This window comes from Mus caroli, unplaced genomic scaffold, assembly GCF_978045245.1.
Source record: "Mus caroli unplaced genomic scaffold, Mus_caroli_1 scaffold_9, whole genome shotgun sequence".
In the NCBI taxonomy this organism is placed as follows: Eukaryota; Metazoa; Chordata; class Mammalia; order Rodentia; family Muridae; genus Mus; species Mus caroli.
Genome location: NW_028227264.1, coordinates 7,140,732 through 7,284,910, shown reverse-complemented (window position 1 = coordinate 7,284,910; position 144,179 = coordinate 7,140,732). Strand labels below are relative to the sequence as shown.

At 39.7% G+C, this 144,179-nt stretch overlaps 1 long non-coding RNA gene and 1 other non-coding gene across 2 annotated transcripts; both read right to left on the bottom strand.

The window, feature by feature from the left end:
* Positions 1–36,808: 36,808 nt before the first annotated feature.
* On the bottom strand, positions 36,809–59,380 carry LOC115032123 (uncharacterized). The gene is made up of 3 exons (XR_003837756.1): positions 59,043–59,380; positions 47,060–47,186; positions 36,809–36,895 (listed from the first exon to the last, which is right to left on the bottom strand). It is a non-coding gene; the product is annotated as an uncharacterized LOC115032123 (long non-coding RNA).
* A 41,148-nt stretch (positions 59,381–100,528) lies between these two features.
* On the bottom strand, positions 100,529–100,693 carry LOC115032222 (U1 spliceosomal RNA). The gene has a single exon (XR_003837877.1). It is a non-coding gene; the product is annotated as a U1 spliceosomal RNA (small nuclear RNA).
* Between the last annotated feature and the right edge of the window lie 43,486 nt (positions 100,694–144,179).

The window sequence follows — 144,179 nt, the reverse complement described above, 5'->3', positions numbered from 1 at the left end:
AGGGACTTTATGTGAGGGCTAGGAAACTTTCCAAGAAGTTCAAAGAAGAAAATACAAAATTTCTATTGAAACATAGTTTTTTTCTGGGCAAATTCCATGTCAGCCATGATGTAAGGGCTATTGTTTTGCTCATAAAATTTCATTACTACTGTAACTCTTCATGACTGTCCTGTATAAAACATGTGTGTTGTAGCATGTATACTCCTGGGATAAATTTTAGTGACAGAGGGAATACTTCACTCTAAATTATTTACTTAGCATAATACTGACGGCATATACCAGGTCATTCAGCTGCTTTTAAACATTCTCAGACACGTGAGCTTGCACCTATAACATGAGCTCATAATTATCATAAATAACAATATTCTCCATGGCTGCCAATTATTTCTGAATAATTGGTCTTCATTAGCATTCTTTCAGGCTATGATATCTACAAATCAATGAAGATGAAAAGTCATTGCAGCACTCAGTGTAATGGCACAAGACTTCCACAGATGCAATCCCCAAGAGTAAGAACTGATTCCTTATTCCTCTCCATCCCTGCATCTTCAAAGAATAGGGGCAAGACCAGAATACATTTTTTAAAAGTCACATGTTTAAAAAGTGAGTAAATGAGAAAAGCACCAGGGTAGCTAGGGCGCAGGGTCGGCTGACACTCGCCACACAGCTTCTGCTCCAATCCAATTGCGCGTGGCACCTGAGACTGCATTAGTTAGGGAAGCAGAAACCGGCCTGAGTAGGGCCACAGGCCTCATCCGGCCGGACCAGCACCGGGGTAGCTAGAGCACAGGGTCGGCTGACACCCGCCAGCTACCCAGGACCCCCGCCACAGGATTTTGAGACTGCTGGTGAGTGGAACACAGCTTCTGCTCCAATCTTTAAACAGTGACAACGACAACAACTAACCCCAGAGATTACCAGATGGCGAAAGGTAAACGTAATAATCATACTAACAGAAACCAAGACCACTCACCATCATCAGAACCCAGCACTCCCACTTCACCCAGTCCAGGGCACCCCAACACACCGGAAAAGCTAGACACAGATCTAAAAGCATATCTCCTGATGATGGTAGAGGACTTCAAGAAGGACTTTAATAACACACTTAAAGAAATACAAAGGAACACTGGTAAACAGGTAGAAGACAGTAAAGAGGAAGCACAAAAATCCCTTAAAGAATTGCAGGAGAACACTGCTAAAGAGTTACAAATCCTTAAAGAAAAACAGGATAACATAATCAAACAGGTAGAAGTCCTTAATGAAAAACAGGAAAACACATCCAAAGAGATGATGGAAATGAACAAAACCATACTAGACCTAAAAAGGGAAGTAGACACAATAAAGAAAACCCAAAATGAGGCAACACTGGAGATAGAAACCCTAGGAAAGAAATCTGGAACCATAGATACCAGCATCAGCAACAGAATACAACAGATGGAAGAGAGAATCTCAGGTGCAGAAGATTCCATAGAGAACATCAACACAACAATCAAGGAAAATGGACAAGGCAAAAAGATCCTAACTCAAAACATCCAGGAAATACAGGACACAATGAGAAGACCAAACCTACGGATAATAGGAGTGGATGAGAATGAAGATTTTCAACTCAAAGGACCAGCAAACATCTTCAACAAAATTATAGAAGAAAACTTCCCAAATCTAAAGAAAGAGATGCCCATGAACATACAAGAAGCCTACAGAACTCCAAATAGACTTGACCAGAAAAGAAATACCTCCTGTACTGGCTATTTTTGTGTCAACTTGACACAGCTGGAGTTATCACAGAGAAAGGAGCTTCAGTTGAGGAAATGCCTCCATGAGATCCAACTGTAAGGCATTTTCTCAATTAGTGATCAAGGGGGAAAGGCCCCTTGTGGGTGGGACCACCCCTGGGCTGGTAGTCTTGGGTTCTATAAGAGAGTAGGCTGAGCAAGCCAGGGGAGGCAAGCCAGTAAAGAACATCCCTCCATTGCCTCTGCATCAGCTCCTGCTTTCTGACCTGCTTGAGTTCCATTCCTGACTTCCTTTGGTGATGAACAGCAGTATGGAAGGGTAAGCCGAATAAACCCTTTCTTCCCCAACTTGCTTCTTGGTCATGATGTTTGTACAGGAATAGAAACCCTGACTAAGACACCTCCCGACACATAATAATCAGAACAAAAAATGCTCTAAATAAAGATAGAATACTAAAAGCAGTAAGAGAAAAAGGCCAAGTAACAAATAAAGGCAAGCCTATCAGAATTACACCAGATTTTTCACCAGACTATGAAAGCCAGAAGATCCTGGACGGATGTTATACAGACACGAAAAGAACACAAATTCCAGCCCAAGCTACTATACCCAGCCAAACTCTCAATTAACATAGATGGAGAAACCAAAGTATTCCACGACAAAACCAAATTCACACATTATCTCTCCACGAATCCAGCCCTTCAAAGGATAATAACAGAAAAAAACCAATACAAGGACAGGAACCACGCCCTAGAAACAACAAGAAGGTAATCCCTCAACAAACCTAAAAGAAGACAGCCACAAGAACAGAATGCCAACTTTAACAACAAAAATAACAGGAAACAACAATTACTTTTCCTTAATATCTCTTAATATCAATGGACTCAACTCCCCAATAAAAAGACATAGACTAACAAACTGGCTACACAAAGAAGACCCAACATTTTGCTGCTTACAGGAAACTCATCTCAGAGAAAAAGATAGACACTACCTCAGAATGAAAGGCTGGAAAACAATTTTCCAAGCAAATGGTATGAAGAAACAAGCTGGAGTAGCCATTCTAATATCTGATAAGATTGACTTCCAACCCAAAGTCATTAAAAAAGACAGGGAGGGACACTTCATACTCATCAAAGGTAAAATCCTCCAAGAGGAACTATCAATCCTGAATATCTATGCTCCAAATACAAAGGCAGCCACATTCATTAAAGAAACTTTAGTAAATCTCAAAGCACACATTGCACCTCATACAATAATAGTGGGAGACTTCAACATACCACTTTCACCAATGGACAGATCATGGAAAGAGAAAATAAACAGGGACACAGAGAAAGTAAGAGAAATTATGAATCAAATGGATCTGGCAGATATCTACAGAACATTCTATCCTAAAACAAAAGGATATACCTTCTTCTCAGCACCTCATGGTACCTTCTCCAAAATTGACCACATAATTGGTCACAAAACAGGCCTCAACAGACACAAAAATATTGAAATTGTCCCATGCTTCCTATCAGATCACCATGGACTAAGGCTGATCTTCAATAACAAAATAAATAATAGAAAGCCAACCTTCACATGGAAACTGAACAACACTCTTCTCAATGATACCTTGGTCAAGGAAGGAATAAAGAAGGAAGTTAAGGACTTTTTAGAGTTCAATGAAAATGAAGCCACAACATACCCAAACTTATGGGACGCAATGAAAGCATTTCTAAGAGGAAAACTCATAGCTCTGAGTGCCTCCAAAAGGAAACTAGAGAGAGCACACATTAGCAGCTTGACAACATACCTAAAAGCACTAGAACAAAAGGAAGCAAATTCACCCAAGAGGAGTAGAGGGCAGGAAATAATCAAACTCAGGGGCGAAATCAACCAAGTGGAAACAAGAAGAACTATTCAAAGAATCAACCAATCAAGGAGCTGGTTCTTTGAGAAAATCAACAAGATAGATAAACCCTTAGCCAGACTCACTAGAGGGCACAGGGAAAGCATCCTAATTAACAAAATCAGAAATGAAAAAGGAGACATAACAACAGATCCTGAAGACATCCAAAACACCATCAGATCCTTCTACCAAAGGCTATACTCAACAAAACTGGAGAACCTGGATGAAATGGAGAAGTTCCTAGACAGATACCAGGTACCAAAGTTGAATCAAGATCAGGTTAATGATCTAAACAGCCCTATATCCCCCAAAGAAATAGAAGCAGTCATTAATAGTCTCCCAACTAAAAAAAGCCCAGGACCAGATGGGTTTAGTGCAGAGTTCTATCAGACCTTCAAAGAAGATCTAATCCCAGTTCTTCACAAACTATTCCACAAAATAGAAACAGAAGGTACTCTACCCAACTCATTCTATGAAGCCACAATTACTCTGATACCTAAACCACAAAAAGACCCAACAAAGATAGAAAACTTCAGACCAATATCCCTTATGAATATTGATGCAAAAATCTTCAATAAAGTTCTTGCTAACCGAATCCAAGAACACATCAAAACAATCATCCATCCTGACCAAGTAGGTTTCATCCCAGGGATGCAGGGATGGTTCAATATACGGAAATCCATCAACGTAATCCAGTATATAAACAAACTCAAAGACAAAAACCACATGGTCATCTCGTTAGATGCGGAAAAAGCATTTGACAAGATCCAACACCCATTCATGATAAAAGTCTTGGAAAGATCAGGAATTCAAGGCCCATACCTAAACATGATAAAAGCAATCTACAGCAAACCAGTAGCCAACATCAAAGTAAATGGTGAGAAGCTTGAAGCAATCCCTCTAAAATCAGGGACTAGACAAGGCTGTCCACTTTCTCCATACCTATTCAACATAGTACTTGAAGTCCTAGCCAGAGCAATTCGACAACAAAAGGAGATCAAAGGGATACAAATTGGAAAAGATGAAGTCAAAATATCACTTTTTGCAGATGATATGATAGTATATATAAGTGACCCTAAAAATTCCTCCAGAGATCTCCTAAGCCTGATAAACAGCTTCGGTGAAGTAGCTGGATATAAAATTAACTCAAACAAATCAATGGCTTTTCTCTACACAAAGAATAAACAGGCTGAGAAAGAAATTAGGGAAACAACACCCTTCTCAATAGTCACAAATAATATAAAATATCTTGGCGTGACTCTAACTAAGGAAGTGAAAGATCTGTATAATAAAAACTTCAAGTCTCTGAAGAAAGAAATTCTAGAAGATCTCAGAAGATGGAAAGATCTCCCATGCTCATGGATTGGCAGGATCAACATTGTAAAAATGGCTATCTTGCCAATAGCAATCTACAGATTCAATGCAATCCCCATCAACATTCCAAATCAATTCTTCAACGAATTAGAAATTGCAATCTGCAAATTCATCTGGAATAACAAAAAACCCAGGATAGCAAAAACTCTTCTCAAGGATAAAAGAACCTCTGGTGGAATCACCATGCCAGACCTAAAGCTCTACTACAGAGCAATTGTGATAAAAACTGCATGGTACTGGTATAGTGACAGACAAATAGACCAATGGAATAGAATTGAAGACCCAGAAATGAACCCACACACTTACGGTCACTTGATCTTCGACAAGGGAGCTAAAAACATCCAGTGGAAGAAAGACAGCATTTTCAACAAATGGTGCTGGCACAACTGGTTGTTAACATGTAGAAGAATGCGAATCGATCCATTCCTATCTCCTTGTACTAAGGTCAAGTCTAAGTGGATCAAGGAACTTCACATAAAACCAGAGACACTGAAACTTATAGAGGAGAAAGTGGGGAAAAGCCTTGAAGATATGGGCACAGGGGAAAAATTCCTGAATAGAACAGTAATGGCTTGTGCTGTAAGATCGAGAATTGACAAGTGGGACCTCATGAAACTGCAAAGCTTCTGCAAGGCTAAAGACACCATCAATAAGACAAAAAAACCACCAACAGATTGGGAAAGGATCTTCACCTATCCTAAATCAGATAAGGGACTAATATCCAATATATATAAGGAACTCAAGAAGGTGGACTCCAGAAAGTCAAATAACCCCATTAAAAAATGGGGCTCAGAACTGAACAAAGAATTCTCACCTGAGGAATACCGAATGGCAGAGAAGCACCTGAAAAAATGTTCAACATCCTTAATCATCAGGGAAATGCAAATCAAAACAACCCTGAGATTCCACCTCACACCAGTCAGAATGGCTAAGATCAAAAATTCATGTGACAGCAGATGCTGGCGAGGATGTGGAGAAAGAGGAACACTCCTCCATTGTTGGTGGGATTGCAAGCTTGTACAACCACTCTGGAAATCAGTCTGGCAGTTCCTCAGAAAATTGGACATAGTACTACCGGAGGATCCAGCAATACCTCTCCTGGGCATATATCCAGAAGGTGTCCCAACCGGTAAAAAGGACACATGCTCCACTATGTTCATAGCAGCCCTATTTATAATAGCCAGAAGCTGGAAAGAACCCAGATGTCCCTCAACAGAGGAATGGATACAGAAATTATGGTACATTTACACAATGGAGTACTACTCAGCTATTAAAAAGAATGAATTTATGAAATTCCTAGCCAAATGGATGGACCTGGAGGGCATCATCTTGAGTGAAGTAACACAATCACAAAAGAACTCACACAATATGTATTCACTGATAAGTGGATATTAGCCCAAAACTTAGGACACCCAAGATATAAGATACAATTTGCTAAACGCATGAAACTCAAGAAGAATGAAGACCAAAGTGTGGACACTGTGCCCCTTCTTAGAATTGGGAACAAAACACCCAGGGAAGGAGTTACAGAGACAAAGTTCGTAGCTGTGATGAAAGGATGGACCATTTAGAGACTGCCGTATCCAGGGATCCATCCCATAAGCAGCTTCTAAACGCTGACACCATTGCACACACTAGCAAGATTTTGCTGAAAGGACCCAAATATAGCTGTCTCTTGTGAGACGATGCCGGGGCCTAGCAAACACAGGAGTGGATGCTCACAGTCAGCTATTGGATGTATCACAGGACTCCCAATGGAGAAGCTAGAGAAAGTACCCAAGGAGCTAAAGGGATCTGCAACCCTATTGTTGGAACAACATGATGTACTAACCAGAACCCCGGAGCTCTTGTCTCTAGCTGCATATGTATCGAAAGATGGCCTAGTCGGCCATCACTGGAAAGAGAGGCCCATTGGACTTGCAAACTTTATATGCCCCAATATAGGGGAATGCCAGGGCCAAAAGAATGGGAATGGGTGGGTAGGGAAGTGGGGGGCGCTATGGGAGAATTTTGGGATAGCATTGGAAATGTAACTGAGGAAAATATGTAATAAAAATATTAAAAAAAAAGTGAGTAAATAATTTAGAGAAATTTTATGGCAAATTACTCTCTTCCTTTTAAATAATTTTGTGGTAGAGCAATACAGAGAAGACTCTAGTTTGGAGTAAAAGAAAACACCTATTTGGCCTCCATAGTAACTATATAGTTAACTGATGTTTCCACATTATAGAACAATCATAGTAACCTATACATTGAGTAAAACCACAGTGGTCTACAGTTCTTGGCAACTCATACATGGGAAAAGTTGCAGTAATTAAGGCTCTCACTGTCTGTGAGCTGATGCCAAAGTTGGAAATAATTCTGGCTTAGTACACTGAATTCACATTACCTGGGAACATAAGTTTGAGGACAATGGATTCACCTGCTGGATCCATTATAGACATCTTTCTTCTTGGAGATAGTTGGTGGACCACATCTACCTTGTGAAGGAAAGCATATGTATGCCTGCTCCATGGGGAACTCCAGACATCTATAAAGAGCCAGCACTTTACTAGCCATGCAGATGCTCCATTTTTATGGTGATGCATCCATTTCTCTGTGATGCTGAGGTCTACAGCCTTCCTCCAAAGGTAGACATGATAATTGAGACATAGTGTAGGTTCTAACAAGGAACCTTCCTGTTCAACTAGTGTGTGTGTGTGTATGTGAGAGAGAGAGAGAGAGAGAGAGAGAGAGAGAGAGAGAGAGAGAGAGAGAGAGAGAGAGAGCATGTCCATGTACATGCATGATCTGCAGACATAGGGAGCTGGTGTCTCCACCCATGTGTGTATGCAAAGGCCAGAGAAAGATGTTTTGTGTCTTTTTCTGTTGCTCTCCACCTTACTCCTAGACAAAGGCCTACTACTGAGCCTTGGGCTAGGATTGTTTTCAAGCAAGGTCCAACTATCTGGTTGTTCAGACAACTGTGCCTATGTACAAGTGCATGTAGGAATAGATGAGACTTTTTACATGGATGCTAGAGATTTAAACCTAGGTCCTCATGCTTTTACAGTGAGTGCTCTCATAAAATAAGAGGCTGTTTGTGTATTTAAACAATTACAGAATGTCACTGATAAGAAAGGTCATTGCATCTTGGAAAATAAAAAAGAAGTGGAAGAGATGGGGGATGAAATCAATACCATGCAAAACTAAATGGAACGGGGGAGGTCAGAGCTTTCACACCGTCGGGGTGTTTCCATATCCTTAGCTATTTTTACTTGCTATCTCTGCCACCTCTTCTGTGATGGGAGCTGCTTTCTGCCTCGGTGATTTAACACATTGACCTCAGCATCACCTTTCAGTTGAGGTACAGCTGAAGGTGTCAGTGGAAGAGGTGGATTACTGTACACAAAAGACGCAAAGGAAAGGAAGAACAATAGGAAAGGGGCTTTTCTTGCCTGGAGAAGGTGCTCCAAGGACAGATCTGATGCTGGGTTCAGAAATCTGCCAGCACCTCTGACCTTTAAATTCTGTCAACACTGAGCTAAACTTGAAGTCAATGATGGAAAGGGCTTTAGATATAAATCAGCCCCAGTGTTCTCAGTCTATAGCTAAGGCACTTACACTTGAGATAGAACCTTGAAAACTTATAAAGCTGATTCGGAAAACCCACAGCTGCTGTTCAAAGGAGAAAAACAAAAAGCAAACAAACAAAAACAAAGGATAAGGGAAAACCTGCTTTCTAGATCCATTTTCTAATAGGAAAGATGATTTTGGTGTTATGAATGTAAAAGAATTTTTTAAAGACTTTATTTTATAGCATAGTAGAATACTACTTAAAACTTATCTTAATGTTTTTTGGGAAATTTTGTATTTTTTCTTTTTTTCTCTTTTATTCTTCTCATACATTATATCCTGACTGCAGTTTTTACTCCTTGCACTCCTCCCAGTTGGCCCCACAAACGCCTCCCTTCTCCCCAGATCCACTCTGCCTCCATCTCCCTTCAACAATAATAAGAACAGCAACACAATCAACAAAAAGAGCAGTATTCCCAGGGATATCCATCAAACATGGTCTAACAAGATACACTAAACTGGGCCTAAATCCTCATATCAAGGCTGGACGAAGCAACCCAATAGGTGGAAAAGGGTTCCAAGCACACACAGACAAATGAGTTAGCAACGCCTCCACTCCCATTGTTGGAAGTCCCACAGAAACACCAAGCCACACAAACCTAAGGTATATGCACAGTTCCTAGATCAGATCCATACAAGCTCCATGCTTGTCACTTCAGTCTCTGAGCCTGTATGAGTCCTGTTTGGTTGGTTCTATTGGCCATTTCTTATGATGTCCTAGACCCCTCTGGCTCCTACAATCCTTCCTCCCCTAATATCCTAATATCCATGTACAACTTTCTATTTGGGACAGTTATGCGCTATTTGGGTAAGATAATCTGCTCATACTGTAGCCTAGATGGGCCTGGAACTCATGCTATAGCCCAGGCTGGATTTGAACTCATGCATCTGCCTCTACTTTAATAGGAGTGAAATTGTGGATATGACTCACAATGCTCAATTCATTTACAGAAATAGATTCACACATCAATTTAGGAATATGGAATTTCCCATAAGTGAAGATAAGTGTGTCCAAAATATGTCCTCCAGAATCTTGTGTCAAAAATATGAGCCATCTCCATGACCTCTCACAGTGTAGATTAGGGTTGTCTGGGTGCAACTGAAGCTTCAAAACGTATCTGGAACATAATTTTTTAAAGCATGTATTAGCTACTTTTTTCCCCTGTGGCAAAATAACACAACCAAAATCAATTTAATGAAGAAAGAATTTCTATCAGCTTATGGTTCTGAGGGATAGCAGTCCATGATGGTGAAGAGACATGTCAACAAGTAGCAGGTATGGAACCAGAAGCAGGAAGCAGTGAAATCACATCTTTAACAACAAGCACAAAGCAGAAAAAGAGTTGGAAGTGGGCAACTCTCAAACGCTGTCCACAGTGATGTACTTCTCCAGCAAGACTGAACTACCTACACTATCTAACCTTACCCCAAAACACCTGGGGGCCCAGTGTTCAAATGTCTGAGTCTAAGAGGGACAATTCTTATTTAAAGTAACACAAACCACATTAATTGTCCCCAAACAAGTCCAAGGGTCTGTTGTCTTTAAGGAATGGTACTTACAGGGGCTTTCTGAACTTTCTTTTAAACATCTCCAGAAATTGACTCAAAGGATGTTCTCAATAATGCTGAAGAACATCATTTGTATGAATACCTAGTCCTATATATGATGCGAAGTAATGTAGATTCTGACTGGAAACTCTTCCTGAGTTACTTTCAATGTCACTCTAAGAAACATGTCTAATAGGACCCCCAACCTAGTCATCTTTGAAATAATAGTCATTATAATGGAGATGGAACACTGATGTAAAATAATGTAAACCTATCCTTCTCTTCTAAACATTTTTTTAAAAATAAATTTGGAGCCTAGTAATGACTGAAGGGACAGTGGCCAATGAGAATCCTGCAGTTCCTAAACTCTCTCAAAGCTGCTGTGCTTCCACGTAAGGTGCAACCTATGTATCAAGATGTTTGTGATGTCACATATATTTACATTCTAAAGGCTAGCGGAACATGGTCTGTTTTTCTTACTTTATATTTCACTTGCTTTTGCTTTAATTTATGCCAGGCAAAATAAAATGAAGGCCAGGAAGCAAAAGGATTCTCCTTGAGCTTTTCAATAAGCCTCCAAACCACCCATTTTCATCCCAGCATTCCCCTGTAGCATTTTTTTTTGTATTATCCTCATTGATGCTGATCCTTTTCTACCTAGTCTAGAGAATAACTACTTATTCCATAAGAATTTGTTTAGGTGTCAATCACTCTCCTCTAGGCTGAAAGGTTGTCCTTCTACGATCCCCATGCTGGAAGATTAGGACCCCAAGTGACAAGACTCCCAGTTGGTAAGCCTTTAAAGAGGTAGAGTCCAGAGGAGATGGTTTGACAATGACCACCATCGTGAGGGGAGTAATATTAGACGTGCCAAGTGGGTTATGTCTTGCAGGAACAGCTCAGGAATTGCAATAAATTGGTAAGAAAGTGCCTAGCTTCTCCTCAGACTCTCCTTTCTGATCTTGATATGTTACCTCCTGCTCACATGTAACTTCCCCCATGTGATGCTATCTTCTAAGGGCTCAATGTCATATCTTCATAGGAACTCAATGTCAATGCCATGTTCTTGGTTTCTAGACCTGTAAGCTAAATACGTAACTTTTCATTGTAATGTTCTCAGCCTTAGGAATTTTTTTTCTAACATAACACAATAGAGTAAGACATTTTGCTGTCACATTTGAAAAATTCCCCCATGCTCAGTCTTTAGAGCCTTCACTAGAGTCATGTTCCTTTTCTCGATGACCTTACAGAATTGCCCATTTTAATGTGGCAACATCTTTTTTTCTACTTGGCTGCAACTCTTTGTCTTAACTACCTCCAAATTTCCAAGGAAAGGCAAAACAACTATGTTTGGGTTTGAAGGTTTGAAAATACCTAGCACTGGACTTTCTTTTATTTTGGTTGGATATTTTCTTTATTTACATTTCAAGTGTTATTCCCTTTCCTGGTTTCCCCTCTACAAACCCCCTATCCTGCCTCCCTCCTGCTGCTTCTATGAGGGTGCTCACCCACCCACCCATCCACTCCCAGCTCACCACCCTGGCATTCCCCTACACTGGGTCATTGAGCCTTCACAGGACCAAGCGCTTCTCCTCCCATTGATGCCAGATAGGGCCATCATCTGCCACATATGCAGTTGGAGTCATGGCTCCCTCCATGTGTATTCTTTGGTTGGTAGTTTAGTTCCTGGGAGCTCTAGGGGGTCTGGTTGGTTAGTTGTTCTTCCTATGGGGTTACAAACACCTTCAGCTCCTTTAGTCCTTTTTCTAACACCTCCAACGGGGTCCCTGTTCTTAGTCCAACAATTGGCTGCAAGCATCCTCATCTGTACTTGTCAGGCTCTGGCAGGAATCTCTTTAGATCAGATACTCAGGTTAAATATCCCTTCTGTTTACAGAAACTGAATTCTATGTGCAACCATTTCACTGAGCTGAGAAGCATGTCGTGGTCGCTGCACATTGTTACCTGGCCTGACCAACTGACTAGGGTTCTCTAAGGGTGGGGTGATCAGAGAACACGACTTATCAACATTAGCAGGAAATTACCTTTCCTAAAAGCAGAGTGTAACTTCTATACTACATGTTCATAGCCCAGCTTACTGCAGCAGAATCCTATCTGCCCTGAAATACATTGAATGGACAACAGAGGAATCAGAAGAAGCATTCTTTCCACTCACTCTCTTAAACTCTGGAGCCAACAGCCTTCAAATCCCTGACATTCTAGAGGTCCAGAGACCAAGCAAGCCTTTGGCTGGGCTCCATACTCCCAGAGCCTGGCAGCTTTAAGGCAGTGATTCTTAACCTTCCCAATATTGCTACCCTTTAATATAGTTCCTTGTGTTGTGGTGACCCCAACCATAAAATTATTTTAGTTGCAACTTCTTATGTGTAATTTTGCTGCTGTTATGAATCATAATGTAAATGTATGATGGGCAGGATATGTGGTGAAAGGATCATTTGACCCTCCCACAGGTTGAGAACTACTGCTCTAGATGAGGGTTTCCTCTTATAAGTACTGACCATAGGGGTAGGGGGTGATCTACTTATAAAGAGTAATACAGGCTTATAAAAGTCAGTGAGTGTAACAAGTCAAAATAACGAATCTCACTAGTTTCTAAAGCATCACACATCACAGTGTGTTTTCCTTACTTGTATTTGTAGTGGCTAGAGCGGCCACACACACACATACTGGCAGGATTTAGTGCCTTGAGAGTTAGAACTATTAAAGAAGACAGGTAAGCATGCAGCATGGAGGCCACCACTCGTCAGGCTCCAAAGTACAGGTTGATTTTGTCAATGTGGGTGTGGTTTGATGCTATAATTATCGGAGTACAGAGGAGAGGGGAATGATGCATTTCGGGGTGTGCACCCAGGCTAACATCCATGCACCACTGATACGTGAACATTTTAACACACTGGAAATTAAGTCTGTGTCTCAAATCTTCTACACTGTGGTACAAAGCGTTCCCAGCTCATTCTATTTTTGCCCCTGGACTGTTTCAGTTTGAAGACACATTAGGGGAAGATGACAGCATTAATTTAACAAACAATATTCATTTTGTTTTCATTAGTTGGTTTCATAGTTTCCTAATTCGATGCTTGATCTGATAAATGCATGGCACCCAGAGGGTGCTTCTGTTTGTATTAATAACATTTCATTCACACCTTGGCCATGCTGGGCCAACTCAGCTTTCCTATAAAAGGAATATGACTCAGAAATGTTCATGAGAGGAGGAATCCTTGGAATGCAGAAGGAAACTACAAAGGGCAGGGATAGGGAGGCCATGTACAGGTAAAGTCAAGCCTTGTAGATGATCAGCACACATGGGCTTTCGAAAATGTGTGCTGACAAGCTAGCTATGGAAGCCACATTAACATTGTGTGCCTTTACCTGTTAAGTGGCCAGGGTCAGTTTCACCATTATAGCATCCTATAACTGCAGAAGAGAGCATGTGAGACTTATACTTCACATACATTACATAGGCACTGAGGACCCTTGGGTTTCTCAGCAAGAAAACATAGAAGGATAGGTTATATACCGAGGGAATTGTAACCACTAGTCTGTTACACAGGCATGGTTGTCTCTACATTCATGCCACGTAGTCAACCAACTGCAGATCAAAAATATTTTTAAAGTGCACCTGCAGTGTTCAAAATTCATGACTTATCATCTCATAAACAATAAAGTGACTGCCAAATTCACAACATCTCCATTCTATTCAGTGTTATAAGTAACTTAGAGAGCATTCGGAGCATATGGGAGGGTATGAGTAGGTTGAATGGCAGTGTCACTTTCTATGAAGAGCTTGAGCATCCACATGAGTTTCAGTATCGCAAAGGGGTCCTAGAGCTTTTTTCCCCCAAACTTTGAGAAACCACTGTACTCACTCTGAATTTAAAAATTAGAAATTTATAACTACGGTGAGACTTTTAATACTTGCTACATACAAGAACTTGAGATCAACTCTGCCACTCCCTCCCCAGATGTCTTATCCTTAAAAGGGTTTCATGTGACTGGCCAAAAGTTTCTTAGCTAGTTAGTAAATGGCAGAAGCAAAATTTGAGCTTACTTCCCTCAGTGTACCAAGCCTGAGAACATAACATACCAAGCCTGAGAACTACATTAGCTCTAAATTAAACCCCCAAAGAGGCTTCTTCATTGTAATCTTAGATCTATCACTATGACTCAGGAAAGACACATTTTTTTCTGTAAAAATAAAAAAAAGATTTATTTGTTTGTTTGTTTGTTTGTTTAATGTGAGTACACTGTAGCTGTCTTCAGATACCAGAAGAGGGCATCAGATCTCATTGCAGATGGTTGTGAGCCACCATGTGTTTGCTGGGAATTGAACTCGGGACCTCTGGAAGAGCAGTCAGTGCCCTTAACCACTGAGCCATCTCTCCAGCCCCACATTATTTTCTTATAGAGTCACTCCACTTTACCATGTTACACAGTTGATATAGAAGAAACAAAGATACGTCTTTGAAATGAAGACTTTGGAAAATGGTTCTTGAAAACACAAAATTTTCAAATTTATTTCATCAATTTGTAGGTCTTGCTTCAGAATGCTTGCATTCAGAAAAAATTATCATTTATGTTTCTATTATTTAGGACATTAGACTGAGTCATTGCCGTGGGTTTGCTTTTATTATTAAATTTGACTTTTCTACAAATAAAGGAGTTAAGGTTACTTATCATTAAACTCTTAGTATAAAATATGCTATATACTGAATAAACAAGAACAAATTTTAGTAACATATAACATCAATGTTTCCCTAAGCTTAAATACCCCAGAAATTATTTCTCAGCAGTATTTGTATCTATTAGAGGAAATAAAGGGATAAAAGCGCATGCTTAATTTTGTTCAATTGGGGAAGAATGTTAAGACAGAAAACAATTTAGTAATAAAATATAGGAGCTAAAATGTGTCAGTGGATAATACACTTGCCTCAAGAGTATGAAGATCTGAATGTAAATTTCTAGAATCCCTGTAAAAAGCTGACCATGGTAGAACCTAACTGAAAACTCCATGTTCCCATGGCTGTGAGAGAGAGGACAGAGACAAAGAATCCCCTGTAGCTCGTGGATCAGCTAGCCTGGCCTATGACATGACAAAACAACAAAGAGATGCTGTGTAAAACAAAGTAGAAGAGAGGGGCTGACACCTCACATTGTACTCTGACCTCTCCATGTGTGTTGTGGCATTCATTCGTGGATTCATGCACACAAACAAGCAAACATGTTTTAGTCTCTCTCCCCGTGGCTGTGTGAAAATACCCTGACAAAAGCAACGTAAAGGAGAAAGGTTCATTTTGGCTCACAGTCCAAGATGCTCTTTATCATCACGGGGAAGGTAAGGCAGGAGGAGCTGGTTACAAGGTACCCACTGCCAAGCATGGTCCTACTCATAATTAAGCTGTCTTCCACTTCAGTTAACACAATCAAGATGAGCTTTCCCTGTAGAAGTTTGTTCTGGTTCTTCTTGCTATCCCCATGCTCCCAGAAATAAGACTCAGATTCAAATTATACTTAGAAATACATTGGCCATATAGTATAGCTAGGCTCTGCTGTGACTATATCATATCTTAGATAACCAAATTATTTTAACCTACATTCTGCCATCTGTTTACCTGTGCTTAGGTACCATATGTCCATCTTGTCACACCTTACCCTGGAGAATTTCCTGTCTGGCTCTCTACCAGCATTCTCTCTCTTCCAGGATGTCCCATCTCCTATTTTTTGCCTAAGCCAATAGGCCATCAGATTTATTATTGACAAGTGCCACATCCACACAGAATATCCAGACATAAGATATTCTTTCTACAATTCCCAGAGTGCCATATCTCATGTGGTTGTTGATTCTTGTGTGTGTGTGTGTGTGTGTGTGTGTGTGTGTGTGTGTGTGTGTATAAAGTAGTCTTTATTTGATATCATACATAAACCACAGTAAATGCCTTTCAGTGGTAAAAAGCAGCATACTTGATGTAGGGAATTCTAATTGAAACTGCCTTATCAAGAAGAGACAGTTGCCTCCTGGTGTTTAGCCATTGCTAAAGAAGCTAGTGAACACAAACTGAAACACAGGTGAGTCTTCTTGTTTCTGAGACAGTGGTAGAATTTTCCCAGTATTTAAACATATTCATATGCCCAGTTATATAAATCTAAGTATAAAACCAATTAATACCAGTCTTCCACCCATACAGACCATGGAGATTTGATCCAATCTTACTCTTGCCTCCACAGTACCTTTTCCACAGTGTGGCACTGGGCAGACTTCGGAACAACAATCTTCTTCCCTTTTTCAACATCACCCATTTTGAATTTGCTCCAGGCTGGTCAACACCATGAATGTTTGGACTCAACGACAAATGTCCTGCTCTCTGTGGTTGTTGATTCTTTCAAGTTGACAATGAATATTAACCATCATGTGTATCATATACATACAGAAAGATTTTAAAAACACACACACACACACCAACTAAGCATCCACACAAAAAAGAAAGAGATGCTATAAATATCAATCTAAATTCTGCAAAATATAAGTAACTCAAAACGTATTCAAGATGCATACATTCCTTATGTGACCTGATGCTCAAGAGAAAGAACTTAATATTGTTTTCTAAATTATGATTTATACTGAATTCCATTAATTAACTATATCACAAGGGAATTAGAGAGTTACTGTTCTAGGCTCTGTAAGACCTTGATGACCCACAGGGCATGGAGCTGAGAACAGCAGAGGGAATATGGTATTTGGTATTAGAGGACAACATCCAGACAATCTAATCTTAAATTATGGCACAAAAACTTTCAGATGTTGTGATTTGAATGTGGAAATTTCCCTGGTAGACTTCTGTGTTTGAATACTTGTTCCCCAGAGGGTAGTGCCTTTTAGAAGGTTGTAGAGCCTTTAGCAGGTGGAGGCTTACTTGTCAGGGGAGGAGGCTGGGCTTTTAACTTTTATAGCTTGGTCCTTCTCTCTGACCACACTCTGATTCCTTACTGCAGGTCCAATGTGATTACATTACCTTACACTCCCGTTGCCATGGTTCCTGTATTATGATGAAAGGTGTCCCTTTGGACTGTAAGACTAATCCCTTACTTCTTTAATATACCCCTTGTCAGGTATATTGTCATAGCAATGAAAAAAGTAAATTAAAATGTATAGCTGTGTGCTAAAGAAGGCCTAAAAGGCTGTAAACAGAGATCAATGGGCCATTTTCATGGGAGAGTGGAAAACAAGAATGCTAAGAGAAATGCAGACCATGGTATCAGAGGGGAATACAGACTCTAGTGGGAACTGAGCCGGCGATGTTTCAGGCTGCATTCTGCCAATGAGTCTGGATACATTATGCTCATGTCCCGAGTACTTTAGTGAGGATGAACTTATTAATAATGGACTAATGTGTTTGGTGCCAACAATTTTGAAACAGGTTACTCTTCAGTTTAAGGCATGGTTACTACTCACTATTATTTTCTATATCTACATATTTTAACAGAAACAACAGGTGAGGCCAAATGGTATGAAAAACATGCAGTTCGTTAAGGGAAAGGACTCATAAAAGTTGAAGAGGAACCTCTTGCTTTGCACTGGGGCAATGAATAATCTGTTCTGAGGGCAAGATGCACCCACCAAAAGCTCAGTTGCATAAATAAAAAACTTATCTGAAAGGAGAAAGCTTAAACTCAGAATGACAAGGATTTTCTTACCTATGGAAAACAACTTGCTAGGAAAGTATTTCCCCAGGGTCTACACACAAAAACTGCTGTAACTGAGGTTCAAGGGGAGGAAACTCCATTTCAAGGATCAGCAGAACCTGGTAACACTGCTCAAAAATTATTGGCTATCAGAGCATAAAAAATACAACATTAAAGTGGTTATGACATCTTCCCTCATGGTTTCATAGAGATAGACAAGACAAGTTATTATAGGGAGAATAAAGTCCTCATAAGGAGGCCCCAAGAGACCTTTACATGGAAAGTTGAAGGTGAATGTTAAGTGATGATGGAGACCCTGGGATATTAGAGACGCCAGAATCATGAAGCATCTTCTGAAGGAAGATGTCACTAAAGAGAATCAGGCTAAAAAGCTGTGTGTGCAGCAGGCAGTGAGTAGGAGATGAACTGATCATGATCATAAATGCCAGGCATGGTACTGTAAGATTATGTTTTCCCTGCATGGTTTTAGTCTTGTTTTGGTCTAATCTATTCTTGCTATGCCCCATTTGTCTCTTTAGGAATGAGCATGTTTATACAATATTTTATTGTGGAACTCTATAGTTTGTTTTCAATGTATAAAGGCTCATAGTTAAAAAAAAAAGTTGTCTTGAGTTTCAGGAGATGTGTTGAACTTTCAACAGTTTTGGGAATGTTAAGCACCATGTAGACTTGGAGAGTTGAGATGGATGAATGCATTGCATCACATGACAGCCCCAGAGCTATGGGAAACATGGGCAGACTACTGTGGTTTGAATGTTGAATATTTCCCAATACACTCACGTGTCTCAGCACGCTAGTGATGGCTCTGTTTTGGAAAGCTGTGGAATTTTAGAAGGTAGCAAGTCATTAGAGTTGGGCTTTCAGACTGCAAAGCCCAGCTCTACTTCCTGTCCACACTTGACTTCCTGGCTATGGGTGCAATGTGAGCAGCTACTGTTCTACTCCTGCCTTCGTGCCTTCTACAACATCATTCTTTCCATCCCACTGAACCGCAAGCCGGAACATAGCTTCCTTCATCAGAATATTCTTTGTTTTTGTTTTGTTTTTGTTTTTTTTTTTTTTTTTTTTGTTTTTTGGTTTTTTTGTTTTTTGTTTTTGTTTTATTTTTGTTTTTTGAGACACGGTTTCTCTGTATAGCCCTGGCTGTCCTGGAACTCACTTTGTAGACCAGGCTAGCCTCGAACTCAAAAATTCACCTGCCTCTGCCTCCCAAGTGCTGGGATTAAAGGTGTGCGCCACCACCACCCGGCTCCATCAGTATATTCTTAATAATCATTTTGCCACAATAACGAGAAAGGTAACTAATATAGCTATGTGAAGTGACTGTGCACTCTGCTGCCTCAGTGGGTTCTCTGTACATGGTCATCTTCAGAGACAGGTTGGTTTCCTCATTCCTAGTCTCCCTGCCCTTCTTATCTACCAGAGTCCCAGAGAAGATAACATCCCAATGATCTGTTCACATGGAAAACAAATATATAGTCTATGATAGATATGTCATCTCTTTAGGGAATGTGTTCACATCAGTGGCCGTGAGTCATACCAATCAGTGACTATCTCCTTAACCAGCTCTTAAAACTATGAGCAAAGGCAGCTTACATAAATGTACACTGCAACTTCCTGTTGTCTTGGATACTGCTTCTGGAGGCTTGTTTAAAATCTTTAGCACTTTCTTTTTCATCATCTTAAAATTTTAGGTGGGAGAATAAAGTTATCAAGAGGAACCACCAGGAAGAGCAGCAATGGCTCTTTCCCAGGCAATCTTAATGTTTTTATTAGAAAAAAGTGAGAATGAGACTCATCTCTCCTGAACATGGTGGAATAATACTCTACTACTGAGTAACCAGCAACAATTCTGGAGACGTGAGAGTGACAACATCAGTGTACAGAACAGCCTGTATTTCCTCTGGTTTTGCTAACCAGCTCCTTCAGCTGTGTCATCAGCTAGAGTACCTTGGTGGGATGTGAGCTACTAAAAATTAAAATAAAATAAAGCAAAAACCCCACTAAATTAATGTGTACCTAGTCTCCAATTTTTCCCTGCCCCATGACCCGTTTTCACCACGTAAGGCTTTTCTGTGTGCCTCATGAAACTCACCTTTTCCTCTTGCACAGTTAGACTGACCCATGAAACTCACCTTTTCCTATTGCAGTTAGACTCGCCCTCACTATTTGTTGTGGATGCTTCCAGTACTAAGGGGAAGTGGATGAAAGGGGGCAGGAGGAATGGGGACATTTTTCCATCTCCATTTGTGTTCTGAGGCGATTTCCACTGTCTACAGCTCCTCCAGGAAATCCCTCTTTGTTGCTCAGGCTCTGTAATTCCAAAATAACTATCCCCCCCCCCATTTTCCTCCTTAATCGTTGTACGGTTGTTTGCATCTATGTGTCTGAATCTTTTATGAATCTATTCACCTTGAAAGTATTCTTCATTAACCTCTTTTCATTGAGGTGGAGTCTGGCTTTTTCAAGTTCCTGACTGATGCAATTAAGAGTTTGAGAGGAACACTCCTCCATTGTTGGTGGGATTGCAAACTTGTACAACCACTCTGGAAATCAGTCTGGCGGTTCCTCAGAAAATTGGACACAGTACTACTGGAGGACTCCGCAGTACCTCTCCTAGGCATAAATCCAGAAGATGTTCCAACCGGTAAGAAGGACACATGCTCCACTATGTTCATAGCAGTCTTATTTACAATAGCCAAAAGCTGGAAAGAACCCAGATGCCCCTCGACAGAGGAATGGATACAGAAAATGTGGTACATTTACACTCTGGAGTACTACTCAGCTATTAAAAAGAATGTATTTATGAAATTCCTAGGCAAATGGATGGACCTCGAGGGCATCATCCTGACTGAGGTAACCCAATCACAAAGGAACTCACACAATATGTACTCACTGATAAGTGGATATTAGCCCAGAAACTTAGAATACCCAAGATATAAGTTACAAATTGCAAAACACATGAAACTCAAGAAGAACGAATACCAAAGTGTGGACACTTTGCCCCTTCTTAGAATTGGGAACAAAACACCCATGGAAGGAGTTACAGAGACAAAGTTTGTAGCTGTGACAAAAGGATGGACCATCTAGAGACTGCCATATCCGGGGATTCATCCCGTAATCAGCTTCCAAACACTGACACCATTGCATACACTAGCAAGTTTTTCCTGAAAGGACCCAGATAGAGCTGTCTCTTGTGAGAAAATGCCAGGGCCTAGCAAACACAGAAGTGGATGCTCACAGTCAGCTATTGGATGGATCACAGGGCCCCCCAATGGAGGAGCTAGAAAAAGTACCCAAGGAGCTAAAGGGATCTGCAACCCTATAGGTGGAACAACAATATGAACTAACCAGTACCCGCCCCCCTACCCCCACCCGGAGCTCATGTCTTTAGCTGCATATGAATCAGAAGATGGCCTAGTCGGCCATCAATGGAAAGAGAGGCCCATTGGTCATGCAAACTTTATATGCCTCAGTACAGGGGAACGCCAGGGTCAAGAAGTGGGAGTGGGTGGGTGGGGGAGTGGGTGGGGGAGCGTGTGGGGAACTTTTGGCATAGCATTGGAAATGTAAATGAAATAAATACCCAATAAAAAAAAGAACAGCAACAAAAAAAGAGTTTGAGAGGAGAGTCTATGGTACTTTTCAGTGTCAATGTCATAGCTCTGTTGAAATGTCCGTGAAAAACAACCTCCATTTTCTTGCTGTATTGATTTTGGAATAAGTCACTTCAATAATAATATCAGGGTAGTGGGCCAGACTGATGCTGAATCTTGGCTATCCCTATGCTCCATGGGTCTGTTCCTAAAGAAGTACCTTCTTAGCCCCATCTCTGCCATCATCCACTCTTCCAAAAAGGAATAGGTTGTAACACTTGTCTCAGAGACCCACTGTGGCCATATTGCATTTGAGACAACACACACACACACAATCAGTCCCACCGTTCTCATGTTGACACAATTTTTTGAGCTTCAATGAAAATGTGCTGAGCTTCAATGAAAATGAGTGTGCACACACATATTCACGTGTGTGCACCTGTATGAGCATGTTTTTGTGCCAGAGGTTGATATGAGAAGTCTGCTTTAGTCACGTTCTCCATATATTTGAAGGAATATGTCTCATTGAACTCAAAGCTTGCGATTTCAGCTAGGTTGACTGGCCAGCAAGCCCCAGGGATTCTCCTGTCTCTGGTTCCTTAGCCCTACTACCGCAGGCCTGACCTGCAGCATGAGTTTTTATGTGGTTGCTGCTAAGAATCAAACCCTGTTCTTCGTGCTTACACTGCAAGTAATCTAGCAGCTGTGTCATATCCTCAGCCTCTTTTTCTTTTTTTCCTATTTTGATATCTATCAGTCTAACTTGTAGCTCAGGCTTGTCTGGAAATTACTACATAACCCAGGTTGACCTCCAATGCAAAAGCTTCTTGCTTTATTTTTGTGAGTGCTGGGATTAACATTACATACCGCCACCCCCTACTGATGGGCATTTTGATGACTGGTGTTTTAGCATGGAAAGTCTACACATTAACTTTGGTAACATACTGAATTTAAATAAAAACCACTGCCGAATAAGGTCCCCATATTGGAAATCTGGAAGCAGAGATTGCTTCTGGGGCATCTAGGCCTTCGTTGTGTTCTCAATAACTGGCAATGAAAGTTTGCAGACCTCAAGCTTAGAGACGAAGGAGGAAATGGAGTGTTACACAAGTTCTTCACCTGTATATTAGAACCCCACGTGTTTAAGGGCAGACATATAGCAAGAATGGTTATTTTGTCTGCGTTATGTGGACAGTGCCTCTGCATCTATGAACATCTGTTCAGTCTGCGGGCAGGAGGGGCAAGAAAGCTACGGCAGAACACCCACATCTGCTCTCTCCTGTGCGGCAACCTCCCCTCTGATTAAGTTTGCATCCATGGAAAATTAAATCAGGAACTTAATGGGACCTTACAGCATGTGTGTTGGGAGTGAATTTCTTCCTGTCAATCTGTAACCCAGCTGAAACACTGCAGTGCGCAATGAACACAGCCTATTAATGTCATTATGATTACTGAACTGGCAACAGGCATTTTTTTTCAGAATCAAAGCTTCTTTAGAAATCAGTTGATTTGCAATATAATCTTTGAGCAACTGCAGATGCAGAGACTAAACCTTTCACTGTAGTTATGAATAAAATCTTGATTGAAGAAAAGAAAAATGTCATTCCAATCTTGGGTAGAAGATGTGTCACATCAGCAGTGTCTGAATGGGGAAGTGACATCTAGACTGGACCATAAGAGACTTGCTTTTCCTAATCACACTTGACTAAGGATCTTAGAAACTTCCAATAAAGAAAATCAGAAACTCATCTCAGGCCATCTTTCTGTGCTTCCGAATTGCTTTTCTTTAAATTATGCTTAAATCAACAAAAGGGACAGTTTAGCATATTGTCTTGTAAACTGTGAGAGGAGCCATTCTTATTTTCTTCAATTGGCTGTGAGCTGTCTTCAGAAATAGATTGAGAAATTATTCTGACTGGGAAGGCTGTCTGTGACTTGAGTCACTCTGGTCCCTGGAGTCATGAAAGCAGGTCAGAGCCTTGCTTCATGGCAGGCCTGTATCTGGGAATCGACCCAGAGATGGTGAATGGGCCGCCTGTACATCCTCAGAATCAATTGATAAGAACACAGAGGCGGAACAGTCCCCTGACTTAGTTCCTTCTTTGCAAAATTAGGAAATCATACTAGAACTTTTCTTTCTGCACAGAGTTTTCTTCATACTATTTTTAAACTACAAAGTTCAAATGCGACCCGTAAAATAAAACAACCTGTTCTAAATAGGAGTTGAGGTATAGAGCCCTCCTCTTTTCCCATATTGTCTGCCTTTGGAGAGTGCTTAAAATTCTAACAGGCTTAGGAAAATCAATACTCAGATGCTTTTCCAAGAATCCTATTGTTCTGTGCTCTCTGTTCCTAAAACTGCATGGGGTTCTAATAGCTGCCATTTCAAAGCATAATGTGTGTACAAGACCTAAAATGAGCATTTTACACTTGTTTAAACTTTAGAAAATCTTTACAACATGGGACTTCTCCCCTGTATAGGTTAAGCAGCTGACATCCAAGAGCTTCAGTAGCTTCCCAAGGGTCACACAGCCAAGAATTGTGGCCTTGGGACTCAGAGTCCAAACAGGAGACCTCACCATCACCAAAGGAATTGAAAGAAAACCTAGCTTGCTAAAATAGTGTAGCCCAACCTTCGAGCTTAGAGAGCCTGAGTTTCATCCTGGTCTATCTATGGCTTTCTCTTTCCTTGCCTTGCCTCCTCTCCCTTCCTGTCCACCTCCTACAAAGAAAAGTCCCAGAGTGAGTCTTTAGGATCAGGCATTCATCTCTCAAGTGGTTCATCATGACCACCTTAAAGAAGGTGGGACCAGGCACAGTGCAGCTGTTGTTACTGAAGCTGCATAGTGGTCCTCAGAGACAGGAAGACAGGAGACACAACTGCCAGGATGAACTAGAAACAAGTCCATTTCACTGAGATATTGTACCAGTTAGACTGCCAAGATGTTGCCCTTTTTCATCTTCTCATTAGATTCTAATTTATTATCTGCTTTGGTCATTCTGTGTGAGTAGGCATGAACCTGTTCTTATTTATGGGTTTCCATTTGAAACATATATATTTCTGGACAAATTATGTCTCTTCTACGTGAGCATGTTTATTGATTTGTATGTGTGTTTTGCTTCATCTTACTATCTTGGTTGTAAGTATGGTTTTTCCAACTGCCTAGGTGCTTCTCTCAAAATACCAATCCAGATTAACACCGAAACAAACTTTGGTGTAAACACTGTGCCCTGGCAGTTACAAACAGAAGACATTAGGCACTCAGATTTTTATGGAGGCGTCCATTGTTTCAAAACAAATCATCCCAAGCAGCGGGAGGAACACAACTCCTTCATACCAGTATCAAGATGATAAAAGGGAAATAAGACCACCTTCCTGCACACGAAGTTCAACAACATCCTGGCAATTGACCTCAGGCTGTGTAGTTATGGGAAATGTTCTATTTCCTTCCTTGAGTCACCTCAGTCGTGATGCTTACTGGGCCACACAAAACACCAACTGCAGCAAGAAAATGTAAAAAAAAAAGACCACAGAGTCTTAATCACATGAGACTTAATCACATATATTTAGGAGGAGAGAAAGAGAGAGAGAGAGAGAGAGAGAGAGAGAGAGAGAGAGAGAGAGAGAGAGATCAGCAGTATATGTTATAAAAGGACCATACCGTTTTCCCCAAATTCCCAGAATAGCTGGGGAAAAATAACAAGTCATTATGCCATTGAACCAGAATTCAGTTAAGCACAGCCTGGTAATCGCTTTAGTGAATAGATCCACCCTCTCCTCTTCTCTGCTCCCTCTGGCTGAATAACTTTAGGTTATTGGTGTTGTCTATGTAAGTCTCAAGAAGAAAATGGTGTGTCGAGATTCCAGCACCTGTATAAACTCAGAGTCCTGGAAAATTAAAGGGACACAGAGCATTGGCTTGAGGAAGGGACATTCAGCATGATCCTGAGGAAGGCTTACTTAGGTCATAATTCTCCATGAACTCACACCACCAGCCTTCAACCCTATCAGTCCTCGTAAGTAAGCCGCACATACCAGACAAGAGCTGTTGGGTACCAGTGTTCACACTCTTTCTCTTATTTAAAGTCCCCACACTTTATTTACTCATCTGAAAAGAGCCTGGGATCGTACTGTATTATAGTTTAAAGCACACGCTCACGCACTACGAGGGGAGCTTAGATGTCAAGATGAGAGAGTGACTGACTGAGTTCCTGTTGTTTCCATGGCTCCAGATCAAGAGCACCAAGGGCAGCTATCTGTGGTAAAGACCCTCATGGGCCTCAGAAACAGGAAGTCCAAAATCTACAGACTGTTTCTGGCAAACACCCTCAGACATTACCCAGAGAAGGGGTTAGGTGATATTCCACAGATGATGTTTGGTTGGTTCCTAGGAAAAGTAGTCTCTAACATTTCACACAGGATCCTGTTCTCCAGATTTATCAAGTTACTGAGCAGTTGCTGACAAGGGTATTCAGTTTTTGTCCTCTCCATTCTCAAGTGACTGAAAACCTGGTATGAAGCATCCAGTGTGAGATAAAGGTAACATTGTCTGCTTACATTGTAAAAGATGAGCCCAGTGACTCTCTTGGAGACAGTGGACCCAAGCATAACAGTGTTGTTTGGATGAGGAGGAGGTCAAATTTACATAAAGCTCTTTGTTTAAATGAATTGGAAAAAAGAAGGTGAAGAGACTGCTTGAAGCTGTTTATAACAGAGAAAGGAAATAGTGCAGGCTATCAAGAGAGCAAGCTTGAGACCAATCCAGATCTGTTTACTGGCCAGAAAAAGCCTTGCCTCAGAGAAAATACATGGGAACAAAGACTTACCAGAGAAATCGGTAAAGGATCTGGTCACAGACTGAGATCAACAGAACTGCAGAAGGAGAGAAAAATGTTTACAAAGAATATGTCAAATGACAAATATCTTGAAAACCCCCAAGCAGGAAAAACAATGTAAAATTCAGAAAATGCCATGTCTAACAAAGCTAGGAAATGGCCACAACTCAGTCAGTGTTCAGCAGAATTAAAAGAGCACACAGAGCGTCTGCTGCATCATCGCGTGTCTGACCCTGACAATGTACTGCAGACCAGAGACAGGAAGGAAGATGTGGTCTGCTGAGCGGAGGAAACCAACCCAAATGTCAGAAGTGATATGTATGCACAGGGCTCCCACTGAGAAGCATCTAGAGCCTCTGAGGGCATGCTTGCTTTCTTAGCAAGTCTGCATGTCAGACGCAACCAAACCTGGACCAATTCAACCTAAAAATGCACATCAGAGCTTTAGACGAAAAGAAAACAAGGGTTTTACTGAGTCCTGGGATAATATAAAATGCTAATATAGGTTGATATCTATTTTACAGCAATGTACAAGACACACACAACAATATATCCTCTGTATTCTACCATGAAATACTGATAGATCACTTATAAAATTCACCATGTTAGCTCTTAAGGAAAACACTAATAGATACCAAAAGGTACAAAGAAAAGGTAACATTAATAATGCTGAAATGAAACTAAAAATCCCATTTAAAAACATAAGATCTTCCACAGAAAATTTGTAATTCAAAGAATTAAATCAAAAGAAACAACAGAATACTTAGAAAGCTTCAATGAAATAAAATGTATAGCTTCATGTATTTACATCATTAAATAGTAATATAGTAGATTAAATAGGTATTCTATTTATGAACCATAGAAACAAGAAAACCACTTGGAAAGGTAAAATTAAAACATAAAGGTAGAATAACAAATTTATAAATGAGGAAATGTAAATTGGAAGGGATTAAATAATATAGAAGTAAATGACCTATGGATGGGTGAAAATTTTGAAAATGTGAGTTTAGCCACAAACTACTACTTAAACACTAAGAGAAAAAAATGAAAAAATACACTTAAAATATGAAAAATAAATATTTAAAAGCAAACTTAAATATGTTGAAGAGTCAACACTCTGAAAATACATTTTGAAATACTGAATTGAGTTTACAGTTTCCTAGGAAAATGTGAATTATTAGAAGACATTTCAGAAAACAGAAAATGTAAACAGATTAAAACCAATAAAAGAAACAAAATTACTACAGAAAAGTATATATTTTGAAAACCTTATACAAAAATCTTTTGTTTCTGTGTGTGTGTGTGTATGCGTGTGTGTGTGTGTGTGTGTGTGTGTGTGTGTGTGTGTATGCATGTGGTGTGTGTGTGTGTGTGTGTTTGTGTGTTTCTCTTTGGAAATAGAGCCTCACACACCCAGGCTACACCTTTGCTATGTAGCAGAGGATGATCCTGTCTTGCTGATCCTCTGTCTACACCTCTTGAATGCTGATTTCAAGCATCTGCCACCACACCTGATTCTCCAAACAATACTGTTATTTACACATTAGGAATTGTGGGCAAAGTGATAAAGTCTTTTATTATTACTTTCAAAGCCAAAATATATATCATATTATGAAATGATGAAGATAACATGAATATATACATTAAAAAATGTATTTTTGTCCCCACTACACAACATAAACATCCCACATGGATTGTAGAATATCACAGTGGTGGAAATGAAGCCTCCCTGTATGACCAGCTGTATGAACCTGTCCATTGCAGTAGAGCATGCTTGGTTCACACAGAGTGACCACTGTGTCTCTCCAGTACAGCAAGAGTCCACTTGGAAAACCTCCCAGGTTAGTGCAAGTGTACTCTGTAAAGATTTCATGACAAAAATAACAAAACAAACAAACAAAAAGCCCAAACCAAAAACAAAACAGAACAAAACAAAAACCTAAAGAAACTTTTTTAACTGATCAAAGATGAACTTTAGGGAAAAGATACATGAACAAGGAAAACACACACACACACACACACACACACACTCACACTCAATGTATAAGGATAAGGAAATAAATAACAACACTCAATGTATAAGGCTAAGGAAATAAATAACACTACATAGTGAGCAAATAAAAAAAAAATTGGGAAAAAAGGATGAACTAGTAGAACAATAGCTAAAGACACAGGAAATCCATAAAAGAATGTAAATAACAAATATATGGAAAGAGTTCCATCTTACTAAAAGCCAGAGAATTATAAATTAAAACAAATGTGAGGTACATGTTTTTCGATTAAGTTTGTGAAGATCTTTTCAAACAAATGGCCAAAGCGTCTATTAGTTACACTAGTTGTTTTTCTGTTTTTGGAAAGAGCATAAATTATAAACTGCAGACCAAAGAGTGGTCTTTCAATTAATTCTTTAGAATTATATTTCATATGAAAATCTGGAAAATGCCTCAATGCTTCAGATAAAAGACTGGTTAAATCAAGGTTTTTAAAAATGTATTTTATTTTATTCTGTTTTATATGCATGAGTATATTTCCTACAAATATGTGTGTATACTGGGTGTGTGCCTGGTACCTTGCAGAGGCCAGAAGAGGGAACTGGATCCTCTGGAGTTGCACTTAGAGACAAGTGTGCTGGGGCACAAACCTTGGTCCTCTGCAAGAGCTTCAAGTGGTCATAACCACTGAGTTCCCTGGCCAGCCCAGTGGTTCAATATGTTTTTAACCAAATCATGTTAGCAGATATGTTTTAAAATGTGCTTTACTTACATTGTATTAGTAAGGCATGTAATCAATATAATATGGTCTGAAATATATTTGACAATATTTCACAGAAATCTTTCTTGAGTAGCCTCATCATGCAAGTAAGACTTATTTCTCTACTACAATAGCAGATTTGTCCCCTCGTGACCGTCAGCACCTGACAGACCGTTGCAAATGCAGAACCTTGAGTCTTGACTTGAAAACTGACAAGGAAGAGTCTAGAACTTTCTCTCTTGGATGCCTGGCTTCGTCGTGAGAACACGCTAATCTGACCATCTAACTCACTCCACAAATACAAGAGACACAAAGAATGGAGTGGTCCTACCTCAGGACATTGTAGTACAGCCAGCCTGCCAGCTGACCACACATTCACGCATGCTCATGAGGAACCCGGCTGGAATGTGCTTGACATGCCCAGATCAGCGGAAGGACTCAGACATTTCCAATAGTTCCTATTTCAGCTGCCATTCTTGGTGTACTGTAGGAATCTGCGGCTGATTAAACCTTAACGTTCAGGATTTTATTCAATGTTAGGCTTAACTGGAAAAGGCTGAGCTAATTAAGTATTTATACCTAAGCATATTGCGTCAAACAGTAAAGGAAAGCATTGGCATTGGGAATCCTGGTCATAATATTGAAAGACAAACCAATCGGGGTTTTGATATCGAAGATAAGCAAGGAAGATCAAGATGTTGCTGCTTCTAACCAATCCGGGAGTGAGTAAGGCTTTTCCTGTAAAGGAGAGATACTAAGAGCATAGGGCCTGCAGGCAGTCCAGTCTCTTGAAATTACTCAAGTCTCCCTAGAACAGATACAGAGTAAATGGAGTGGTGGGGTAAGGTACCAAGAGATTTACAACGGCAGTCTAAGTGTGGCCTTCCGTGAGTAGTTCAAACCTCCCAACGGTGCTTCTGCCTGTGCAATCTCATGTTCAAGCTCTGTTTCTACACAGCTGATCTACATCGTAGGCAGAAGAAAGGCATATAACGTCACTTTAGAAAGTTAATAAAATATATCAACTCTGTGTGTGGAGAGATTTAAAACCTTTTATTTTAAATAATTTAAAAATATAACTGAACATTTCCGTTCAAATACAAGGGAGTAACACAAAGAGATATAAACGCTTAGAAATTAGTAAAAGAGAATAAGTAATGAATTAAAATTTATAAAACCTCAGACTTAGTAAGTAACTACAAGAATTAATCACATGGGAATATTTATCTATTTACATTTATATAATTTTTTTATTGACATAGGTTCTCACTGTGTAGCACTGGCTTTCCTCTAACTTGCTACCTACACCAATCTGATCCACACACCTCTACCACTGTGGTGTTGGGATTAAAAGCATGTGCTACCATTTCCGGCAGAAATAATTTTCATAGTTTGAAATACTACAATGAGACTCTTGTACCAAAGGTACTGCTGAGGGCCAAAGTTATGTTTTTTTTATTTTAATTACTGTGTCCAAAGATCCATGAAACAAAAATGCCTGTAGCAAAGGATCACCTCTGGGTGCAGATGGAAACCAGAAGACCCCTGTCTCAGGCTGCTCCTTGGTTCCTGTTGGAGGAACTTTTAAATTTAATTTTCTTTGACATTTTCATGTAAGAATAATATTTATACCATTCCATTTCTCCCTTCTTCCCTCTACCTTCACTCACATCTTCTTCTACCACCTTTCAAATTTATGGCTTCTTTTAATATATATATATATATATATATATATATATATATATATATCCTACTGAGTCCATATAGTATTGCTCATATATACACATGTTTGGAGCTGAAAACTCAAGATTGGATAATCTATAAGACAGCTTGTCCCTGGAGAAAACTGACATTCTTTCCACCACAATCTCAACAGCCATTGGTTGCCTGTCCCTCTTCATCTAGAAGTGAGACCTTGTGCCATGTTTGTTCCCTGTCCATGTTGGCATGTTGCTTGGCCCAGTTAAGTTATCTCAATGATGCAATAGTAGTACTTTTATCTTGGTATTACCAACAGCTGTCTAATTGGATTTAAGGCTCAAATAATAAGAGAAGATTCGTGTCTGGTACTGTAAACCTAGCCAACTATCCATAGCTGATGAGGTCATAGACCCTAGAGGAGAACTTACTGTTGCCATTTTTCTAAATCAATGTCATGTCTAAACTGCATTTTAAGCCTATCTTCATGCCTGCAGATAAATTTCGCTTTCACCCCTTACTAAATAAGCTTCCTTACAAAAGACTTAAAAACCTTACTAGTTTTACATACAACAGCCTTCAAGTGTAAGGGAAAGAAAAAGGCAAAAAATAAATAAATAAATAAAAAATCCCAGTAAGTTTGATCCTTACATGGTGTAAGATATATTTCTAATTTCTCACTTTTCTCTCAAAAATATAGACATTTAGCCTTCTGATGAATATGATAAAAGAAATTTGACCTTTTATTGGTAGATGCTTATGCAAAGAATATGCTTGAGTCTTATTTAAAAAATGAACGACTGCATACAAATACAGCTTCTGTTAAAATAAATAGGAGTCATTTGACAATTGACTTTTAAAGATAGTTGACTTATATTGATTTATTAATCTATTAGTTTGTGAACTGAAATCACTCCAAACTAAGAACATGTTTAACATACAATTATTTTTGAGTTTTATTACACCAATAAGTATGGATTTGTTTCTATGTTTGAAATGCATAAAGCCTATATCTTACCTTCAAGGTCCTAATACATATTTCTAATGTATGAGGAAATTCTTAGGCATCTTTTGAACAGTCAGACAATACAATTTGCAGAGTCCTATGGACTAGCCCAGAACATAAGATGTGGTGAAAACAAATGCATTCTTGGTTCGACATAATCTGATTCATTTCCTAAAAGCACAGCCTGAAATTTTACTTTTTATTATACTTCATTGCTTTGTTTTCTGTGTATGTGAATATGCATGCATGAACATATACCATGACACATGTGTGGAGATCACAGATAACTTGCAGGACTAGGATTTTCCCTTCTACTAGGTGGGTCTTGGTGTTGAACTCAGGTTGTCAAGCTTAGGAACAGGTGCCCTTAACCAAAGAGCCATCTTGCCAGCCCACAGCCTGATATTTTAAATTTCATACTGTATAACCATTTTGATTCACATTCCTATGAGTATATGAAAATAGGAATTTCCAGGTACAATTAAAAAATAACAGAACTCGGCAGTTAATATTATATAGTCAGGTTTAACTGTGTATATACCCACTTATCAGTCTTTCATTCTTTCCATCCTTAAAGCAGAGTTTTGATGGTAGCCAAATGCCTCAGTGGTGGTCAGTGAAGATGGGCAACATAAGAAAATTTCTGAATTGTTTTCAAATTGCAATGGGAAACCTCTGAAGAGTGTTAAAGATGTAACACAATTCCAATGTTATGCTTTCCTAAGGTTATGATATGACGACAGATTAAGGAGGAAAGAGGAGAAGGAGGCCAGCTGGGAGTGATGACACACAAGCTCTCCTCTCCAGTTCCTCACACTGTTACATGTTATGGCACCTGTGCATCTCACTCAGCTCCCTCCCTATAGGACACTAACATCCTTGATAAATGGAAGTCTGTATCTCATAGCTTAAAAAAAAAAAATCTCTCAAATTGTCTTAGTTAGACCTTTACTGCTGTGAACAGACACCATGACCAATGCAAGTCTTATAAAGACAACATTCACTTGGGGCTGGCTTACAGATTCAGAGGTTCAGTCCATCATTATCAAGGTGGGAGCATGGCACCATCCAGGCAGGCATGGTGCAGGTAGAGCTGAGAATTCTGTATCTTCATCTGAAGGCTACTAGTGGAAGCAAAGCTTACAGGCAGCTAGGATGATGGTCTTATAGCTCACTCCCACAGTGACACAATTACTCCAACACCTTCTAATCATGCCACTCCATAGGCATGTACAAATCATCATACAAATCTTCTAGAATTACCCGTATTTAAAAATCGGTCCTGTAATTTCCATATAGTACAGAGAAGCGAAGAATCCCAATATGTCAGACTACAAGCACAGAAAGAAGTCCTTGATTTTGGCTTGCAATATGGCCATTGCAACCCAGAGTACCAAACTCCGTGCGGAACATGTTGTAAGTTTAAATTACTTTGTAGCTGTGAGAAGAAAAATTACTTTCAGGTAGGTTTTGAGAATGTATGAAGACTGAAAAAGAAAGGACAGAAATCCCTTTGTCATTTCAGGAGCTGTTTTAGAAAGAGGTACATTTGCTTGCCTGTTGTTCATCAGCCAATTTTCAAGGCAATTTGAGCTCACTTTTTGTAAAAGCGTCTTCAAGAAAATATTCTGTGAAGGGCTTTGGGACACAATCAAGATAAATGGCACCCTTACATTCCTCCCATACTAAACACCCCTTTATGAATGCATCCAAAAGAATGTGTCTAGGAGCCACCTGCTCTGTCCCTGTCCTTATGCCTGCGGTTTCCTTCCTCGCCTGTTACTGCTTTATCTTCTGACTTCTTTCCCTGCCAAGCAGACTCTCCCTCCATGATTTGCTTTCTGAGTGACTCAGGTTGAGAGTTTGATCAAGGATTTAGCTTTAGGAAGAAGGAAATCACAGATCTCTCTGACATGTCTCTCACTATTATCTGCAAACTTAAAACAAAACAAAACAAAACAAAACAAAACAAAACAAAACAAAACAAAAAAACACTTCTCCATTTAAAGATCAGATTATTTGTTTCAAAAAAGCACCTGTGACAACATTTTGGTAGATTTGCGATTGTCCCTTAGATTAGTTCCTGTTGCAATTAAAATTCACACTTATAACAGAAAAGAAAAATTAGACATTTATAAAATTTTGGTAAAAAATATCAAAAATTAGTTTGTAAACTTTCATTATACAATCTTGGAATAAGAATAAATTACAAGAAAATGAAGATTTAATTTGCTCAGCATTTCTGGTGTGATAAAAATAACAGCAAGCTCGGAGCCAGAAGCTACAGTCCTCTATGTGTATGAGCTAGAACCTCAGATAGAGGTTTTTGTAAATAGATGGATGAAAATGAGGTGGGTAGGGTTCTTCCTAAACAAACTGCAGGGTCTGGAAGAGATAGGCATGGAATTAGGGAATTGGAGTTCACTTAAAATCTAAAGTTGGTGTTGTTTATCCAGATGCTATCTTATTTAGGTAATCCCTGTGTCCGTTTGGTAATTTGGCTCTCTCTTAGTTCCTCCTACTCGTTATCTCTGCTTTTCTTTAGTCTTAACGTCTTCTGCTTATTTCTTCACCAAGGAGGAGCAGGGCCGGGGGGGAGGGTATAGGGGACTTTGGGGAAATCACTTGAAATGTAAATGAAGAAAATATCTAATTAAAAAAAAAGGACTACCTCACAGCTCACATATGTTCCTAGAAACTACAGACCCATCAGTTATAGCCTCCATGTTCTTTGGTGGGATGCTTATCATTCTGGCTAGGCTAGATCATTGTTAAAATAATGCATTCAAAAAGTTTATCTTTTAGACACGGGACCTTAGATCAGACATAGAGGTGGGCAAGGCATAGATAGTGTTTAGGCACATAAAATGGCCCCAGATGAATGTCACGAGGCTTTGGATCTGCAATATTCCAACCCCTTCTTAGTCACTGAAGTGGAGGACTTAGCATTCTTCTGGGAACTTGTATTCGCAGAGTTTTCTTATGACTGCAGCATTTATACGCTGTGTCCTGTAGCTCAAGTGCCCTTTGGAGGGGCAACTGTCTGCCACTGCTTACCGTTTACCTGTTCTTCCCTGAGTTAGAATGCTTTTAACTGAAAGACTCTGAAGAGAATCTCATATTGACAAGACGATGCTTTGCCGTTTGCTTCACATTTGAACTAGGAAATACTCACTATCTTCCTGTACGCACAGGGAGGGTCATGATCTCAGTCTCCTTTGCTGAACTTCAGGGCCATTTTTAGGAGCATCCTTCATTACACTTTCCTTGTATTATTTGCCTTTAATTCTCCAAAAGAAGAGAGAGAGTTGAATGTGTCTGTTAGGCACCATCATGCCAAAATGTCTCTGGCTGTTCCTAATCAGTGGGTGGATGTACCACCCTTAGGTAAACATTCCATTTGTAAGGTGGCCCAGTGACCTGCTGCTTCTGGGATGGGACCACTTGGTGGTTTTCGATGGTGTGCTCTTCTGAAGAAGCTATTACTATTAGAGATGTGAATGAGGGCCTAGATTTCTTCTCTAGCAATTTCTTCCTACATATCCATTTATACATCCATATGAGAACTACCTTGTGCTCTTCAAGAACTTTTGACCCTTAAGGTATTATAAAAATTTCAAGTAATTAGTGATCAAGGATTCTTGGGCTTGTTTCTGATTTATTTCTAATGTGTAGAGCATTATTCTAGATGTTGGGAAAACAGCTATTGATGCCACAGAACAAATGAGTAACAAAATTCTGGCAGGAATAGAAATTTTGTCCCAGATGGTACAAATAAAATGATTATAATAGTAAAGCCTACTCAGATATGTTGGGAAATGTTTAAGAAATGAAGAACAGAGCTTACATCACCTTACGCCTAGCAATAGGAAGTAGCAACTGCCACATAAAATGTCCAAGGTGCAATTATAGAATCTGATGACCTAGATTGTTTTGTTTGTTCCTGGGATTTTTCTCGTATTTTAATTTTTATATTTTTACTCTTTTCTGCAGCATTCTGAAGGTGTCCATTCTCCTGGTGGGTTTGAGGCTGCCTTTAATATATGGCATTCATGCTGAAGCTTTTCTGACCATGTTGTCTGGTGTTATATATAGCTAGAACAGAAAGAAATGGTGGTTTGGTAGGTCAAAAGTCAAGAAGTCTACGTAGTTTAGTCTGATAGATTTATTGTTTCCCCCTTGTTTTCTGAGTAGTATCACATTATGTGTCTCTTTTCAAAGCTTATACTTAGATGATCCATGCCACTTTACAGTGTTTCTCAGCATATTTGTTTCCCCTTTCCCTTCCTCTTCCCCTTCCCCTCCTCCTCCCCTCCTCCTCCTTCTTTTCCCTTATCTTGTACTTTCTCTTTGTCCCCAAATCCATTCATTTTTAATATTTTAAGTAAACTAAATTTAACAGAGCTTATTAGAACAGGGGCTGATTCAAGGTTCGGGCAACACTCAGAGTGAAGAGAGGTTCAGAGAGATGGATGTACCATGGAAGCATGGGCCTGCATGGATGAACAAAAAAAGATACCAAAAATAATCCAATGATTAGCATGGGAAGCCCCTGCCTGGTTAAAGGTTTGGCGATTGCTGCCTTCAGTTGGCTCAATAGGAACATGAAAACTGACAACACAAGGACCTTTTTGCACATTTCTCCTCACTTCCAGCCAGTGTAATGCTGTTATAATGTTTGGATATTTTTACCTGGTGCTAGCCCACAGATAGGGGTATAAATTCACCACTTTGGAATTCTGATCACATAAACATTGGCCTGTATTGTTCAATTTCCATGTTCATCAGCCTTTCTCCCAATTCAGTTGCTTGTTAACCTATACAACACTTTCATCAAACTTTAAATTCATTAATTACTGTAGTGCATTCTAGAATTTCTAGAAGATAGCACTTTCTCAATAATATGGTTTAAAAACTTATAACCCAAAAACTAAAGTGCCTTTAATAATTTAATGTTAATTTTACCAAATGTCAGTGCCATGCTATGAAGCGCAATAGACTAAATGTGTCTGCTATTTCTATCTCCATTAATCTACTCACCTGCCATAAACTGGGCTGTGATCTTGGAAATAACCCACATTTGTTTGTCTCAAAGCAGTCTTGAATTATAACTCCAAGGAATATCGACATGCTCTGTAAAGGATATAGATACTTAGCCTAACACCTGTTAAGAGTAACCACAAGACTGTGGTATTAAAAATTGTCTGATATTAATTTAAAAAGAAACAAAATGACTTGCATACCATGAGATCTGTGAAATAGCCATATCTCAGAATTTAATTCATAACAAAGATGGTGATACTCATCATCCTGCTTAGCAAAGGATGATAGGAAAGCTGCTCATAAATGGGAAAACCCACACCATTATTACATGCCAAAATGGAATGTAGAAATATTAAAGAAATAAATCAAGAAGACTCATAAAGAGTGAAGATATTATGCCTTAGGGATAGGGAATAACTTTCAAATGATTCTCACAAAACATCAGTTATTAGATTCAGTCCCACCAAAATTAGGAAATATTTTTGAGGGTAAAATTAGCAGAAATATGTCAGAGACATTTCATATGTCTAAAATGACAGGGGAACAATCATCCAGACTGTACACAAAATACACTCTTATGAAATGGAAATCCCAACTTTTAAATATAGAAAAAGATGTTTGGGTCAATTTGCAGCTAAATAAACCCAAAGACTTCACAAAAATATGTAAACAGATGTTTAAACCATTAGTAATCAGAGAAATGTGATTTTGAAACAAAGAAAATGTCATGTTAGACTTACTAGATCCTAGATAGAATGTTCAGTCGAAAAGCTAAGAAACACAATATCACTTAATGTATTACTTAGAGCTTTACAAGAGATTATGGCACTAGGTATATGTTGCAGAATTGGGAAGAGCTAACTAGGGCTTTATAAAGACAAATGGTTAATTGACTGAAAGTGCACCAGAAGGTCAAGAAAACTTTAGCTCATTAACACAGAACAAACCATAACACAGAGACCACAAATAAGATTCCCTAAGTCATGCTGGATTCCCACCTCTCTCACAGGAGTCCCACCTATAGGACATCTGGTGTGGAAGTCTACGATCATCCAAGTCCTGTTTTCCTGTGAGTCCCTAAGGGCCTCAAAATCCTACTGAGCAGTGCTAGTCGGGATTCTCCAGCGCAGTAGGTCCCAACCTTCCTAATGTTGCAACGCTTTAATACAGTTCCTCGTATTGTAGTGATTCCCCAACCATAACATTTTTGTTGCCATCTCAAAACTGTAATTTTGCTGCTGTTATGAATTGTAATGTAAATATCTGATATATAGGATATCTGTGAAAGGGTCACAGGATACCACTGATCTAGAGAAAAAGGAACATTATATATTGCTGATTTCCTAGATTGGCTTATTAACATAGACGACTGGATAACCCCCAAATAGTTGTCTGCTCGCAATAGACAATGTTGCTATACAATGTTTGGTAGCTATACAATCTAAGAAGCCAGAGGGCTCTTAAAGGGGAATTAGGGATGAGGTCCTACTCTGAGGCTGAAGTTCTGGAAACTCCCTGGTCTGGTTCATTTTGTAAGGCTGAAGAAGCTGGAGACTGACATCAGGAGGGACAGAAGCAGCAACAGACAATGACTCTTATGAAGAGTGAAGCCTGCATGAGCTGGCTAGCTTTAAGAAAATTAGCACACAGGCATTAGGTGTACAATGGCATTGTCAAGCAATGTTTCTGGAGGTTCTTCTCTCTCATCTCTCCCATCCCTGCTACTCCTGATGTCTGCTATAACTCCTCGCCTAGTCACTTTTCCTCTTTCCTGGCCTCTGTGTCCTTTGTACATCCTCTCCCCATCCTGTGTTTCCTCATCACTTATTTTTACATTCGCTATCCCCCACTTTATGGTCTGTGATGGTTTGAATGAAAATGCTATGTTTATAGGGAGTGGCACTATTAGGAGGTGTGGCCTTGTTGGAGCAGACATGGTCTTATTGGGAGAAGTATGTCACTGGATGGGGGCTTTGAGGTTTTAGATGCTCAAGTCAGGCCCATTGTCATGTTCTCTTCATGCTGCCTGCTGATGCAGATGTAGAACCCTGAGTACCCTCTTCAGCACCATGTGCATGTATGCTTGCATACCACTACCCTGTAGGCCAGGAAGATAATGGACCAAACCTCTGAAACTTTAAGCCAGCCTCAGTTAAATGCTTTCCTTATTAAAATTTCTATGGTCATGGTGTCTCTTCACAGCAATAGTTTCTACCCGGACTAAGACAGGGTCTCTTCGTATTCATAACCCTCTGCTCAGTCCACCTACTCACATACTCCATATACTAGGAGCCCCAGATGGGGGAGGGGTATATGATCTGTCTCTCTGGTCTTGAGTCACTTCAGAGATACTTTCCAAAGATTTTATATCACTTGGCAGAAGAAAGTGAGACTGTTGCTTAGATTACATTTTAACAGCATAAGCAATATTTAATCCAAAATATGTATTTCTAAAGACATGATTTTGATATAAACTAGAAGACTTAGGATTCTAAAGACTAGGTAGGCTGGATATACAACAGGTTGTTTTTTGTTTTTTTTTAATTTTTTTATTGGTTAATTTGTTAGTTTAAATTTCAAATGTATCCCCTTGCCAGTTTCCCCTCAGAAAAACCCCCATTTCACCACTCCCCCTGCCTCCAGGAGGGTGCTCCCCAACCCACTCACCCACTCCTGTCCCACTGCCCTGGCATTCCCTTATGCTGGGGAATCAAGCCTTCACAGAACCAAGGGCCTCCCCTCCCTTTGGTGTAAAACAAAGCCATCCTTTGCTACATATGTGGCTAGAGCCATGTCCTCCGTGTGTATTCTTTGGTTGGTTGTTTAGTTTCTTGGTGCTCTGGGGGGTCAACAAAGGGGAGAGAGAACCTGTAGAGACCATATCCAGAGGTTAGACATGGCCCCAAGTTGAGGGATGGGGCCACTCACCCTTCTCAAAATTTTAACCCAGAATTGCTCCTGTATAAAGGAATACAGGGACAAAGAGTGGAACAGAAACTGAAGGAAAGGCCATCCAGAGACTTCCCCACCTGGGGATCTTTTGGGAACAAAATATAGGGGCGGGAGCCCTGGGGGTCCTGGGGAAGAACGGAAGGAAAATTATGCCCATGCCCTGCCAGAGTTTCCCTATTCTCTGGTCAGTCAAGCATGGGAGGGCTGCTACCTACCCTATCCCTGGGTGGGCATTTCCTCTATCCCACTCTTCAGGGGTTGGCCAAGGGGCAGCTCTGCCTGGAGAAACCCCCCGGAGCTACTTTGCTAAAGCTACCAGGGTTATGGGAGAGAGGGAATAGGGGAAGGAGTTCCCAACACTGACCAGAGTGCACAGTGGAACTTGAAGGAGCAGAGCAGAGACTCTATGGTTGAAGATCTTTATTATAGAAATGGCAGGGAGAAAGAGAGAAGGTAGGAGAGAGAGAGAGAGAGAGAGAGAGAGAGAGAGAGAAGAAGAAGAAGAAGAAGAAGAAGAAGAAGAAGAAGAAGAAGAAGAAGAAGAAGAAGAAAGAGAGAGACAGAGAGAGAGACAGAGAAAGCGAAAGAGAAAGAGAGAGAGAGAGAGAGAGAGAGAGAGAGAGAGAGAGAGAGGAAGGAAGAGGAAGAGGAAGAGGAAGAGGAAGAGGAAGAGGAAGAGGAAGAGGAAGAGGAAGAGGAAGAGGAAGGGAGGAGGAGAGAGAAGTGAGAGGAGGGAGAGGTAGAGGAACAAAGGAGTAAGAGAGCAAGGTGGGGACTGAGTACCCCTTTTTATGGTCTTCACTGTTGCTAGGTAACTGAGGACAAGTTTAGCCTGAAGGTCAGAAGCTTGGGCCATTGCTTACATGACTACTGACCATGCTTTTCTTGTGGGGGCTGTGGGAGGTGGTACCACAGGCAGAGGCCAGAATTTCAGGAGCATGAGGGAATGCCTACCGTGTCATATAGGTGAATTATGACCATCAGGGTTCAGACCTCAGCTCTACTGGAGACCAGCCTGCAGTTCCCCACAGGTATCCATCCCATATGCAGCCACCAAACCCAGACACTTGCTTAAGCCAAGAAGTGCATGCTGACAGGAAGAATGTCTCCTGAGAAGCACTGCCAGAGCTTAACTGAAACAGGTTGTTTTTTAAAATGAGTTTGTTAAAAAAAAACTTTTCTCTGCTTATAACAATGTGTGTATGTACATATATACATATGTATTTCTTAAATATATATATTATACTTGTGTTTTTATGACATATTACAAATTGACTTATAAGTAGGTAGTCACATTAATTAAATCTTTTAATTTAGCCCAAATTCATTTTAACTTATACTATAATTAAAAATTTAAAGAACTGATCATCCAGTCTTAGTCAAACATTATTTGGTTAATCGCTGCCTCAGCCCTGATTTGACAAGTGTCTAAATATAGTCCTCTTGCTTAGCTTGGTTCTCAAGACACAGAAGCTTGTGTCCCAGGTCACAGTGTCACCCTCATGGACATTGGCCTCACTATTTCTAATACATACATACATATATATATATATATATTTGGAATGGACTTAGCATGTATTTTTTAATAGCAATGTTTTTAGAAATATAGTTAAGTGATCCATGTTTTGTCAAAATATTTTTTTCATAGTGGATATTAAGTGTTTTAGGCTTTTAGTTAAGAAAATGCATCGTAAATCAGTTTTATTTGGGAGATAAATAACACTGAAGAGTTTTCTAAAAGTTATTCTGTTTCCATAAATACTTTCTTATATATAGGCAAATATACAAAATCATACATATTACATATACATATATATATATATATATATATATATATATATATATATGCACATACATAAAAAGACTTGAAATAAAGTTATCCTGTATGAGGACAACATATCCTGAATGAAGCAAGGCAGGGGCTGATGTAAACTCATAGGAGCTATGATAGCATGCATGAGCCCTGTGTGAGCTCAAGACAGAAACCTGTCTCTGTCAAGGTATGCCTTAGTATTTATATAACAGCTGAATTTTAAAACATGATTTTTTTTCTATATTGGTGTAACTGACCTTCTGTGTATTCAGTGGCCATGGTTGGAAGCTGAGATAGGGAGAAAAGAAATTGTATTTTTACTTCTTTCTTCTACCATCAGCCAAGCTCCAGCCATCCCACCCACCTTTCCATGTTCTACAGTTCTGGAGAATCACCTGTCCTTTTGTACAGAAAAGCCATGGAGACCATGTTAGGTGTGATCTAACCAGTGTACGGTTGCCAAGAGGAAGGTCACTGCAGAGTGGAAATGTAAGCTAAGCCATGGGAAACACCTCTGTCTCATTCTCTACAGGTGAAATAGAGGGGGGCGGTGAATTCCAAAATAGAAAGAAGTAATGGGGGCAAAAACACTCATTCCAACCCCAGCTACAATATAAGGATAAGCTCCATTTAGACAGATTGTTTACATCTGTCAGTAATGGAACTCTATGCTCTGGTTTTCTTTTATATATATTTGACACTGTTGGTTCTCAGTGCTCACAAATTCACACCAACTTCCAATTAATTTATTCTACCAATCTTTCACCACATCCTTAAAATATGTACGCATATGTGTATATATGTATATATGTATGTGTGTATATATATGTGTGTGTGTGTGTGTAATATATGTGATATATATATATATATATGTCCTGAAAAATTGTTTTGAGGACCACAGCTCTCGAGAGTTATGACAGAATAGTAGTAACTTTAAAAAGAATGTGTCCAGATAACACGTGGAAGAAGCCAGCTTACCAAGGGAAACTTGAAGCCTTTCCTTATCTGGGCATCACGTAACCAACAAAGCATGTACAAAATAAAGCTGATAGAGGACAAGTTGGGGGCTATAAAAGACCACACACTGCAGCCAGATGTATTGGGGCTGTTTCCTCAACTCACTAGCCTATTCCACACCAGTATTCATCTGGAATAATAAAAAACCTAGGATAGCAAAAACTCTTCTCAAGGATAAAAGAACCTCTGGTGGAATCACCATGCCTGACCTAAAGCTTTACTACAGAGCAATTGTGATAAAAATCTGCACAGTACTGGTATAGAGACAGACAGGTAGCTCAAGGGAATAAAATTGAAGACCCAGAAATGAACCCACACACATAAGGTCACCTGAACTTTGACAAGAGAAATAAAATCATCCAGTGGAAAAAAGACATCATTTTCAACAAATGGTGATGGCACAACTGGCCGTTATCATGTAGAAGAATGTGAATTGATCCATTCCTATCTCCTTCTACTAAGGTCAAATCTAAGTGGATCAAGGAACTCCACATAAAACCAGAGTCAGTGAAACTTATAAACAAGAAAGTGGGAAAAGCCTCAAAGATATGGAAACAGGGGAAAAATTCCTGAATAGAAAGGCAATGATTTGTGCTGTAAGATCGAGAATTGACAAATGGGACTTCATAAAATTGCAAAGCTTCTGTAAGGCAAAAGACACCGTCAATAAGTCAAAAAGGCTACCAACAGATTGGGAAAGGATCTTTACCTATCCTAAATCAGATAGGGGACTGATATCCAATATATATAAAGAACTCAAGAAGGTAGACTCCAGAAAACCAAATAACCCCATTAAAAAATGGGGCACAGGGCTAAACAAAGAATTCTCAACAGAGGAATTCCGAATGGCTGAGAAGCACCTGAAAAAATGTTCAGCATCCTTAATCATCAGGGAAATGCAAATCAAAACAACCCTGAGATTCACCTCACACCAGTCAGAATGGCTAAGATCAAAAATTCAGGTGACAGCAGATTCTGGCGAGGATGTGGAGAAAGAGGAACACTCCTCCATTGTTGGTGGGATTACAAGCTTATACAACCACTCTGGAAATCAATGTGGCGGTTCCTCAGAAAATTGGACATAGTACTACCAGAGGATCCAGCAATACCTCTCCTGGGCATATATCCAGAAGATGTTCCAACTGGTAGAAGGATACATGCTCCACTATGTTCATAGCAGCCTTATTTATAATAGCCAGAAGCTAGAAAGAACCCAGATGCCCCTCCACAGAGGAATGGATACAGAAAATGTGGTACATTTACACAATGGAGTACTACTCAGCTATTAAAAAGAATGTATTTATGAAATTCCTAGGCAAATGGATGGACCTCAAGGGCATCATCCTGAGTGAGGTAACCCAATCAGAAAAGAACTCACATGATATGTACTCACTGATAAGTGGATATTAGCCCAGAAACTTAGAATACCCGAGATACAAGATACAATTCGTAAAACACATGAAACTCAAGAACAAAGACCAAAGTGTGGACACTTTACCCCTTCTTAGAATTGGAAACAAAACACCCATGGAAAGAGTTACAGAGACAAAGTTTGGAGCTGAGACAAAAGGATGGACCATCTAGTGATTGCCATATCCAGGGATCCATCCCATAATCAGCTTCCAAACGCTGACACCATTGCATACACTAGCAAGATTTTGCTGAAAGGACCCAGATATAGCTGTCTCTTGGTAGGCTATGCTGGGGCCTAGCAAACACAGAAGTGGATACTCACAGTCAGCTATTGGATGGATCACAGGGCCCCCAATGGAGGAGCTAGAGAAAGTACCCAAGGAGCTAGAGGGGTCTGCAAACCTATAGGTGGAACAATATGAACTAACCAGTATTCCAGGAGCTCCTGTCTCTAACTGCATATGTATCAGAAGATGGCCTAGTCATCCATCAGTGGAAAGAGGGGCCCATTGGTCTTGCAAACTTTATATGCCTCAGTACAGGGGAACATTAGGGCCAAGAAATGGGAGTGGGTGGGTAGTGCAGTGGGAGGGTATAGGGGACTTTTGGGATAGCATTGGAAATGTAAATGGAGAAAATACCTAATAAATAAAAAGAAAGAAAGAAAGAAAGAAAGAAAGGAAGGAAGGAAGGAAGGAAGGAAGGAAGGAAGGAAAGAAGGAAGAAAGAAAGAAAGAAAGAAAGAAAGAAAGGAAGAAAGAAAGAAAGAAAGAAAGAAAGAAAGAAAGAAAGAAAGAAAGAAAAGAAAGAAAGAAAGAAAGAAAGAGTCTGTCTCCTTGTCTTTGCAATTCATAAAAAAAGGTTGAGACTATGGGAACCAGGAGAACCAGGAGAGTTGTAGGGAAAGCAGGGCTCAGAAGAAAGACAAGCGCCTGAGCTCAGTGTCCTTTAGAAAGGTCTTCCCAGGACAGTCTGGAATCTGAGGCAGAGCTGAGCCCTTGCCAGGGAAAAGCTCAGAACCAGGGAGATCCCAATGGACCTATAGTTCAACAGGGTTTCCAAGGATTGGGATGGACACAAAGCTGAGGCCTCCTCACAGAGCACCTTCCTGCCAAAAATAAGGAGCTGAAGGTTGTACCCGAGAGATGGCAGAGATTACTGATGAAGGTCATGGGTCTGATCACGGTGGATGAACCAGGGCCTAAGTCTCAGTGTTGATGCAGAAGGACTTCAAGTATAGATCATCCCCGTCTTTCCTCTCTGCTGACTGCTCAGAGCCTGAGGAGCTCCCAGAAGACAGAGCACAGTCTGCAAACAGAGGGCATCACAACAGGTCCCCCCTACAGAGGCATTACCTCTCTGTACAGGAGGCATTTAGAGATATCTGAAGACACAATTATTACCCAGGAATAGAAGATTGGGTCTAGTAGACAGAAAGCGAAGATTTGTATAATTCTATAACTGATAATTCTACAATGTAAAGGATAGTTCCCTCCAAATAATTAACCAGACTTAAAAGTCAGCCTAGTTAAGTTTGAGAAACTATGTCCTACACTGAGATAATTTTGGCCTATTGTTAAATCAAGAAATTTGTAAAAGAAATTATGTCTATTTTTTAAAAACCAAAGAAAACCATATCTAGTGGATAGACTGAAATTTATAACTTTCTTATGCTTGGAGTACTTACCTACAGGTTACATCCCACATAACCTAAACTGAAATCAGTATAAAGAAAGCATTGTACTTCATACATGTGGTACCCTGAGGACCACATCTTAGTAACAGGGCACACTCTCAGTTATCAGTCTTTCACCCTTGCGATCTATTGACTGCTTGGGGCTGCAGCCCACTGCTTCAGTACCTCTTCCTAGCAACACAAGGGGAGCAATCGCAGGGATCCTCTGGAACAAAATTGCAATTCAAAACTGGAAATATGATTTCTTCTCAGCGTGTATTACTTACACATTATCCTAAGACACCCTTCAGGGGCTAGAGAGATGTCTAAGTACCTAAGAACACTTCCAGCGGCCCTGAGTTCAATTCCAAACAATGCACAAGGTGGCTCACAAAATCTGATGCCTTCCCTGGTATGTAGGCATATGTTCAGACAGCATTTATTAATAAATCTCAAAGATAAAAATGTCATCCTTCAGAGATAATCAAATGTTATTTGTGTAATGTAAAATAATCACTACTCAGTTATGCACTTATTATAATATTTCCAGAGGGGGAGAGAGAATCATAAGTAGCTTGATAGTATTACAAAGTAGCCAGTATCAAATAGGAAATGGAAAAGAAAACAGGGAAACAGGTAAGAGACACTTAAAATGGTGTCGTAAATAAGGGGAGACAGAAGACAGGAGAAAGACTAACATACACAGCTAAGCCATGTGTGATGACTTTCTAACCTAGGGCAATGGGCCCATGAACAGTTATTTCAGATGAAATGGTCTTTCTTCCACACTCTCCATTTGGACTTTCCTAAGAAAATGGAATGACAAAGCAAGCCACTAACTGACCAGGGAGACTATCATCAAAGAGACAAAATCAAAATGTTTCTAAAAAGAGCAGAAATGAAAGCAAAAAATCAAAGACAAGGAGAATAAAGGAGGGAGGGACTTAGAGGAAAATGAAGAGAAAATGAAAAAGAAGAGCAAAATGATCTGCCAGCAATTGCAATGAATAATAAATCAGCCTTGTTCACGACATGACCGAAGTATTCCATTTTTATGTGAAAGCAAATAACTGTGAAGTATCGGCAACATAAACAATGATTAAAAGAGATGAAATGTCCTGAGATGAAATGTCATAACATTACACACTGTCAGTTTGCAGTGTTCCCAAAATGTTAATGACCTCCCCTTCAGCTGCTGCTATCAGGGGAGAGATCTCAGGGGAAGGAGACCTCAGCTGTAGAGCTCCAGGGATGAACTCAGAGCCTCATCCTGTCTGTCTGTTCCCTCTTAACGGATAAAATACCATTGAAACTGAGTCAGTGACATTTGCCCAGGATTCAGAAGGGACTACTTGTTTCCTTTTTAAATTAAGTTTTATTTTACCTGAAAGTAGTTGAGTTTATCTTCCCATTTCAATAATGTCTCAGACCTGATTCAGTCAGCCTGAAACACTCTTTAGAATAATGGTCCTTTATCTTTCCCAGTGACATTTCTCCAGCAACAGCAACATCTGCAGAAGATTTAGGAAGTGACAGTTCATCATTTCACAGACTAATTCTGGAATAAAAGTGCGAGGCAGGGTGAATGCATAACGACTTTACCACTTGCCAGGCGTTTTAAAGAGTATCTTCCGAGCGGCCGGCCCCCTTCCCTCATTTACTTCAATAAAAATCATTAGTACTTCCGAAAACTACAATTATCTTTGCTTCCAAGCTAAAAAAAGAAAAAGAAAATAGGCCATCACTCTGTGGCCACTTCATTTAACTATAGCACTGGCTCAGTAACACTAAGCTGGTACACATTTCTCAGCAACTGGCAGTACTTTAGTGTGAGTGTTCGCTGATTCGCCCGCGAATGAGGACACCACACACAATAGGGTTCTTCTGCAGTAAGCTTTATGCGTCTTGAGAGGGAGAGCATAAGCTTCACAACCGGAGACCCCAGGCAGTCCGAGCCCCTCCTTTTTATAGGAAATTCTCCCCGCCTCGGACGTGGCAAGCCATGATTGGCTCAACACTGATCACCCCATATGATGTTATCCCTGAGGCGGAGCTGCCCAGGGCGGGGATTTCCAGCGCAGGCGCAGACTAGATGTTTACTAGTTGGTACTGAGGAAATGACTCAGTACCGGAAGATAGCGGCGCCCCACATCTCCCCCTTTTTTGTCTAATAAAACCAACTGGACACCCAGTATGAGAGGACGGGAACATTGGCCGAATCCTCTTACTCAGAGATGTAAGAACTATGTCCGCAAGCAACAACTAGGCTTGAGTGGGACCCGAAGTTGCTCCGACCTGTCCCTCTGCCATTTTTTCGAGGAGGGGAAGACTAGGGCAGGAAACCCCCACTAGACGGCATATTCCCCAGGTGGAACGGGGGGACCACCTGTGCGATGCATTGCTCTACAATCCTCTAGGGCTGCTGAAGCTCACCCGCTAAGGCGCGGGCAGCCAGCGACCAGTGGTGCAAATCAATTTTGTTTAAGCGCCGCCAACCATACCTGTGCAGATTGCCCCTGCTCCAGGGCAGCAAGCGCCTGGGATATCATGATTTTGTCTTTATTATTTTTCTTATATAATTTGCAAATTAACCATAAGCTAAATACCGATCCGAAGCAAAGGAGAATTCCAAACAAACCCACCCCCACCCATTCCTTAAAATAAGAAACAGCAGAAGAAATCCATGACGAAAAGCCTTCGGTCAAGGAGAGGTCAAGTCTGGTGGAATTGATTTGGACGATGGCCAATCTAAGTTTCTGGAGGGTTTGATCAAAATCAGACGTCCAATTATATAGCAGCTGTTGGGACAAACTCTTAGAAAGATTAGCGGCATATGTGAAATTATTATATTGTACTGATGTGATGCATAACCCTGGCATTCTAACTTCACATCCCAACTGCGCGAGTTGCCAGAGGATATCAATTTGTTCTTGAACCAAATCTATACGTTGATTAACCAGTAATAATCCTCCCCGGAGCTGGGTATAGGCAAGATGGCTATCTTCAATTGCTGCAGACACAGCGGCCGACAGTTGATTAATAGTGTCTGCGGTCTGCACAGTCCCTGACAGGGCCAGAGCTGATGCAGTTACTGAGGCGGTTATGCCTACAGTAGCCACAATTCCTACGATCACTGCAGAGACACCAAAATCCCTCTTTTCCCTAAAAAGGGACAGGGAGCTGGGGGCCACCACCGGGACTGGAACAAAGCGGGGCAAACGGACAACCATGGCAAAGGAAAAAGCCTTGGCATCCCAGCATGTAGCATAAAAGCAGGAATAATTTTGACAATAAATGTCAGTCAAATTATTAGGCAAGGTAGAATTACTAACAAGCCAAAGAAAAGGGGGCCAAACACAAACAGGCGTAGGGGGATATTGAAACTGTTGAGGCGATCCCACCCACCACGTGGAGGAGGAATTTAGGCTGAACCGCATGAAACCCCTTTGGGACCAGCCTCCCTCTATTAATGCCAGAGGCTCAATATCGGTGCAGCTCCCATTAATGCCACACAAAAGCCATAAATTGAAGGGATAGCCAATGGCTGAGGGATTATCTTCGCCATTGCGTCTTGCCACATTATATGAACCATTAATCAAGGGTGGGGATAAGGTGAAATAATCATTAACTCGCCCCACTCGACGCGCTTGGCAGCCGGCCCAAGGCGGGGTGGAAGACAGCTCTTCCTTTGCTACACAAAAGGGGGCTAACCTTGGTTGCTGATACTCAGTATGATTAATAATTTTTGTTACCTTGGGCCAATCTCCAGACAAATCAACAAGATCTCCACCATAAAATGTATCATTCATAAGTGCATTGGGAATATGGACAACGTACTGATAGGATAATCCAATGCACTCGGTCAAAGAACTATTGAGGGAGAAACATAAACTCCCCCTCAAATTATGTCTTCTCTGTTCAGTGACCTTTTCGAGCTGGGGATCCCACGGTAAATATGGAAGCCCATGATTTTCATTGGTAGAAAAAAGGCGGGGAAATACCTGAGCATTATACATTACCGGCATGGGGAGTGGGAATGTTGACATTATTCCCCATCGAAGCCCTTTTTCCTGGGATATCACTTGCAGAGGCAGGATGATTCTGCCGTTACATGAAAGCGATTGTGGAATCCTTTTGCAGCTTCCACAGAGGATGACAGGGCTGTGGCTATTAATTTGGTGGCTTTGTCTGCCAAGTCATTACCCAGGGACATGGGGCCAGGTAGGCCTGAATGAGCCCTGATATGAGTGATGAAAACTGGGAATTTTCTTTGAAGCAACACTGATTGTATTTCTTGAAAAATTTGTGCTAAAGTGCTAGAGGGTTTGATTACCCCAGCCACCTCCAGCAAGTTTACTGCATTTACTACATAACTAGAATCTGACACAATATTGAGGGGTTCAGAGAAGGTTTTTAATACCTCCAGAACCACTAGACACTCTATTACTTGAGGTGATGCTTCTTTATATTGTTTGGAACATATTTTGCCATTGACCACAAAGGCCCCTACACCATTCTTGGAGCCATCGGTATACACCATGAGCCCTTCCTTAATTGGGTTTCTTACCGTTACATGCGGGAACACAATTGACTGGCTCTGGGCAAAGTGTAGGATCGGGTGTTTGGGATAGTGATTGTCTATGCTTCCAGGGAAAGTTGTAACTAGTATAGCCCAGTCATTAGATATGGCGGCCAAAGTCTGAACTTGCACAGAGGTATAAGGCACCACCAAGAGGTGGGGGCTACGCCCGAAATGGGTGATGGCTGCTTTATAGCCTCTGAGTGCAAGCTGAGCTATGGCTTCAGGATACCAATGTATTATTTTTGCTGGGGATACATTTGGGTGAACCCATAGCAGGGGCCCATTCTGCCAAAGAACGGCAGTTGGCAAATGGGCAGTTTGTAAGACACACAGACTAAAGGGTTGTGATTCTTCGATACGGAGCAGCTGCGCTTGTGTCAGGGCCATTTCCACCTTTTGTAGGGCCAGATCAGCAGCTGGAGTCAATGTTCGGGGGGACGTGATGTGCGAATCTCCTTCTAAGATATTGAACAAAGATCTTAATTCCGAAGTGGGGATTTTTAAAAAGGGTCTAAGCCAGTTAATGTCCCCCAACAATTTCTGAAAATCATTTAGGGTATGGAGGTGGTCCCTTCTTATCTCTAATTTTTGAGGTATGATGTTATTTGGTGTCACCATGGTACCCAGGAACTGTCCAGTATTTGAAATTTGGACCTTTTCTACAGCTATTTGAAGTCCCCATTGACTCAAAGTTTTAAGTAAAAGGGGGTAGGCCTTTTGAAGCAGGCCAAGGTCCTTGTGGCACAGAAGGATGTCGTCCATATAATGGAGCATGACTAACGAGGGAAATTGATCCCTTACTGGAGAAAGGGCCTCCTGCACATAAAGTTGGCACATAGTAGGGCTGTTGGACATTCCTTGTGGTAGAACCTTCCATTGGTACCTTTTATCGGGTTCCATATGATTAACAGAGGGTATAGTAAAAGCAAATCTGGGCCTATCTATTGGACATAGAGGTATAGAAAAGAAACAGTCTTTAATATCTATTATAATCAAATTCCAACCCCTGGGCAGGGCGGAGAGCACAGGAAGGCCTCTTTGCACAGGGCCGAACAAATGCATTTGTTCATTAATGGCTCTAAGGTCATGGAGCAACCTCCATTTCCCTGATCTTTTCTTAATAACGAATATGGGAGTATTCCAGGGGGAGGTAGAAGGTTCTATATGATCCAATTTTAGTTGTTCATTTACTAATTGTATTGCGGCCTCCATTTTTTCAGAGGATAGGGGCCATTGGGGGACCCACACCGGGTCCTCTGTTTTCCACGGTATAGGCCGAACCGTCCCCATGGCCCCTAGGAAAAACCCAGTCCTTGTCGGGCTATATTTCCTACTGGTGAAATAGGCTCAATTCCTCCTTGCTCTGACCGTCCTAATCCTTTGCCTGTCCTGTAGCCCATCTTTAGCATCATGTTTTTTGCCTTGTTCAAGCCTTCCCCCAACACGATTTTTTCATTGGACAGGGTTAGGCCCAAATGTTGCATAATGTCTCTCCCCCAAAGGTTTACTGGGAGCGGGAGCACATAAGGTTCAAATTTACCCTTTTGTCCTTCAGGAGCCTTCCAAGTCAAACTCATTGAGCTTATGGCAGGGCATGAATGATATCCCAGGCCTTGTAGAGAGTGGGACGATTTTGTAGTGGGCCAAGCTTTTGGCCACCAGTGCGTGGATATAATACTTTTGTCTGCCCCGGTATCAAGAATACCTTCAAACCTTTTTCCATTTACTTCGAGGCAGAGTTTGGGCCTTTCATTCAGGGATACAACAAGGTAGGCTGAATCAGTTCCTGACGACCCCATCGTTTTGGGACTGGGGCCTGGGGAGCCCTCCCAGAGGGTGTCGGGGAGGAGCAGCAATTGAGCTATCCTATCTCCTGCACTGATGGAAAACACGCCCCTGGGGCTGGAACATAAGACCTGTATTTCGGGGGAGTGTAGGTGGTCAACAACCCCAGGATGGACCACTAGGCCCCGTAAGGTGAGTGATCCTCGTCCGAGGATAAGGCCCATGGTCCCAGGGGGCAAAGGTGACATTGGCTCTATAGGTACTGGTTGGATACTCATTTGGGGCATTAGTAGGAGGTCGGAGGCGGCGCGCAGGTCCACCCTTGTGGGTCTTCCTGGGTCGCTTCTTCCGCCATCCCGGAGGTTCTGACAAACCGGTTCCCATATCTTTGAGGGCCCTGGGACCGTGGGCCCAATGACCCGTTTTTTGACACATTGGGAGCAGGAACATTTAATGGAGGCAAAAGCCTTCCCTGTATATCTCGCACTGAGCGACATTGATCTGCTCTGTGGTACCCTTTACCACACCTCGTGCAGAGGGTCAAGACCCCCCCTTTCTTGTCTGGGGCTTTGCAATCTCTTTTGAAATGTCCAGGCTTACCACAATTAAAACAGGTCCGTTCACCGGTCTTCTTTTGTGGAGGATGCTTTTGTGCTAACATGATGGCGGCCGCGAGGCCAGTGTTGCTAAGTGGACCTCCAAGCTCTCTACACACTCTTAGCCATTCTTGCAGCCCTTTTGATTTTCTAGGAGCAATGGCATTCCTGCATTCCTGGGTGGCTTGTTCAAAAATCAGTTGCTCAATAAAGGGTCCTATTCCCTCTGGGTCCCCAAAGATTTTTCCTGCCGCCTCCATCATGCGTGCGACGAAGTCGGCAAAGGGCTCCTGGGGCCCTTGAACAATTTTTGTAAGCTGATTGGTGGTTTCTCCCTTGCGATTAAGTGACTTCCAGGCCCGTATGGCTGTGCTGGAAATCTGGGCGTACGCCCCCCAGTGGTAATTAATTTGATCTGCGGCCCACGGGCCTTGGCCTGTTAAAAGGTCAAATGTCCAATCCCGCTGCTCTTGCGTAAGGGCTATTGCGTTGGCCCTGGCCTGGGACTGGGCTGCCTCATGCCACAAGGCTTTCCATTCTATGTATTGTCCCATAGTAGGCAAGGCGGCCTTAACTACCATTTGCCAATCACTAGGTGTCATGGCAGTTTGTGCCATTCTTTCAAGAATCATAATAGTAAAATTAGCATTGGGACCATATTTTCTTACTGATTCTGCAAGATCTTTTATCTGACTATAGTCTACAGGAGCGTAGATTCTCCCCCCTTCCTGTTCATAAACAGGAAACGCTAAGTGTAGCTTGCGGAGGATCCTTTGGGGAAAAAAGGAAGTTGTGGATGACCGGGCCTCATAAGGTGGGGGAGCGGAGGGAATGGCGGCAGCCAACAATCTCCTATCCTTAGAGGAGACACCGGACGCGGGCTTACTTGACTTAGGTCGTCCGCCTTCATCTGGGTGATACCTTTCTCCTTTATATCTAACTGCTTCTTCTTCTAACTCGCCCTCTTCCTCCGAGGTCAGTTTACTGTCCTCGGTTTCGGAAGAATCCGAGGTATCTCTTAGGTGGAGGGCAGCCAGTTCTCGGGTTGGATATAACCCGGGCCTGCTGCTCCCCTTCTCTCCCTTTCTGTTTCTCCCGGGAGGTCCTTTTTCACTTCCCTTTTTTGCCTTTTTTACGGTTTTTGTGCGCACACCCATCCTCTCACTACGCTCGGATTCTGACATACCTTCCTGCATAGCTTCTAAAACCTTTTGCCCTTTCTTTCGCTCCTCCTCACAGGCCTCATCTTCAAGACAACTCTTAACTAGTTTCCATATGGCCTTAACTCCCAACCTGAGGTCTGAACAGGTTTCTAGATCGTTGCCTAGCTTATTCCATGACGGCAGCGTCAGAGATCCTGACACCGCATACCAGGGAGCTACTCGATCAACTTCCTCGACAAAGCGGCGAAGAACTCTATCCCCAAGCTTCAGGTCCCTTCTTTTGAGAAGTTCTTTTAATGAAGTTTGTACTGATTGAGAAGCCCCCATGATACTCTAAAGGAGACTGCAGTTTATGTCTCCGGGATCGTATAGGCGCGTTCCGCTCTTTGCTCTTTTATTTACGAGAGACTGACACGCGCTAGGGTTGTAAGAACTTCAATTTAACACAACCTTCTATGTTCACAAAGGAAGAGGGCTAGGAACCATACAACCAAGGCCACGAGGACGATAATTAAAGCCTCGGGCAATCCCTCCCACGGCCCGGTTAGTTGAAGGGAGTGCGAAAGGGTCAGGTAAAATTCAGGCATACCTTTCCGAGACGTAGTTCCTGCAGTTCTGGACCCTCCCCGTCACCGAGGGATCTCCGACGGTGCTCGCGATGTTCTTCGTTTTCCCGGGATTTCGGCACCAGATGTGAGTGTTCGCTGATTCGCCCGCGAATGAGGACACCACACACAATAGGGTTCTTCTGCAGTAAGCTTTATGCGTCTTGAGAGGGAGAGCATAAGCTTCACAACCGGAGACCCCAGGCAGTCCGAGCCCCTCCTTTTTATAGGAAATTCTCCCCGCCTCGGACGTGGCAAGCCATGATTGGCTCAACACTGATCACCCCATATGATGTTATCCCTGAGGCGGAGCTGCCCAGGGCGGGGATTTCCAGCGCAGGCGCAGACTAGATGTTTACTAGTTGGTACTGAGGAAATGACTCAGTACCGGAAGATAGCGGCGCCCCACACTTTAGCATATGAACCTTCATGTATGTATGTGTACGTACACACACACACACACACACACACACACATGTCTGAGGCCTAGCTAGTAATGTGTAGATTTGGGTGTGTACAGGCATTTATCATTGATGGAGGACCAAGGATGCTAGGTGAGAGGCTACGGGATCACATGACAAATCTGAATCACCAGACTCCGGCGAGCAGCATCAGGGTGAAGATCTGAGTTTATTGCACATCACAAAAGCTTATACACAGTGTTTGAGCCAACCCTAAGCCTCTAAATCCTCAGCCACTAGTATCCCATCAGACACTGTCACCCTTAACCATGCCCCAATGAAAGCCCTGCCTGACGAGGTTACTCAGGAGGAGCTGGGGGTTCAGGAGCATTGTCACCTGTTAGGACTTTCAGGAATTCAGGGGGTGGGGCAAGCAGTCATTCCCTGGCTTAGGTTCTTTTTTGTGGTCTCACTGGTGTTCAAGGAGCCATCTTAGATCCAATGCCTGTGCGGCAGGTTAGGACTCTTTGAGGAGTCTCAGGAGCCTGTGGTACCTCGCTCTCTATCCCACTTTCTCCTTCACAAGACTGACCTCCACATCCTACACACAAGTCTTCTGAGCAGTTCTTCCTTTTAAGAAGTCTCTGATATCTGGGGTTGTAAAGCAGAAGCAACAGAAACAAAAACAAAATGGGAGCAACAGTAGTAAAAGTCACATGTTCCGTGCAATGCAGATGCACAGGAGTAGTTGCAATAGGAGGTATCAGAGAATTTATCCTGACAGAGGAAGATTATGCTATGAGACCCTTAAGATTTAAGACAAAATGTTGTATTCATCGAAGAAAGCATTCTGTCTGACTTTGACTCCTGCATGTAGCTATTTTAACTTGAACAAAACTGACGTAATAACAAATTCAGTCATACCAGCCATATCCCAAATGCTCAAGGGTCAAGAGAGTATGGTGACCAATGGCTACCATATTAGATGGCACAGAAGAATGTCTCCAGCACTGCAGAATGTTCAGCTCTACAGCTTTAGTCTATGTTGTAGAACCAGGTAACTACATCAACAGATACTTTCCAGATACACAGAGGCCAGTATATGTCCTGTATTGGCTAGAGTCTAAGGTTTGAGTAAAGAAGTAGATGATAAGTGTCTTAGTCAGGGTTTCTATTCTGCACAAACATCATGACCAAGAAGCAAGTTGGGAAGGAAAGGGTTTATTCGGCTTACATTTCCACACTGCTGTTCATCACCAAAGGAAGTCAGGACTGGAACTCAAGCAGGGCAAGGAGCAGGGGCTGATACAAAGGCCGCGGAGGGCTGTTCCTTACTGGCTTGCTTCCCTTGGCTTGCTCAGCCTGCTCTCTTATAGAACCCAAGACTACCAGCCCAGAGATGGTCCCACCCACAAGGGGCCTTTCCTCCTTGATCTCAAACTGAGAAAATGCCTTACAATTGGATCTCATGGAGGCGTTTCCTCAACTGAAGCTCCTTTCTCTGTGATAACTCCAGCTGTGTCAAGTTGACACAAAACTAGTCAGTACAATAAGTCTAAAGAGGTAACATGGAATCAAATTCCAGGGAATCTTGAATGAATGTATTTGGAATCTGGACCTTGTTTAGAGAACAGATAAAAAAGAATTAAGATTTGATAACGTATGAATCAAATTTAGCTGTACCCTATGTTCATGTGTGGGGCAAGATACTCAAAATCAGAGAGATGAGACTCAGAAGTCAGTATTTTGTGTCCATCTAAGGATGATTCCAATGCACAAATATTTTTAGAAAAATATCTTTAACATGCAAAGTGCCCCTCCCTGATTTGAGTTAGTGATAAGCTTCCTTCATCTTTTCTACCTCAGTGAAGTCATCAATAATAATTAGCTGATTCCACTCTCTGGTGACAGAAGACAGCCTTGTAACCAAGACTTGACAAATCCAATTCCGAGTAGTGCCCCAGTCACACAAGGTACAGTTTAGATCATAGAGCAGGTGGAAACTGCACTTAAGGCAGGAGAATTAAGGCCTGCTCTGCCACTTCACATATTTGTTCCTGATCTCACATATACATTGCTGGTTGGGAAAAGTATTTTATCAAGGAGATCAAGGAAGCAAGAGAGAATTAGCCTTGATATCTCTGTGTATGTGTTTCTCTGTGTGTTACATGACCACATCATTCTGTGGGACAGTGAAAAGCCACCCATAACAATTTACAAAATTCAGGGAACCAGCATAGGTGGGTAAGTGTCAATGGAGAGAAAGAAAAAACAGGTGGCATTCCTTGGTGGATTTAGGTTAGAGTCCTGTATGCCATATTCTCCTTTGTATTCACAGTTATATGACCAAGGAAATTACCTCCTCCTCCTTGGCTCCCCCCCCCCCTCCTGTTTCTTCTTGCCTCCATCCTCTTCTTTTATGCTTCCTCTTCCCCCTTATTCTTAAGTTTGTGAAAGATGAGCAGCACTTTTTTTGATGTTTATTATTTATTTATCCATTTCTTTATGTGTTGTTGCCTATAAATGCCCAGTTTAGAAGTAAATGTGGTCCACAGATCGGAACAAAGACCTCTAAAAAGAAGAAATAAAAATGGCTAAGAGATATCTTTTAAGGTGTTCAACATCCTTAGTAATCAGGAAAATACAAAATTTAAACTACTTGGAGATTTCGTCTTTCCCTAGCTAAGATGAAGAAAACAAGTGACAACAAAAACTGGTAAATGTGTGTGGGAAGAAGATGTATTCACTGTTGGTAGTGTTGGGAAAGAGTGCAGCTACCCTGGAAAACAGTATGAAGAATCCTCAATAAGCTCACAATAGATTTACCATTTGTCCCAGTTATACCAAATTTTGGCATATCCCCCAAAGTTTCTATATCATACTACAGGGACCTACTTAGCCATTTCACTGCTGCCTTATTCACAGGAGCCAGGAAATGAAAACAGCTACATTTCCATCAACTGGTAAATGGATAATAAAATTGGGGTACATTTCAGCTATAACAAAAAAATAAAATCTTGAAATTTTCAGGTAACTGGATGGAACTGGAAAATATTATACCGTGTAAAAGTAACTGAAACCCAGGAAGACAGGAGTTACATAATCTCTCATATTTGTGGACCCTAGCTCTGAATTGTTAGGTTTATTTCTATAAACAGAAATATTCACAGAATCCAAAGGCATAATAGTACCAGTGCAGGAGAAGGAGAGAAGGAGTGCCAGAGAGGAGGCTAGCATGATGAAGGTTCACTGAAGAGGGGAAGGGGGGATGTAGGGAGTTTCACTATGTGTGGGGGTGCAAAAGAGAACACCAAAGGTATTTAGAAAAACCAGAAGGAAAAGTATTGTTTTATCTTTCTCTAGAATACAGATTTTTTAAAACACATACCCTTTTTTTGGTTAATATACAAATTAACAACTTTAAACTAATACATCTTTTATCAAACACTTTCTAAAAGGACTGCGAAAACAGGCCGTCTCTGAGTGTCAAGACCATTAAAAGGTTTTCTTGTGAAGGTAGAGTACCATTGACTCAATCTAAGAGAACTAAGAAGCAGAATCACTTATTTCACTGTATTTAAAGGTAAGTACAGTATGAAAAGAGCTCATATATGCATGTAAGTTACATCAGATTTGGCTATTGACATGAACCCAAGGACCTTCTAATTGTTCTATAACTGTCATTGTTCTACATGACAGTTCTCATGGGCTAGCTAGATTATCTTAGCCATTGTATGTGCCAGGCAAGTGGTCTAATAGTCAACTTTGAAAGACCCAGCATAACAAATTTTAATTCTTCTTTTCTGTTCATGTATACTTGAGTCTACTTCACTACCCTTTGTTCAGCTCCCTTGTGGGATGCTTTTAAAGGGTTAATTAGGCTGATAAATCATAGCCAGGTCTTGATCTCTTTCATCTATGAAAGTACATCCAAGAACCTACTCAACTCTTTTGTCCATCCATATGAATTAATCAAGCACCCGTATTCCGTGTTGAGGATTTATGACTAAGGGCCAGAAATGTAAGAAGAAATTAATGCACATTCTTGGATTAATGGAAAACAGGAAGTAGATTAAGCATACTCATAAATGGGAAAGTAAGACTTTTGATCAGGGAAGAAAATGTCTGGTTCCACTGTATTTTCCACACAGCAATTCTGCCACTAAAATACTGTCACTTTTACTTGACAACTCAGGTTTCACAGTATACCACCGCAGGCATTTTGTGTAACTTACCTCAGGTGATTTTCAGATGCCAGTCTCTATAGAGTATACTTGGTGCTTTACAGAGATCTTACACCATGTTTCCATTTATACCATTTTGTCTAATGTAGGACTCTGTGGAATCTCTTCCGTGGTCATAGGTTGCTCAAGATTGCCTTGTGAGGCTTCCTCCAATTCTGGTGGTAAATGACAATATTTAAACATTTAAGAGCTTGCATACTGCATACCATGTAAACACAGAAAAGAAACCTGGAAGGTAAGATATCAAAGCCATGCTGGAGATGAAGAGTATAAAGGATCTTGTTTCATTTACTCTAAAATGAGGAAAAAAGTTCTTTTGTGAATTTGCTTTTGATCTGCTACATAAATATATCTGCAGATTGGAAATTCACTAGAAGAATTCATTTGTTCCAATAGTCACTGGGTAATTAAAAAAATGGCGTTGGCTTCCATTGTATTTTATGACAATCAAACCTCCCTGTGCTCCCTGCAGGCTGTTTGATCTTGAGGATACTGTGCATCTTCCTAAGCCAGGCCAGCTCATTCAAAACCACAGAGATCTGGATACCAAGAGTATCTTCCCATGGAGCCTATGAAGCTACTCTTCATATATAAATATATACTGGTCTGGCAAAGAGATGTGGTTTTCCAACTTTTTTTTTTAAGTAGATAAATATCCAACATGGAAATTGCATAAAAGAGCACAGGGAGGTAGACTTTTTCTTGATAATATCTATCCTTTTTCATAATGTCTATGCCACTTGAGTTATCTCTTTGACCCTCTATAATCTCAAAGTTGTCAATGACAGGATTGGAAATTGCTATACAGACTTCCTTTTTTTATTGTTTGCCAAGTGTTTCACTCCACAGTAGTCTGCTAGATGTCCTGAGCATGCAATTAATTCATTAGCACTTTGGGCTTTTGTGTCTTCTGGAGTCTTCCAGAAAATGCAGCATTCCTGGAAGGAGAAATATTTTAAGCAGCTGGGGAATTACTCTGTCAATTCAATTTGTAATGGGGAAGGTAGGCTTACAGCCAAGCCCTTAGGGATAGGACACAGGTAATGGAGGATAAAGAAAGTGAGATAAATATTATCAAGAAAATACTGCCATACTTCCTAAGGTTTATGAGACCCACCTACACCCGTATCAGTAGTAAAAATAACTTTGAAATGGCTGATATCAGAACACTTCTCAGTAAGAGATATTCTCCCAAGTCTTTATGTCCTGACTTATTTTATATATTTCTTATTTTATTCCTTAATGTATTAATGTTATGTATTCCATATACCATGCTTTCAATTAAAGTAATATTCTGCATAGTCTGGGTAAGGAAGTTAAGGCAAAGAAGAAATAAAGTCGTAGCCCAAAGAGACAGAGCCAAAACTCAAATCTCTGCATTAGAGTTCTGGGGACTGAGATAGTACTACATAATAGTTCATCTTTCTAGAGTGTAGACAGTTGCATCCCTAACACCTTCTTTAAAGTAATCATCTAGAGTTTAATACCATAACAAAGATCCCTTTGAATATGGCAAACATTTCAAACGAAACTTGAGATATTTTCTTTATTTACATTTCAAATAGTATCCCCTTTCCTGGTTTCCCCTCAGGAAACCCCCTATCCCTCACCCCTTCCCGCTGTTCACCAACCCACCCACTCCCACTTCCCTGTCCTGACATTCCCCTCTACTGAGGCATCGAGCATTCATAGACCAAGGGCCTCTCTTCCTATTGATGTCTGACAAGGCCATCGTCTGCTACATATGCTGCTGGAGCCATGGGTTCCTCCTTGTGTACTCTTTAGTTGGTAGTCCTGGGAGCTCTGGGTGTACTGGTTGGTTCATATTGTAGTTCCAAGAAGGAGGCTTTCTTGCAGCTGTGGATCAAAGCTTTGACCATGTGAATAAGGACTCTGCCTGACTGAAGGCTACATTTCCAGGTTTGACATATTCCACAACAAAGCTGTGCTGCAAAGTGCCAGGAAATGAAACACACATGAATTTTAACATGAATATCATTTGTCTATTGTAGTTATTCATGAAAACCTGGTCATCTTGGGACATTCACCCTTTATCCAGATTAGTAAAGCCAAATTTGTGGCTTTGTAGCTGGCTCTGCATCTTTGATAGGGATGATCAATATCAGCCATTGTGTTGTCTATCTGACTGGCACTCAGATGTGATATGATTTAGAATGCTCAGGTCCTTGGGCACTCTAAAATGAGGGCTCTCTTTGGGAATATCTATACAATCACAAGGAGGTCTACTAGATGATATCATATATAATTATTTCTTTAAATAAAGGGAAACGTAAATTTCAGAGAGATGGGCTGATTTACCTAAGATCATAGACCTTTAAGTGAAGACAGCAGGTCTAATTTCATAAATAAGACAGAAAAAGCAGAGCGCTTATAAATAGGGTCTCATAAAATGAAACATTTGTTTTTTAAAACTGCTTTTGAAGAAAGCCCAACAGTGGTTAAGAGCATGTTAAGAGTATGTTCTTTTAAAGGTCCCAAGTTCAGTCCCCAGCTATCTTCTGGTGGCTCACAACCATCTATAATGGGTTTTCACAACCATCTGATGCCGTCTTCTGGCACACAGGTATACATACATCCTGATAGAGAATATACATCATATACATAAAATAAACAAATCTTTAAAAATTAAAAGAAAGGAAGTTCAAAATCCATACAGTAAGAGGAAAAACATGGAACATAAATCTTTTAAATGACTTTCATCTAGAGTGTACAGCTAAATAACAAAGAAATAATTTCTTATTTAAAACAAGATGATTTTAATAGAAACCCAGCAAAGATATCCATATGAAAAATAAATTTTAGTAAAATAGAAAGACAATTAATCATTAAAATAATGTAAAGCAAAATCTTGTTATTATTGAGACGCTACACTAACCAATTTAAATGTAATAACCTGAAATTGTCAAGTGTTTATAGACCCTAGGGCAACTGTACCGCCGAACCTGACCACAGGCATAGGTTTTTCACACCTCTCTGGAGGGCAGTTTGGATACTTCTTACAGAAACAAACACACTCACTTTATGACCCTGCAGTTCTTCTTCAAGGCATATTTATCTAAGAGAAAAGCAAACACATTTCACAAAGACCTGTCTGCAGGTGCTCCTTAAAACGTCCTAAAATAAAAAGGATGTGACAGCTCATCACCTGATACACGGGTAGATCACATGTGAGCAATTCTATAGCAGAATTCTACTCATTAGCATGAATGGAAAACTACGTAAAATAATTCAAAAAGTTCCCAGAAGGAAGTAGGTAAGAAAAGTCAAACAGAGACTATGTTCTATGAGTTCATTTTGTAATAATTCAAGAAAATGGAACCTGTAACAACTGAAAGCCAATCAATGGTTGCCTTGTATCAGGAGACTGGGGAAGAGAAGGCCTGCCAAACACTAATCAGAAATTTTCATGGTATAGAAAGTTTATCTGTAGAGGGCCACAGAGATGTGTCTGCCTAAAGGTACTTGCTGCTCTTGCTGGGGACCCAAGCTTTGTTCTCAGTAGACGACTTACAACTGTCTGTAAGTCCTGCTTCAGAAGTCCTCACGTGGTCTTCTGGGCTCTGTCGGCACCTGCATACATATGTGATGCTCACATACAGACTCACACACAAATAAGAATAAAATAAATCCAAAAACATGAGTAGGGATTAAATCCAGTCTCTTCTGCTGATGGGCCAGCCCTTCGCATCTCTCCTAGCTGTGGACACATAAGCTTTGTGCCAAGTGTCATGGTGAATTTTAAGAGTTGAATTAAGTTCACAGTATAAATATTTACTTCCCTTTACCCGTGACAAGGTGAAGTTAACAGATCACGAAACCACTGATTGCAGAGACAGAAAGAAAATAACATCTGAAAATAAAATCTCTAGCTGCTGCTTCCTGTTATTTAGTTAAAAAAAATTATGAAAGAAGTGGAAAAACGCTTTGGCTTCACAGAAACCCATTTATAGACATTGAAAAGGTAAGGTAAGGAAAACAGATTCAAACAGGGTCAAATTCTGAGTCATCAAAACCGACAGAATTGTCATTTCTCTCTAATTACAAAATCTAAAATCAAATTTATATAAGTATCATTTTCTATTTTTTTCATTTAAATGGAATTCTTTCCTTTCTGTGTAAATTGGGAGCACACTCATTTCTGTGTAACTTTAAATTGATTTTGTTGCACCTTTAAATTGATTAAAGCACCTTCAGCCTGCTGTCCTTATGGAGAGCTATGGAAGAAATTCTTTAGGATTTGTACCTTTCAATCCATCTAGCTGGCTGGGTGGCCTTAGAGGGAGCAAGCTCAGCAAAATGGGTCTCCAGCTATAAAATTACTATAGCAATTTCACAGATGCTTAGAGAGACAGACCCATTAATAAGCATTTAAGCAGCAGGAAACTTGGCATCAAACAGTGGCTTCCTATGTTCTAAGCACCCAAGTTTCCTCAGCAGGATCTTATGACCGCAGTCTCATTGCTCTCTCAGCCTGTCTCCAGCCTTGATCTTGTCTCCCTACCAAAGGATTCTCCGAATTTCTACCTCAGCAAGAGCTCCTGGCAAAGGAAGGGGCAGGGAGGACTGTGCCACTTGCTTGCCTTTGATATCACCTCTTGAGAAGAAATGGTATCCAAAAAAAAAAAACTTCCCAGAATGGATAACAACATTGTTCCCATGTATGCAGAGTTACTATCTCCTGATGTACAGAAAGGTAGTATTTTTAATTACATGTCCAAGAACCCTTTCTAAGCCAGAATATTAACCATCACATGTAAACGCACATGGTTCTCTATATACATCCTTTCTATTGCTGAGCTAAAGACCATGACCAAGAACAGCATGGGAAGAAAAGGAGTATTTCATCTTACTGGTTATCATTCTTCATGAAGGAAAGTCAGGGCAGGATCTCAAGGCAGGAAAGAGCCTTGAGTCAGAAATTAACACAGAGGACATGGAGGGATGCTGCATGTTGGCTTTCTATCCCTGCCTAGAATGGGCTGAGTCCTCCTCTATCAAACATTAATTAAGAAAATGCCCCAACACTCTGGTCTAACTCTTATGAAAGCATTTTCTCAATTGAGATGGTCTCTTCCCAGACGACCTGAGCTCATATCAAATTAACAACAACAAAACATAAATTAACCAGCATACACAAAGACTGATTTGATCTATACAAATAGCAGTTATTCTTTTAGTGAGTACCTCTTGGAGGCCAACAATGAACATTGTATCATTTAATCTTTTCAGAGACTCAGCAAAGTAGATATTATTATTGTTTATTATTATCATCATCATTCCCATTTTATATATAAACTGATCAGGATTCAAAAAGTGGTCAAGAATTGAACCTAAGAGACTTTGTAAACCTCTTTAGCATCTCTCTGCATATCTTAAAGGTTAATATGAACTTCCCAAAAGAACAGTAAGAACAAGTTGAACCTAGAGGAGTATTTGAGTAGGGGGCCTAACTGTAACTTTTTATCTTCAGTCCTGTATCTCAATCATGGCACCGAGTGTCAAGAACCTAAGGCTGCAGGCCTGGACATGGCGTCAGGGGAAGCTTTCCCTCTGTCTCACCTCTCCTCACTCCCAAAAGTCTTATTCAACAAACAACTTTCATTTCCTGCCATGCTGCCCACCATCACAGCTCACAGGAACATTTTATATAAGCATGTCCTTTTATGAACACTTTTCTTTTGAAAATTGATTGGAGGTAAGTAGGTAGGCTGGGCAGCAAAGAGAACTAACTAAAGAGGAAAGGTTGTATGTGGGTGTATGGGAGGTCAATGGGGAGAAACAGGAATCAGAACTATATCTGTATGCTCTTGGGAAAAAATGACTAAGTAAAATAAATGTGATCATTTGAAGCAGTCAGTCAATGTGTGCTTGGTAAGAAGGGCGGGATGCTTTTACTTTTTCTCCCACTCAAAGTCATTTTAAAGCAATCCAAGTGTTTTTTTTCCCCAGAAGGAAATGAGATGGTATAGAGCTGTTATCTACACAGAGAATTTGGGGAGGATTAGAGCCTTCTCCTTCTTCCTCTTCTTCCTCTTCTTCCTCTTCTTCTTCTTCTTCTTCTTCTTCTTCTTCTTCTTCTTCTTCTTCTTCTTCTTCTTCTTCTTCTTCTTCTTCTTCTTCTTCTTCATGGGGTGGTAGACTCTAAAGGAAAACAAGGGTTCATTCTTGTTTGACTCCTCGAAGATACAGAATTAACAGAACTCCAAAGAGAAAACAGGATATGAAATGAAATGCTGGTTCACCTTGAATGCAATGCCAGACTTTTCTTTTTGCTGACGTCTGAGCACTGAGTATAGGGAACTCAAGCTCAGTAAACAGGGCAATAAACTACAGTGTCCTCTCAGGAGTGAGCCATTTGTCATGAAGAAACCATTTCCTCTTTCCTATAGAACATCAATATTTGTGTGTGTGTCTTATGCAAAGATGCTCAGCTGTGTGGGGTGGGAGGAAGGACAATGGAGGCTGATCCTTTCAAAGATCCTTTTGCTTGGTAACAACTTTGTGCCTTTCAAACCTTTAAGGAACTCTAAAACTCATTTCAAGGAAAATGAAGCAATGCTAAAGGAGTGAACACTTGTTTCCTAAGGCCGTTAGAAGAAAGTCCTACAAAGCAAGTGACTTACAGCAGCAGATAGCTACAACATCACAGCTCAGAGCCCAGAAGCTCAGAATCAACTGTCAGCAGCATCCTGACTAATGTTGCAGGGGACCATTTCACTGCCTTCTCCCAGATTCTGGACAAAGGTGTCATGTCTGTTAGTTTTTATGTCAACTTGACACAAGCTAGAGCCATTTGGAAAAGTAGACTCTCAATTAAGAAAATGCCTCTGTTGGAAAGACTTATAGGCAAGTCTATTAAGCGTATTTCTTTTCTTCTTTTAAGTTGGAATTTTAAATTTTTTCCCAACATGTCTTTTGCCATTAATTTATTTATTTGTTCACTTTAATACCAATCAAAACCCCCCTCACCTCTCAGTCCCTCCTCACATGGCCCCTCCCTCCACCACCTCCCTTCATCTCTGAGATGGGGTAGTCCCCCCCCCCAGGAGTACCAGACCCTGGGACCTCAAGTCTCTATAGGACTAGACATATCATCCCTCACTGATGCCAGACTAGGAAGCCCAGTTAGGGGAATAGGATCCACAAGCAGATACCAAAGTCAGGATATACCTCCACTCTAGTTGTTGGGGGGTCCACATGGTGACCAAGGTGCACATCTGCTACATATGTGTATGGAGACCTAGCCTAGCACTTGTATGCTCTTTGGTTGTTAATTGAGTCTCTGGGAGGCCTCAAGGGTACAGTTTAGTTGACTCTATTGGTGTCTTGTGGAGTCCCTATCTTCTCCGGGTCCCTCTATCCTTCTCCCAATTCTTCCACAAGACTTCCCGAGCTCACTCTATTGTTTGGCTGTGGGTCCCTATATGTGTTTCGGTCAGCTGCTGTGCGGAGCCTCTCACAAGGACAGTTATGCTAGACTCTTGTCTGTAAATCTAGGCAGAGAGATACAAACATAGCCGGAGGCTCCAATGTAGTTGAAAGAGGAAGGCAGGCCCAAAATGTGTCCCTATTGATCTTCTGAGAACAGCTTGGGACATTCTTTCCCAAATTGTCAGGGGTTTCTACTGCATTCATTTATGTGTGTCTCACACAGGGCACCTGTGTATTCAGTCCAACAGTAACAAATATAGCTGTCAAAGTGTCTTCATGTGTTGTATCCTTGTTACAAGGCTATAACCAACAAAGAGACATCGAGGTCTCACAGTATGTCTCTGTGAATCCATTAATGGTACAGACATTAATGGTAGTTGTATCTCCCATTGACACACACAGCTCCATGGAGACAAGGCTGACTGACAGACATTTTTCTTGATCAGTGATCAGTGTGGGAGGGCCCACCCAGCTGTAGGTGGTACCAGCCCTTGGCAGGTGGTCCTGAACTATATAAGAAAGCAGGTGAGTAAGCCACGAGTGAGCTAGCCAGTAGGCAGCACTCATCCATAGTCTCTGCCTTAAGTTCCTGCCCTAACTTCTCTCCATGATGAATTATATAGACTGTGAGGTGAAACAAACCCTTTTGGTCATGGCATCTTATCACAGTAATAGAAACCCTAAGACAGTTGCCAATGTTGGCAGTCCATGTGTTCAAACCAGCTCGATACAGTCTCTGCCTTTGTTATCACATTACTTCTCGTGCCCCTGTGTTGACATGTTATTTTATTCTTTTTTGTTTGTTTGTTTGTTTGTTGTTATTGTTGTTGTTTTCAAGACAGGGTTTCTCTGTGTAGCCCTGGCTGTCCTGGAACTCACTTTGTAGACCAGGCTGGCCTTGAACTCAGAAATCCGCCTGCCTCTGCCTCCCAAGTGCTGGGATTAAAGGTGTGTGCTACCATGCCTGGCATGCTGTTATTCTTATTAAAGACACTAGAGAGATTGGATTCGGCCTCATCCAAATGACTCGATTTTAACTGTATCTCTAAAAGACCTGATTTTCAAGTGAGGATATAGTTACATGTACTAGAGTACTGATGCCCCAGACTTTGTATGTGGTCTGGGAGATCTGAGCTGAAGCCCTCATGCTTGTCTAGCAAGCACTTCATCTACTGAGCAATCTCTCTCACTTCCTGTTTTCTGTGCTTTTCTTTTCTTCTCTTTTCTTTAGTGTTAAACTGATTTTATTTATTTATTTTAGATATTTTCTTTATTTATATTTCAAATGTTATTCCTTTTACTAATTTCCCCTCCAAAAATCCCCTAACCCCCTTCCCCCTCCCCTTGCTCCCCAACTCACCCAGTCCCATTCCTGGTCCTGGCATTCCGCTATGCTGGGGCATAGATCCTTCACAGGACCAAAGGCCTCTCCTCCCACTGAAGACCAACTAGGCTATACTCTGCTACATATACAGCTAAAGACACAAGTTCCACCATGTGTCTTCTTTGATTGGTGGTATAGTTCCAAGGAGCTCTGAGGGTACTGGTTACTCCATGTTGATGTTCCTCCTAGGGGGCTTCAGAACTCTCCAGCTCCCTGGGTACATTCTCTGGTTCCTTCATTGGGGACCTTGTGTTCCGTCCAATGGATGACTATGAGCATCCACTTCTGTGTTTGCCAGGCACTGGTAGAGCCTCACAGGAGACAGCTATATTAGGCTCCTGTCATCAGGCTCTTGTGGGCATCTGCCTAGTGTCTGGGTTTGATGTTTGTTTATGAGATAGATCACCAAGTGAGACAGTCTCTCAATAGTCGTTCCTTCAGGCTCTGCTCTGAACTTTGTTTCTGTAACTCCTTCAATGGGTATTTTTGTTCCCCGTTCTAAGAAGAAATGAAGTATCCACACTTTGGTCTTTCTTCTTCTAGAGTTTCATGTGTTTTGCAAATTGTATCTTGGGTATTCTAAGTTTCTGGGCTAATATCCACTTATCAGTGAATGCATATCCTGTGTATTCTTTTGTGATTGGGTTACTTCACTCAGGATTATATCCTCCAGATCCATCCATTTGCCTAAGAATTTCATGAATTCATTGTTTTTAATAGCTGAGTAGTACTCCGTTGGATAAATATACCACATTTTCTGTATTCATTCCTCTGTTGAGGGATATCTGGGTTCTTTCCAGCTTCTGGCTATTACAAATAAGGCTGCTATGAACATAGTGGAGCATGTGTCCTTAGTACAAGTTGGAACATCTTCTGGATGTTCCATCTGCCCAGGAGAGGAATTGCTGGATCTTCAGGCAGTACTATGTCCAGTTTTCTGAGGAACCACCAAACTGATTTCCAGAGTAGTTGTACAAGCTTGCAATCCCACCAGCAATGGAGGAGTGTTCCTCTTTCTCCACATCCTTGCCAGCCTCTGCTGTCACCTGAACTTTTGATCTTAGCCGTTCTGACTGGTGTGAGGTGGAATCTCAGAGTTGTTTTGATTTGCATTTCCCTGATTATTAAGGACATTGAACATTTTTTTCAGGTGTTTCTCAGCCATTCAGCATTCCTCAGTTGAGAATTCTTTGTTTAGCTCTGTACCCCATTTTTAATGGGGTTATTTGATTTTCTGGAGTCCAGCTTCTTGGGTTCTTTGTCTATATTGGATATTACTCCCCTATCAGATTTAGGATTGGTAAAGATCCTTTCCCAATGTGTTGGTGGCTTTTTTGCCTTATTTGCAGTGTCGTTTGCCTTACGGAAGCTTTGTAATTTTATGAGGTCCCATTTGTTGATTCTTCATTATATACCACCGGCCATTGCTGTTCTGTTTAGGCCCTTTAAGTTGAAAATCTTCATTCTCATCTACTCCTACTATATGTAGGTTTGGTCTTCTCATTGTGTCCTAGATTTCTTGGTTGTTTGAAGTAGGGATCTTTTTGCATTTTGAATTTTCTTTGATTGTTGTGTCTATGTTTTCTGTGGAATCTTCTTCACCTGAGATTCTCTCTTCCATCTCTTGTATTCTGTTGCTGATGCTCGCATCTATGGTCCATGATTTCTTTCCTAGGATTTCTATCTCCAGAGTTGTCTCCCTTTGTGGTTTCTTTATTGTTTCTACTTCCATTTTTAGATGGATGGTTTTGTTCAATTCTTTCACCTGTTTGGTAGTGTTTTACTGTAACTCTTTAAGGGATTTTTGTGTTTCCTCTTTAAAGGCTTCTAGCTGTTATCCTGTGTTCTCCTGTATTTCTTTAAGGAAGTTATTTATTTCCCTCTTAAAGTCCTCCATCATTATTATGAGAAGTGACTTTAGATCCATATTTTGCTGTTCTAGTGTGATGGTTTATCCAGGACTTACTATGGTAGGAGATTTTTGTTCTGATGATGCCAAGTTACCCTGGTTATTATTGCTTCTGTTCTTATGCATACCTCCTGCCATCTGATTATCTCAAGTGTTTGTTGTCCTCAATATATCTGATTGGAGCCTGTCCTTCCTATAATCCCGGTTGATTCAGTACTCCTCAGAGTCGAGCTTTCTCTGTGATCCTGTGATTCCTGGATCCTGTGAACCTGAGATTCTGGGTGTGTCAGAGTTCTGGTCAATCAAGCTTCCTCTGAGACCCTGAGATCCTGGTGTGACCAAGCCCCTGGTATCCTGTTATCCTGAAATCCTAAGATCATGGGTGTATTATAGTGTCTGGAAATGGTGTCTCCTCTGGGGACTGTGGGGCTGGCTGGTGTGTTTGAAACCAAGGTGTACCAGCACTGAGCAGAAGGAACCCTAACTGCTGCTCAGGCAGGGCTCCTGTGCCCTTGATCCCGCTGTCACAGGCCCATCATGATTGGTTTGGAACAGATGTTGTGTTCCACTCACCAGTGATCCTAAGATCCTGGGTGTGCTATGGTGCCTGCGGCATGGAGAGTCCTCTCGGGACGTGGGACCATCTGCTGAGTTTGCGCCCAAGATGGCCCACAGCAGGCCTTTGTATGCCTTTCTTAGTAGCAATTAGTCATTAACCATTATAAAAGTTACTAAATTTAATGATAAAAATTATTTTGGCAGAACAAAAGGATGATTTAGAGATCACATCTCAGGAGACAGGGATTTCCGCAGCTAAACTTTCTTTGCTTTCCTCCTTTTTGTTCTCAAATATCAACTTCACTCTTCCTTACATCCTGACTCTTGTTTTGGAACAATGTGTGTTTTACTCACAGAAATATTCTTATATATCAGATGGGAGAGTCAATGACACATTTCTTATAATTTGAAGCTTATGTCTGAGAATGAGATAAAAATGTGATTAATGAAGCCAGTCACCTGTGCACATAGAAAACAATTTGCTAGGAACCTCAGTGTCAGTGGTCTCAGTGGCCTCTCAAGTCCTGTGTTTGTCCAGGTCTGTGATTATTAAACTGGATCAAAAAGACAGGAGATTTGGAGACAGACACTAGTTTAAGTGCTGGATAAATAAATTCTTTGACAATTTTTTTCAACTTCTCTAACTTTTCTATGCTTCACTTTTCTCATCTGTAAAATATGTTAGGGATACTTACTTTATATAGTTATAAAAATTAAATAAGAGGATTTATCCATAGCCTTATAATAGTATAAGCAGTAGGTGATGATGGCTGTCATTTTAGCTGTAGAAGGAGTAATCTTTGTGATAATTATACTATGCTTATGTTATGTTTGTCATAACTCTGGAAAATATGGAAGATGTCCTAAAAGAAAAAACAAAGTTTATTTTCGCTTATGGTTTCCAAGGTTTCAATTCATTGAGAAATGAACTGTTTATGCCATTCTATACAAGAAGGAAAAAGGAAAGAGAAGAAGAGACTGGAATCACAACTCCAGTGACTTACTTCCTCTAACAGGGTCCTAATTCCAATGTTTCCACATATTCATATGTATACTTTCATATCTCCATCAGCAGCTGGAGGCCACACCTTCAATGACTGAGCTTTTGGTAAATATTTAAGATGCAAACCATAATAACATTGTCAGTCTCAATATGTATGTCAGAATAACCTGCATTGTATAAGGAAAAAGTATGTCAAATGGCACTTATGACTCATTATGCAACAATTGTTCCCTGAAAAATGAAAAAAATAGATAATTTAGATATTATATTATTTTGATAGGTACTACCTGCTTACTTCTTTGGCCTATTGTATCTCAAGAACCATTAAAATCATAAAGTCACATTGGCTCATTGGCCAATGGACTAGTTGTAATTAGCCTTTTAAATGCCTTTCTTATAGATCAATACAGAATACAATTTTCAATGTATGCATAGTAGTATATAAATTTGGCATTCTGGTGTATACACAAACCTTCTCACTTGATTGGTCTGCCCTTGAGCAATTAGTTTTGTATAAGAATATCAACATATCCACTTATCAGTCTCTAGCTGCATATGTATCATAAGATGGCCTGGTCGGTCATCAGTGGAAAGAGAGGCCCATTGGTCGTGCAAACTTTATATACCTCAGTACGGGGGAACACCAGGGCCAAGAAGTAGGAGTGGGTGGGTAGGGGAGTAGGGGGGGAGGGTATGGGGGACTTTTGGGATAGCACTGGAAATGTAAATGAGGAAAATACCTAATAAAAAAAAGACTATCAGCATAAAGTTCTGACTCTTCAGATTGGATAATTTCAATATGGTCAACCCTAAGGTCACTAAGCAGATGCCTGTGCATCCTGGGAATGTCACTGTAAGCTAATTCTCTATCCCCGTTTTTCAAATACATACAAGTCCCACTTAGACTGTGATGTGTCGCTTTCCTTCTCCTCCAGGACACCCTCCCTCTCCTTTTGCCAAAGTGGTTTTCCTCTAGTATTGCCATTTCCCTCTACAAATACTGCAAGCCCTCCCGAAGTCTACCCAACCATTGGTTATTTTTCACTTACATTAACATTCATTAATATTTCCATTGCAAATCTTCTCTAATGGGTAATATGAGCTAAATATGGTTGATCAAACACCCATTAAACATAACATCCTCATCCTTCAATTCAAATCTAAGATAATAGATTAAAAAAAAAAAAAAAAAAAAAAAAAAAAAAAAAAAAAAAAACCTCCGAACTGCTCACTTTAACTCCAAAACCCAAAATTGAAATTTTCTAAAAAGTGAAATTTCTAAGTGGCATTAAAATCAGAAGAGCTCACAGAGATGAGCAATTGACCAAACAGGATGCCTCAGTCAACTGCAGGTGTGAGGCACTGACCAAGTCAGAAGGCTTGAATGATTTATATGCAAGGGCTAGGTGGAACTGAACGTGCATGAGCACTAAGCCTTGGAAGATGAAAGTAGACACACCAAGTGAAAGCCAGAGACAGTTCCTTCCTGTAGATGACAACTGACAGGCACATTGAAGCAATAAGTCCCAAGCAAACATAGCTAGAGAAGAATAGAAGATTTCTCTGAAAGAATTGCTGTTGTTTGTTTGTTTGTTTGTTTGTTTGTTTGTTTGTTTAATTTCCAGAGGCAAGAACTTGTGAAATACCTAAGTTGTGAAGAAAGGGATGTAGTTATAAAATACAGAAGTTACATACATAAAATATTATAAATAAAAGAGAAGAGCAGATATGGAAGAGATGGCGTACTTATGTGGGTTAAACAGACTTGAACTGGAACATGAAATTAAGAGTGTCTCCCATGATATTACAAAGGTAAAGAATGAAGAAAGCAAGAGCAGAAAACAAAGAGGTGAAGAACAACTGGTCGTTTTGATCTGTCCTGAAGGAAGGGACAGGAGAATACACAGGGAAAGTGATAGTGGAATAGCACTGACTGAAAGGGCTACAAGCACACAGAGAGATCCGGTTCTCTTGGATTTAATATCTGAGAGAAATTGGATGAAGCATTTACATTTTAAGGCAACACATCAAAGCAAGCTCTAAGCCAGGCAGGGCAATTTAAGCTTACAGTTCTGGCTAGAGCTTGAGAGGCTTGACTGAGAAGAATTTTATCCTATCCTAGGCCACTGAGCATCATTTATAAGTAGGAAGATGGATGAATGGATGGATACATACATACAGACAGAAATACAGACAGACAGACATAATATATATATACATACATACATACAAAACAAAACAAAACCCCACAAAACAAGGTAGTGTGGAGTTGTGGCTCTCTCACCAAAGAAACAAACAAACAAAATAAGCAAAAAAAAAAAAAAAAAAAATGGACTCCATTAGTTGGGGTGCAATTGCCAGACAATTTGATCACATCTGATTCATGTGCTATAAGTATATCTTTAGAAGTTTGATTTAAGATCAAGAGTCAGAGGTTGCTAAACTTTCTAGATGCCCAGGCATCTTCATTCTTTACCTTTGTAATATCATGGGAGACACTCTTAATTTTATGTTCCAGTTCAAGTCTGTTTGACCCACATAAGTACATCAGATGAAAGAAAACTTTGAAAAGGCTGCAGGAAAAAAAATAAAAGCATCCTATATAATAGAACAGATAGCAGAGCTACGAAAGCTACAGTGGATTCTTAAAGGAACTATGCTAAATGAAAATAACTGCTTGTTATTTCTTATAAAATATAAGCTATAAAGCTGGAATTTTTATATCCAGTAAATTACAAATCAATAGGTCCTTTAAAAAAAAGCATCTAGAAAGTTTATCAACCACTGACTCCTTAAGATCAAACTTCTAAAGATATACCTATGGCACAATCAGATGAGATCAAATTATCTGGCAACATAGTAATGACTACGATTTTGATAATAATTAGTGCTTCAAATAACTGTATTGGTTACTCTTTTCATTGGGGTGATCAATTATCTAATACAAACACTGTAAGTGTTAAAGGTGTGTGTTCAGTGTTATAGAGTATGACATAAGGGAAGCACAGTAGTAAGAGGCTAAAGCTACTTGCTCACATTCGATGAATCAGGAAGTTGCCAAGGGAGAATTGTAATACACAACTAGGCTTTTCTTCTTACCATTTTTATTCAGTCCAGGCCCTCAGCCTGTGGGATAGTACTTCCCAAATTCAGGGCACAGCTTCCAACCTTATCTAATTCTCTCTGGAAATCAGTGCCTCATGAGAGCCCAAGATATTTCATAATTTAATTCCATCAACCATGAAAATGAACCATCATAGTAACCAAGGATAATCTAGATAAGAAGATAGTATTTATATAGGGATATTTTTCATAGCAGTCATGTTTCTGCACACCTTATAAACAGATGCCTTATAGACTGTCCGCCTCTGGAGAAAAGGGCAATTTTCTTATATTTTTGAAAGCAAAACTCTTTTCCCAAGCAGAGATTGCCAACAGTCTTCTATAGCAGTGATAAAATACTGTGACTAAAACAGATAAGGGCAAAGGGTTTATTCTGGTTCACTGTTTGGGGAAATCAAGGCAAAAGGAACTACAGACTTTCTAGTATTCAGTTCACTCCCTCATGGTATATACGGCCACATATACCATGCCCAGAAAGTGGTCTTGCCCAAATGTCTTCCCATATCAATTAATGTAAACAAGATAATCTCAGAGTTTAACATAATCTGAATAATCTCTTATAGTGTGTCCCCAAATCAATTTTTGTATTGGGTCCAGGTCCAGTCGACTGACAAACAAGATTAGGAAATGTTAACACTTGATGTCCATTTTAAGGGATCTCTCAGTTCTGAATCTTTCTGGTAAAGCAACAATTTGAATTTCCACACACCATCAGGACATCTCAGTGTCAATCATTTGAAAATTGAGCTCCAGGAAGTAGGAAAGGAAATGTCCACCCCCTCACCATTATTATTACAATGAACAAAAAATATCCATTCTTCATCCTGGTTGTGTCTTCTGCTAAAGCCTGTGAGACCAGGGATACTCCAGGTCCCTTTAGTTCTTGACAGAAGGAAGCAGGAATAGGAATTTAGGAAATTTAGGACTGTTTGTGTGTTTGTTTGGAAAAAGTTAAAACATACTGCATTTGGGGGGGAAAGGGAAGAATTATTCATTAAGTTTAGTCTCATAGACAAATATAAATATAAGCTTCCTGTTAAAATACTGGTTGAGTTTGTAGCATTGAAGTTGATAATTTGTTAAGACTGTTTGCTAAGATAGTTTGTTAGCATTTTAATTGATAGTTTCAAAATGAAGAAAGCATGGGTAAACAAAATGTTATAATAAATAGAAAAGTGTGAAAATAGATTGGCAAATTTATTTAAAATATACTAACAGTATAATTGAACACAAAGATGTAGCTATTATCAACACAGAGTCTTCACTCCTACATTGCAGCATCTGTGGTACAGGAAGGTATTTTCAATGCTCTCAAACAAGAAATGTAAACACCAAGTCAGTCACAACCCTTTATCTAAATGGTGTATGACCTGAAAGATGACAGGGAAATGATAATACATTAGTATTGTGTGGCAAATGGCTTTTCTTACTAGAGCCATCTTGATAGACTTGAATACAACTTCAGACATCTCATCCAAGATACCTAAGAACTTCTATGGAGTGACTGCCTGACTTTACCTACCCCAAGAGCACCAGTAGTGTGACCCACTCACTTTGTCTGACTTGTGAGCTTCTACGGTGTGGTTCTCCTCACTTGATCTCTCCGTTTGTGACTTCTGGCAGGTAGGTGCACAGGGTGCCCTCAAGTATTCTGGCCTCACCTTCTTAGGGTCAAGATTTAACTGTGGCAAGATTCTTTAAGGCTGCATGCTTCCCTAGGTGGAGAACATTTCTTTGTTTTTTTTTCTTTTTTACTATTTTAATTATTTAAAACAATTTTAATTTAAAACATATTTGGATCGTATTCCCCCCCCCCCACGCCTCAAGTCCTTCCAGATCCTCTCCCAATCCCTACTCATAAACTTTAAGTTCTTTCTCAAAACACAAAACAATAAAACAAAACCCTAATATAACAGCAAATCATCAAAAACCCAAGCCTAGAAAACAGACAAAACAACATCCCAAAGGAACACATACACACACACACACACACACACACACACACACACACACACACACTTACACCCCTAAACTGTAACCAAATAAAAGCACACACAGGAAAAGCCTGTATAGTCCATTATATGTTGGTCAACTTCTCCTGAGTATAACACCTCCCCTGGAGTGGTCGATATACTCAGTACCTCTCAGCAGGGACAGATGTTCTTTCTCCCAACAGGTGTAAGTAACAGTTCAGTTGTTAATCTGTACCTCAGTGGCTAGGTTTACACTCATTCATTCATTTTTAGGAGTATAACAAAATAAAACATAATAATATTAAAACAAACATTTATTTTGCAATTATATTGAAGTGAGATGAGGATGTCCTCTATCCACCACACACATGTTGAAGCAAATGCACACCTGCATAAACACACACACAAACACATGCATGCACACAAACACATGTAAACACACAATATACTCTCACATGCACATGTGAACACACACACATGCACACACAAATAAGTTTTAAGTTTAGGACTCTTAGATTGAGTTGTGTTTACTTGATTGTATATATTCCACATGCTATTCCATTATTATTATTACTATTATTTTATTATTAATCATTTTATTTGTTTACATTTCAAATGTTATTTCCTTTCCCAGTCTCCACTCCACAAATCCACCACCCCTCCCCATTGCCTCTAAGAGGGTGCCCCCCCCCCCGCACTCACTCCTTCCTCACCCCTTTAGTATCCCACTTCTCTGGGAAATCAAGCCTCTACAGGACCAAGTTCCTCTCTTCCCACTGATGCCCAACAAGGCCATTCTCTACTACATTTGTAGCAGGGCCATAGACCAACCTGAGTATATGTTATGGTTGGTGGTTTAGTCCCTGGGAGCTCTGATGGGTCTGGTTAATTGATACTGTTGTTCTACCCATAGAGTTGCAATCCCCTTCAGCTCCTTGAGCCCCTCTCCGAACACTTCCATTGGGGTCCCCAGGCTCAATCCAATGGTTGGTTGTCAGTATCTGCATCTGTCTTTGTCACATGCTGGCAGAGCCTCTCATAGGATAGCCAGACCAGGCTCCTGTCTGCAAGCACATCTTTGGCACCAGAAATAGTGTCAGAGTTTGGTATCTGCAGATAGATGAACCACATGGTGGGGTTGTCTCTGCATGGCCTTTTCTTCAGCCTCTGCTCCATTTTTGTCTTTGTATTTTCTTTAGACAGGGACAATTCTGGCTTTAAAAATGATTAGATGGCTGGTTTGACCCCATCCTTCCACTGGGGGCCATGTCTATCTATTGGAGGTGGTCTCTTCAAGCTCTATCTCCCAGTGCTGTTGGGTATTTCAAAAGTGACACAAAATGTTTATGTCTGGAATTAGAAACAAGCATTTATCAGGAAATCATTATCAAAAGAAAGGCAGAAATATCAACTTATGGCAATGAACATAAATTAATAAGATTGAAAAGATATAGAAAGCCCAACTGTATTGTAACATACATTATATTGGTAAATTGTTATGTGCTGCTTGATCGCACCAAGCAGCTGGCCCAGGAAGCAGTGTTGTCTCCTGCCTCTTATTTCAAACCCAACTGTGCTTGTCTCTAAGTTCTCTCTAATACCCCTGGTTTGAGTGTAGGAGGTAGCCTCCCAAATGGCAGGAGGAACAAGAAGAGCAAAGGATCTCCAGAGTGAATACTTTTTTTTTTCTTAAAAACAGTGGGCAGCAAAACACACCAAACAGAGGTTACTATTGTCCATATCCTGGCACAGAAATACCCACAAAGGGAACAGAGAGTCACAAGCTCAGCCACTGGGAGCTCAGCTGTGCAGAAACTCTCAATCAGGAACTCCGTGTGACACTTCATTTTCTGCAGCCTGTTTGTAAGCCGCAGGTTTGATGACATCAATGCTTGTTTGCTCTTTCAGTTTAGTTACTCAGTCATCTCTGCTGAATGTTGTGAGGCCAGATTTGATAATGCTTTCTACCTACCTGCTCCTACTGTTACTTGCTATTTGCCCTTTTGCTTTTGGTTGTATTGGCTTAATAATAAACTCACTCATTCAAAACCAAAAATGCAACAATCACAGATACAACCTCTGGGTCATACAGAATATGCACCAGTAACAAAATTAATTAATTAAAGCCAATATAAAAATTCCAATTTTTCTCTCATCTTAATATCTACCTAAAGCACAATTGAACCTATACAGAGACACTTGCTCAACCATGTTCATGGATGATCTATTCATAACAGCCAGAAATTGAAAACAGACTAGATATCCATGAACAGCTAAATGAATAAAGAAAATGTGGTACATTTATACAATGCAATATTAGTCAGCTGTTAAAAAATGAAATGACACTTGCTCAACCATGTTCATGGATGATCTATTCATAACAGCCAGAAATTGAAAACAGACTAGATATCCATCAACAGCTAAATGAATAAAGAAAATGTGGTACATTTATACAATGCAATATTACTCAGCTGTTAAAAAATGAAATTTACAGGCAAATGTTTAGTGCTAGAAAAAAATACTAAGTGAGGTAGCCCCAAAAGATAAATATGATATGTATCCACTTATATATAATTATTAGTGGTTAAGGCTTCAATAAGCAACCTACAATCCATATAAACACACAGAGGCTAAGTAAAGAGTAAGGGACCAGGGGCAGGGATGGATCTGCCTAGGAATGGAAAAATAGAATAAATGTTACTGATGGACATGGGGATGGAGAGAGACCACGAAACAGGAAGACATGGTGAGGGGGAGGGAAGAGGGGATGAGAAAGGGAATATGGAGAAGGACAACCACAATAAGGGCCATTTCAGGGTCATATGCAAAGCTGATAGAGTAGACGCTTCCTAAAATATAAATGTATATGAAAGTGATCTAAATAGAATTGCCGAATGATAGGGGAGACAGAGCTCCAACTGAACATGGCCGTCCCTTGTTCCCATATGAAGCTTCCAGTTCTGGAGATAGGTTACACTTAACAGAGGCCAAAGGGACCTCATAACAATTTCCAAACAACAGAAACTTTTGCCAGAGCTACTGATTGTTCTTTACAAACTGATAGTTAGGCCCTATTGCTGAAGACAACACCTATACAACACACTGAACAAGGAGAATTTGAGCTGGTGCTTACCTAGAGCCTTCATGCCTACTAACTAGTGTTCATGGTATGAGAAGGTACTCGTCATGATACCACAGGAGAACTGAAAGCACCAACCTAGCTAGAAAACCCTTCCAGTCTACAGTGGTGACCTGCCTACAAGATACACCGAAGCAAAAGCAGCACAAAGCTGTGGGAATAGCCAACCACTGTCTGAATGGATTTAAGGCCCACTCCATGAGATGGACCCAACACTGCTCAGGTGATCAAGATTCTGAGACTGTATAGGCCAGAGACCTAGGGGAAAACCCAATACTATTCTTCTTATCAAAGAACATAGCAACTAAGTGACTACTAATGATATTCTGCTGTACACATAGATCCGTGCCTTGCTCAGTTGTCATCGGAGAAGCTTCCTCCTGCAGCAGATGGGAACAAATACAGAGACCCACAACTTGGCAATGCACAAAGACTGAGGCTTTGGGACACTCATCCTTAATGGGATGAATCCATTCTTAATGGGATGTTTCCATCAAATACCTTTCCTGGGGGCTCAGGGAAATCTGTGGAAAAGGTGGCATAATGATGTTATAAACCAGAGGGGATGTAGTGGCTATTCTTGGTTGTCAACTTGACTATATTTGGAATGAACTACAATCCAGAATTGGAAGGCTCACCAGTGACCCTTATCTGGAGGCTTGGAGATCCTTATCTGGATCTTGGTATGGAGATCTTGAGACATAGTGGCTATGGATTCCAGAAGATTAAATCTCCTAGTTTAAGGAGATTTAATCTGGGCTACACCTTTCATCTGGGATTAAAGGTGTGGTGGAACACACCTTTAATCTGGGCTACACCTTCTGCTGGAGACAATATAAGGACATTGGAAGAAGGGAGTCTAGCTCTTGCTCCTTCGCCTGCTTGCCATGTGAGACTGAGTAACTGCTAGATCCTTGGACTTCCATTCACAGCTGTGACTGAACCATTGTTGGGAATTGGGCTGCCGACTGTAAGTCATCAATAAATTCTTTTACTATATAGAGACTATCCATAAGTTCTGTGACTCTAGAGAACCCTGACTAATACAGGGGATAAAGGCACCAGTGAAACTAGACCTTCTAGACACAACAGGGCTGGTGCAGAGATGTACTCAGAGACTGTAGCAGCATGCACAGGGTCTGCATGGGTCTGGGTCAGATAGGGTCTCAGCACCAGAAGGACAAGTGGATGCAATCCCCCAGCTCTAACCATAAGCTGTCTCTAACTGATAACCACACACAAACAAAAAATTAGTTTTCCCCAACAGAGTCTCATAGGGTATTCAGACTACTTGCCCAGAAGTTCATGGCCAAGATAAAATTAACTCAACTGCAATTTTTGAGGTTCTTTGTCTGTAGGCAGCCGATGCCTAAAAGATGGCACCCGTTTCCGGTTTCCGTACACCGTGGCTGTAAACAACATCACTGCGCAGGCGCTAGCCGGAATCTGGGGCCAACCCCTCCCAAGCAGGTGCATGCAAATTAAGGTGCCGGCAGACTGACCAATCCCAGGAGGACACAAAGCTTTTCCCTGTGCTGGGGTGTATATAAGGAATCCTCCCTGGGTACCCGGGGTTCCCATAGCATCGAGGTGTTCCTGCAATAAAGCTGTTGAGAAGAATCCGACCATGTTACGTTTTCCTTGTCCCTGGTCTTTTGTTTTGTTTTGTTTTGTTTTGTTTTGTTTTGTTTTGTTTTTACCTGTCAGGTCTCCTGAAAATATACTATGGCTTTCAGTTTTGTGTTTTAATGAGATTTCTGTGTGTGAAAATCTGTGTGTCTCTGTATCTATATGCGTTTCTTGTGCTATTTCTTTAACCCTTTTTATGTGTCCATTAGTTTTGTTCTATTTCAGTTTGTTAGTGTTTTTATCTTATTATTATTATTTTATATACTTATGTATTTTCTAAGGAGAAAGAGAAAGAATGGGTGTGGATTTGGATGAGACGTGAGATGGGGGAAGGATCTTGGAGGATTTGAGACTGAGAAACTTTAATCAGAATATAATGTGTGGAAAAAATCTAAATGACTTCAAAAATTGAAAAGAAGAAAAAAAATTGTCATTCACTATTTTGTTCCTTATTCCTTCAGGGTCATTTTCTCTGTTTAATGATCGATTCTTTTTTTAATGGGGGAGGGGAGTGGAGAGATAGGGGATAAGGAGCAAGAGGATAGAACTAGAGCAAGAAGACAGAGAGCAAGATTAATTCCTATTACATTATGTGCAATTGTCATATTATTTCTCTGATCAGGAGAAATGCCATGCCCTTGTCCCCAGCAGCATCTGCCATCCACCACATTTATCTCCCTCACTGCACACTGATCATGAGTTTGATTGGTACTACATCAATCATTAGGCATCATTTTATAAAATCCACACAAAGCAGATATTAATATCACAGACAGGTGTGATCTAGGGTCCGGCAACCCAGAAGGCATCATGTACCTGAAACACATTCCTATGCTGCATTCTTTCCTCAGACTGGAGCTTCTTCCCAGTCTCTATTCTCAGTTTCAGTAAGTTTACTAAGAGAGGTTATGAACCTGTCCGAAGTTCATAGCTGGAAGATCTAGAAACCAAACTCCAGCATTTCCACTGTTCAAACTCTTATTATAATGACAGCATTTTTGTGGGACATTGGAGAAAGGCTTCCAGAAAGGATCCATTTCTACTCTGTGCTCCAAGGGAATTTACAAAATGATTAGAGAAAGATTGCCTGTTAGGCACAGCTGATACATCTAAAATTGTGCTTTGTCTGAAATTTCCTAGATTACCAAATTAATAGCACATTCTGTGAGCCCTAAGCTACAGCTGCGACAATAGTGATTAACATGACCCACAACTTCAGGAAGGGCTGCAGGGGAGTTGGTGTAATGGAAATGTTTTCAAAGAAATCATTATTATCATTCCAGGTTATTTAGGTTATTTTAAGGATCAAGTAATGGATGTGTTTTCTAGCCACAAACAGTAGTGCTACCATTATCAATTACTACACAAAGGCCCATCAAGCCATTTTGTTTGTTTAATGCTTTTTGTTTTAAACAATCTTGCAACACCTTTATAATCATTATGTCCTTTAATGTCAATAGAAATGAATCAAATCCATAGCATTTACAGTTTGCTTGCTTGTTTGTTTGCTTGCTTGCTTTGAAAATTCACTTCGGAAACATCCCACTGTTGGATTGGTTTCACACCTGCACCTTGTGGCCCCCTGATGATTTCATTCCCTGTGTACTGCAAGGGCTTTATCATGAATCTGTTTAATCCTACTAGGACCAGAGTCTGCTGACCTTAGTGGAGATTTTCTTCATGGTCCACAATAAGCATTCTAGAATTGGATTTAATGAGTTATAGAACATGGTCTCTTAAATAAAGGTAGTGAGTGAGCTCTGAAATCTTTCCATGTCTGGTCCAGTGCATAAAATTAAGCCTGCAGTCCTGGGCATTAAGAAGTGTCTATCTGGCTAGTCAGGCACTTGTCCAAGACAAAGATTATCTTCTCTTGCATGGATAGTTTTTTTGTTTTGTTTTGCTTTTTAAATTTTCCTAGAGGAGTCTGAAACTGCACTTTAATGATCACATTGACTGTTCAGAATTATAATACCTTCCCTATTTATGTACTTTAGTCCTGGACTTGGCTGCCACCAAGGCTAGTCATGAAGTAGGTATGTATGAAGGTTCTAGGCACCAGTTGGAATTCTCCATGTTCAATGAGTTCTGTCGGTGCCTTCAGCAATGGGGCCTTAGCATCAGTTTGCGGAGAGCAACCACTGCCTTGGCAGTATCCTGAGTTGTTCTGGTATCACCATGGGACATTTGCGCCCCTGAAAATAACTCTATTAAATGTAACTTATCTCCAGAACTGGAAGCTTCGTTTGGTAAGAAGGGACGTCCATGTTCAGTTGGAGCTCTGTCTCTCCTCTTACTTGGTAATTATATTTATATAATCTTCATATACATTTATATTTTAGGACGTTTCTATTCTAAGAGGCTGTATTCCATACAACCCCAGGGATGGCTGTTATTTGTAGCTGTCCCTTCCTGGTTTTCCTTTCTCATTATCTCTTCCCTCTCAGTCTCAGTTTGATATGCCTGTCTCGTCCTCCAATTCCACTCCCATGTTCATCAATAAGAATCTGTTCTATTTCCTGTTCCTAGGGAGATCCATCCCATATTTTGATGGTCAGCTACTTCAAACCCTAATAAGTCTTCACAATGATTGTATTACAGTTTTCAAGCACATCTTGGTGACCACCAACTAATATACAATTAAGGGAGACTTTGGAATGGGTCATAGGTAGAAGATCTGCACAAGCACTATTTTTAGATAATAAATCCATAGTTAGACTTTATTTTGTTTTAGCTATGCTTTTATACTTTTATTATTGTTATAATATTGTTGGCCTTGTAAGAAGGGTAGACCCACTATTGGAAAACATTTAGGGCACTGCTAGAATGACATTGTTCCAGATTAAAAATAACATATTTTTAAAATATCCTCATTGGCATGTTCTTCATTGTGTCAAGTTGTTCCTTTCTTATGGTTTCATGATGAAAAAAATGAGGTTTTACATAGACCCTGTAGCTTGGTACTTGGGCAGTACCATCTTTGTTGCCTCTAAGCACAAGACACAGCTCAGATCTTCCCCACTGCAGCTGCCATGGAGTACCTGATGCTTAATAAGTAAATCATTTCTTTTTGCAATGAAGTTTTCTCATTATCTAACACGAATGCTCAGTTAAATCAATTCTGTCAAAAGAAATCTGAATTTGTTGATTAATAGTCATAAAATGTCATAGTTCTGACTCTTCAATTTTCCAAGGAGGGTTTTCTGACAGAAGTAAAGATTAGGTGCAATGCAGTGTATCACAAGGCTGTAACTTGAGAAAAGCCTGAAGGCATGGTGTATTGTGTCAGTCTGACCATGATGCAACTGAAGACAAGTTCAAATTAACTGGAAACTGGTATTTTTCTGCAATAAGCAGCAGAGTCAAGGCAGTGTTTTCTGGAAGTAGAGCTGTTGGCAGATCTGGTCATCATGAGCTATTACCCAATGCCAGTCTAGAGTCAAGGGGCATAGACAATCTTGACTGCTCTATGTCCTGGTGCCTGCAATAAAAGATACATATTTAGAAGCTCCCTTCCCCCACATGGAACCTAAATGACATCATTCCCCTTCGGGTGCTGGGATTGCCTATCTTAGGCACTAAAGGAGTTTTCTTATAGGCAAGTGTCCATGGAGCTGGGGGAAGAGGAGACTCAGTTGGGAAGCCTTTTGGGTACCAGAAAGCATTTGGGCTACCTTGAATTCAATGTGATTATGAAAGATCACCTTTGGTTGAGTGGACTCTAATGTGCTTTCTAGGTGTGACAAGGAACAGAGGTCTGGAAAAATGCCAAAAATAGAAAGACAATGATCTTTTTTTCTTAGTTTATCTTGCTCCTACCTAGATTTGATTATTCTTTCTGTTGGTCCAATGTTGAATTGATTTATTTCTGACTTACTGAAGACAAATGAACTCTGACTTAAGTTGAAAGCTCACTCTTATTCCATACAGGGAAATAGTCAATGCAGTAAGGAATGGGTGAGGGAGGAAAGTAGGAAGGAAGGAGGGGGTGGATAAATGGAACGAGGAAGGAGAAAAGAAAACAGAGAGAAGATGAAAGCAGAAACCTATTGTCAAGGATCCCTAGATTTGTCTGATGTTCTTATTATAGTCACCAGAATATAAGGCTACTGTATTTCACCCTGAGCTAACACATGTGGGGTCAGGGATGCTTAGGTGCCAATGGCATGCATATTTAGTTTGGATATAGCAAGTGAGCACATTGCTACTTCGATACTCTTGAAGGGCAAGTGTGGATTCTGGAACTGTTGTCCAGAGATTAATTTCTATGTACAATGTGATCCTCTCTCTTGAGAAGAAATTCAACTTCAGGCTAAAGAAGAGAATTAATTTCAAGCACATTATCTCACTACCATAGAGATAAGCTTGAGCCTCAGGCTATGATAAGTAAAATTATGAGAAAACGGAGGGTTCTATAAGATCTCAGAAACACACAACTTTGAGTTGTACCGGGATAGCTCACAGCAGACGCATACATGGAACCTGTCAATGCTATAATAGTCATGGTTATCTAAGTCCTCAGATGATCTGCCTTGGAAAACTAGAATAGCTTCAAACCTTGCCACAACCCTGGCTTTGGAATTGTATCTATGGCGGGGGGGGGGGGGGTTGGTAATGGCAAGAGGCACGTTTGAAAACGTTTTGCAGAAGTTCATCATCATGAGACAATGACTTAAGCAGGAAACTTCTCTGGAATTATCTGAGACACCCCTTTAAAAATAAATTTATGGATGTTTGCAGTAGAAGGGGAAAATAAAATCATAGAAATACCATTCCTGTAACTGAATCACCTTGAACAGATTGGAAACAGTGAAAAGCAAAGGACATACTGAATACAAACAACTAAATTGTTGAAGCGTCTAAAAGGCTAAAACAAAATACTCTTATTTATATGTGAAATGTTTCTGTTTTTCAACCTCTGTGCCAAGAACAGATCATGCCCATGTCACATAGAACTAAAAAATGAACCACAAATAGCTAAGACTTGCTAGACAGCAATGGGTTTGACTATGGAACAGATTCACACATTACATCATCAACATACACAGCAGCCGCACTGCCAAGAACACATTCTGAGGAAGATCCTGAACAAATGTAGAATGATGAGATTACTACTAATGTAATTCAACAAAATAACTGAAGTTCCATAGTCTTCCATCTCAAAGAGAAAGGAAGAAAGGCAAAAGAAAGAAAAAGAAAGAAAGATGTGAGAAAGATAAAAGAGAGAAAGAGAGAGAGAGAGAAAGAAAGAAAGAAAGAGAGAGAGAGAAAGATGTGAGAAAGAAAGATAAAAGAGAAAGAAAGAAGAAAGGAAAGGAGAGAAAGAAAGAAGTGAGAAAGAAAGATGAAAGAAAGAAAGAAAGAAAGAAAGAAAGAAAGAAAGAAAGAAAGAAAGAAAGAAAGAAAGAAGAAAGGAAAGAAGGAGAGAGAGAAAGAGAGAGAAGAAAGGAAGGAATCTAGTAAACTGTACAATGTTTTTTCAGTAAACATATTTTTTCTGGACTTCCTACTTATGACTGGAAATGTCAAAATGAAAGTGAGCTCTAGAATACTATAGCCTAGTTTGTGAATTTATAAATAACTCAGAATATTAAAAAATGATGCCTAAGAAAAGGAGAGAGAGTGTGAGATACAACTACTCTACTGAGAACTTCTAACTTCCTCAACTTCCCTCTCCAATGCTTTGTAGACCATCCATCAGGGTCAGTGGCTTCAGAAAAAAAGCCAGGATTCAATCAGCTTCATGAAATCACAGGTTAATACAGGAGCCCAATAAATACACATACGATACTACACTTAAAGCTATAATGAATCATTCCCAGTTGACTTTGATATGTTAAGTAATTATATCTTAGGCCTCATTTTTTATTTTTTATTTTTATTTATTTATTTATTTATTTACTTATTTATTTATTTATTTGGTTTTTCGAGACACGGTTTCTCTGTGTAGCCCTGGCTGTCCTGGAACTTACTCTGTAGACCAGGCTGGCCTAGAACTCAGAAATCTGCCTCTGCTTCCCAAGTGCTGGGATTAAAGGCATGTGCCACCACTGCCCAGCTAGACCTCATTTTTGACATTCATTTCCCACATGGCTTCCAGATACCATGAGCAATAACTATGGTCTGTATACAAGTTATTACTTGTTCTGAGCAAATTTACTGACCTTATTACAGAAAATAACATCATACCATAGGTAAGTACTCTTGTGAGCACCCAACTCACCAGTAAGAACGACACCACAACAGGACCCTTTCGCGCACGTTTACTGGGAGAGCTTGATTGCAGAGGCAAAAAGACCCAGAGCCCAGAACTGGTGCTGCTTATATAGGCCTAGGAGAGGCGTGTCTCACACCCGGATTGGTTATGCTTTCTACCTCATTTGCATGTCTCACATCCGATTGGTTATATTCTCTCAGTACCTCACAAAACCTCATTAACATACCTCATTTGCATGTCTCACATCTGATTGGTTATACTCTTTCAGTACCTCAGAAAACCTCATTAACATACCTCATTTGCATGTCTCATATCTGATTGGTTATACTCTCTCAGTACCTCACAAAACCTCATTAACATACCCGGGCCAGGCAGTGTCTTGGCAAAAAACTTTACTGCATATGTACATATTGGTTGTTTACCCAAACTTATGCATGGTGGCCAGCAGTAGCCTGGGCCACCTTGTAATGGCATATGTGGCTTCCCACAAGTACAAGAGTAACTGAAGTCACCCATTCATAATAGTGCCCTGGGGTACAATAAACTCTGCAAACAGTACATACCATCATGGTTTATACTGATTCTCTTATATCAATTATCAATTACCTTTACTGTCTCTGATGCTCTTACAAATTGTAAGCAAGCAGAGATGAGCAAAACAAATTCTAGATGTGAGAGCAGTAAACATGGTCCATTTATCAAGTATCAAAATGTAAGAATAAAAATGATGACTGTAAATTCTCTCTATTGAATAATCAGTAATAAATTTGTCTCTGAAAGAGCATTGTGGAATTAAAATGAGTTTGGCATGCCTGCACTATCATTGAGTAAAACCCAGGACTCCTTTCTTTCTTTAGCCATTTTGTCTTTGAGAAACCTGCCCAAATATGTTAGAATGTAAATATTATAAAACAGCTGCATATAGCAATATCCTTAGGGGCTTTTAAATATCTGGAATTTGGTGGCTACAAACAAAATAAAATGTAGCAATGATATTTTAAGCATTATAACATATTTATTAGGCCCATAAAATGGTGTACAGTGTTGAAATTATTTGGTGAGATCTCAACATCAATGAGCTTACAATATATCTGTAAACTTATGATTATTGAAGGTAGGAGTTGCATAGTTTGCTCAGTGGCCAGCCGGGCACTTACAGGGTACAGATGCAGCACTGAAAAATAATTTTGGAAGACAAAAGAAATCAAAGTATACATAAAGCAGCAGATCTAGAGTCTCCAATTTAATGAAATACAAATTCAGCAAAGAGCCACATCATAAAAGGCTTAGAGCCCTGACAAGTAGCAAGGTACAAAGTCAAGACTTTGTAGCCAAGAGCTTTACCATGCACAAAGTTGCAGAAGGAAGATACAGCTTTACAGGTTTGCAAGAACTGTGGCAGCATCTCTAGTTCTTCAATCATTTGCAAAATAGCACATCCTAAAATTGCATATAAGTCAGAAAGCTGGTAACTTGAGAAATTCTCTGTGGAGAAAATGTCTGTACCAAAAATGCTAGACTATTTGTGCATGGCAATGCCTGCAGACGGGAAAAAGCTTCTAGGAGACTGTAATAACCTGCATGTGCAGAAAAGAGTTGGAGGTGACTTCCAGGAAGAGAAGAGAGATGTTCTAGTTAGAAAAACCTGGAGGATGAAGATGTGTTGTCTGACTTCTCCCAGGGAGATCTAAACAAATGCCTATTCACCCAATTAGAGAACACATGGTTAAGAGATGAAAGAAACAATCGCACTAAGGTTGAACTTGGTAGACCAGTGGGTTTACTGCAGTTCCTTACAGGAATAGAGATGATGCAAAAGTAGACGCGTCACCAATAATGCCATCAAAAATGTGTGGCAGCTCATGGAAGCTGCCTCTCTGGTACTCTTTGCATGTCTTGTAGGCAGCTCAGGAAGGAGAGTCACTTTCATGCACCGGGGCTTGTCAGATAGGTTCCTCTCTAGCAGTTCCGACTGTAAATATAACCTTGGGAAGACCCTCATGAATCTTGTAAGTTTCAAGAACTTCCTGAGACTTATGAAAGGCTTATTTGTACAGTATCAAAGAGACTTCCTCTGAGATAGAAGATTTCAACTCTGAGAAAAGTATCACATATGAGCAGGTCCTATTAATTGACTAGATATGAGTGAAATATGCATGTCTGTAGAGTTAAAAATATTATCCCACACTGTTTAATCAGTGATCCTTCAAAAGAGCTGTAAGGCACAAATGGAAAACAGTTCCAGAAATGTAGAGAATAATCCAAGGAGAAAAGAGTCAGACAAAAATCATAATACATAGGTTGAGATAAATGTGTGGCTTGACAAAATAGCCATTGAATAAATACTACAAGGTTTTACATGTGTGGGAGTCATCAGGGTAAGGAGATGCTCTTACAGGGAAAGGCTCATAATTGGGTCCAAGAGACAGTAATGTCACAAGAGTCAATGGGGAACAAAGGGAAATGTCTTTAAAATTAAAATTGTCTTAGGAACATCTGTATGAAACATCTGTATGGAAACATCTGTTTTCTGAACTATAGATACAATGAAAACATGTTATATTTTCTGCAATAAATTTCTAAAATGTGTCTCTTTGTGCAAGATACGGTCCAGAGAGCAGAAAAGAGAGAAGGCCAATGAATCAGAAATGAGGACATCATTTACCATCGGTGAGTCATTTGCTTTGAGCCACTGATGCCTGAAAATGACAGCCTGGTATCACCCAGTCCAAAATATAAGGCAGGCCAAAGTTGTTAGCATCAGGAAAGTGGAGCCGACAATCGATATGGCTGACAATAATGATTCCAAGTTGATATCTACGTATAGCCAGTTAAAACATGGCCCCTGCCCTCAGAGTTTATCCCTCTACTATGACCCTGCCTCTAAATTTTCCCTGGAAGATGCTGAAACTAGGATCACTGCTGATCTTATCTGTTCAGCCTTTCTTTTTTTTTTTTTTATTTATTTTCTTATTAGGTATTTTCCTCGTTTACATTTTCAATGCTATCCCAAAAGTTCCCCCATACCCACCACCCAATCCCCTACCCACCCACTCCCCCTTTTTGGCCCTGGGGTTCCCCTGTACTGGGGCATATAAAGTTTACAAGTCCAATGGGCCTCTCTTTGCAGTGATGGCCGACTAGTCCATCTTTTGATACATATGCAGCAGAGACAAGAGCTCCGGGGTACTGGTTAGTTCATATTGTTGTTCCACCTATAGGGTTGCAGTTCCCTTTAGCTCCTTGGGTAATTTCTCTAGCTCCTCCATTGGGGGCCATGTGATCCATCCAATAGCTGAAGGACACATGCTCCACTATGTTCATAGCAGCCTTATTTATAATAGCCAGAAGCTGGAAAGAACCCAGATGCCCCTCAACGAGGAATGGATACAGAAAATGTGGTACATTTACACAATGGAGTACTACTCAGCTATTTAAAAAAATGAATTTATGAAATTCATAGGCAAATGGATGGACCTGGAGGGCATCATCCTGAGTGAGGTAACACAATCACAAAGGAACTCACACAATATGTACTCACTGATAAGTGGTTATTAGCCCAGAAACTTAGGATACCCAAGATATAAGATACAATTTGCTAAACCCATGAAATTCAAGAAGAACGAAGACCAAAGTGTGGACACTTTGCCCCTTCTTAGAAATGGGAACAAAACACCCATGGAAGGAGTTACAGAGATAAAATTTGGAGCTGTGACGAAAGGATGGACCATCTAGTGATTGCCATATACAGGGATCCATCCCATAATCAGCTTCCAAATGCTGACACCATTGCATACACTAGCAAGATTTTGCTGAAAGGACCCAGATATAGCTGTCTCTTGTGAGACTATGCCGGGGCCCAGCAAACACAGAAGTGAATGATCACTGTTCAGCCTTTCTAATGATGAGTTTCTGCACTAAATTAGGTCCTCTCTCTCCTAGATCCTGTAGCATCCTTAGATAGCAAAGAACAGTTAAGTCATGCAGTTACTTCTACGATTCCACATCTATTTCAAAGAATGCAGCCAATAAAAACTTGTTTTCCCAAGAAGGAACAGGTTTACTTGAATTACACTTTCGTATCACTATTCAGCATACAGAAGAAGTTAGGACAGGAACTAAAGCACGGCAGGAACCTAGAAGCAGGAGCTGATACAGAGACCATGCAGGAGTGCTGCTTACACTGGCTTGCTCTTCATGGGTTGCTCAGCCTGCTTTCTTATAGAGCCCAGGACTGTTAGCCCAAGGGCATCCCCATCCACAGTAGGCTCTGTCCTTCTACCTCCATCACTAATTAAGAAATCTTCTGCAGGCTTGCCTGATGGCTGGTTTTTTGTTTGATTGTTGAGTTTTGTTATTTTTTTCTTTGTTTGTTGTTTGTTTGTTTTCATGGTGTTTTATGTGTCCTCAACTCATCCAGACAGTTTTTTTTTTTTCTGTTTAGTTGTGGCTGTTCTGGAACTCTGCAGACCAGGCTAGCCTCAAACTCAAAGATCTGCCTGCCTCTGCCATTTGAGTGCTGGGATTAAAGGCATGTATCAGCACTGCCCAGCCTAAAGCTGGATCTTTTAGAGGCATTTTTTATTTTATTTTATTTATTTATTTATTTACACTCTGGGTTTTATTCCCCACCCACTCTCCACCCTCAGACTGTTCCCATACCTTCTCCCCACCCCTCTGTCTCCTTGTGTATGTCTCCACCCCCTACCACATCTGACCTCTAAACTCCCTGGGCCTCCAGTCTCTTGAAGGTTAGGTGCATCATCTCTGAATGAACACAGACCCTGCAGTCCTCTACTGCATGTGTGTTGAGGACCTCATATCAGCTGGTGTATGCTACCTGTTTGGTGGTCCAGTGTTTGAGAGATCTCGGGGGTTCAGATTAGTTGAGACTGCTGGTCTTCCTACAGGGTTGTCCTCCTCAGCTTCTTTCAGCTTTCCCTAATTCAACAACAGGGGTCAGCTGCTTCTGTCCATTGTTTGAGTGCAAGTATCTGCATCTGACTCTTTCGGCTGCTTGCTGGGTCTTTCAGAGGGCAGTCATGATAGATCTCTTTTTATGAGTGCTCCATAGCCTCAGTAATAGTGTCAGGCCTTGGAATGAACTGGATCCCACTTTGGGCTGCTGTTGGACCTTCTTTTCCTCAGGCTCCTCTCCATTTCCATGCCTGTAATTCTTTCAGACAGGAATAATTATGGGTCAGAGGTGTGACTGTGAGATGGCAACCTCATCCCTCACTTGATGTCCTGTCTTCCTGCTGGAGGTGGGCTCTATTAGTTCCTCTTCCTACTGTCAGGCATTTCCTCTAAGATCCCTCCCTTTGAGTCCTGAGAGTCTCTCACCTCCCAGGTCTCTGGTGCATTCTGGAAGGACCCCCATACCTCCTATCTCCCAAGGTTGCCTGTTTCCATTCTTTCTGTTGGCCTTTGGGGCGTCAGTCCTTTTTTTAAAAAATGTTTCAATCTTTCAGTGAAAGTGGCAGCTTTGGTTTTAATTTTCTAGTTGACAACTGAGAAAGGTGGCAGGTCTGTCTGTTTCTGTGGAGATACCTAGATGTGGAAGTCTATCAGTTAATTCAGATAGCCATTAGTATGGCCTCTGTCTTCTGTCGTCGTTGCTTTCTATGTATAGAAGTGCTTACTGTCTTCTGTCTTCAGTAGCTATTGTTCCTTTATTGTTCATTTCCTCTGCTTTTCTTTCACATACCAAACTGGAGTAGAAATGTATAAGATGTCCAAGAACTCAGAAAACATATAGTCCCAGAGGCAAATAAAAAAGAAAATTTTCTTGTCTGCATTTAGTGAAAATGTGACAAGATACTCTCCAAAGCTTCAAATTAGGCTGCAAAATTCAAAATCCATTTCTTTCATATCATTATGCTAGAAATGAATCCAGCCTCAAAAAAAAAAAAAAAACAATGGAGTAAATTATAAATTCAATCATTTGAACTCACGGGGCTTTTTCTATAAAACATTAATTTGTTTACTAAATGGCTCTATTTCTTTTGATTTTTAAGCCTCGTCTGGTTTAAAAGTCAGTTACTTCAATTGGTATTTGTACCTTACTAGGAGTTCTAACTATTAGGTAAGTTCAAAAATCTCAGTTCAGGGACGAGGTCCGGTACTAACAGAGACGAAAGAGGCAAAGAGGAGTGCTGGTGTGAGGGGAACAAGCCATCCTGTGTGGCTTGCAGGAAGGGGTAGGCATGGCACTATTTTAAGCTGGAGCATGATGAGAATGAATTTGCATTTTAGACAGATCACTATGGTGATGCTGAGTTGGAAGGAGGCCATTTGGGAAGCAGGGAGAACGAGGAGGACCAGAATGCTGCAGTATCAGTGGCTAAGCAGAAGCAGGAGAAATGGTGATGAGATTTGGGCTGGACCAGGACTGAAAGCAGGGTGGGTGCTGCTCTCTCTGCTCTGCTCTGCTCTGCTCTGCTCTGCTCTGCTCTGCTCTGCTCTGCTCTGCTCTGCTCTGCTCTGCTCTGCTCACAGTGGGGTGATGTGCTCAACACAGGATGTCTTCCCTGTACAAAAAAGGGAAGCAGCTCTCTTCACCCAAGGGACTCTGTCTCTGACCCAAGCCAAAACATAACTTTTTTCCTTCAGAGTCCTAACAGCTGTAAGTGCTCAGCTAACTGGACTAGGAGAATCCAACCTAGCTGTATATTTGCATTCAGAATTTAACCCTCCCCTCCATTCCATTAGGTATGCACAGAAAAAGGACACATCTTTAGTTTTTAATCCTCCCACACAGATGTGACTCTGGTATATCATTTACCTTCTCTAAAACTTACTTGGCCCATTAGAAGTTGGACTTTGTTTTAGTTAGGGTTTTGCAGCTGTGAACAGACACCATGACCAAGACAACCCCTATAAAAGACAACATTAAATTGGGGCTGACTTACAGGTTCAGAGGGTCAGTCCATTATCATTAAGGCAGGAGCATGGCAGCCTCCAGGCAGTCATGGTGTGGGAGGAGCTAAGAGTGCAACATCTTCATCCAAAAGCAGACAGAAGACTAACTCCAACCTAACTAGGAAGAGAGTCCCAAAGCCCGCCCCCACAGTGACACACTTCCTCTGACAAGGCCACACCTAACCCAAAATAATAATAATAATAATAATAATAATAATAATAATAATGCCACTCCCTAGGACAAACATATTCAAACCACCACAGGCTTATACTGAATAAAGGTAGAATTCCCTCCAGACCTGTGATGCATTAAGTTCTGAATGACCCTGTTCTACATATAAATCAATCTCAGGGTAGAATGGAACTAGAGATTCACCCCTAAAGCAGTTCAGATCCATGACACACTATATGACTCCACGGAAAAGAAAGCCCTGAAGAACAATAGACACTAAAAAAAAAATGTGTTTCTCTAAATAAAGACAAAGACATAAAAAGCAAAGCAATTCAGTGAGATTAGATTGTTGGAAAAGTGCTGATCTTGAGTTAGGGATCTAAATTTATCAAGAAAATCACTTAAAATGAGTTTAACTGGAATGGAGAACTAGAGAGAGGGTTGGGTCTAGTACATCTCTATTCCCTGGTGCTAAGTTAAGCTGCTATTCCTCCAGCCATCTTGAAAGTATGCTTTTTAGTGATTATTCTTGCTTTATTCAGTGGTTTCTTCTCCTTTAATTCCACCAGGCATCCTCCCAGAAGAGCATCCCTTGCTCTGTCGGGTATGATCTCAGCTCCCAGAAAGGTTATGACTGAGAGCTGCTCTGGGACTGCACACCCTTGACTAGTCTGCCCCAATGCTTTGGAAGCAGGTAGATTTCCACTTTAAACCATCCAGTTGGAGTTCTTTATGGGCTTATTTCCCATTTGGAACTGACAGGAAGTAAAAACAACAAGCTTTTTAATGTTGAAGTTAGAAAGATACAAACTCAAAATTGACACTGAAATATGTTCTGCATAGAAAAATCTTGAAAAAAAAAAAAAAGACATGGGGTGGGATGAAAAGATGCCTCAGAAATATTTGACTATATTCTATTCTATTCTAAAATTTTTGTTTCTGGCTTTGCAAATTTTTTTTAATTTTTTAAAAAATTCAACTCTAATTTCATTCTTTTCTTTTTTTCTTTCTTCTCTCTCTCTCTATTTTTGTAATTTGTTCTCATTGGTTTTATGTGTTTTCTACCAAAAAAATTCTTTGTATTATAGGAACTTTTAAAGGAAAAGTAAAAGACTTCATTCATGTTACAAGAAAACTAAGTGTCTGAATGCCAGTGGCAGGCCAAGCATCTCACATTTCCATATGTCAGTTTGTTCTCTGTCTGTCTGTCTGTCTGTCTGCCTCTCTGTCTGCCTGCCTGTTTTTGTCTCTATCAGCATCTATCTATCTATCTATCTATCTATCTATCTATCTATCTATCTATCATCTATATCCATCTGTCTCTATATATAGTAAGAGATATGTTTATCCACCTATTTATGTCTCCATTCATATATCCTGAGTTACATACAGTAATTTTTAATCAATTATTGTAGTAAATTTTCCCAGGAAAAAAAATGGAAGGCTTTGGGTTTTGTTGCCAACAAAATAAAACAAGGCTAGGTAGAACTTGTAAATTTTGATGTTTTACTAATATTAAATAAAATGTGTGAGAGAAACATCTAAGTATTGAGAGAAGATCAATGCTTATCAAGAGCATATCTTCATAGGACATTATCAGGCACAGGTGATGGGAGCGTTCTACCCATCACACAAGGCCATCTGGATCATGCCAAACCATTATAGTGAGATTTCACAGGAGTGGCTATTCTGTCTGCTTTTCAATTTGATTCTAAAAAACAAAAGAAATTAATGTTACTTTCACCTTCAAGAAAAATTAGGTGCTAAGTTCTGATAGGAAAGAGATGGAATGGATAAAAATAACTGCACATCACTCCTCAGGAGATTTCATAAATCATAGCATCTGGGCTGTGACATACTCACAAGTTAGTGCTAAGTCTATCATGCTCACACTTTTGCTCTGGGGTAACTAGTCTGATAAAGATCATCTTCACCAACTGTTTGATCATCGAACTGAGTGTGTAAATTGAGAGCTTACAATGAAGACATGAACAATAACAGGAAATTTCTCTTCAGAAAATATAATGGATGGGTTAATGACAAGGAATTTGAAAGCAGAGTTCTTAAGCATTTTTGTTTCGTGAAATTCTTAGATAGTTTTTTGAACAAACAAGATTCTTCCCCATCTCAGAAACAGACACAGCCTTTTCTCCAGATTTCCAACTCAGACACTCATGATCTCTATGTGTCTTAACTGTTTAAACACAAAGAGTTAAGTTCTGCTGGCACCATCTCCCTAGATCAGAGTTCCCACCCCATTCAAAAGTCTTCCTGATACCCTGTGCCTTTCTCCTTTATCTCTCACATCCAGTTTTGCACAGGATAGGAAGAAGTTACTTTAAATTGGATGCAAGAGAAGAACCAAGAAAAAGAATGATTTCTCATATTTATTGATCATCTACTTAGATCTCAGTTTCTTTTTTGTTGCTGTGAAAAACATTCTGGTGAAGGCATCTGAGTAGAGAAAGGGCTTATTTCAGCTTATAACTCAGGAATACAGTCCCTCCTGCCTGAGCAATCAAGGCACAAGGAGTTTGGAGCAGCAAATCACACTATGTTCACAATCAGGAAGCAGACAGAGAACAATGTATATTAGTGCTCAGCTCACAAACCATTTTCTAGGGAATGGTGGCACCCAGAGTGACACCTTAAATAATCTAATCAAGATAATCTTCCACAGACATTCCCAGAGTCCCGTCACCCAAGTGAATCAATAGTGTGTCTAGCTGACAATTAACACTCATCACCACACTCTATTATATTCTTTGATCTGTTCTGAGCCATCTTTCTTTTCTCATTTTACATCTTTCAACAATTTCATGGTTTTTAACGAAAGTAAAGCTGATACACTGACTAGGTTATCCACAAAGCTAGATGAAAAAACTGAAAACACAAATGTGTTACGTGATCAAACAAATACAGCTCCTGAGCCTACTGTTAATTAAATACTCCTCAACACTTCCCATTTACTCTCATTCTCCCTTCTGCAATATCAAGGGACCGTGTAGCAGTTACGTATCTTTCTGTTCCACGATCCTGCTGAGCTACTTTTCAATCTCAAGAGCTCAGACTTGTTTGCTTCCCCTGCATATCGTTACCCCAGTTCTTCATGTCCCTGACTCCTCATCACTGAAGACTAGGCTTCAAATGGCCAGCAGTGGCTGCCCACTCAGATCTGTCCCACTTTTTGTCCCTAAATTTTTTTTTTTAATATTTTGCCTTTGGTTTTCAGTCATATACTTAGGAAAATTGATTCAAACTCTGAGGACTTCATTGTTCTAAAACTTAAGCCTCAGGGTAGTCAGGGTGATGCCATTCACTGAGTAGCAATCTTGACACTAAGGTACAAGATGAATAGTGTTGATAAAGAAATTGATGAGAAGAATGGGTTGATCTATCTTCTTTCCCCTGAGGGCTTTGCACAAGACATGTAGGGATACAACAGGAAGAAATGCTGTAGCCATCTTTCAGGCAGAGGGATAGCTAGTCCAAATGCTGGAGCAGGCATCTATGAACCTCTGCTTTCTTTTTTTTTTTTTTTTTTTTAGATTTTATTTATTTATTATATGTAAGTACACTGTAGCTGTCTTCAGACACTCCAGAAGAGGGCGCCAGATCTCGTTGCGGATGATTGTGAGCCACCATGTGGTTGCTGGGATTTGAACTCTGGACCTTCGGAAGAGCAGTTGGGTGCTCTTACCCACTGAGCCATCTCACCAGCCCCACGAACCTCTGCTTTCTTTTGTGCTTGGGTTGTAAGATAATTTGTCAATTCAGTGCTTCTGTATTTGCATAATAAAACACATTTCCATATTATTTAATATTCTGGACTCAGTTTCTACTACTGTCACTTTATAATATCCTAGCTGATGCATAGATACAGTCCTTGAGAATAAAAAAAATGTCCCTGGGTCATCTCAGAAAAGCATATTTCTTTTAATCTTTGTAACACATATTATTTGAAAGTAGTTAATTTACTCATCTCTGTCTTCTCTAAAATATAAATTATCCAGAAATAAATGATCCATTTTAACCACTGAAATTGCCACTGCCAGAGTGCTGTGGCCTCTCTCCATTTACAATCCGACTCTTGACATTTTCTGTTTCAGTTGAATTAAAAAGATCGAATTTACTATTCTACCTGAACGTGCTTGAGAAAGTGCCTAACAGATTATTGTTCATTCATGAAAACTTTCAATATTGTTATTATTATAGACACGGTGGTGGTTTGAACAAAAATGGCTCCCACAGGCCCATAGGGGTTGGCACTATTAGGAAGTGTGGCTTTATTGGAGTAGGTGTTGCTTTGTTGGAGGACATTCATCACTGGCTGGGTGGGCTTTGAGGTCTCAGAAGCACAAGCCTGTCTAGTGATTCACAGTTTCATTTCTGCTGCCCACAGATCAAGATATAGAACTCTCATCTCTTTCTCCAGCACCATGCCCAAAAAGGAAATAAGTATGGAAATGAAATCATGACTAAGATTTGATTAATCTCTCAATTAGAACAAGGTAATAGTAAGATGTGGCATATCCACAAGGAACAAACTTTTTAAAAGTCAGAAGAAAGTGTTGAAGTCTTAGATGACTAACTTTGCATAGAAATAGCTACATCTTAAAGGCACATTATACTAGAAAGCATTGCATTAATGCTGTTAGCCATGATGGTGTGCCCATAGTGGTTTAGCAATTATACCCTCTCAAAGGAGAATCTTCTGTTCTCACTGGCATTAGAAAGGAAAGAAATGCTTCAGGTATCCATGTGCTGGCCAAACACTTACTGGCTCAAAACCAACTATGTAACAGATTCCCAACTGTCCTTAAAGACAATTTAATCTCTAGGAAGACAAAGAAGCAATGACTCTGGCCTAGTTCTGACATAAGCAGGAGAGATGAGGTAACACTAATGTGAACTTTAACAGAAAGTGACCATGGAGTCTTGAATTTTAGTTTTTCCAAATGAAAGCTGAACACCATGAATCATGCACCCTGCATTCCATGAACGTCTGCAGAATGTTTAGAGAGAAGATATGCATTATTCATAGTATGAGACTCCTAAAGAGATTATGACTCAAAAGTGTTATGATGTTCTCAAAAAATGCAATTTTGAGTGCAATTGCAAATGATAAAAAGGAGAAGCAAAAGAAATCTAAAAGAAAAGAACAGCTATGGATATTTTTAAAAGAAAAACACAGTTGCAAAGCACTTGGGCCTTTCTTATTCATTTTCTCAGGGCCAAGAATAGAATGAACATTCAAAAAGTATTGACAACTTAATGAATGGACAAATGACTGTTGGAAGAGAGTGGTAATATTAGTCAAAACTCAGATCAGAACTACTGAAGTCATAACTGAGCCAAGGTTACAGGGGAAGTCAGTTTTCCAAAACCAAAACCCAAAGTGACTGATGGTTTTGAAGCAACAGAAAACCATGCCTTAACTTTATGATGATGGTATAAAGATGCTGGTTCTCCTCTTCCACACCCTGTGAAGGTCAAAACTGTTAACACCAACCCACCCAAGATGAATGCAGTCTCCTGATTCTGATCTTGATCACAATGCCCAGAATGAAAAGAATTTGCAATTGCAATATCTAAATATAAGAACAGTCTTACGTGGTCATATACAAATAAAATAGTAAATTAAATTACAACGTTTATTTATTTGTTTCTTTATTTACTTACTAACTTGTTTGTAGTTTTTTGCTTTTTTTCTTTTTCCTTCCTTCCTTCCTTCCTTCCTTCCTTCCTTCCTTCCTTCCTTCCTTCCTTCCTTCCTTTCTTTCTTCCTTCCTTTCTTCCTTTCTTTCTTTCTTTCTTTCTTTCTTTCTTTTTTTTCTTCCTTCCTTTCTTCCTTTCTTTCTTTCTTTCTTTCTTTCTTTCTTTCTTTCTTTCTTTCTTTCTTTCTTTCTTTCTTTCTTTCTTTCTTTCTTTCTTTCTTTCTTTCTTTCTTTCTTTCTTTCTTTCTTTCTTTCTTTCTTTCTTTCTTTCTTTCTTTCAAAGGGGAGAGCAGGGAATGCAGTCCCCCCACTACAACAAATTATGCAGTCGAGTTTCCCTCATTACGGGAAATCGCAGGGGTCAGCACATCTGAGTACAATGGATAAGTCTCGCCCTGGGAAAACCACCTTTGTGATCATGGTATCTCCCCTGGACAGTATTTCTCTGCATAGTCCTGGCTGCTCTGGAACTTGCTCTGTAGACCATTCTAGTCTTGAACTCACCTTCTTCTGCCTCTCAAATGCTGGAATTAAAAGCATGCATCACCTGTGCCCCATTAGTAAAATTAAGTTTTAGTTGAAGTGGTGAATCAATAAAACTATGCTGAAGTTAATTTGTATGCACTTCCCTGTGTCATGATCAATGAAAATCAAGAAGCAAACACTCTTCTTTTGTTTCTGCCAATCTGACAGATCACCTGGGCTTTTGCACAAGGATCCAAAGATCTTAATAACCTATCATATTTTACTTAGCTAATAACTGCTAATGCTGCATATTTGTGGACTGTGTTGTGGTGTTTTACATGTATACATTTTATAATGATCAAATACAGGTAATTATCATTTCTATCACCTTAAGCATCATCACTTCGTGGTGAAACACTAAAAAAATCCCTCTTTCAGGTACTTTTAACTGTACAATATACTGTTGTTAAGTAATGCAATTCTGTGCAGGTAGTAAGAAAAACTCCATTTTCTTCTTTGAAATAATTTGGTGAATCAAGGACTAGCTATTTTCAAGTGTGAGTTAATGGACTATGGTGATCTGGAGGAAATGATTGAGTGGGGTTGACACTGAGCTTTCTTCTTCACTTTATAATGTTCTACTTTAAAAACAATATGTGTTATTAAAAATTTTGAAGTTCCTGAGCCTTGAGGAGAAGGTGTGTGGTATATATGTTCAATTTAAGACTGGGCATTCTGCCACTTTTTTTTTTTTATCTTTGCAACCTGGCCTGTTGTGGGACACTTTATTAATCACAATCTACTTCAGAGAGAAGCTTCTCTGATGAGGACTGAGAGATGAGAGAATCTATAGGCAAAATAAAAAGTCATTAGGAGTTGTTTCAATATAGTGTTTATTTATGAGAATGATGGTGTTAGGTTCTCCCCAGGGCCTATCTAGGCCAGGAATGGGTTTCATCCTATAGAGTGGGAATTAAATACAATCAGAGACTGACTGGCTATTTCCATGGTGTTTGTGCTACTCTTGTACCCATGGGCATGTCTTGCCAAGCTAGTCATTATTGTAGTTCACAAAAATCATAGCATGGTAAGAGGTATGACTTCTTTTCTTTCCTAGTAACATACACACAGCATCCTCTGCTACTCTAAAGGCTAGTCTGTAGGTATGTTTATTGGTTGATCCTACATATGTTCTAGGACTTAAGTACAGCCCGTCTTTAGGAATAGGGTCCTACCATCAAGTTATTGAAATGTTTGGGGGTTCATTGAAACTCTTGGCCAAAGACTCCAAAGGAAATAATATATTATTGAAACTATGTTTCTTCTTTGTCCATTAATGTAGTAGGAGTACTTTGTCCCTTTTATAGGGTAATTCATTTTAATTATCATTAGACTTAAGGATGATTTCACAAGAGGGGATAGAAAGAGTCTTAGAACTAGAAACATTAGGTAACAAGTCTGCAGCTTGCACAAGGCCCACAAGCCAACCATATACTTCAGTAGAAGGCCACACATCTAATAGCACTGGGGTAGCACACATTGATCTTGATGGCTTTTATTTTCAATGGAACACAGTGCAGTGGGTGGAGAAGGAGGGCAATTTTGGGAAGAGTTGGGAAAGGATGGTGAATATGATCAAAATATGTTACAAGAAATTATCACAGAACCAATAAAATAGCTTTTAAAAAAATCTTTACATTTCCAAGTCATAAATACCTAATAAGTATAACAAAGCATTTGGTATTTCAGGACAAGCTTAATTTTATAAGATTAAAATGTAAGAAAGATAAATTAGCTTAAACTCAAGTCCAAAGTACTAATGACATATAATCAAGATATGAGGAGTCTGAGTCTAGATTTTGATATTTGCCTGCTAACACCATAAAATATTTTCAGTCTTCCCTCCCCCTTTCTGCCCACATCTAGGAAAAATTTTAGGAAGAAAGGAAAAATGGGGGTAGAAGGGAGTAACCAGATAGGCCTGGAAATTTCTTTCTTAAGCTATACAGAACAACTTAAATAAGTTCTTGCCCATGTATGGGCACACTCACACAACTCTAACCTACAGCTACTTAAACACATACCACACTTACTGACATATACACCACACACATACACTCATACACACTTACACACAGACCACATACTCACACATATACATCGCCCACCCACACTCACACCCCTACTCACACATTTACACACAACACATACACATACACCCCCACACACATTCACACACAGGCTTACAACACACTCACACATACATTCTCACACACACTCACACACACATACACTCATACTAATCACTCTAAAATCCACCGATGTTTCTGTTTCTAGAATTCCTCCAGCCTATTCAGATTCACCTTAGAAACAGTAACTCAAGACTGTCACTGGGCCAGCTCTTGTTGAGCAAATGTGCTGCAGACCTGGAAGAGTGTCCTTGCTGGGGTCACCCCCAGCTTCTTTCCTAAAGTTGTCTGTGCTAAATAAACAGGTTCCAAGGATTGGGACTATACACTTCTTTCCTATCTTCCCACAAGACTTGGGTTGTTGTCTTAACTCTAACTGGCACTGAATAAATACTGATTACAAAAACAACATCAGAAACAAAACAAACAAAACAAAACAAAACAAAACAAACAAAAACACCTACCTGAAATCTGGGGGAGGAATTCAAAGAGCTTTCTGAAATGGGCATAAAATAGCCCTTAAATAGACTAATATCAATCATGGAGCTGTAAATGGTTCTCACAGAGTTTGAACTATTCTACTTAATTTAGATTGCATTTCATAGACTTGACATTACATGTTTCTTAATTAAGGTTATATATGTAACCTTTTATCAAATATAGATAATACTGGACTAATTTCCATCCCATCCCATCCCATCCCATCCCATCCTATCCCATAGGAGATCTAGCAGTAAAAAGGACAGGGCAAGTGGAACACATGCTTAGGGTGTGGGAATTGTCCTTTTTGTCCTCTCAGACATGCAAATACATATACAGAGACAATCCATTGCCTGTGAAAACTGCAATGTTTTCTAAGGCAGGGTCATAGTAAAAGATTGATTTTCAGGAAAATCTACAAAACTAAGTAGCATTTACCAAAACTTTCCAATCTTTAAGGACTTACAAGGACAGACATTGTTTATCAAGAAGATCAAAATGGGATAATATAAAGAAACCACTTGGTATATATGTAGCAGGTTAAACCATGTATTTTTTAGCACAAACTACAAAGAGGGTTTACTGCTGTGTGCCATGTTACATTCACTTCATAAGTAAGAATACTAAGGGTCAGAGGCTAAGTAAACAGAAGAAACTGTCTACCTTCAGAAGATTTTGCCAGTGACTTACTTGTGACCATTATTTTCTAGTGACAGAGGAAGGACAAGAGCCTGACAGCTGACTCCAAAAGCACAAGGCTCTCTGCAGCATTCTGATGCTACCAAAATTAAACTGGGAAGCGCAAAGCATCTTTAGGTGATTGAAAAAAATCTCTCAGCATGAGAGACTGTACTTGAAGTCCTTTTGGAGTTTCCAGAGACAATTTGTAAGATGCCTTCTGATAGGTCTGATAACAAATTAATTTGAAAATCAATAAAGAATTAAAGGATGTTATCTCTATGTTGCTAAACAAAAGGACACTGCTGGGTCATCTCCCTTTAGAAGGGAGCAAAGTAGATTTTAAGATTTATGCCTAGAGTGGTTGATCTTCAAACATTTTTCATGACCTTTGAAAAGTGTGTGTGTGTGTGTGTGTGAGTGTGTGTGTGTGAGTGTGTGAGTGTGTGTGTGTGTGTGTGTGTGTGTGTGTGCGTGCACGCACGCAAAATGCATGCATGTGTCTGTCTGTCTGTCTGTCTAGGTGTGAGAGCCTGTGTTTATTAGTGTAAATAGACTCACTGAAAGAAAAGCATACAACAAATGAATTTTCCTGTTGATGAAGGAAACAGAAAACTACATCACTTTACAATTGAAAAGCTACTGTATACTAAAAGTTATGAACTGAATCTCCAATAGATAGCCACAATGAAACCCCCTTGTTACCCAGGAGAATTTCAGAGATAATGTGTGCCCTGAAGGTAACATGAGGGAACCAATTATATGGCATGGCTGAAAACCACTACCCAGTAAACAATTGGGATTTCCTATATTTTGTGACATCCAGCTACATTAACCATGTCATCTTAAACCAGCCCTCCTTCTACTCACAGATACTAGAGCATGTTGAATTTAGTAACCATGGAGATGGCCCTCTGACTATAAAAACTGTATGATATTTTTTAAAGCAGGGTCCATTAAAATACCAACTAATTTCTGGAGATAATCACAGAATCTAAGTAGCATTTGGCAAATACTGTCTGTATTCTTTAAGGATTTATATGGACAACATAGTTTTTTTTTTATTATATTTGTAACTCTGTGATCAGTCACTAACATATAACCCAGCTGATACTCAAAATATCTTTGACCAATCACTTCAAAATTAATTCACCTATGGTCACACAGTTAAGGCCAAAACCATAGCTCAAAGTGAGACTTAATGACTTCAAACACCATACTATACTACAAACTACCTCTAATACTATAACGAATTAGGAATATACCTCAGTTTGTACAGTGCTCACCCAACATGCACAAGAGGTATTTACTTTAATTTAATTCCAACACTGCATACACATTTTGGTGACATATGCCCATAATCTCTGGTGGATGCAGGAAGATCAGGAGTCATTGAGGCCAAAGTGCATTATTTGAGACCTTATCTCAAAATCAAAACAAAAGTCTGTATTGTACTTCTCCTAGAGGGTATGTATGCTATGAATTAAATAGTTGTGTTTGAAATTAAATTGTTGAATCTTGAATGCCCAGTGTGGCTGTACTTGGTTATAGAGACTCTAAGGATTTGATTATAAAAGCAGGGCATTTTGTAATAGGACTGATATCATCATGAAAGAGCCACTAAAGTGGTTCTCATTCCCTCTGTGTCTCCTCTCTCTCTGTCTCTGTCTCTGTCTCTGTCTCTGTCTCTGTCTCTGTCTCTGTCTCTGTCTCTGTCTCTCTCTCTCTCTCTCCATCCTTGATTTTGGACTTCACTGTCATAACTCTGAGAACATAAATTTCTGTTGTTTAACTCACTAACTTTATGGTAATTTGTTATGGAAGCCTGAAATAATTTTACTATACACCTCCCCAAAACATCATCTGTGGAAAAGTTAATGCCTATTAAAACAGGTTAGGAAGAGGTTTAAAATAGAAGGTGCTCAGATAGTAAGGAGCCCATCTCTATTCATTGGTTAAAGCTATTCTCTCAAGAGTAAGCTCTCCCTGAAGTGAGCTGGTTATTTTTAGAGGATGGCTTTGTTGTAAAACAAACAGTCTCACATGCATTCCCTTCCCATTTGCCATGCAGTATCTTCTGCCAGAAAGAGGAAAAAGGCCCTCCCAATTGGTATCCTGGTCTCCAGCTTTATACTGATCAACATCCAGAGTATTTTGACTAATAAATTTTCTTTCTTAATAAATCTGGCAGTCTGTGCTAATCTATACCAACTATATCAACAGACAAATGAGCAAGATAAAACCTGAGTAAGTAGCATACATTTGATATCCAAATTTTCCCAGTTTTAAGCTTTCTATGGCTCTTGTAGCCTGGGCTTTTCTTATGCACACTAGTATACATGTCATAGAAAATGAAATGTACATTATATAAAAAGTAAAGGAGACAAAGGAGCATTCATTTATTTTAGTATATGTTCACAGGTAGAACACAACATAGCCAGAAAAGGAAACACTGTTTCCTTGTCAGGACCCACATATACCCTTACTCATACTGAATCAAGTGGCAAAAAAGGCTGGTTTGATGTATTTTAATTATATTTTTTAAATTGTTATTAGGAATGATTCATGTCCTAGATATGAGTAAGCCAAAATATAAAACCACTGGTATTTTCTTTTCATCTCAAGCATTATCCTGATTTATACTTTTCTACATAAAGCAAACTACAATAAAATATTGAAAACCACACAGGATAGCATGGAATTGAGTCACAACCCAGTGACCACCCACAGACTGCTTCTTTCCTGGAAGTTCTTAGAACCCTGTACAGCTCCAAACCCTGCTCCTATAAACTCCTAAGTATTTATAGCTGCTGGGATAGCTACTATAGGAAATTAGAAGGCCAAGACATTATTACAAAGAGCCTGTCAGGCTCATATTAGCAAAAATTATTTGAAGGCCATATTGCAATGATTTGGCACTGTTGTGAAAAGATTGCCTGAATTTTGCTGAGATGGGCCATCACTCATTGCTGTAGGACCACTGGACTCCAGACTGTTCATTACCATGTCCCTAACACCTAAATTATAGTAAAACTCATTAAGTCATCTTTTTCTGTATCAGCATTGTAGCAATTGTCTAAGTCCCAAGAAATCTTCACTTGACTAGAAAACTTAACATTAGAACCTGAGGATCCAAAATTAGGATCTCACTGAAATATGTCAGCAGGCAGACCTAGTTTTGCTATAAAGAAGCTACCTCCCACATTTATCTGAAACTTATTTATGCCTCCCCCAAATTGCTGGCTGGTTAGAATAGAATCATTGCTTTGATGCAGAACATTATGGAATTTTAGAGGCAAAGATCTGTAGCGTGTCACCCATTTCAGTGCCTTCATTTTAGCAAGGAGACAGTGGAAAACTAGAGAGTTGAGATCATTTACCTAAGTTCACAGGGCTGACTACTTTTCATTTCAATAATTCTCCTTTTTTCATGCAAGTCTCATGTCTTCCTGCCCTCTTCATCTTCTCTGCCTCTGGCCTATGACTCACAATAGTTCCAGTTGTATGTAGACCACAAGGGAGGTGACACAACCTGGGCAGCTCTCTTTCTGTAAAGCAGATTTTCACCAGAAAATTGGCACTCGGTGCCTTGGCAGAGAATGTGCTCGAGCAGGAGCAGAGAGGAGCACACCATCTGGACAGTGTGATTCTGGGTGCCAAGTGAGCCCCAGCCACAGCAAAGGAGGAGAAAGGCAGGGTGTCACCTGACTGCACACATTTAGTTTTTGCTTCAAAGGGGTTTGTTAGCATCGTGCTATTCTGAGTGGAAGACACTGTAGGTGGTTCTGATGGCTGACAAATGTGTAGGCAAGGATGAAACAAGGTGAGTGATAGCCAGACAATTTGCAAATGGCTCGAAAGCCAGGAAAAGGTGGTTGTGTCAGATTACTACATGTGAATGAAGGTATACAGTTTTGAAGGGTGAAGGTTTGCTTATTTTCCATTTTTTCTCCTCTCCCTTTTTAGAAAAGTAATACATAGAAAGATTTTCCTAATAGCCCTGTAGAAAAATAATATACTTTAATACCCACTGATACATGTCTTTTTTCACTAAGTATTACTTACACAGATATTGTCCTAGACCCTAGCAACATAGCCCTCTGAAAACCATGCGATTTTTTATACTGTTTCCAAATAATCAGCCAGTAGCATAAAAATTCCAACAGTAGTTCTCCCATTCAATATTCTAGTTTCTTATATGCATACTGCTTTGGGCAATAATTTTCAAAATTGCATATATATACATATGCATATATATATGTTATATATATATAACAGTGTATTTTAATATATTTTTATTTTCCATGTTCATTAAGATAGCTCCTGTGAACTTGACCACAATTGAGACAACTGTAACTTAAAGGTATCTTTTTCAGTTATGGAATCTGGAATTAATTATATATCTGCAATACATCAATCATTTGGTACATCGAACTTCATAAGGCACATCCACACACATGGGGTCACTTTAACCTTGACGATAATATTTTGATGTAACTAGCTACTCAGACTTTATAGAAATGCTTTAAAGTTTACTTAACAGAACACAGCACTTTGGCATGAATACTTGCTTCGGAATGAAATGGATTCCTGTTGGATCCTGTTAACTATTTATCCAGAACAAATCATCAACTATGGACTTTGGTGGCCATGAACCTTGCCTCTAAGACTCTTGGATTTTTGAATAAGATAATCAATGTGAAGTCGTCTGGCATAAGGTAGTATAACTTCCCCAACCTGAAACCTGTTTGCTCAGGTTTCAGAAGAGAGCATGGGGCAGAGCTTGCCCCCTATCGTTCTGCCACTCCCACTGCTGTTGCCTGCTGCCTTGCTGTTCCAGAGTCAAACATGTGGTCACCTGCAACTTTACTCCAGGATGATTTGGCGGGAAAGGGCCCCTTCCCCTGCTTCATAACCGAGTGTCCGGAATAGTAAAATCGAACCTTGATCAGACTGGTTGTCTTGGTTCCATCTTTATCGCGCTGCCTAGCCACACCCCCCCCCACCCTACTTCTCTTGCAGATTCCAAGATGCCTTTCCAGACTAGAACCCAGACATGTGAGCCACTGGCCGGCCACAACAGATCTGGCGCCCACGCACAGGACTGGGAAACGGCAGAGGACATTTGGAAGAAGCACGGCTAGTTTGGAGCTCCATGAAAGAAGAAAATAATTAAAGGAAATTCTTACCGGAGAAGGTCGGTATGGGCTAAGTTGAAACAGCGTTAAACCTGAGCTCTAATTCACTTAGGTTCAGCAGTGAGGTTTATCAGGGACTAGGAACATAACAGGCAGTTAGCCGTGGCTCCCAGAAGCTACATTTTTAGGCGTGAGAAAAGAAAGGGTTTATTAAAAGGAAATTAATAATCAGGTGGATGGCCGCAGTTAAAAACTGCATCATGCGGGAGGAAATTGTCCCAAAAAGCAGAGAGAAATTTTAGGAGTGCCCCTGGCTTTGTTCTCTCTGGGCCTTACAACAAAAGTGCTCTGCCCTCCTTGTGTCTTTGTCTAATGTCTGGTGCACCAGTCCGTTCACGTGTTCAATTCATGTATGTTCATGTCCAGTCTGAATGAATGAATGTTCTATGTTTTATGTTGGATAATAAAGATGGCTAAAAACTTTATCTGCAAAGCCAAGAGTGGCCACACACTTCAAACAGGAAACAGGCACACAGCAGGAGGGCCCCTGCTGGAAAAACTGTTCATTATAGGAAAAAAGGAGTCTACAGCCTCTTAGTTTCGGGATAAAAAAGCTGATAAATTTTTTTTTCCTGGAGGGTTCTCTGCAATCGTGATTAATGTGTTTGGCAAATGATAAAGTGCTTTTTATTCTATGATTGTAGCTAGAAAAACTAATATTCTCTGATTGGTCTAAATGTAACTGCTTCATTTGTTTTATTATTATTATTATTATTGGTAATGCTCTACGTGTTTTACAATCAGCTCATAAGTTGTTGGTTAAGATTAATAATTGTTACATTGGTAACAGGTGGTTAGCCTTAAAATTGATAACTCAAGTTTAGAGTCCGTCCAACACGTGGCATAAGGCAGGCCAAGAGGCTGGGTCTAAAAGGCTATTTCTAGTTGAGATAATAATTAATGTGGTTCCTATCCTAGAAAGTAGAATTAAAGATAAGATTTAAAGCAATGTCTCTTTATTAAAGCATTAAAGCTTGCATGTATTCATAGGTATTAATTGGCAGCCAAACTTCGTAATATGATAGTAATGCTTCTAATATTAATTCTATAAGTAATAAATTGTTTTGAAATTGGGTTTTACTTTCCCATAGTTAATGTTGCACAAGAAACTTAGTAATTCTTTATAGATCTAGCGAGATGCTGTTTTAATAAAGTTCAAATTCATAGTTTATAAAGAGTCAATCAGACCGTAAAATTTATCAAGGCATTGCAGTCTGGTTTGCCTACCTTTTATATAGTTATTATAGATCTGAAGGTTTGTTTCTTTTCCTCTCTCCTTTGCATCTTAATGATTGTAAAGGTTTTGCTTCTAGTGAGTTTGTAATAACTAAAATATTTTGCCTCTAATATGGCTAAATATTGATCTACATTATGTAAAAATTTTTATCATTTCTGCTTTTATACAAGAAGCCAAGAGTTTTAATCTTTCAGTGTATATTGTTTCCTAAGTGGAAAATGTTTTATTAGCTAATGCTTCTCAAGGGAAGTTTACCTTAAATCCTTGCTCTCACCCAAAAGATTCAGAGACAATATCTTTTTATTACTTAGGGCTTTAGTTTACTACAAAAGGTTTTGCAAAAATTAAAGAAAGCTTTTGTAATTGGTATTAATTATAATCACTGGTGACTAAATATTAGCTGTGCCCAAGACAATTCTTTGGCCCCCCCAAAAAAAACATTATTGTAAAGTTATTTTCTCATCCTCCCAGCCAATCGTTGGCCCACGTGGACCCAGATAGCTGCTGGCTGCTGTGGGGCGGGGCCTTGAAACACACAGTTTCCCAGAGCTATAGTGGTGTGGTGCAAGAGGCCACCTTAAGGCGAACAGCCTTACAGCGAACTCAGGAGAGGGCCAAGTTCACCTTTGCCCCATGAGCCTCCACCTGTCCCGACCAGAGTAGCCATATTGTTCTCACTAAGACCTGGAGTAAGTTTTCTGGCCTACAATAAATTGGGCTGCCTTCAACCTCTTCTGCCTGAGAGAAAGGCCAAGGACAGACGGCCTATGTCGAAGTGGTTTTCACCTCAAAACACAGTTTCAACTGTGGTACTAATAAAGAATTGTAAAGTATATTTGTATATTTTTAGAAAATCTATAACAAAAATTGTGTCTTAAAAACCTGACTAGTGTATGTTCTTTGTCAATACAGCAATTTATTTGGTTATTACCAAATATTAATAATTGACCTATTACATACCATCATTTTAAATAGATTAACAATCAATATCCCAAAGATGAGTTAAAAATTATTTTTATGCATGCTTTTATATCTTTATAAATTCATGCATGCATACATCCCAATTATTGTGTTTAATAACAACCCCTATATGAGACGTAAGTACATGTGAATTAGATCACATGCTTATTCTCTTTAATTTCCCCCTGTTTCAACACAAATAATCTAGTTGTGTTCTATAGATGGTGTTTTAAAATGCTGAACAATCAAACTTTAATTTGTATATTAATAGTCAATGTCATATCTCAGAGCTCACAATTGCTTAAGATTGTTCGTCCCTCAGATGCTACTAATTCTCAAATTTGCAATTGCTTATGCATATACAACTCATAGAAAAAAAATGCTGTCCTCTTAAGAAGGCAGTCTTTAGACATTTATTAAATTGTTCTAAATTTCCTGGACATTTTAAAACAATGCTAGGCTAGATTTATATCTCAGACAGTCTATAGGTCATACATATAAGGTAGGTTGGATATATAACCTCATTCTTTGTATATTCATAACAGTTATTGTTTAAAATAATATTTTATTATTCTTGAAAATTGTGCAAGTATAATTCTTTCCTTTTAGTGTCCTCGGTTACTACTTGTTTCCACATAATAGTGTTAATTCTTGAGGACTTTTACTTAATAATTTGCTACAAACAAATGCTCTTATTTCTAGTTAATAAATAAATAAATTATGCACATGTGACCCTTAATAACTTTTCAAGCTTTCTAGTTACAACTGCTCCTTAAGAGAAACAATTGAAAGTGCAATTAGTCACTGCCCCTTTATAGTCAAGTGCACGCCTGTAATCACAGCACTTGGGAGGCAGAGGCAGGCGGATTTCTGAGTTCGAGGCCAGCCTGGTCTACAGCCTGGTCTACAAAGTGAGTTCCAGGACAGCCAGGGCTATACAGAGAAACCCTAGTCTAGAAAAACCAAAAAAAAAAAAAAAAATGTTTTGTCAACAAGTTATTAAGTCGAAGGATTAGATATTGTAAAACTTTAAAACTTTAACTTCTTAAAAGACAAAGAAGGGGGAAATTATATCCCCGTATATACTATTTAGTGCATTCCCATGCACACTATTTAAATCATACCTTTATTTTCAAATTTTGAAATTTAGATGTCAAAGAATTTAATAAATGCTTTATAGTATCTTAAAAGGATCTACTTATTGGCTTATAGATTGATCCTAAACAGCTACCTTATTAGGGAAGGGAAAAACAGGTTCTCTCCACAGAACGCTGCAGAAGCATGATGGTTAATTCATGTGACGAGCTGGCAGGTAAGTTGACTCAGTGCCCTGATTGAAGTGACTAGGAAACTAAATTGGGTTCATGTTTTAGATCCATCCTTGCTTGCCATTTTTCCAGTTTAGACTAGCTTCAAACCTTTTAACTTTATGGCAGAAGAACATCAGAGACTGTATATTCTGACTTAATAAGATAGTCATTTAATAGAGTCATAGTGATTTTTCTCTTTTCTTCAGTGTGACCAGTCTAACTCAATCTTAGACTGGTCTAATATTTAGTCCAATATTAGAGATTCCTATTGTAGATAACTAATATTCTTAGTTACCTAGCAAAGTTAATTCTGAGCACACTTCCAAAGAATCTCTGGCCTTTTTACTAATTCTAAAACCAGCCCAGAGACTGAGCTTGAGCCTTGCTAATTTGCAACTGAATAAAGTACCTGGACTTCCCCAAAAGAAGCTTTGTGATGTTACTCTTCACTGTCTAAGACTTTTGTTTTTCAAGCAGGTCAATCAACACCTTCAGCCTGACTGCATTGGGCGTGCATTCCCGCCCCCAAGAGCTTGCAGGTGGCAGCTGCTATTTTCATTCTAAAGACATTCCAGCATGTATTGTGGCTTTTGGTCTGATCTGAGATTTAGGTTTGCTGTGAGGGCTAGAAAGGCAAAAGTTTCAAATATTAGAAGAGATTGGGTTTTATTCTGATAGATGGGCTTAGTCCCTTAGCTGGTCTCTGGTTTTCCACCCTTGCTGTTATTGCAAGGTCCCCTTAGTTCCTCAGGCTGTGGAAATAACAGAGATGAGGAGGGTGACCTCCAGCTCCTAATATAGCCTAAGAACCACAAATTGTGGTGTTACTAGTGACATAATTCTTTTCGAGGCCTTGCTAAATCTGAGATTGACAATTCTCCTTTAGGAGCTGCACAGTACTCAGAATTGTGCACACTGATTTGTGATCATACGAATACAGTATGGGTCCCAGCTTGGGTGCAGAAATTTACTGCAGGGGAAGGTCCAGCTTGACCATTTCTGAATTCCTGTGAGATACACCCGGTTTGGATGGAGGTTGGTATCTAGTTCCAGTTACAACCAAGAATATCTTTCTAAGGCTCTGCCTCCCCTCCCCAAAAGATACCAAGAGCCACAAGTGTGGGTCATGACAGCACCCACGGGAGGAATCGAGTCAATATCCCCCCAGCCATGGTAAAAGCCCCCCCATCTAAGGATGAGAAAATCATTTGATTACCTCAGTTAAGCATGGCCTTATTAAGCTTAATTAATAGGGGGGAGAGAGGTTGGAGACCTTACCGTTAGAAGGGCGAGCCCTTCACAGCCTCCCACCCTAAAAAGCCAATTGGCCTTGTGCTATGGAGCCAGTCGTCACCCCCTCCTCTCTGTTCCTCGCCTGTCATCCAAGAATGCAGAGGAAAATCTATGTACTCTCCTTCAGTGTTATCATAATAAAGTGCCTTTCATAGTCATACAGTCAGTCCTCACTAGTGTCCCAATGCCCTAGAAGGACCATGCAGCTGACTACTTGGTATTCAGTAAAAATTTCAACTAGGAAGTTACCTATTCAGTAACTAATTAACATTTAAAAGACGGAGCCAATAGCTCAGGGCTAGTCTGCTAGATGTTTACTAGGACAGAAAGGACAGTCTTATCCAGATATGGTTTTCCATAAGAAAAGTTAAGAAATCCCACTGAGACAGGTTTCTTCATTAGGCCCTAAGAATTCAGGCAGAACTATATGGCATAAATAAATTTTATGCCTCGACCCAGCCTTCTCTTTTTTATATTAACAACAGGGAGGAGATGTAACCTTCCCAACCTGAAACCTGTTTGCTCAGGTTTCAGAAGACAGCATGGGGCAGAGCTTGCCACCCTATCATTCTGCCACTCCCATTGCCACTGCCTGCTGCCTTGCTGTTCTGAAGTCAAACACATGGTCACCTGCAACTTTACTCCAGGATGATTTGGCAGGAAAGGGCCCCTTCCCCTGCTTCATAACCGAGTGTCCGGAATAGTAAAATCGAACCTTGATCAGACTGGTTGTCTTGGTTCCATCTTTTTCGTGCCACCTAGCCCCCTGCCTCCCTTCTCTTGCAGATTCCAAGATGCCTTTCCAGACTAGAACCCAGACATGTGAGCCGCTGGCTGACCACAACATGGTAGTAATACCTGCCTATCTCTCCTTCCTTCTCAATTCACTTCAGACCTCAAGATGTTCAACTATTCAATGATGACTTCTTTCTCCTCTTTTATCTTTTCTATAGTTAAAGAAGCACTCTTTAATAAGTCTGAGGTTAAGGGGATAGAATCTTTGACTATGGAATTTTTCTACAAGGAGAAAAATGACAACCAAAATTGAGCACTATAATTAATGAGAATATACAACTATGTTCTGATATTTTTAAAGATGCTTATTTGTTCTTAATTTTTAAAGAAAAAAGAAGAAGTAGGAGAAATTTTGGCTCTATACTCTAAGTTTCCAGAAGTTAATTTTGCTTATGTTTCAGAACAGTTAACAATCATACTTATTAAATAGAATGACTAATCACACCAAAACTCATAAAGTCTAGTAAGCAGCTTCTTCTGAAATGATTTTTATTTTATCTGTCTCTGCAGCAATATAAAATCTAATGACCACACAGAAATAAAATGCTTCTGGTACAGCTGATACACTCAAAATATGTAAAAGCCAGAATGATGGCCTCTGGGCAAAATCCTTAGTACTCTGAGAATATCCTCTTGGTTCATCAGGACTCAATCTCTGTAAAATAGAATTTGATGTCTCCAGTGGTAATTCTTCTGTCAAGAAGAAGCCAATGTTTTCCTGTTAATAAGAATCCTTTCATTATATTTTATCTTTCTTTGAAACTGACCAAGCCTGAATGACCTCACAAATTTCATTATCTTTCAACAGAGCCTAAATACAATTCACAAATTAGATGCAGAAAGATTTCTCCTTCATTAAGAAAAGAATTTTCTGTCCATATTAGATTTGAATCTCCATGTGGAGGGAACTACACTACTGCCCTATGCTTGGCCTCTTTACCCCTCTTCTACTTCTTTCAAGGAAACAAAAATAATTCTCCTCCCATGAGTTTTTAAGAGATTTGTTTTTCAAGAGCATTTCACATGTCAGCTCTCCCTATTTCCATGTTAAAGAAAACTGTCCTGGCTAATACCTTAGGCTTTTTACAAAGCCAAAACTCTATGAGCAGTGAAGTGGTATTTAATCTGACACAGCCATTATCTGTTTTTTAAGAGAAAATAAATACTCATTATCTCACATCTCTTTTCATATCTTCATTTTATTAGATAAAAGCTACTACTGTTCATAAGAATCCTTTCATTATATTTTATCTTTCTTTGAAACTGACCAAGCCTGAATGACCTCACAAATTTCATTATCTTTCAACAGAGCCTAAATACAATTCACAGATTAGATGCAGAAAGATTTCTCCTTCATTAAGAGAAGAGTTTTCTGGTCTAAATATGAAACCCTAGCAAAAGAACAAAACCACCCATTAAACCACTTTTATACTTTAAAATATATCTACAGACTAATCTAGCTTCTGATATAAAATATAATTATATTTAAATTTCATTCCTCATCATATAAAGATAAGAAAAGAGATAGGTGGAAATCTTGTCATATCATTTTGTGGGTTTTAACTGTCAAATTAAAATAACTTATAATCATTTGGGAAAAGGGGGATTGCCTAAATCAAGTTACTTGTAGGCATTTCTGTGGGGAATTGTCTTGATTAGTTTCATTGAGGTGGGAAGACCTACCTACTATGGGAGGTGCCATTCCCTAGGCAGGAGATCCTGAACTATATAAGAATGGAGAAAATTAGCTGAGTGAAAATATGCATGTATTCATTAATTATTCTCTGGTTTTTTACTATGGATGTGTTGTGACAAGCTGAGTCAAATTCTTGCCACTGTGACTTCACTGCACTGATGGCTTGAACTTTGAACTTTCTTCCCTAAGTTGTTTTTGCCAACGTATTCTGTCACAATAAATGTAATAGAACTAACAGATTTGAATTCCCAAATATTATAAGACATTTGTGTTTTTTAAGTTCATCTGCTCAGCTGAAATAAATAAGCACAGAAAGAAAATAAAAACCAAGTATATGAAAAATGACTCATTGATAATCATTTAAAATATTTGAATAAACATGAGGACAAACTTGCAATGAAATATTTACAAGTTAAAAGACATGAGTCATTTTAGGAACCATTTAATACTCCTTATGCCTAATAAATATCCCAGAATATGCCAGGCACACCAATATTATGAAATATCTTACTTTAAGGTCAATATAACAGGAATTACAGAAAAGATAAAAAATGCTCACATATGCTGAAGGCCTTAGCTGTTTTACATGACAACTATTGGGAGTTTCTCTTTATTCCTTAACTGTCATTCTAAACTTAGGTCATCTGTCAGCCTAGTGCTGGGTTGCTTTCAGGACCTCTAACACCAGAGGACTCTGCCCAGCCTGCTCTTCCCAAGATCAAATAAGTTCTTATCTCACATACTGCTTTTAAGAAAGTAACTCTCCCTAACCTTCAATCACCCTTTAGGTAATGGCATCAAGGCTTCATTTTTCCTTCACAAAGCTGCTTTCAAAATTCTATTTCTGAATTTTTATCTGATTTAACATCCTTTCCCCTATTCCCATAGAACACAGACAGTGTCAGTATAGCCCAAAGGGGGTGGGGTGGTGTGGGGAAGAAAGTATACTATGAGGCATATCGTGTATACAGAAATTACAATTGATTGATTGATTAGCATCTCAAAATACTAAAAAAGAATTAACTCAGGAAATTGCCATCAATTTAAATATCACTTTGTCTGAAATTCTGATCAAGGAAATTATTCCAATTTTGATTTTATACAATCTGTTTACATGATACCTTCAAGTATTTTAACAAGCAAAACAGAAATATTTAATGCAGCGAGACAGAAAATCAGGCTCTGTATGTATTATTAATGCATGATTTAGATTCACATCCTTTCCCAGGTACATGTTTTCTGTAACTAGATTCTACGTGTTGAAGAATGCTTTTTCATCTCTGTCTTCCAGACTATATCCATCAAAGTGGGTTACATCCTATTAACTTTATTTTTGGAAGAAACATATGGCCATTAAAAATATTTGCTATGATGCAAGGGAGTTGATGAAATTGAGAGTTACCGTACACATCTACTTTTGGTTTGCTGTGCTCCAACTGAGAGAACAATTCAATGAAGAAAAGATTTTGGGGGGCTTACAGTATTCCATCTTAGATGCTTGATACAATGGTCTTGGGTGTATCACCATGGTGGTAGAAGTATATGGTAGAGGAGAACTCTTCAAATCATATGTGCTGGATAGTTATATGTCAGTGCAACACAACCTAGTATCATTTTGGAAGAGAGAAATCTAAATTGAGAAAATGTCCACTCTAGATTGTCCTGTGGGAAACCTACGGTACACTTTCTTGATTGGTGATTGATGTGGAAGTGCCTGGTTGACTGTTAACAGTTCCACCACAGGGCTGATGGTCCTGAAGTCTCTAAGAAATCAGGCTGAGCAAGCCATGGAAAGCAAGCAAGCAAGTATGACTCCTCCAGGCCTGCTGTATTAGTTTCTGCCTCCAGGTTGATCAACTTAAACCTCACTCTGACTGAAATTCTGGTAGAAAAACTTCCTAATTTTGATTTTATGCAATCTGTTTACATGATACCTGCTTCAGTTCCTTCCCTGACTCCTCCTGATGATGGACTGTGTGTGACATGGAACTAAAAGTTGAAATAATATATTTTCCCCCAAGTTGCTCTTGGTAATGGCATTTTATCACTGAACTAGAACACCTAACCAAGAAATCATGGCAGTAAGAAGTACAGCAAGGTAAGAAAGGAAGGAGCCAGATGCAAGATAACAATATGGATATGCTTGAAGTAAACCATTTCCTTGTAAAGTCTCCAGAACCTTCCAAAATAATGCTACCATCTAGGATTAATAAACTTAATTCAAAGGATTCTAAAAAATGCTGCATATTCAGACTTCATAGCCTACATCTTTCTTCACTCTCATTTCTCATCACTCTTCTCATTCATCCCACCCCTGCCTATCTTGTTGTTTCTCACATATTTCATCTGCTTTAGCCTCAGGATAGTTGTGCTTATTATTTAATTGTCTAAAACACTTCCAAGAGGCCCATCTGTCCTATCCTTTTTATCTGTTATCTCTGTTCCTTAAAGCTTTGTATCATCAACAGAGCTTGTATTAACTGTTCTTCCACTGTATCCCCTACTCTACTTACTTGTAGTGGTTTGAATGAAAATGGCTTCCATAGGTTCATATATTTGAAAACTTGGGGTCCAGTTGGTGGGACTTTTGGGGAAGGACTAGGAGATATGTCTTTGTCAAAGGATGGGTGTCACAGGAAACAGCTTTTGAGGTTTCAAAAGTCCACATGATTCCCAGTTAGCTCTCTCTACCTTACACTTGTGGATCAAGACCAAAGCTCTCAGCTAATGCTTTAATGCATGTCTGCTTGACCCCTGCTATGCTCTGCACAATGATTGCTATAGATTCTAAAACATAAGCCCCAATAAATATTTCCTTTTATCAGTTGTGTCATTCTTGCTGTCCTGTCAAAGCAGTAGAAAAGCAAAGGAGACAACAGTGTAAACTCAATGTATATATTCCATCCACATTCATATGTCAAAGTCCTAATATCCATTTACCTTTATCTGTAGATAACACATATTAGGAAGTACTTAAGGTTATATGAAGTTTTAGTCAGGGCCATAGTCTAACAAAATTAGTGACTTTGTAAGAAGTGACAAAAAAGAACTTGCATCTTTTTCACTAAGTACGTAAAGAGGTCACATGAGAATAAGGTAAGATGGCAGCTACCTAATGAGCCAAACCAAAAGTCTGAAGTGTAGACCTGCAGTGCCAGTGCCTGGAACTTAGATATTCAGCCCCTATAAGGCAGTCAATCTGTGACATTTGGTTATGGTAACCCAAAAAGGCACATTATACCATCTTTATAATTTCAACAAAGGGAATTATATCTTGAATATATAGTAAAGCATACCTCCACTGACTATCCCACAACCTAACCCCACATTCCTACTTCACATGTGTGGCTTGTCTAGAAAGGAGAGAACATGAGAGCATGCTCACCCTAAGTCTGCAGAGCCTATAGAGTAGCATGATATTAGGAACACTCAATTGTCATTGGCCAGGTAAAATGGAAGTTCAGTAAATGAATTTCTAAATAATATTAACACTGATATTCCCTTTATTTTGGCTATCTATTCCCCAGTCTAAAACAGTAAGAATTTCTGAAACAAACATCAGAAAACTATGTGTTTTATGTTTTTCCTAGTTTATAGTCATAAGGCCCAGCAAGACTATGAAACTAGCTTTGCTAGTATCAAAACAGAGCATACACCCCTAGCACTTAGGAACTTGAGCTGAGGGCAAAATGAAGAAAGAAAAGCAAAAAGAAAACCATGATCATCTCTTGGTCAGCAGACAGCCATTCCAATCTAAAAGTGTCATGTTGCATAATGTGAATGACAACATTGAAAACACAAACACAATTTCTTATTATTTTAAGAAGAGGAGCAGTTATGTTTGCTCTTATGAATATCAAATCTGCCATTCTCATATAACAAAAATCTACAATAGCCAGCAAGAAGCTGTGGGCTGACATGCTATTGATAGACTCAAAAGATACACTGCAGTCTGTCAAGTTGCACATTTACATCTTAGAATCTAATCTGCTTTCTTTCCTTCATGAAATCAATTCTGTAGCAATTAAATAACCAGTCCACAAGGCATTTTAATATCCCATGTATTTATCTTTATATAGTCCAGAAAGGGAACAATAATTAGAAGTGACCTACTATTATCAGTGCTGAGGGCCAGATTAGAACAATCCATGTTTTATCTTTCCTTTAAGGAGGTACCACCAAATCGGCTTCATTCTCTATTCAGCTCTCAGTGACAGGCTGTTGAGCAGTTTGATTTGATTCCTGGAGGAAACAGATTCTAAAATGGTTGTCATTATCTGGGATTTTGCTTCATTTTCTGTGACTTTAAGGCGTCAGTGAAATAGGCTCTGTTTTTAGCTGCGGGATCACATTGTCACATGCACACGCTACTGGATGAAGTAGGCTTTGCAAGAGCTAAAAGAGCTAAAAGAAAATGACTTTCTAGATTCTCATCCATTTGAGTGTTTTGAGCTAAGCCCCAAAGGTTAAGAATTTTCTGTGAGATTTAAGGAAAAATAACAAAGAGTTGCCACAAGATCCAGTCTAGTTTTATTAGCTTTCTCATTAAAATTTTGGTTTCTGATGTCAGCTATATAGCTTGCATCTTCAATACATGTATCTAAAATGTATAAATACAACAGGATCCAGCTTTGAAAGACCAAGTGTAGCCCCTGGCTAGGCTTTTAACTGACTACTTAGTCATTAAAGCTCCATACCTACATAGCTTAATTTGTTGAACATTGTTCATTATTTCCTTAGGAAGAATGGAAGTGAGATGAATTTACAAAATATATACATCTATATACAAATATATAGATGGTTTCAAATTCCCTTTTCTCCCTGCCTTCATTCATGTAGTTCTTTTGTTCCAAGTCCTTTCTCTACTGAATTCAGGTTCAAAAGCATCCAGACTCAAGTTTCGAATTACAGCATGAGATGCAGCATGAGGTAAAATTTCTTGATCTATTACCTACCTCCATTACCTGCGTGTTGTAATAACACATCTACAACAGCCACTTCTAGAGATAGGTTAATGGGGAACAGTTGGGATCACACCTGATCTTGGTTAAATATTCCAAGCACATTTTTAAAAATCACAACATAAAATTTGTATGTGATTAAAAACATTTTTATGATTAATTAGAGTCTTTGGTTTTTACTTTCACAGTGGTGCACTTAAAAACTGCATTTGTATTCTATAACATGTCAGTTTCCTGAAACTTACAGAAGAACAGATGATATCTCATAGGTGAAAGTACTTCATAAATGACAAGTGTCAGCACAAATGACAGATGATGAGTCTCTGTAAAGAATCAGATAAAGACAAAAAAACAAAACAAAACAAAACAAAACCACTTTTGTTATTTTAAACACAAAGGAGTTTACCAAAGCTCTTAGAAAGTATTTGAGAGGTCTGGGCTTGTTAGAGTATTGACACAGTGACTTCCAGAGTGATTCTCAGAGCCTTTATAACACAGACTAATAGATATTTAGTTTGTCTATAAGAGTCAGGAAGCAGAGAAATTAGAAAATTATCTTTGTGACTGTTAACTCTAGTAAATCAATAAAGGTATTAAAAAAGAAAAACCAAGTGATTCTGTATTACCCAACATCTCCGAGTTGTTCACCCCAGACCCTGCAATCTACGGAAGCAACCGGTGCTTCTTACAGTGGTATCTAATTTTCTAACCAGAAATCTAAGGGATAGCTCAGGCACAAGGATGGATGCTACAGAAAGGAGTTCCAGAAAGGAGTATCCACCACCTCTCTCACTGTACTCAACAGGAAGACACAAAACAGCAGCAGAGACAACCCAAAGCATTTCCTCCATTTGTATTTCTTGAGTGAATCTAACCAGTCAAACCTAAATTAGACCTAGAATCTCACTGAAAAAAAGTAGTGTAGGTTTTAGTTTTACAGATTATGTAGGAAGGCACACTAGGGCACAAGAGGCAAGAATATAATGACTAGATAATTCAGAGGATTTATGATGTAACCATAGCTCATGTATTCCTTCTACCCTTAGAATAATAAGTCAATAAGAATTCAAAATGGTAGTCTTCTTAAAATCCATCCAAAAATTGAGCAGGTTAGGTAACCCACATAAATTAAATTCAATAAATAGGTAAACCCTTCCCAGTTATGGGGGAAAGGGAGGGGGAGAGAGAGCATGAGTTTTGTATATATTTTGGATTTTAGCCCTCTATCAAAATGTAGAGTTAGTGAAGATCCTTTCCCAATTTGTAGGGATTCTTTTGTCCTAATGACAATGTGCTTTGCCTGACAGAAGTTTTTCAGCTTCATGAGGTCCCATTTATCAATTGTTGATCTTAGAGCCTGAGTCACTGGTGTTCTCTTCAGGAAATTGTCTCCTGTAGAGGTTATTTCCCACTTTCTCTTCTATGAGGATTAGTGTATCCAGTTTTATGTTGAGGTCCTTGGTCCACTTGGACTTTACTTTTGTGTAGGGTAAGAAGAATGGATCAATTTTCATTCTTCTACATGAAGACATCCAGTTAGTACAGCACCACTTGATGAAAATGCTTTCATTTTTCCATTGTATGATTTTTCCTTTTTTGTCAAAAATCAAGTGTCCATGGGTGAGTGTGGAATTATTTCTGGGTCTTCAGTTCAATTCCATTTATCAGCCTGTCTGTTTCTGTACCAATACCATGCAGTTTGTTTTGTTTTGTTTTGTTTTGTTTTGTTTTGTTTTGTTTATCACTATTGCTCTGTAGTACAGCTACAAGTCAGGGATGGTGATTTTTCTAAAAGTTCTTTTGTTATTAAGGATTGTTTTGAATATCTTGTTTTTGTTTTTCCATATGACATTGAGAATTGCTCTTTCAATCTCTATAAAAAATAGTGTTGGAATTTTGATGGGATTGCACTACATCTGTTGGTTGCTTTTGGTAAGATGGCTATTTTCACTATGTTAATCCTACCAGTCCATAAGCATCGAAGATCTTTCTGTCTTCTGTGAAGTTCTCATCATATAGATCTTTCACTTGCTTGGTTAGAGTTACACCAAGATATTTTATACTATTCATGGCTATTGTGAAGGATGCTGTTTCCCTAATTTCTTTCTCTGCCCATTTGTCCTTTGTACATAGGATGGTTACTGATTTTTTTTTTTTTTAGTTAATTTTATATCCAACCACTTTGCTGAAGTCATTTATAAACTGTAAGCAATTCTCTAGAAGAATTTTGGAGATCACTCATGTATATCATATCATCTGTGAATAATCATACATTGACTTCTTCATTTGCAATTTGTATCCCCCTGATCTCCAAGAAGTTAGATTCCAAAAAAATAAATTAAAAATGGGGTACAGAGCTAAACAGAGAATTCTCAACAGAGGAATCTCAAATGGCCAAGAGGCACTTAAAGAAATGTTCAGCATCCTTAGTCATCAGGGAAATGCAAATCAAAAGGACTCTGAAATTCTACCTTATACCAGTCAGAATGGCTAAGATAAAAAATTCAAGTGACAGCAGATGCTGGCAAGGATGTAGAGAAAGGGGAGCACTCCTCTATTGCTGGTGGGATTCCAAACTTATACAACCACTCTGGAAATCAATCTGGCAATTTCTTAGAAAATTGGAAATAGTTCTATTTGAAGACACAACTATATCACTCTTGGACATATACCCAATAGATGTTTCACTATACCACAAAAACACATGCTTCACTATGTTCAGAACAGCTTTATTCATAATAGCCAGAAATTTGAAACAACCCAAATGTCTCTCATTTAAAGAATGGATACAAAAAATGTGGTTCATTGATACAATGGAATACTATGCAGCTATTAAAAACAATGACATCATGAATTTTGCAGGCAAATGTATGGAACTAGAAAATATCATCCTGAGTGAGGTAACCCAAAAGGACATGTATGGTATGTACTCACTGATTAGTGGATATTAGCCATAAAATAAAGAATACTCATGATATACCAAATAGACCCAAAGTAGTGAAACAAGAAGGAAGACCCAAGCAAGAATGCTTGAATCACACTTAGAAGAAGCAACAAAATAGTCATAGGAGGCAGAAAGAGGGAGGGAAGTGGGTTGGAAAAGGAAAAAGGAGGAGAATATGGGAGTGGTTTGGAGAGAGACAGAAGAATAAAAATCTGCAGCTGTCAGAGTTTGTGGAGGGATGGGAGAAATCTTTAGGAAGTCCCAGAAACCTTAGATGAGGGAGGATCCCAGGAGTCAATGCAGGTGACATAAGTCAAAATGCCTAACAGTGAGGACATGGAACCTGAAGAGCCACCTGTGTGGTCAGGCAGAACCACTCAGTGCAGGGATAAAGACACCAACCCACCCACAAAATTTTTTGACCCAAAATGTGCCCTGTCTAAAAGAAATGCAGGGACAAGGATGGACCAGAGACTGAGGGAAGGGCCAACCAAAAACTTGACTACCTTGAAACCCATCACATGGCCAAACACCAATCCCTGACATTATTAATGATTCTCTGTTATGCTTGCAGACAGGAGCCTATCATAACTGTCCTTCAGAGGTTCTACCCAGGAGCTGACTGAAACAAATGCAATTAATTACCCAGACCCAAACATTGGACAAAGGTTGAGGACTCTTATGGAAGAGTTGGGGGAATGATTGAATCCACTGAAAGAGATGGGAACCCCTCAGGAAGACCAACAGTGTCAACTAAACTGGACCTCTAGGAGCTCTCAGAGATTAAACCACCAACCAAAGAACACACGGGAGCTAGAATGAAGCCCTTGGCACATATATATAGCAGCTCAGTCTCTATGTGGATCCCCAAAAACTGGAGCAGAGGCTCTCCCTAAAGCTGTGGCCTGACTGTATCAGTTCCCCAACAGGGCTGCCTTGTCTGGCCTCAGTGGGAGCAGATTCACCTAATCTGGCGAAGACTTGATGTGCCAGGATAGGGGGCTACCCAAGAGGTTCCCATCCTCTCAGAAGAGAAGAGGAGGGGGAACAGTAATTTTGAGGGGGGGGGCCGGGAGGAGGGGCAGTATTTCAGATGTAAATAAACGAGTAAATATAGTTTTTTTAATAAGAGAGAACCATGGTTGCTTTGAATGGTGGTAGAGTTATGAGAAGAGTATGTAACAGATGGAGAAGAGAGGCATATGTCAAATTCTACCAAACTATTTAGAATGACAGGTGACCTAACATGGTGAACTGGGATCTCAAGATTCCACTTGGGAGAATGTTTCCGTTTCCTATCATTTTCCAAGCATTTTCCAGAAACTTGCCCTGAATTGGGATGACATAACACCAAGAGGTAGGGTCACACTTGGAGGATGTATTTCTGCTAAATTCTAAGTCTGCTTGTATCTTAGTCCAAAACACCCGAAAGTTGCAAGAAAGGCAGAAGTATGGCACTTTGGGTCTTTTCCTCATTTATTTAGAGCTCCTCCAAAGTGCAAGGAAGAGCAGCAGGTTCAGAGGAACCATTCCCTCATACATAGAAATACTCGTGGTGAAATTTAATCCCCTTCAAGAGTTATTTAAAAAGAGGGCCAGTTTGAAAAACTAAAGGTAATTGGTTCATAATAGCTCCACCATTGTGATTGAATTGGTCCCTTTGGGAATTGATAGGTTGTCTAGAGAGAGCTGGCTTGTTATACTGGCTAGTGTGCCTTCATCTTTGGCCAATAACCCTATTTTTCATGTGATGCTTCTGTTACCGCAGGACTCTGCAGAGTCTCCATCAATAAGAAGGTTCATTGATTGAGGACCCTCTCAAGTCTATAACAAGTATTTGAATAAAACCTTTATTCTTTATGAAATACCTATGGTATGGTATTCAGTTATAGCTATAAAAATGGGTTAAGATGTCTTCTGAAGCAAAGAAAACTGGAGTTAAAACTATCAAACAGAATCCCATGGGGAACCAAAAGGGATAGGGGGGTTGTAAAATGAGCTGAGCTTCCCACAGTAAGATAGATAGCTTCTAAGCTGTAACACCTAGAGAGACATCACAGTATCGTGGGTACTCAGGCTGTAGCCTGACTAGGGAAATTCTGATCATGTCATACCTTTTTTTTTTTCATTTGGTTTTTGAACATTACCCTACTATATAGCTCAACTGACCTGAAAATCACTATCTAGTTTATGCTAGCCTCAAAAATCACAATGATCTCCTTGTTCTTAGCTTCTTGGTTATATAGACTTATATGTGATAATTGGTTCTCAGAAGGCAGAGATAGAATGTAATGAGAGAAAGAAAAATATGGAAAGAATATTTGGAGAGTTTATATTAAGTATAGTTTTCGATGATGATGATGATGATGACAAATGTTAGCCCATAGAACTAGGAAGCTCAGAGAACCCTAAGAAGAATTAAGAAAATGAAGATTACATAGGCTAATTATAATTGTTGTAGTTTGAATGAGGATGGCCTCCATGTTTGTCTCCCAGTTGGTGGGACTGTTTAGGAAGGATTAGGATGTGGAGCCTTTTTGGAGGAGGTCTGTCATTGGGAATGGACTTTCAAAAGCTACCACTGTCTCTCTCCCTGCCTAGAGATAAAATGTAAGCTCTCATCTACTGATATAGTGCCACGACCGTCTGCTGGCTATTGTGTTTTCCACCATGATGGTCATAATGACCATTCTCTGAAACTCTAAGCATGCCCCCAATTAAGTGTTTTGTTTTGTTTTATTTTGCTTTGCTTTGCTTTAACATGGTCCCTCTTTACAGCAATAAAATAGAAACTAAAACAATAATAGAATTACTAAATTCTGAAGATGAAAAGTTTCAAATCAATCATACTAAAGTAAGGAACATTACATGCAGTAAAACAGAGGATGGGATAAAGGAAGAGAAAATATGTCTAAGAGTGTGCATGTGTTCCACAAAGCTACGTTCAAAAAGAAAATGTCCCAATCTCTTAAAGTGTAAAATAGATATCTGAGACTTCTCCCATTTGTTTCCAAGGTCTTTGTGCCTTCAACTGTAGAACTCACATGTCTGATGTTAGCCAATTACTTGAGTTGAAATTACTCAAAACATAGTTAATACTTTGTAGATTCATAAGCCTTAAACATCTTATTACTTTTAGTTAGCATGTCATGATAGGTCCTTATTTTAGGAAACTACCTTGTGACTATTTCAAGGATGGGTTGTTGGGAGAGAGAACAATGAGACTAGAATCCTGTATCATTCATGATTTGCTACGATAATCATTCTGTAAATAGAAAATTGAAATCTGAAAAAAAATGTACTGAGAATAGAAACACTACTAAGGATATGAAACATCTGTATTAGTCATGGGGGTAACAAAACCTTATAAGAAGCCAATATCATTGAAACATGGTAAGAAATTGATATTAACCTCATTCACAGAAATAGCAGATCTGGGAAGAAGTAATGAATTTTAGTTCATAGCTGTTACATCTCCAGTTTCTGTGTAAAATGAGAAGGAATCTTGGGGATAACCAGAAACAATATTTGGCAAGTCAGATTGAAATTCCGAAGTTAATTCTGTGACACCATTGTGCTGATAATGTTGTGTCTGTGCAATCCTTCTCCATCAATGGTAATTCTGAGTTCTCTTTCTCATGAACATTGGTGTTCCTCTGGTTCTGATTCTATCTACTCTAATAGAACCAGTTCCACCATCTAAAACTCTATGTATTACTTAAAGGTTCTTTCCCATGCATCTTTCTTACAGAAGATGCTACTTACAAGTGAGTATGTATGAGAGGGAGAGAGATGAGCTAAGAGAAGAAGGGAAGCAATGAAGATGACATCACAGCAACTGGGGATCTCACCTGGTGAAGTCACAGATAAGTCAGCATAAGACCTGTCATGGACCAATTTATATGAAGTAGGAAAGTGTCACTGCTGAAAAATTACTTTTGCCTGAACTTCTCTGGAAGAGAGATTGTGGCGACAGTAATATAAATGGCATGAAGGCTAGTATCACTACATGAGGTGAGAAAGACTGAGACACCTTTCTCCAAGACAAAGACAGTCAAGCTCTCTGTAGTCAACAGAATACAAATATGAAAGATTAATTCCTTTGGACTGAAGAGAAGCTGAGATGGGCTACTTGTGACAGCTCCCTATTTGACAACTCTAACAGCACTAGTACAAAAGGATTCTAGTTACCACGCACGGAGCTCACATTTTGAACTCACTTCAAGGTGGATCCTATCTTGTGAGGATCCACGTGAAGTGTTAGAGAGCCCATTATAGGGAAATAAAGTGTCCTGGGAATTGAAATGGTCTGAACAAGGTGAAATACATGAGTGATGTGGACAGAAACCTTGCAGTTGAGCTGAGGAGACAAGGGAAGAGTTCTCAGAGGCTGTCTAGAAGTTTCCGCATATTTTCCTCCATACCTTCCCTTTGCCAATTCTTCATACTGGATTTCTTTCCATCTTCATCTTCTCCTGCTGCACCATCTCACCTTATCTTTACATAGTATTGTCCAGTAAGAACTGCTTTGCCTTGTTCTGAGGATAAATAGGGGGTGAAGGTAAATTCCAGCATCTATGACTACAAGATGGAGATAGCAAAGCATGCTTCCCTTTCATGTGTACGCACTTGACCCTCTCTCCTATTTTGTTATAGAAAACTACAACCAGCCTCTAGAAGCTTCTGCCTTGTCATTGAGCCTTTAGTAGACACGGTATAAGAAATAAGCAGTTTTCTTTAAATATGCATATTTAAGACAGAGTATTAACTTCAAAATAAGACACTTCCCAGGAGTGATTGCTGTTGAGTTAATGACCTGTAGTAGATTGGTCCATTAACTCCTCCCAGATGTAGAAAGGCCTGAAGTCTCAATAATTATTGACTAATCATGTCAGCTTTCCTGGACTTATCTGCAGTTTTGTGACATCTGTTTCTAGTAGTTGTATTTGGTTGCTCTCTGACTAAATATTGTTCAATTTCAGATCCTGTGACAGATATTGAAGAATGTTCTATACTATCTTCATAGAAATGTCTGCACACATGCAAACACATCCTACAACACAAACACGCATACACATACACACACACACACACACACACACACACACAAGTAAATATATCTTAAAGCACAATTCCTCATGCTTTCTTCCCAAGAAGAAACTGCTAACTCTAGGACACAAATTAAGCTCTTTTGATGTCATCTCCTGCTCTGTTATCAAACGCCTTCCCCTCTCTTTTACTCCCTTCCCTGTTTTCTTTCCTCTTCCTTCGTCTTCTCCTGTGTCGTCCAGTCTGACTCTAACTCATGATCCTCCTACCTCAGTGCTGATAAAGGATATCTGCCTCTATACTCAGCTGTCTTAGGAATGTTTGACAAAATGTGCAGTGCAAAGAAAACATAGAACTGAGCATGATAGACATAATAAGTACTCATAAATCAGAATTTTAATTTATTATTTTCTTTCCTATAAATCCAAAGGATATATGCCACAGGCATAGAAAATTTGGAGCCTTAATCCAGAATTTTGTCCAGTTTCAGATCCTGTGATGGATATTGAAGAATGCTCTATACTATCTTCAAAGAAATGCTCTCTTTTCTAAAGACTATTCTGAGATTCATGCAGGAATAGTGGCTTCTCTAGTAAAAGAAAGAAAGACTATCTGAAGGGACTTCTTTTGTTTACACATTTATGAAGGTAAAACTTACATTCTGAAAGTAAGTTTTAAAGTTTTAAAGTCTCTAGAAAAATAATGATGGGAAAATGGCACATTCTATATAAGATGGCCATTAGAATTTTTCTTCAGATGTCTTGGCACAAAACATCTTGGTATGTAATAGAGAAGATAGCATTGTCCCATTTTACAAGAGAAGAAATATAAAAACCACAGGTTAACTGACCTCAAATCAGGCTACTGAACTATTCTTGCTCCATAGTACATGAAACTCTATGCTAACTCCATCATACAAAGGTCTGTGCTTGTTTCCATGAGCCACTTGAGTTTCTAAGGAAGCATGCAGGTGGGAACTCTCTCAACCAGAGCCCATTTCCATAGCAAAATCACACTGGAAATGATAAAAATATATAGTGAGAATGGATAATATTATATTTTAATGGTGATCATCAAACTCCCCATCTTCTCAGTTTTTCTCAACATCTGCCAAGTGTGCGGCCACTGGAAATAGTGAGCTATATGACAAACCAAAATTTGGAAGTTCTGATGAGGCTTGCAGAAGCTGTGAGAGTGAAAGACCAAATCTTTTGGGTTTAGACTCCATCTTAGAGAACCTGTCCTAAGGTTGAACTCAAGTTAACTAACAAGCCAGAACCTAGCACCAGTTTCCAGGCTACACTTCAACAAGACCCTTGTCTAACACCAGTTTCCAAGTTATCCCCCAGGAATACCTATGCCTAATAACAGTTTGCAGGTTATTCCCCAACACATCTGTACCCCCAGGTTACAAGCCCACTCCTGACACTTCACTTCCTAACAAGCACCAATCAGGAGGAAAGCAGAAGTTAAGTTTATGGTTTGGCTCCCAGCACCAGCCAGTTATTTTAAAGGCCATAATGGTGCCCCAATCAGCTGTGCACCAGGCTAGATATCCCCTTCCTGCCTCTATAAATGCTTGCCTGAAATGGGCTCACAGCCCACCTCCTGCACCAGAGATAGTGGTGTGGCTCAAGTTCAAGCTTGAATAAAGAGACCCTAATGCAAATTGCATAGGAATCAACACCTTGCTCTTCTTGTTGGGATTCACAAATGTTCCCTGGCACAACAAGTGCATGCTCTCAAGATGGCACTGTGATGGTCTTAATTGTCAAGCTCTTATTTATGCTTATAAATGCTAAAAGGATGTAGTAAGTTATCCTGAGAAAGTGAAAGTAACACAGTTCTGATTGAACCTTGGGCTGCACTTTTAAAGAAACCACGGAAGCAAAAACACAGAGCTCTCAGTTGCTATAAACAAAGTCAAAATAGTTTATCTCTAATTATATCTTATGATATAATTTTAATACTTTAAGCCAATTCATTGAAGAAAAGAGGGTGAGGATTTTATATGGTGGTTATATAAAATCAGGGCATTAGCATTAATAGAAAACTGTTTTAGTATAGCCTTTCATTGGCAATGTACATATAAGTATCAGATATGATATGATATGATATGATATGATATCAGAAGGTTGGAGAAATAGGGGAGACAGCAAGGGAATGAAGGCAAAGCTTCTTTCAGTGTCTTTTACTCTAAATGCTTAGAAAATTATCTGAGAAACTCACCTTGGAAAAATCAGTTGTAGTGAAAGAATATCCTTACTGGCTTAGCCTATATATCCTGTCTCTGTTGAGTCAAGTCATCTTTGTTAACACAGAGGCCACGATTCTGAAATGACTAGAAACTAATGCAGAAAATGCAAAGGCTACAGTACAGCACAATTTTATACAAAGGACTCAGGTCTGAAAACTCTGTGCCCACATTGATTCAAATGGACTCATTTAGAGGACATTCCAAAAGTCCTAAGAGGGAGAAAAGGGGGAAAAGAAGTGTGGGGGAGAGGGAGGGAAAAGAAGTGTGGGGGAGAGGGAGGCAGAAGAGAGGGAGAAAAGAGGAACAGATAGCAACTCAAATGAGTGATATTCTAAAATAAATACTAGGGAGAAAGACAACAAAGCAACAGGAAAAATAGTTTTAATTCTGAAACTTGACAAGAAAGAGTTGCAACTAGGACTTGCTCTCACATCCAAGTTCTAGCATAATTACATCAGGATTTATCAGTGCTTTCTTAAAAAGCTGCAGGTGGAGTCAGCATTGTAGCTAGAGATAAGTGTGGAAAGCTGACTTGCTATAATGTAAAAGTTGAGCCTGTGTCCTAGATACCAGTGAGGCATTTTGGTGAAAACAGAAATTAATCAAGGAAAGGCTAAAGAAATATGCATTAAATAAATTAAGTACAAAGTACCAGTGCTTTATATATTAAAAATGCTGTATTTAGGAGTGAATTCTAGCTTTAAAAAATTATGATCAAGCCTCCGTGACGTTAGTTGTCCTGGAACCTATGTGTCCTAGAGTTACCCAGAGACGTAAGCTCTAAAACTCTAACATATCCATTCATCTTATATGTATTCACGTTTATCCTCAGGATCTACACTATAGACGATATGTATATGGTGACAGGTTCCAAAATACCCAGTAGCTTCCTAAAAACCATAGATACCATGAAAGTCTATTTAAACTGTGCTGTTTCTCCATATACATACATACATACATACATACATACATACATACATACCTGTGCTAAAATTTAATTTGTAAATCAGGAATAGTAAAAGATTAATGACAATAATATATAATAAAATCATTGTCATTAAGTTATATGAATATAATCTTTCTCAGAATAGCATATTATACTGCACATATTAATAGGAACATAGCATACTCTGTGTGGGAATGTTAGACAAAGAGATAGTGTATGCCTAGTTGGGATGGGTCAAAATCAAGATGGTACATGATTTACTTAAAATGGCAAGGATGTGGAGAAAAGGGGACACTTTTCCATTGCTGGTGGAATTGCAAACACTCTGGAAATCAATCTGGAAGTTCCTCAGAAAACTGGAAATGTATATATATATATATATATATATATATATATATATATATATCCCAGTCAGGGGTAGGGGGAAAGAGGAACATTATCAGGTATGGGGGAACATAACTGAAGCCCTGAGGGCCAGCAGGAAGAATGGAAACAAGCAACCTCTGGAAGTAGGAGTTGGGGGACCCTATAGAATGTACCAGAGACCAGGGAGATGAGGGACTTACAGGACCCAAAGGGAGATACCTTGGATGAAATGTCCAACAGTGGAGAGAGGGAACTTGTAGAGTCCACCTACAGTAGAAAGACAGGGCATCAAGTGGAGGGATGGGGTTGCCATCTCACAGTCAAAAACTCTGATGCAGAATTATTCCTGTCTAAAAGAATTGCAGTCCAATCCAATTGCGAGCGGGACCTGAGACTGCATTAGTTAGGGAAGCAGAAACCGGCCTGAGTAGGGCCACAGGCCTCATCCGGCCGGATCAGCACAGGGGAAGCTTGAGCGCAGGGTCGCCTGACACCCACCAGCTACCCACGACCCCCGCCACAGGATTTTGAGACTGCTGGTGAGTGGAACACAGCTTCTGCTCCAGTCCAATCACGCGGGACCTGAGACTGCTCTGGTTGGGGAGAGAGAAATCCGGCCTACATAGGGCCACAAGCCTCTTCCAGTCAGAAAAGCACCGGGGCAGCTAGGGCACAGGGTCGGCTGACACTCGCCAGCTACCCACAACACCCGCCACAGGATCTTAAGACTTCTGGTGAGTGGAACACAGCTTCTGCTCCAATCCAATTGCACGCAGGACCAGAGACTGCATTAGTTAGGGAAGCAGAAAACCGGCCTGAGTAGGACCACAGGCCTCTTCCGGCTGGACCAGCACCGGGGTACCGCCAGCTTCCCACGACCCCCGCCGCAGGATTTTGAGACTGCTGGTGAGTGGAACACAGCTTCTGCTCCAATCTTTAAACAGTGACAACGATAACAACTAACCCCAGAGATTACCAGATGGCGAAAGGTAAACATAATAATCTTACTAACAGAAACCAAGACCACTCACCATCATCAGAACCCAGCACCCCCACTTCGCCCAGTCCAGGGCACCCCAACACACCGGAAAAGCTAGACACGGATCTAAAAGCATATCTCATGATGATGGTAGAGAACATCAAGAAGGACTTTAATAACTCACTTAAAGAATTACAGGAGAACATGGCTAAAGAGTTACAAGTCCTTAAAGAAAAACAGGATAACACAATCAAACAGGTAGAAGTCCTTAAAGAAAAACAGGAAAACACATCCAAACAGATGATGGAAATGAACAAAACCATACTAGACCTAAAAAGGGAAGTAGACACAATAAAGAAAACCCAAAATGAGGCAACACTGGAGATAGAAACCCTAGGAAAGAAATCTGGAACCATAGATACGAGCATCAGCAACAGAATACAAGAGATGGAAGAGAGAATCTCAGGTGCAGAAGATTCCATAGAGAACATCGGCACAACAATCAAGGAAAATGTAAAATGCAAAAAGATCCTAACTCAAAACATCCAAGAAATACAGGACACAATGAGAAGACCAAACCTACGGATAATAGGAGTGGATGAGAATGAAGATTTTCAACTCAAAGGACCAGCAAACATCTTCAACAAAATTATAGAAGAAAACTTCCCAAATCTAAAGAAAGAGATGCCCATGAACATACAAGAAGCCTACAGAACTCCAAATAGACTGGACCAGAAAAGAAATACCTCCCGACACATAATAATCAGAACAACAGATGCTTTAAATAAAGATAGAATACTAAAAGCAGTAAGAGAAAAAGGCCAAGTAACATATAAAGGCAAGCCTATCAGAATTACACCAGATTTTTCACCAGAGACTATGAAAGCCAGAAGATCCTGGACGGATGTTATACAGACACTAAAAGAACACAAATTCCAGCCCAGGCTACTATACCCAGCCAAACTCTCAATTAACATAGATGGAGAAACCAAAGTATTCCACGACAAAACCAAATTCACACATTATCTCTCCACGAATCCAGCCCTTCAAAGGATAATAACAGAAAAAAAAAAAAAACAATACAAGGACAGGAACCAGGCCCTAGAAACAACAAGAAGGTAATCCCTCAACAAACCTAAAAGAAGACAGCCACAAGAACAGAATGCCAACTTTAACAACAAAAATAACAGGAAACAACAATTAGTTTTCCTTAATATCTCTTAATATCAATGGACTCAACTCCCCGATAACAAGACATAGACTAACAAACTGGCTACACAAACAAGACCCAACATTTTGCTGCTTACAGGAAACTCATCTCAGAGAAAAAGACAGACACTACCTCAGAATGAAAGGCTGGAAAACAATTTTCCAAGCAAATGGTATGAAGAAACAAGCTGGAGTAGCCATTCTAATATCTGATAAGATTGACTTCCAACCCAAAGTCATTAAAAAAGACAGGGAGGGACACTTCATACTCATCAAAGGTAAAATCCTCCAAGAGGAACTATCAATCCTGAATATCTATGCTCCAAATACAAAGGCAGCCACATTCATTAAAGAAACTTTAGTAAATCTCAAAGCACACATTGCACCTCATACAATAATAGTGGGAGACTTCAACACACCACTTTCACCAATGGACAGATCATGGAAACAGAAACTAAACAGGGACACAGAGAAAGTAAGAGAAATTATGAATCAAATGGATCTGGCAGATATCTACAGAACATTCTATCCTAAAACAAAAGGATATACCTTCTTCTCAGCACCTCATGGTACCTTCTCCAAAATTGACCACATAATTGGTCACAAAACAGGCCTCAACAGATACAAAAATATTGAAATTATCCCATGCATCCTATAAGATCACCATGGACTAAAGCTGATCTTCAATAACAAAATAAATAATAGAAAGCCAACCTTCACGTGGAAACTGAACAACACTCTTCTCAATGATACCTTGGTAAAACAAGGAATAAAGAAAGAAATTAAGGACTTTTTAGAGTTCAATGAAAATGAAGCCACAACATACCCAAACTTATGGGACGCAATGAAAGCATTTCTAAGAGGAAAACTCATAGCTCTGAGTGCCTCCAAAAGGAAACTAGAGAGAGCACACATTAGCAGCTTGACAACACACCTAAAAGCACTAGAACAAAAGGAAGCAAATTCACCCAAGAGGAGTAGACCGCAGGAAAAAACTCAGGGGTGAAATCAACCAAGTGGAAACAAGAAAAACTATTCAAAGAATCAACCAATCAAGGAGCTGGTTATTTGAGAAAATCAACAAGATAGATAAACCCTTAGCCAGACTCACTAGAGGGCACAGGGAAAGCATCCTAATTAACAAAATCAGAAATGAAAAAGGAGACATAACAACAGATCCTGAAGACATCCAAAACACCATCAGATCCTTCTACAAAAGGCTATACTCAACAAAACTGGAGAACCTGGATGAAATGGAGAAGTTCCTAGACAGATACCAGGTACCAAAGTTGAATCAAGATCAGGTTAATAATCTAAACAGCCCTATATCCCCCAAAGAAATAGAAGCAGTCATTAATAGTCTCCCAACTAAAAAAAGCCCAGGACCAGATGGGTTTAGTGCAGAGTTCTATCAGACCTTCTAAGAAGATCTAATCCCAGTTCTTCACAAACTATTCCACAAAATAGAAACAGAAGGTACTCTACCCAACTCATTCTATGAAGCCACAATTACTCTGATACCTAAACCACAAAAAGACCCAACAAAGATAGAAAACTTCAGACCAATATCCCTTATGAATATTGATGCAAAAATCCTCAATAAAGTTCTTGCTAACCGAATCCAAGAACACATCAAAACAATCATCCATCCTGACCAAGTAGGTTTCATCCCAGGGATGCAGGGATGGTTCAATATACGGAAATCCATCAACGTAATCCAGTATATAAACAAACTCAAAGACAAAAACCACATGGTCATCTCGTTAGATGCTGAAAAAGCATTTGACAAGATCCAACACCCATTCATGATAAAAGTCTTGGAAAGATCAGGAATTCAAGGCCCATACCTAAACATGATAAAAGCAATCTACAGCAAACCAGTAGCCAACATCAAAGTAAATGGTGAGAAGCTTGAAGCAATCCCTCTAAAATCAGGGACTAGACAAGGCTGTCCACTTTCTCCATACCTATTCAACATTGTACTTGAAGTCCTAGCCAGAGCAATTCGACAACAAAAGGAGATCAAAGGGATACAAATTGGAAAAGATGAAGTCAAAATATCACTCTTTGCAGATGATATGATAGTATATATAAGTGACCCTAAAAATTCCACCAGAGAACTCCTAAGCCTGATAAACAGCTTCGGTGAAGTAGCTGGATATAAAATTAACTCAAACAAATCAATGGCCTTTCTCTACACAAAGAATAAACAGGCTGAGAAAGAAATTAGGGAAACAACACCCTTCTCAATAGTCACAAATAATATAAAATATCTTGGCGTGACTCTAACTAAGGAAGTGAAAGATCTGTATAATAAAAACTTCAAGTCTCTGAAGAAAGAAATTATAGAAGATCTCAGAAGATGGAAAGATCTCCCATGCTCATGGATTGGCAGGATCAACATTGTAAAAATGGCTATCTTGCCAAAAGCAATCTACAGATTCAATGCAATCCCCATCAAAATTCCAAATCAATTCTTCAACGAATTAGAAAGTGCAATCTGCAAATTCATCTGGAATAACAAAAAACCTAGGATAGCAAAACCATGCCGGACCTAAAGCTCTACTACAGAGCAATTGTGATAAAAACTGCATGGTACTGGTATAGTGACAGACAAATAGACCAATGGAATAGAATTGAAGACCCAGAAATGAACCCACACACCTACGGTCACTTGATCTTCGACAAGGGAGCTAAAAACATCCAGTGGAAGAAAGACAGCATTTTCAACAAATGGTGCTGGTACAACTGGTTGTTAACATGTAGAAGAATGCGAATTGATCCATTCCTATCTCCTTGTACTAAGGTCAAGTCTAAGTGGATCAAGGAACTTCACATAAAACCAGAGACACTGAAACTTATAGAGGAGAAAGTGGGGAAAAGCCTTGAAGATATGGGCACAGGGGAAAAATTCCTGAATAGAACAGTAATGGCTTGTGCTGTAAGATCGAGAATTGACAAGTGGGACCTCATGAAACTACAAAGCTTCTGCAAGGCTAAAGACACCATCAATAAGACAAAAAAACCACCAACAGATTGGGAAAGGATCTTCACCTATCCTAAATCAGATAAGGGACTAATATCCAATATATATAAAGAACTCAAGAAGGTGGACTCCAGAAAGTCAAATAACCCCATTAAAAAATGGGGCTCAGAACTGAACAAAGAATTCTCACCTGAGGAATACCGAATGGCAGAGAAACACCTGAAAAAATGTTCAACATCCTTAATCATCAGGGAAATGCAAATCAAAACAACCCTGAGATTCCACCTCACACCAGTCAGAATGGCTAAGATCAAAAATTCAGGTGACAGCAGATGCTGGCGAGGATGTGGAGAAAGAGGAACACTCCTCCATTGTTGGTGGGATTGCAAGCTTGTACAACCACTCTGGAAATCAGTCTGGCGGTTCCTCAGAAAATTGGACATAGTACTACCGGAGGATCCAGCAATACCTCTCCTGGGCATATATCCAGAAGATGTCCCAACCGGTAAAAAGGACACATGCTCCACTATGTTCATAGCAGCCCTATTTATAATAGCCAGAAGCTGGAAAGAACCCAGATGTCCCTCAACAGAGGAATGGATACAGAAATTATGGTACATTTACACAACGGAGTACTACTCAGCTATTAAAAAGAATGAATTTATGAAATTCCTAGCCAAATGGATGGACCTGGAGGGCATCATCTTGAGTGAAGTAACACAATCACAAAAGAACTCACACAATATGTATTCACTGATAAGTGGATATTAGCCCAAAACTTAGGATACCCAAGATATAAGATACAATTTGCTAAACGCATGAAACTCAAGAAGAATAAAGACCAAAGTGTGGACACTGTGCACCTTCTTAGAATTGGGAACAAAACACCCAGGGAAGGAGTTACAGAGACAAAGTTCGTAGCTGTGATGAAAGGATGGACCATTTAGAGACTGCCGTATCCAGGGATCCATCCCATAATCAGCTTCTAAACGCTGACACCATTGCATACACTAGCAAGATTTTGCTGAAAGGACCCAAATATAGCTGTCTCTTGTGAGACGATGCCGGGGCCTAGCAAACACAGGAGTGGATGTTCACAGTCAGCTATTGGATGTATCACAGGGCTCCCAATGGAGAAGCTAGAGAAAGTACCCAAGGAGCTAAAGGGATCTGCAACCCTATTGTTGGAACAACATGATGTACTAACCAGAACCCCGGAGCTCTTGTCTCTAGCTGCATATGTATCGAAAGATGGCCTAGTCGGCCATCAATGGAAAGAGAGGCCCATTGGACTTGCAAACTTTATATGCCCCAATATAGGGGAATGCCAGGGCCAAAAGAATGGGAATGGGTGGGTACGGATGTGGGGGGCACTATGGGGGACTTTTGGGATAGCATTGGAAATGTAATTGAGGAAAATATGTAATAAAAATATTTAAAAAAAAAAGAATTGCAGGGACAAAAATGGAGAAGAGACTAAGGGAAAGGCAGTCTGACAGGCACAACTTGGGATCTATCTCAAGGAGAGGTTCCAAAACCTGACACTATTGCTGATGCTATACAGGAGACTATACAGGTGTGCTTACAGACAGGAGACTAGCGTGGCTGTCTTGTGAGAGGCCCAATAAGCAGCTGACTGAGACAGACGCAGATACTTATACCCAACCAATGGACTGAAGTTAGGGGCCCCTGTAGTTGAATTAGAGAAAGACTGAAAGAAGCTGAGGAAGAGGGCAGCCCCATAGGAAGACTAGCATTCTCAACTAATTCAAACCCCAGAGATCTCCAACCAGGCAGCCTACATAGGCTGGTCCAAGGCCCCCAACACATATACAGCAGAGGACTGCCTGGTCTGGCCTCAATGGGAGAAGCACCTAACCCTTGAGAGACTTGAGACTCCAGGGAGTAGAGAGGCCTAGCAGGTGGCATAAGTGGGAACATCCTCTTGGAACAGGGAGAAAGATGAATGGGATGAGGAACTGTGGAAAGGCAGACTGGGGAGGGGTCATAATGACTGAATTGTTTTTAAAAAGGTAATTTTAAAATGTATAAATTGCACATTTCAAGAACTTTCCAAGTAATATATTTAGAAAATAGTTGAAACTAATTACGTTTTAAACTATCATTGAGATACCCTAGAAAATATTATTAAATAATTCTGCATATGTGGCTCAAATGAGGGTCTCAAGTTAACCTTCAAAATCATCAGTTTCTGTAGTTTTCCAAAACAAAACAAAATGCATGCACCACCTCACAACCTGTCTTTTTCTCTCTCCTCTGTCTCTAGATCAGTCTATTTGTCATCACCACCCACCAGAGACAGAGACAGACACAGAGAGATAGAAACAGAGACAGACAGACACATACAGAGACAGAGACAGAGAGACAGAGAGACAGAGAGAGACAGAAAGACAGAGAACAAGTCAGAACTGGATATGCTCTCTTTCAGGGCAATGGCATGGGATTCTTTTCACCACAGCTCCCACTCCACGTTGAGAAATCATCTTTCCTTTAACCTTCTTTGAACAGAGAGGGTCTTCTATGCCCTGACCTCCCACAGCATCCTTGACTCTTTTGTGTTAGCTCTCATCACTTCACTGTAACTGACCAGGAAATATCATTTCCCCTTTTTTTGTGTGTTCAAGAAAGATATCTTAGGGTTTTTATTTTGTTGGCTTTTCCAATCCCCTGTCTCCTCTGGTTTAATTTCTAAATTAAGAGGTATATGACAAATGGATTTTTTGTGGGGGTGAAGTTAATTTTAACTATAGTTATTGAAATTATTGATAGAGCCAGAAGCACCCTCTTATCTGATATTCCAGAAGAATAGGTATCTTTAAATTCATTAAATAAATATCAAATTCTATGCTGTCATCTTAGAATTCCTTCAAAGAATTATACTCATGCTCCCTTGTATGATCACAATGAATATGAATGAACAAATGAAAAAACTATAGAAGAACATTTTTAAAAAAACAACAACAGTATTTTGGATCCTATGTATTTCAAATCATTTCCCAAACAAAACAAAACAAAAACAAGAGAAGAATTAAAACATCTCTGCTTTGTAGTTTTGCAACTTAATAATGTTTTGTCATTTTAAATTATTTGTTTGATGTTTGTAATTTTTGATATATAGTCTTGTCTAATGAGCATTTAAACTCCTTCTCAACATGACTTTATCAGAAATTTTTAAGTTTGACAGCTTGAAGCCCACATAATGATTAACATAGATCAGGCACTTAAAATCGCCAGCCAACAGAGTATTAAATGAAAAATATAAATTTACTTTTAAAAATAACATATTGAACAGTGTTGCATACAGGGGATATTTTTTGCATAAAACATGCCCTGAGATCATGCTTGTTATTTTGGCCATGGCAGCTGATGCTACACCTAGAAAATACAAGTCGGTTGTACTGTGGACTTTTAAACACACACCATAAATGCATTATCTAAAAAAAAAAAATACTTTTCTAAAAATAGAGGTGACAAACTGACATAAAATTTAATGGAAAGATAATGAAGACAGAATGAAAGAATGTTTTGTGTAGAGAAGCTCTCTCTCTCTCTCTCTCTCTCTCTCTCTCTCTCTCTCTCTCTCTCTCCCAAGCTCTTTGACAAGGTTTGGCATAAAATATGTACTTAAATCCAGGAAACCATCCTGGAGAGCATCAGCTACATCTACAAACCTAGCAGTATAGTTAGCTGTTTGAGAATGCAGATCCAGGACAAGAAAACCCAATTACTATTCAGGACACAGCTGAAAGTCACCAAGTGTCATGCCTTTGCTCTCCCTCCTCTAAGAAGGGAAACAATAAAGCCAGCGCAGTTCTCTCATTGTGAAAAGCTGGTTAATTTAGCAATGGATCGCATCATAGGAACATGCTCCCTGCCAACTACTTTTAATGTCAAAGAAAGTATTAACTTCAGAAGATGTGGAGGTTGGTGTGGGAGGCCTGCTTACTTCTCTTACATGCTCATTTGTCACTTCTTATGCCATGAAAGGCTATCTTGTTCTTGTGAACAAAGAAGCACGACAGAAAAAAATTGGAATTAAAGATTTTACTTCATGAAATTCCTACTGGAAAATATCCATGTGTTCCTGAACAGGAAATGGATGGGAATCAAACCTACCAGAAGTCATAATGAAAGTGCTGACTGATAAAGAGTATTTAAAAAAAAAACCCTTCCAAGTCTACTCTCTCCAAGCACCATATCTGAAGGAACTCTTGGGCCCACCATCTCTGCTCAGACCTATAAGAGCTCAAGTCCCAACTTAGCTGTGAATGTACTGTTGTGTGCAAATATTCTGTAACAGGACTGTTGAAACCAAAGCCTGGAACGCCTCTCTGAGCTGCCACCTCAACATACCTCCAGCATAAATGGCTTCATTTTGCAGAATACATGGAAGAGTATCAGAGATGACCGCTCCACATAAATAAAAAGAATGTAGCAAGGATTTGAAAAAGACCTATCAAAAGGAAGTAAACACTGTAACTCAGTGATAAGAATCCACGCCTGTAGCATATGTGAGGCTCTGGGTTGGATCTCAGGCACGTCATCAAAGGAAGGCAAGAGAAGAGAAGGGAGGGAGGGGGAGAGAAAGTGAGGAGGGGGAGACTTTATCAAGAGTTGATCATAATCGAAGGTTCATAGCACATACAAGTGGTATGTAGAAATGAGCAGGGAAACTGCTCTTGCAGCCCCATACAGTCTAAAGAAACAAGCCCAAGGTAAAGAATTAAATATAACATTGGTTCACACAGACAAAGATGGAGGGAAACCGTAGCATGAGACTCACTGTTTATCCTAAGGATACAACGTTTAGAAATAAAGCCACAGAGGTCAATAAAGACACAGCAAGGCTGGAGAGGTTACAGTTAAGGGCCTGTCTGAAAGGCCAGCAAGATGTTATTAAAATCAGGAGAGACTGCTGCGTGTGTGTGTTTGTGAGTGTGTGTGAGCATGTGTGTGTGTGAGTATATCTGAGTATATACGAATGTGAGGGTATATATGCATGGATATAATTGAGGATGTATGTGCAAGTGTGTGTCCATGTGTGTATATGTTTGTGTGTTAGTGTGTGTGCATATATGTGTATAAGTATACACATGTATGATAAAGAATGAAAATATTCATGCCCATGTGAGTTTGTGTGAGTGTGCACATGTATATGTACATCTAAGTGTGTGACTATGCGTCTGTGTATGAGCACATATGCACTTGAGCAAAGTAGCTACCATATAAAATACTATTGCTATGTACTTATCAGATAAACTTGTTTTATTAATCTAACTCCAATCATAAAACTTCCTGCAAATCTTCCCACCTATCTACCAAGCACTTGAAAGCAAGGAGTACAATTAATAAACACCCACCTAGTACACCTTTGGGGGCTTCCAAATTTACAATGGAAAGCTTAGACTTGAAAAAGTTTAGAAACCTGTAAATATTTTCTCTTCTATCACAACACTTGCTGTCTCCTTCAGCGATACATTTCCTATGTTCTGTGTGCCATGTTCTCCCAGTAAAATCTGAAAATGTGATTCCAAGCCAGGGAGCCAGATTTCATAAGCAATACTGAAAAAAAAAAAAAAAAAAAAACAAAAAAAAAACTCTGCCAAAAGTAAAGAAGGCACAGGAGGACTGACAGCCTAAGAAAGCAAATAAGCCTGTAGGTTCAATAAATCTGCCAGCTGTAAACATCTGCTCCTGAACGTAATGGATTTGGGGCAGCAAATGAAGGCGGCTATATTCAATACCTTGGGTACCTTGTACTAAACAGTATTGTGTAGACATCGACCTTGCTCAGCTAAATAACTAATGCTTAATTTTGAAATCTATTACACATACAAAGGTTAAAGGCCTTGGCAAAAGAATCAAAGATGCACTATTACTTCCCAAGATGCCACCTGCATGACATGTAATAA